The sequence below is a fragment of the Antechinus flavipes genome, chromosome 1 (assembly GCF_016432865.1).
Source record: "Antechinus flavipes isolate AdamAnt ecotype Samford, QLD, Australia chromosome 1, AdamAnt_v2, whole genome shotgun sequence".
NCBI lineage: Eukaryota > Metazoa > Chordata > Mammalia > Dasyuromorphia > Dasyuridae > Antechinus > Antechinus flavipes.
The window spans coordinates 41,903,315-42,047,493 of NC_067398.1; the positions used below are offsets into that span (position 1 = coordinate 41,903,315).

General features: G+C 35.4%; 1 protein-coding gene across 1 annotated transcript; it reads left to right on the plus strand.

The window, feature by feature from the left end:
* The first annotated feature begins 54,617 nt into the window (after window positions 1-54,617).
* On the plus strand, window positions 54,618-97,778 carry LRRN1 (leucine rich repeat neuronal 1). Its single transcript, XM_051981136.1, has 2 exons — window positions 54,618-55,278; window positions 94,284-97,778. Exon 2 carries the CDS (start codon window positions 94,558-94,560, stop codon window positions 96,706-96,708), a length of 2,151 nt encoding a protein of 716 aa, XP_051837096.1. The 5' UTR covers window positions 54,618-55,278; window positions 94,284-94,557; the 3' UTR covers window positions 96,709-97,778.
* Window positions 97,779-144,179: the final 46,401 nt, after the last annotated feature.

Here is a 144,179-nt window from a genome sequence, read left to right on the forward strand (position 1 = left end):
GATAAGCTTGAAATATTAAGAAAAGAGTACAGGACATAAGAGGAGAGATAAGAGGAGACTATAGGAGAGGGAAAGACTAGAATTTCATTCAGAAAATAGAATGTGATAAATTTTGGCAAAGTACAGAACTAGAGAGGGAAGACTAAGAAGCACCTTGGAGCAGGGTGGGCTGAAATCTGGGCAAAGGCCATCTTCATAAGGAATGGTGGCAAGACTTTCAGAGCAAGGCTCCAACACTAACCAAATATATATAAGGAGTATTAGGACAGAAATAAGTATGTACTGAAACACCATGGATCCCAGAGAAGTAATTCTAAATGTCTTTTCTCCCTTTGAGAAACCATCTAGAAATCTGAGTCCTTACCCGCTGGTTATACGGAAAGTATATGTCTTTTTGTTTTGTTTTGTTTTAAATGTTTACTCTGTCTTTAAGAGCAGAGCTAGCCAACTTTACTAATCTGGATCTACTTTTTGGAAATGTTGTACAAATGAGATAATTGAGGAGAGAAAGAGAGAGACAGAGACAGAGACAAAGATATTAATAGTAAGGTAATTTGTAAGAGCAAGGGGGGGGAGTTGTGTGGTTGTGTGTGTATATATATATGTGTGGGTGTATATATATATATATGCAACATATAGAGCAAAAAAGAATTTACATTGGGAAACTCATCTAAGATTTGAATCTACAGTTTGGGGAACAGTAAAAAAAAAAAAAAAAACAATGAACAGAGCTGCTCACTCTCCTAATTCTCTCCCTATTTGCCAATTAGGTAAAATTTATGATTTTACCAAGTCTAGAGATTTTAGTCTTTTTTATCCTATTACTTTTTCTTAGGCAAATATAACACAATAATCTACATTATGTGAACTAGTACAGATGGGATGGTGTAAAATATGCCACTAAAATAAATAAACAGGTGGATAGATAGATGGATAGATGGCAAATAAATTGATTGATAAATAGCTAATGATACATAGATAGATAGATAGATAGATAGATAGATAGATAGATAGATAGATGGATAGATGAACAGAAAGATGGATGGATGGACAAATGGATATATAGATGGATACATAGACAGAGACATATAGATACATAGGTGACAGACATGTGTGTGTATATATATATCTATACACACACATATATATATACATATATAGATACATATATATATATATATCATTCAAAGAAGCTCAAACATTTGTAGTCTAAAACTTTACAAAACAACTCTTGCTATAAGGTTTCCAGTTTCTAAAATATAGACCTCATTTTATAGATAAAGAGACTGAAAGCCAAAGATGAAGTGATTTGCCCAAAACCAGATAGATATTTAATGACAGAGAAAGGAGCACAACTCAGCTCTGCTGACAATCATTCCACTATTGGTTCCATTATATCTCTCTATAGTACTTGATTCATATCTATACTGCTAAGTTGTCCCTTCTCCTTAGCTACTTTGTACTTTTGGTTATCTTTTATGTTTGATTAACTAAAGTTATATCTTGCCCTTCATAAGTTCTATTTCTTCTTTGTACCCCCAGTGCTTAATGAAAGCTTAATAAATGTTTATTAACTACTGCCTTTAAGTTCTTTCAGACCTGCCTCTGGATCTTTTTTTGCCCTCATTAACTTCTCTCTTTTATCATTATTTTCTTTTTTTCTGAAAAAAATTTTAATAATAGTTTTTTATTATATGCATGGATAATTTTACAGCATTGGCAATTGCCAAATCTTTTGTTCCAATTTTTCCCCTCCTTCCCCCCACCCCCTGTCCCAGATGGAAGGTAGACCAATACATGTTGAATATATCATTATTTTCTAATTACATATTATTGCCCCTGATTATTTTTAAGTTTCTTGTGCATTATGACTATAAAGGTTTTCATTTTTGAATTCTCAGGACCTTGTTCATATTATATGGCTAATAACTGGTTTATCAAACTGAAATGTAATTAGATTATAATTCCCTTGAAAACAGGTGATATGTGTGATTAAGTTCAGTTTATACCACAGTACCCAGAAGAGTTCCTCACATATGAGACTCTCCTAGTTATCTGAACCATAGAATGATAAGATGTCAGAGACAGTTAGAAGGACCATTAGTAGTTATATGGCCTAATCCCTTCCTATTGCCAATATAATCGATATCAATAGGGGAAGGTAAATTGTTAATTAGCACCTGCACTCAAACCCAGAGTTCCTAAATCACAATGAAGCGCTATTAGGGAATAAGAACTTTCTCCAAAGCAGGGTTTGTCATTGATGAGAATAGGAATTTGGTCATCTTTTATGTTGGAGCTAGAAATTTCTTTTTCATCTGTGTCAATTCATTTTATTAAAATAGCTTTGGAAGGGAGAAATTCAGAAAATAGTCCAACTGCAGGGACAGTAGTACCAGAAAAAGGTTGAATAGTCTGACCCTAACAATATTATGATTGAGATGGTGGTTGCAAGATCACTAATTTAGAGCTGGAAAGAAGTTTATGGGTCATCCAGTCTTGCCACCTCATTTTTCCCAGGGAGAAGTAAGAAGCTTGGAGAGCTTGTCCACATTCACACAGCTAGCAAATGACAGAACAGTGATTTGAAAGCTAGAAATCCCTTCAGATGGCATTTAATCCAACTCATTCATTTCTAAAATGAGAAAATTGAGACACATAGAAATTAAGTACTTTGCCCAAAGTCATATAGATGGTACGTGTTAGATCTAGCACTGACAGAATGTGTTCTTTCTGTTTTATCATGTTTTGGGCAGTACCATGGAAATAGTTCTCTGACATTAGTGGCTGAGTTAAGCAGTTTTGTTATTATTCGCCGAGTTCCTTTTCAATCATGTCTGGCTCTCTGTTACCCCATTTGGGTTTATTTTTTGTTTATTGATTTGTTTTGCAAATACACTCAAGTGTCTCATTTTACAGAAGAGGAACTGGACAGGGTAATATGACTTAGCCAAGGTCATGCAACTTGTAAGGCTCCAAGGATGAATTTGCTTTCATAAAGATGGGTTTACTTGTTTTCAAGCCCAGTGACCTACTGACTGTGACATCTCACCTTAGTACAGACCGATCAAAGAATGCAAGAAACCTAAGAATTTTTGACATCACAGAGAGGAAGCATTCCCACCAAGACATTAGGACCCTGAGGCACATCTACTCTTGCATACACCAGACATGGCTGTAGTCTTTACCACTTCACTTCCCAAAAAACACAACTATTTACATGTGATTAGGGTAGCACATTCAGTAAATTTGTATGACTTCCATGACCTTTGAGTGTGGTTTCTCAATATTTTCCAAACAGAAAAAGAACACATCCTTCTTGGTACAGCAGTCCCTCAGTTAATGAAGACAGATCAGAACAGACTCTCAGACTCAAGCAGATGCCAAAGCCACCCAGATGGATAATTTTGATGTTAATACAAAAATATTTAAAAAGAGCGACCAAGTGCCACAGAGAGGATTAGCAACATAAAGAAGATAGATGGAGTTTATTTTTGGAAAAGTAATTTTTCTTGTATATCAGTTCTATATTTTAAGTAGAGTTTCAAGGAAGTACAAATTAATTCCCATTCCTAAGCTAGAGGTAGTTTACATCATATCTGAATTGTTGTGTCTGTTATTTATGCATCTATTATAGGCATTAGTGGTGCATTAGTGGTTAAGTGGGGCTTTTTACATTTGTGACAATTTTTTTTCATGTGAAGTTAAAATAACTGCTAAAGAAATTAAAGAACCATTGTGGGCAATTGTAGTGAAAATACCTGTTTTTTTTTAAGTGCCTAAAATAACCATGGATATATATATACATATATTGTATTTAACATATACTTTAACATATTTAACATGCATTGGTCTACCTGTCATCTGGAAGAGGAGATGGGGGAAGGAGGGGAAAAATTGGAACAAAAGGTTTGGCAATTATCAATGCTGAAAAAAATTACCCATGCATATATCTTGTAAATAAAAAGCTATATAATTTTTTTAAATATGTAAAATAAAATGCCTATCATAGCCAAGGGGTTGGTGGTAGTAGATTCAGCACTGTACAAAAGATGTCACTTTTCCAAGGGTGGGGCAGGGTGAAAGGATATAATGGATAATAATGAGAACTTTAAGATATACACAGGGTTTTCCCAGGAACAACCTCTGTAAATGAATAGTGGGATTTCATTTATAGATGAAAAAAGTACAACCCAGAAAGGTTCAGGGGTTTGCCTGGACTCAACTACTTAGTGACTCTAAAGGTGAAGATTCATTCCCCCCACCAAATGTCTTCACTCTAAATCTACCCTCCTACATTCCGCTATGTCATTTTATTTTTTAAATTTATTTTATTTTGAATTTAAGAAATAAAATAAAAATTTCTATAACATAATAAAATAGGGGAGGAAAGACAATTGCATATGAAAATGCAAATCTGTCACACACGTCTTTTAAATATATATTAAAGTTAAGTAACATTTTTTTTTCATTTTTTTCTCCCTCCCCTCCATTCTGGAGATGGCTACCATTAGACACAAATGTGTAGGTATTTATATAGTTGCCTTCTCTTAAGTTGGAAGTTGTGATAAGTAAAGGAAAGTCTGGTCAATAATATTAGTAGATAGAATTTATGTAGCTCTTTAAAGTTTGCTCAGGACTTCACATAGATTATTCATTTGATTCCCAACAAGTACTATTATTACCCAAAATTTACAGATGAGAAAACTGAAGGAAGAGAGTCTGTGACTTGTCTAGCTAGATAATGTGTTTTGAACGCATGTTCCTGCTTTCAGGTCTGGAACTCTAGTGACTACACCATCCAGCTGCCTGCCTTAGATCTTCCTTACTTGACACTCAATCCCATCATTTTCCTTCTTGTCCTACTCCAAAAGTGTCAGATTGTGATAAAGATCATATTGCTTCTGCTTTCTGAGTATTCTTCATGTTATATTAAGAAGGAGGAAACTCCTAAACTTTCTTTTTACTTTTCCTCTTTGCATTAATTCAGAGGTTTTCTTCCAAAGACATATATTATCACATCTTCCCTCATAATCTAATAACTCTAATTTTTTTTATTCCTCTTGGGTTCAGGGAATCCATATTAGTTTCCATGGATAGGCAGTTTTGCTACAATTATCTTTGTATTTTCATCATCTTCCACACTGTTGATACAATAGTGCTTAAATTCTGGACTTGGAATCAGAAAGACCTAATTTAAAAGGTGACCCCAATCACTTAACCATGTGATCTTGGGCAAGTCATTTAATCTCTCAGCCTATTTTCTCATCTATAATATGGGATTAACAACAGTACATACCTCCTAGGACTATTATGAGGATCAAATGCAACAACATGTATAATGTACATCATATACCTTAAAGCAATGTGCAAATATTATTACATATGAATTTTAATTATTATGGATTTTGATAATAATTATCAATTATTTTTATTATTATCAAGATAATAAGACCACCTATATCTCATGATTGTTTTGAGGATTAAATGAAATATAAGTATAAATCGCTTTGCCAAACTGGTAGTACTTTATAAATATTATCTGTGGGAGACAACAAAAACGTATTGAATGAATGATTAATTGTTAGCCTTTAAAAACTACCTGTACTTAAGCCCTTTTCATTTATTGCCTCCCCAGTTCTGTCCTGTATGTGTACTAGAGTAAGATTATTCCTACCTTTAGCTTGCTCCAAGATGAACTAAACTTCAGAATAATAACAATAGCATTTATAGAATGTTTTATGGCTTGTAGAGCATTTTACAAATATTATTTTTTTGTCTTTGCAATAACACTGGGAGGTTAATGCTATTATTATCATCAAATAAGGTTAAGGTTCACATAGTATCATAGGCAGGATTTGAATTTAGTCCTTCCTTCCTTGAGCCCTCCCATTCTCTCCACTAAACTACTTGGCTGCCTCAAAAGTAAAAAAGATCATGGATTCAGAGGATATTTAGGCTGATTTCCTCATTTTATAGCTATGTAAACTGAGGACTGGCAGAGGTAAATGACTCACTTGAAATCACATGGATAGTAACTAGCAGGACTAAGATTTGAGCCAAATCCAACACACTTTTCATTTTACCACTAAAATCCTGCTTCTTTGCAATCTGAGGACAGGACTTGTACCTTTCTTTGTAGTACAGTTAGTTATTCCCAGTGCTTAATAATAAAAAATAATAAAAAATAGGCACTTGAAATTTTTTTTTCTGAGACAATTAGGGTTAAGTGACTTGGCCAGAGTCACACAGCTAGGAAGTGTTAAGTGTCTGAGGTCAAATTTGAACTCAGGTTCTCCTGATTTCAGAGCTGGTGCTCTATCCACTGCGCCACCTAAGCTCCCCCCCCAAATATTTATTTACCATTACAATAGTACAGATCTTCTTTTTAAAAATGAACATCATCATATTTTCTACTTACTTCCCTACTCTTCCTTACTCTACAGAGTGGTAAAATCTAAACTTTAACCTTAACTAAGGACAGTGCTGTTTATAATGGAATATAATTTTATTAATGACAGCGACAAGTCAGAAGACACAGAATGTGGTATCCTATCTTAAAGGGCAATTTACAAGGAATGATTGCCCTGTAATTTCTGAATCAGCTGTCTATGCCATTACTCCATGAAGGAAAATCATGAATACAACACAAAGGTGGCACCCTGAAAGGCTGAGCCACTCGAATTGCCATGTTAGCATTTAAAACAGATGAAAATGTGTCAAGAGATGGAAATGTAATTCTCCAGATGATTTCTTTTCTGTACTTAGTTCAGCATCAACCATTCTCTGTTAGCAAATACTTTGTAAAAGTAAAAAGAGCCAGGGAAAATTCACATTTTCTTAAAGCAGTAATTGCACAGCCCAGACCATGTGTGATGAAATGAAAAACTAGAGAAGATCCTGGATCACAATTTTGAACCAGTGAGTCAGGAAAAAAAAAAAGTTGAATGTCTGGTCCTTGACTTTCATATACTCATTCATTTTCATATGCAAGAAGTTCACTGTGTCTATTATCTATGGCTCCCTATTGAGGATAGAATAAAATAAAAATTCCTTGCTTTGACTTTCTTTGACAGTCCTTATCTGTCTGGGAGCTAATTTGTCTTTCCAGATTTATTTAAGATTACTCCCCTTCATGAATTCTACAATGTGTTCATACTGTATCACTTGTTCCCCTCTAAGATACAAGCTGTCCTTGTATCTTTTCTAAAATGCTGTTCTTCCATTCTTCCACATTTTAGTATTCCTAACTTCCAATCTAAGTATTACCTCCATTAAGAGGCTTTTCTTGATTTACTCAATTATCCCTGTTCCATATAAATATAAACTATTTCATATTAACTTTGTAATTTGTACTTATCAACCACAACCACACACACACACACACACACACACACACACACAGTGTGTTTTTTCCAAGAAAATATACATTCCTTGAAGACAAGGACTATTTCATTTTATTATTTAGATACAGAGAAACAAAAGCAAAAAGTTCAAGGAACTTATAATTAAATATATAAACATGTAAAAAGGAATTTCACTCACTTCTTTGTTTCCAAATAGAATTCTATATAAAAAGCATCATTTTTTTCTTTTTCACTAGGCACCTGAGAAGAGCTTTAGCCCTGAGACTTCACTTCAGTGCATACAACTTTAACACAAAATAAATATCAATAGGCCATGGGAACAAGAAGGGCCCAGGCCTTAGAACATGCACTGTTTTTTCTCTTCCTGGTAGTTCACAAAGTCTCATATAATATTCCTCCTAGTTTTACTACAACAAGCTTGCTGAGACTATTTCTGGCCAGGATGGTCTGAGCAGCTCATCCTAGGGTGGTAAAAGCTAAATAAGTACTGAAAGCTGGAATGAAGATGCACACAAGAGATCTAACACTCCCTTCCCTTTTTCCTGGCTAATTTCAATCAAGATGAGGAGGTTTCTTGTAAAATTCTGGTAAAGAGAGAGGAGTAACTGTGATTGCCTTATTCCTCTCCTATCTACCATGTATCCTAGGGCATATGATGCTGCTGTCTTTTATCTTTATTCTTTCCTAAACTTAGATGAATGAGGTTCTATAGACAGAAAGGATTAGGTTTTGATCTTGTGACTTTTCAAAGGTCAGAGGAGCCATCAGAGATTACCTTGGCAATCTGAGTTGATAGTAGAGGCCTCCAGGATCAGCAATGGCTATAACTCAGTTTAGTGAACAGTCAGTCCTTAGAACTTGACCAAATCTAGCAATTGCACCATCAAAGGAAACGCTGAACTTTTTAAGAAGCCAGCCCAGTTGAGCAAAGGAGTAGTTCAGATGGGGAGTTACAGAATAAAAAAAAATTGAAAGCATTTCTCATCGTGCACTTTCTTTTCACCCTCTTCCTCTCCTCATTCCCCATCTTGTTACTTCTAGGGGCCTGCATGTTTTGCCAGCTCCTAAAACCAATAATGATTATATAACCAGTTTTCATTGGAGGAGGAATGACAGAAAAAAAGTTTCTAATCTGATCCAATAAATAGTTACCAAAAATTGGTAATGGGGATCTAAAGACAAAATGAATGATAGTTTCTGCCTGCAAGATACTTAGATTCTTTTATAGGTTTGGAAAAGCACACTGACTGACTATTTCTATAGGAAAGGCAAGGATTGGGACTGACAAAGATTAAGCCAATGAACCTTCCAACTGATAAAATTGATCAAAGGTAACATGTACTTAAGGTTACGGTTAATTTTTAAATTAATTTGATACCACTGGACTAGGTGGTCCCTTCCATTCTAATGTATGATTCTATTACTGACTAGATCATGCCTTTGTGCCATGGCTGTGCCCTAATTTTCAAATTCATCCCAAATACCACTGGACTAGGTGTTAAGGAATAGTGTCAGAGAGGATATTCTGCTCTAGCCTAGATTGGGATCCTCTTGCACTCTGATAATGAAAGACGCTTCTGTGTATTCATTCACCAAACATTTTAAGATCATAATATATAACATGTACTCTAAAATATGGGGAATGAAAAGATAAACATGAAACAGTCTCTGTCCTAAAGGAATTTATATTTTCCTAAAAGGAAATAACATAAACATAGGATTGATCAATACAGATCATAAAATTAATGTAAAGTTTAAGGGAAGGGGTATGAAGCAATGATAATTGAGTAAATCAAGAAAGGTCTCTTAATGGAAGGAACACTTGGGTTGGAAGTTAGGATTACTAAACTGTGGAAGAGAAGGAGAGGATTTTAGAAATGGGGAGGGGGACAATCCGTATCTTATAGGGAATAGCAACAAGTCCCGTTTGAATATATTAAAGAATTCATGAAGGGGAATAATGTTAAATACATCTAGAAAGTAAGTTAGATCCAAATAGGGAATAACGTTAAATGTCAAAGCAAAGATTTTTTATTTTATTCTAACCTCAACAGGGAGCCACAGATAATAGATACCGTAAACTTCCCTCCATAGGGAAATGAATGAATATAGGAAAGGCTTATAGGCCTTTCTCTCCTGCCATTGAAACAAGTTTATGAAACAAAAGAGGGAGTCTCAAGCAATTAATATTGGCTGTTCTTGTTTTGCAGGAATTTGAAAAAATTTGGATATTAAAGCTCCCTGCATCCCTACTCATGCTGGCTTGTTTGAAGTCCTGAACGTCAAAATGACTTGAAGAGTTGTGGGAGGGGCACATAAGACCTTTATGTAAGGGCTTGAGAAAAGCACTAACTGGGCTCATTTCCAACTTTACTGTATACACTCATGTTAGCCTAGAATTGGGACTCTCTTCCTTTGATAACAAAAAAAGCTTTTGCATATTTACAAACATTTTCAGACCATGTTATGTAACATGCACTCTGCAACATGAGTAGTATTTCTCCAAATGACATATATTAAGCACTTGATATATGTTTATTATTTGATTGAACTAATGTCTGGTTGTTATGAATTTAGTACATGGAGAGATAAGAGCATTGAAGGAGTCATAAGAGAATAGTAGGTACCGATTCCATAACCTTGAATACAAATCTCCAAAATAAATTAATTATATTGATGAAATCAATGAGTTTTCAATTAATATAGCCTTAGAGTCAAATTCCCATGTCTAGTCAATTTGTAGTTGTACACATTAGAAAGGTTTTCCACCACTGGCACATCCCCTAAGTTGCAAATTTCTGTAGAAATTTGAGAATTAGGGCAAGAAAAAAGTGATGGTCAGTATTTGGATGAGGATCAATGGCAGGAGAGAAAGAAACTAAATTATCATGGGAGTGTATGTTACACACTGTTTATACATTTGAGAATTTGAGAATTTGGGCACAGACTTGGCACAAAGCATGATCTAATCAATAATAGAATCAAACATTAGAATGGAAGGGACCACCTAGTCCAGTGGTATATGAGATGAATTTGAAAATTAGGGCACAGACATGGCACAAAGGCATGATCTAGTCAGTAATAGAATCATACAATAGAATGGAAGGGACCACATAGTCCAGTGGTATCAAACATTTAAAAATTGATCCATGTGAACTGCATATTACCTTAGAAAACCACAGCTTAATTTTATTTATGTTGAATTATAATTTTATAATGTTAAACATTTTTCCATTATATTTAATCTGGTTCCAGCTATACTTGGAATTTCACAGGAGGTAAATTTGACACCTCTGGCCAATCCTATAATGATGGAGGACTTTACCTACTGAATATCATCTGAAGCTCTCTCTGCCAACAAAAGCAAAGCAGCTAAATTCCTAACTTGCCTCAATGATCATTTCATTTTTTACACTCTAGAGGAACTAACAGGAAAAAATGCAATTTTGGACTCTATTCAGACCAATCAGGAAGAAATTACCTCTTAAGGCTCAATATTCCCATCAGAAAAAAAAAGGAATGGATTAGATGAGATCACTTCGAAGATCCCTTCAACTCTCAATCTTGAAATCGAAATCAAAAACAATTCACAAGAAATGAAATATATATATTCAATAATTTGAGGAGCAATGTTTTTAAGACTTTTTAAAACAAGAACAAGGCTCCAAGAAATAGTTCTTTGGTTAGGCTGGGAGAAAAGAGGTAGGAAGGGGAGGGAGACATGTGTCAAAGTTTCAAATCCTGTGATGTTCCATGATAAATTAAAGCAATATTTCTGAAGTGTGTTTAATTACAAACTGCCTTAAGCTTTCAAAAGGACAGGCCTTGTAGATGGATGTGTCCTGAATATGAAACATTATCATATTAATGGTGTCTTAAATCATTTTTATAAAAAAAAAAAAAACCGACTGCTTTAGAGTATATATAAAAATGGATTGTTCCAGACCTCTCCCATTGTATTCCATGGGGAAGAGATTGACTCTTAGTAAATTTTAAACCCTGCTGAGCTGAATAGAATGGGTATTTCATCATGAAAGTGAACCTTGCAAAGGTCTGTTTCTTGTGGACATGATTCCCTTATGTTTTACATTGTGTTCCCAGGGCCATCATTATTTAGTAGAACAGTGGAGTGTAACAGGGAAAAGGACTAGCTGGTAGCAAATTCTATACCTGCCCCTTCTAATGAGCTGTGCAACGTAAGGCTACTCACTTTACTGGTCTGGACCTCAGCTGCCTCGCCTGGAAATGGGATGGGGAGAAAAAAGGTGGTTGAATTAAGTATTAAAGCTCCTTCCAGCTTTAACATTTTATGCTTTTCAATATTCTGTTATATATTGTCAGTTAGATAAAAGTAAGATAGAGCAAAGCTCTTAAAATACACACACAAGACACAAGACAAACAAAAAATGGGATTCTAGGCTAAGGAAAATCTTGCCTCTCCCACTAAAATTCCACCCAAGAGATATTAATATTGTAGATCTAAATGTAGAATTGCAGGATCTCAGAGACTTTCTTGATCTATTCCCTTATTTTGTAGATGGGGAATCTGAAGCACAGGTTCTTTAAGTATTTGAGGTGATTTGCTCAGTCACCCGGTAGGTAGGTGCTAAAGTGAGAACTTAAACTCAGAACTTCTGCCTCTAAGAAATCAGAAGTGATGTAGTAGGTGGAACACAGGTCCTGGAGTTCCAAGTTGACCTTCAAATACTTGCTAGCTGTATGACTCCATGCAAATAACATGTCTGCCTCAGTTTCCTCAACTGCAAAATGGGAATAAGAATAGTATCTACCTCCCAGTAGGCAAATTACTTAATTTCTACCTGCCTCAGTTTCCTCAACTGTAAAATAGGAATGATAATAATACCTTATCACCCTGAGCTGTGAATTTTTAAGGAGATGTTTGTAAAATACAACGACAGTGCCTGGCATATAAGTGCTTAATAAATGCCTGTTCTGATGATTTCAGAGAGGCCTGGAGATACTTAAATGAACGGATGCTGAGTGACATGAGCAGGACCAGGAGATCATTGTACACCGCAACAAAACTATATGATGATCAATTCTGATGGATGTGGCTCTTTTCTATAATGAGGTGATTCAGGGCAGTTCCAAAGATCTTGTGATGAAGAGAGCCATCTACATCCAGAGAGAACACTGTGGGAACTGAGGGTGGCCCATCATATAGTATTTTCACTTTTTTGTGTTTGTTTGCTTGCAGTTTGTTTTCTTTCTCATTTGTTTCCTTTTTGATCTGATTTTCTTGTGAAGCCCGATAATTGTGGAAATATGCATAGAATAATTGCATATATTTAACATATATTAAGTTACTTGCTATCTATGGGAGGAGGAGGGAAAGGATGGGAAAAAAATTGTAATACAAGGTTTTGCAAGGGTGAATGTGAAAAATTATCCATGCATATGTTTTGAAAATAAAATGCTTTAATAATAAATAATAAAACCACACAATGAGTACTTACCTAAAAAATAATAAATACCTAGTCCTCTTTTCTACTCAGATTATTGTTCTTTCCCACTGCACTATACTGCTGGCACTACATAAATTCTTTTTTTAAAATAGTATTTTATTTTTCCAGATACAAGAAGAGACGGTTTTCAACATTCATCTTTGCGGAGCCCTGTGTTCCAGGTTTTTCTTCCTCCCTCTCCCCAAGACAGGGAGCAATTCAATATAGGTTAAACACACTACATAAATTCTAAACTATAAATCAAAAACCTCTCCCATAGGATACTTGAAAAAAACCAGGGCTCTGGGCTACAGTAATATTAATTCTTATTGATTTCCAAATTGCTGTTTTAAATATATTTTTGTCAAAATAAATGTAGTGACCATGAAAAAAAATTAAATTCCTCCCAATAAAAAAGGCTCATGAAGCTTCTATCAGTGACTCTAAAATTCCAGTTCTGCTTCAAACACTTACTGGCTTTGTGATCTTGGGCTAGTTATTTTACTACTGTCTGTTTTCCCTCATTTTCCTCATCTCTAAAATTGGAATCCTAATAGCATCTATCTCCCAGGTTGCTATGAAAATAAAATAAGAATGAGGCATTTTATAAATCTTAAAATGCTTTGGGAATCAAAGCTTCTTAAACAATGGGTCATGACCCTATATGGGGTCACATAACTGAATATGGGTGGTTATGAAAATATGATTATTATCAGTAAATGTTTGATTTGTATACCTATTTAATATACCTAAATGCCCAAAAGGGGTCACAAATGGGAAAAAAGTTTAAGATGCCTTGATCTAAATTGTTAACATTATTGTTAGTATTGTCACCTAGCCTGCCAATCACTTCTTATTGCCTAATTATGTTCTTATCTGGATCATATGAAGAAGATAAAAGAAGACAAAGAAATGCAGAAGACATGAACAGACAGAGAGGTAATAGATTTTAAAAAAACAGGAAAATAGAGAGGTCTTCAAAGAGAAATGTACTGAGTTTTCTGAATTATGTACATTGAGAGAAAATGATCAAGGTAGAAAAAGAGGTGAATTGACCCAGAAAGCAAAAAGAAAAGAGAGGAGAAAGATAGGTTCAGGACTATTAGGACAATCCTTCAAAGCTTTAGGATCTTAATATGAAAAAAAAGGTTAAAATTTGCATTATCTGTCTTACAAGGTTGCTATGAAGACAAAACTGCAAATCTTTAAAGATGGTACGAGTGTGAGCTTTGGTAGTTGTCCATAGGATCATAGATCTAGGAGCTGTAAGCAGTCTTAAAAAATATTTAGTGTAACTTCCTCATTTTATGGATAAGGAAACCAAGGCCCATTGAGGTTAAAAGCTGTGTAAACAGTAGAGCATCCATAGAAGAACCAAGATGGTGGAGGATCTCCTGATCATCCCACAGTAAGATCAACTAAAGCAACAGGAAAAGTTTCTCCAGACAATGAGGGGGACTGGTGGGTAACTTGATATGTGTTTTCCAGAATTTGAAAAACTGTCATGTGGATAACATTTGTTCTCCTGGACCAGGGAGGGCAGAACTAAGAAAAATGAGTGAAAGAGAAAAGAGACAGATTTAGCTTTTTTACGTCAGGGGGGGAAAAAAACTTGCTATCAATTAAAAATATCCAAAGATGAACTGGGTTAAGAGGAAGTGGATTCCCCCTCATTCTAGTACTTGCCAGGTATATTGTAGAGGGAGTTTTTGTTCTGGTACAGACAGTCTGAATAGCCTATGAGGTCTCTTTCCACTCAGATGCTGTGAATCTCTGAGCACAAAGCACGGCTGCATCCAATTCTAACATCACATATGCCTGTGATCATTCCTTTGCACATCTTTCATCTGAAGGTTTCAAAAGCAGTTGAAAATTCATTTCCACAACACCCCTACAGCTATAGAGCTGTTGAGGTCCAAGAAAGGTGAAACGACCATAATACACTTATATAACAAAGCTGGGGTAAAGCTGGGAATGAGCCCAGTTATTGCTTTCCTCAAGCCCTTACATAAAGGGCTTGTGTGCCCCCTCCCACAACTCTTCAAAACACTTTGATGTTCAGGACTTCAGACAAGCCAGCATGACTAGGGAGGCTGGGATCTTTAAAATCCAAACTTTCTAAAATTCCTACAAAACAAGAGCAGCCAATATTATTTGCTTGAAAGTACCTCTTTTCCTTCAGATGAAATACTGTAAACTATTTTTTCAAGGCTAATGAATCGTACTCATTTGTCCTCATTTAAGATTTCTGCTATGAAAAAATCAGGGGATTTTAAGTAAGGAGATCAGAGATCAACATCCTCACTCTTCCACTTAGTAGTCATGAGACCTGGACAAATCAGTTTCACTTTTGAGTCTCAATTTCCTAATCTATTTTTGATCCTGACTTGTGATTTCATTAGGATGGGGAATTACCTATAGCAAGGGGTTCTTAACCTAAGGCCCATGAAGTTGTTTAGATGGATGGAGAGATGGATGGAAAGACAGAGAGAGACAAAGAGACAGAGACAGAGACAGATAGAGACAGATGTTTAAAGATAATAGGTTTTCCTTTTCCTTTAAATTCCTTGAGATTTTATGCATATGAAAACATTCTGAGAAAGGATCTTTAGGCTTCAATAAACTGTCAAAGAAGGCCATGAACAAAGAAAGATCAAGAATGCTCAATGGAAATTGGTCACTTTTCTTCCACTTATACTCTTAGAGAGCTAGCTATTTTAGGGCACTGAGATGTGATTTTTCCCAGTGTCATACATAGGAAGAGCTACGAATTGAATCCTGATTTCCCTAACTCTGAGGCCAGTTCTCTATCCATCTTTACTGATCTATAAAAAAGATTATATGGAAAGCAATCTGGAGTTATGCTGAAAGAGTTATAAAACTATGTATACCCTTTGACCCAGCAATACCAGTGGTAGTTCTGTTTCTCAAGATGATCAGGGGAAAAAAAAGAATCAACATGTTCTAAAATATTTATAGCAGTTCTCTTTATAGTGGCTAAGAATCGGACTTTAAGGGGATGCTCATCAATTGGGGAGTGACTAAATAAGTTGAAGTGCATGATTGTGATGGAATACGACTGTGACGTAAGAAATGTTGAGTTGGTCGATTTTTGAGAAACATGAATCAAGATTTGCTTTCAAATTCTATATGAGATACTTATTATTTATGAAGTAATGGACAAGTCAGAACCTCACGTTCCTCACCTGAAAAACAGGATAACAGTGTTTGCTCTATTTACTTCCTAGGCTGTTGGGAAGATAAATTTTCCCTGAACCTTAAAATGCTGTATGAATATGAACTATTATCGTTTCTGTGGATAATAAATCCAGAACTGGAAGGGACTTTACATGTCATCTAATCTCTTTCATTTTACAAATGAAGGAACTGAGGCCCCCAAAATTGAGGTGAATTGCCTAAAGCCAAATAGGCAGTAAGATACACAGTCAGGATTTGAAATTGGTTGTAATTTTGATATTTTCTATGAGTGGCAAAAGGGATGGTAGAGATGCTTGGGAGGAGAGGGGGAGTGTGAACAAGTACTATAGTGATTCGATTCAACAAGCATTTATTTAGCATTTTTTAGCATTGATTGTACTGAAACAAGACTGATCCTGCCTTAAGAAATAAATTCTATCAGGAATAGGGGGGGAAAGTGCATGTGCATTAATCACATGTAAGTAGTATGTGTATATGTGTACAAATATATCACATGTAAGTATTATGTACATATGTGTACAAATATATCACATGTAAGTATTATGTGTCTGTGTGTACACTATATTTACATATCTATACATTACACATGTGAACACATACATCTATTCTGTGTGAGTATGTGTGTGCATATAACAAATGATCATTCAGTAAATTATCCACAGATTCAAGAAGCTTTCTTTACTCATCTTCAGTTATATTCTAGAAGACTAATAGAAAGGTCCAGATTGGAGGCTGAAGTGTTCAAAGGAAAGCTGAATAATTTGTGAACCACTCATGATTTGGGGATTACTCATCACTCTTCACCAATAAATGGCAGAAATCTTTCAAAATTGACTATATTGCTATCATTATGTTGGGTGGAGAGAAAAAAAATAGCTTTTTTTTTTCTTAGCTTTGCAAGAAAAGTGCTGAGTTTAAATAAAGATTAGCCAATTAGTTTAGTGGGGTCCTCAAACTATGGCCCACGGGCCAGATGCGACAGCTGAGGACGATTATCCCCCTCACCCAGGGCTATGAAGTTTCTTTATTTAAAGGCCCACAAAACAAAGATTTTGTTTTTACTATAGTCTGGCCCTCCAACAATCTGAGGAAGAGTGAACTGGCCCCCTATTTAAAAAGTCTGAGGACCTCTGGAAACTTTAAGAACTAGACTAAGGTAACCAAGGTTTTATGATTGGAGTACTGACAGACTAAGACCACCTGACTGGTTCCTCATACAGACCCACGAATGGTGCTCTTAGGACATCCCCAGAATGATCCCATGTTGTCCCTTTTTGTTATTTGATCCATAAACCAACAGGTGTTTTTGGAAATATGATACTGAGATTGGCACTGGCCTAGGCAACCACATTCCCTGTCAAAATGAGAATAAAGGACTAAAAAAAACATTTCCTTGGACAGTTCCTTTTAACCAATTCAGGGAAATCAGACAGAATTTTATCTACTGATGACTACTGACCAGCTCTTCCACCTCAAAACCCAGCCTCTCCTTCAGCCCTTATCTTCATTTGCAGACCCTGAAATCATCCTCCCCTAAGAAAACATATTCAGGGCAAATATTGGTGTAGTCCAACCAAAGAGAAGATTAAGCCTCCATGGGCATGAAGAGAATAGTTGCAGATAAATGTTTATCTTTATGTGCACACATCACGGCTGGGAAGGCTTTTTAATCAGAACCCATAATTGCTCCTCTTTGTTTGGGAAACTCACAGGGATTGAATATCAGTTGAGCTAAGAGAGAAAATTGCAAGTGAGGAAAAGCCTAGAAACAAACCCTGTGTTCCACTTACTACCACATGTCAGTATCTAATGGAGACACTGGCCTCTGCCAGGGGCCAAGGGACATTAGTCATATATTCTGGGACCTCCACACAGATAAGATAAGCCTCTAAAATCTAGCTCAGATTCTCAATTCTAGATAAATGTTTTTAAAAGACCAAAGCCACCTTGAGGTAATAAATTACATACAACCGTGTTTCACAATGAAATGTCATTCCCTCACTCAGTGGGGGCGGTGGGGACCATGGGCAAGCATGACATATTCAGCCCAGCTCAGACAGCAACATGTCATTTTATCTCCTGAACAGGGAAATATTCCTGTAAAGTAATATACAGAAAAGCCCCCGGTTAAATGATAATTCCCTGAAATAGCTGCTATTCTTCGCACATAGTCAATCACAGAAAGGTAAACCTTCCCCTCAACTGACCATGAATAATGGGGCTAGAGAAGAACACAAGGTGACATTTAATGATGTTACAAGCCAAATATATAAGGAAAGGATAGGAAGAAATTAGTTTTCATTGATGTTCAATGGCTTTGAAATCCGTTTTTCTCTCCCACCTCTCAAATAGCTGGCATTATATCAGTTCAGTTGCCAGTAACCTTCCAGATGGATAGCTCAGTGGTTTTATAGAGAAGTGAAGAATGGGAGTTAATGACCAGAAGTAGAAAATAATAGCATCAAATGTCTGGCAAAGATCCAAGTGAAAAAATATTGTGTGAGTTCTCTCCCCTGCCCCCAATCCAAGCCAAAAGCTCTGGTCTAAGGGAAATTAGAGTGGTCCACTTTCCAAAGTGGTCGTTGGCAGCCTCGAATGTGTAAAATAACTAAAAGCTAGATTGAAAACTTTCCTTTAACTCATTTTCTCAAAGCCCTGTGGAGTCAGAGAGTCAGTGGAACCAGCCAACAGGAGAGATCAGTTCTGAACATAAGCCATCCCTTGCACTTTGGAGGATGCTGTTTTTTAATTGCTAGCCACTTAGTCATTTTTCCTTAAGCAAACAATATTCCAAGGACTGTGTGTGATGAACTAATGTCCTGTGCCATAGAAATAGAAAAGTTAGAGATGGAGAAGATATGCTCAGTCATCCCATCCATCTTCCTGCCAAAGCTCAATTGTTCCTTACGCCTGCGTTTCTAGTGCTCTGCTTAATCTCATTGTAAATGAATCAAGCAATGAGCCTTTCACTGCCTAATAGCTCCTCACCATTCAAAGGCTTTGCCTTCATACACTTTAAATGTACATTTGGCTAATTCCATCCTATTATTTTTCATTATCCCCCCTTCATACCACCCCAAATTGCACATAAAAGGGGGAACAGTTAGATATTGATTGACACATGACATTATAATAAAACAGGCAGACCTTCCTGTAGTATTAGCTGGGATTCCAGTACTTAGCACTTATGAGTGTTTTATAATCACTCAGTGGTTAATGGACACGGGTAGTAAATTAATCTCCCAGCCTATTGCCCCCTTTTATAATTTTGCTTCCTCCCTGCCCTTTGATGTACTCCAGTTTTCACCCACTAGTGGATCATGCATTGATTCTGATACCAAGGAGTTGGTTTTGGTTATTTAGGAATGAACAAGCTGGGAAATTTCTGTCATGCTCATTATTAATCAAGTCAGTTAGTCATTTTCGATAAGCATTTATTGTTATTATTATTATTATTGATGGCTAATATTTATATAGTATTTTAATTGCAAAGTACTTTCCATATATTATATCACATGGTATCAATAACAGCCATGTGAGGTAGAGTATTATTTTCCATATTTTGAAGATGAGGAAACTAAGGTTCAGAGAAGTTAAATGACTTATCCAACTAGCAAGCATCTGAGATAAGATCTGGAAATCTGAACTTCCTAACTCCAGATCCAGTACTCTTAGCTACTCAACATCTCAGTTGCATGGCTACTATGTATCAATTATTACACATAATGCTCAAGATAAAATGAAAAGAGTGAAAACATCCCTGCTCTCAAAGAGCTTATAGGTGGGGTGAGGAAGAAGGAGACAGAGAAAAATGCTGAGAAAAGGAATGATATAATATTCTTCTTATAAAATCAATCAATAATATGCCCACTTGACAGATGAAATAGTTGTCTAACATCCCAAAATGACACTCTATTCTGCCTATTTCCAAAGAGAATCCTGTTTCTTTGGCTAAAAATTAATTAGCAAAGTACACTTTAATCATTCTGTTATTTATTTGTACAATTGATTTTACCAGACTATTATTATTTTATGCAATAATTGACATAAATTAATGGCTACTGGAGCTTGAAAACTTTTTTGATACTGATAAAGTATGGTTGTTTATGCACTCTTGAAAAGCTCAAATAAAAACTCTTTTAAAACCCTTAGCACACTGGATAATCTCCATAATGGAGATCATATCAATAATGGAAAAATATGAATAAGACACATGTGGCAGATGTATCAGGATGGATTTCAGGGGTCCTCAAACTTTTTAAATAGGGGGTCAGTTCACTGTCCCTCAGACTGCTGGAGGGCTGGACTATAGTAAAAACAAAAACTTTGTTTTGTGGGCCTTTAAATAAAGAAACTTCATAGCCCTGGGTGAGGGGGATAAATGTCCTCAGCTGCTGCAACTGGCCTGCAGCCGTAGTTTGAGGACCCCTGGTTAAATCATATGTCATTAAGGGAATATACACATCAATAATGTCATACATACACTGGAGTTTAGGAGTATGAGTCTTATCAAGATCATAGATTGAAATGTTCTGCTTGCATTGCCTTAAATCAGGTTTTTTTGTTTTGCTTTGTTTTGTTTTTTGCTCCCCTGGACCAAATCCAGCCCAATGACTTTTTTAATACTCTATGGACCATAATTTTCCAATCCCAATTTAAACCAGTAAAATGAATCAAACAATAAATGTATTCTAAAATATAGAATTGTATTTAAAAAATTACTTAAGTTTTTTTTTAAGCCATTTGGATCATCAATCCTACTATATAGCATATATGCTTAAAGAGATCCAAGAAAATAATTAAATTCAATTGCACACCAAAAATATGTCCAGCAGCACTTTAGTGATAACAAAGCATTGGGGAAAAAATGGTTACTCCTTAATTGGTGGCATGGACAAAGCTTAGTGTGATACAAAGCTGATGGAACACATCACTGTGAAATACAAAATGTGAAGAATTCTGAGAAACTTGGAAGACCTGATACAGAGGACCAGAAGAGTGACTTACACAATGATGATAACAATCTAAAGGAAAAGACAAAGAGGAAACCACACTCAAGTAATTTAAAGACAACAAAGGTCTTCAAGAACAAAGAATGGAACAAACATTATACCTCTTGGCAGAAATTTAGGGAATTTTGTGTGCATTATTGGTTCTTTTTGCTTTACTATGTTTCACTTTGTTTTGTTATATGGAAAGATTAAATTCTGGAGAAGGGTGGGAGTGAGACATATCAAAAATACAGGGGCATCAATAAAATTAGTTTTTAAAGTATTTTGCAATAAATGATCAAATTTTAGAAATCAGGAGCAGCTAGGTGGCTCAGTGGATAGAATACCAACCCTAAAGTCAGAAGGATTTGAGTTCAAATCTTGTCTCAGACACTTAATACTTTTTTGCTGTGTGACCCTGGACAAGTCACTTAATTCCAATTGCCTCAGCAAAAAAAAAAAAAAAAAAAAAAAAGTTTAGAAAGCAGGAAACAGGAAGACAGTATTCTCAGCTATTACCTAACTTAGAAGAGTTATGTTGAACAAAATCATTTCATCTCTCTATCAGTTCCCTCATCTTTTGATGAGGAAGCCAAACTTAGTGATTTCTAAGGTATTTACTATCTCTGATATTCTTTGATTTTAAATTCAAGACAGACCTTTATCATATATACATGTATCCTTTCCATAATTACGATCCCTTCTGGCATGGATGCAGAGCTCTGATCTTGTAGTTTAAGGCCATTCCTGCAAGAAGAGTGAAATTTGTTTCATTATCTAGTCTCTGGGAACTACTAATGGTATTTAAATTACTCAAGAGTTTGCCTTCCTTCTATTATTATTATACATCTATCGATTCACTTTCCCCTTCTTACACATTTTGTAGATGAGCAATCAGAGATATATGTTGGGCTATGGGTAGATGGATATACATATTCATGCATATACACATATATAATACATATATAAATATAAATCACAATGCAACATAATATAATTAAACTTTTATTAAGTATCTACTGTGTGACAGGAACTCAGGTACTGAGGATGTAAATTTTGAAAAGAGTCTACTTTCAGGGTGTTTAAAATCTAATGGAGGAAAACAACAAATATGCACACAAGAGTCAGAACCAATGACTAAACTGTTTAATGAAAAATACTGTGTCCATATCTTATTGGATCAGATTCTACCATCAACATCAGAATGGCTCTAACTAATCTTATAAGCATTTGTGCATTAAATATTAATTTAATCTATAAATAATAGATGTCACCTAAAATGAAATTTCCTGAAATATTTCATTTAAAGAACAGATTACTCAAAAAATCCTTGATTCTAAAATCAAGATAAAGGTTAACATGGAGTGAGAAAGAATAGTTACATAGTTCTCAAAGTACTTTACAGGCTCCCCGCAGCTCTGGGTGTCCTGAAGTTGAGGAGTCCACAGCTTAGAAACGTCCATTGATTTGGCTATAGTTAACACAATTAGTAAGAGAATAGATTTAAATCCAGAAAGAGTCTCAGCTCCCATCTAAACTAATGCCCCCATTTTGCAGCATAGGAAACAAAGATTCAGGAAAGTGACTTGCTCGAAGGTCACTTGGGCAGAAAATATCAGAGGTAGGATCTGAAACCAAGGATTTTACTTGATTTGTCTTAATTGTCTTAATTGACTTCATGGCATACTGCGTCCTCCGATGATCAGAGAAACCAGACCTTTCTAATGACATTGCCAGTCTATGCTACTCCATAAGAATATGTCCAAAACTAAATGAATGGATGCCCATCAATTGGAGAATGGCTGGGTAAATTGTGGTATATGAATGTTATGGAATATTATTGTTCTGTAAGAAATGACCAGCAGGATGAATACAGAGAGGCTTGGAGAGACATTCATGAACTGATGCTAAGTGAAATGAGCAGAACCAGGAGATCATTATACACTTCGACAACGATATTGTATGAGGACATATTTTGATGGAAGTGGATTTCTTTGACAAAGAGACCTGAGTTTCAATTGATAAATGACGGACAAAAGCAGCTACACCCAAAGAAAGAACACTGGGAAACGAATGTGAACTATCTGCATTTTTGTTTTTCTTCCCGGATTATTTATACCTTCTGAATCAATTCTCCCTACGCAACAAGAGAACTGTTCGGTTCTGCAAACATATATTGTATCTAGGATATACTGCAACATATCCAACATATAAAGGACTGCTTGCCATCTAGGGGAGGGGGTGGAGGGAGGGAGGGGAAAAAAATCGGAACAGAAATGAGTGTCAATATAATGTAATTATTAAATAAAAAAACTTAAAAAAAAAAAAAAAAAAAAAGAATATGTTCAAAACTACAAATAGTGTGGCAAAGGAATAATTATAATAATTTACATTTATATAGTGTTTTAAGATTACAAAGTGGTATGTATGCATATATGTATATATATATATATTATATATATATATATATATATATATATATATATATAACCTCATATAATCCTCAAAATATCCCTGTAAAGTAAATATTATTGTTGTTATTATTATTATAGTTATATAGTACTTTGGGGTACACAAAGTTGTATTTCTATAAAGACATGTCCATACATTATATCATTTTATCCTCATAACATAACATCCTTATAAGGTAAATACTATTATTATTATTATTACATTTACATAGTACTTTGAGGTTTGCAAAGTGTTATACATACACATAAACATTCAGACATTATAAGATTTTATCCTCATAACAGCCCTATAAGGCAAATGCTATCAATATTCTCATTTTACAGATTAGGAAACAATAATAATCTGAAATGCACTGCATTAAGATGACTCTTTGAAAGGCTATGAACTCTCTCATATGGGTTGTTCTAAATGTGAGTGCCTTTTAAAAGACAGAGATTTTCTTCATAAAATCTTCCCCAAACTCTCTAGGCCACAGAGACTTATCCTGTCTCTAAATTCCTAATAACTGTTCCTCTGATGTTCATCTGCTGATGGTACTTATTTGCAAATAGCCTTGCTTTGTGCATTATCTGTCTTATTTATCTTCTCTCATTCATCAGATTATAAAATCCCAGAAGGCTGGAATCTTATCATGCCCTTAATTCTTTTGTCCTTATCTCAGTACTTGACATAGCACAAGACACATATAAGATATAAAGATATTATTTGAATAAATAAGTCATTTTGACTATTATAAATACCTAAATTAACTACAAAAGATATGTGAAGGAAGATGCTGTCTGCATACAGAAAAAGAACTATACTCTGGTCTCCTAATTCCATTGAGTACTCTTTCCACTGCAGTGAGGTGAGAATTACAGGATCACAGGCCATTAGAGATTAGAAGGGATCTTGATTTGTTCAACCCAGCCTCCATCTCAATAAGAATGCCTTTTAAAAGGAGAGCTTGAAGCTCTTTTAAAAGCTCTGCTTGAAGAACTCTCTTGAAAGTTCAGATGACCTATTAGAACTTTTGCTGTTGGGAAGTGTTTCCTTGCATCAAGCCTAAATCTGTTTCAATTTTAACTAATTCACTCATTTTCCATGGGAAGAAAATGAGCCCCAAATATAATAAGGATCTTTCCCCATGTCACCATAGTTAAAAATAGGTCTCAACTAGTACAAGTAATGAATCCCATGAAACAATCACATTATTCAAATTCACACTGCATATTTTCATTGGACTGCAATAAATTTTGTTTTACAAAATTATAACTTTTAATAGCACAAATACTAATACATGCAGCATCTTTAAAGGCTTCATTATTCATACTAATTGGGACTTTGGTGTATTTAGTGGTGATGCTAATTCTAAAACTGAATTCTTATTCTCAATCTTGTGTTCTTCCCACTATGGTATACTCATTGAATGAATATTTTTGTTTGTCTTTTGTGCTTGAAGAAGAACAAAATGGCAGCACAATGTCAGGTTCAACGTAGAGTGGATCCAGTGTGGCTAATCATACCAATGGGATCTCGGAAGGCTCTGCCATAGGACCAGCACAGATAGCTGTATGTCCATTTGGGATTTGGATGTCTACAAATTTGTTGCATCTCACATTTCTTCTGAGCTACAACAATTCTGCTTTGCTCATAGATCACAGTTCCTTCTTTCATGCAGCCATGCCATGCTGGATGATCCTTTGCCCATTTCTCCTATGTCTTACAATTGATGCCAAAGTTCTTCAAAGAGACCTTGAGAATATTGCTTTTGCTGACTATGTGAGTACCTGCCATGTGTGAGTTCTCCATAAAATAATATTTTAAATGAATGAATTAACAAAGAAACAAAAAAGAAAGAAAGAAAAGAAAATGATTCACTGATGGAGGCAAAAGGAGGAAAGGGTTGACTGGTTACAACACCACACAAATAATGAAAATCAGTAGGAATGGAAAAGAAAATGTGATGGTAATTATGTTATTCTCAAAAAAAATAATAATCCCAGTGAATCCTATGATAAACCTGGAAGCTTTTATGTACAGTAACCTGGTATAGAAACCATCTCTACAGAAGATGGAAGTGTTACCATCCAGAGACAATACAATTCTAGACTCTTCTTGAATCTGAGCTCAGACTGGATCACTAAGAATTCATTTTCACAAGTGTTATATAGCAAGGTAGTTTTTCTTCACAGCAGCTTGGAATTGTAGATGAGTTATTTCAGGGGAGCAATAGAAAACCTGTTTCCTCATACTTTTCATATACACACTAAATCCAGTTACTGAATGTACTAGTTACCAAGATATTAACTGCTCAACTTTGACTAAGATCACTGAAAAGTTTTGATTTTGTTCTTGCACTTCAGATGAAATGAACCTTAGCAACACACAGGAAAGCTATTCTCTTGGCTGGGGAGAAAAGTGAAAGCAAGGTAAATGGATTTCCTTAGAGTTTCACTTTACTTGGGGGGAGAAGGGGAAGAATGTATCTACAAGTCTAAAACCAAAGGATTCACTAAAACAGTAAGTTTTTTCATTAAATCATGATCTTTATCAAAACAGTTGACTTATTTCCAATAAACATTGCTTTCATGTCAAACATTATGCTTAGAAATAAAGGATCAAATTTACAACTTTCTTAAATGAACAGCATTAACATGACAGCCATGGTTGTATATTGCATTGCAGAACTCACAATCATCCTCTTTACATTAAAAAATAATGATCCTTTTCTCATTTGCAGGATCTTAAAAGCAAAGACGCCTTTGGTCACTTGACAGTGTGAAGGCCCGACTCATAAATAGTCAATGTAAACAGGATTTTCTTACTTGCCTATAGAAGTCAGACTGAAAGCTGTCTCGTCCTCCAGGGAACCATATTTCTTAGGAAAATGGTTCCTTTCAGAAGTTCAGAAAATTTAAGCAGCATAAACACATTTGGGGAATGTGGCAAGTAAAACACACACTTCAGTTGTTTGTTTCTCACTACCCATCACCCATCTTTCCCATCAATCAATTGCTCTACAGCTATAATTGCCTTTGGAATGGAAAATACTAGTGTCTGTATCAATCCCTCTTTTCTTTCCAAGTCTGTCATTTTTATTAGATAAGTAGCACAAATATTACATTTTTTTTTCATTTTAAAGTAACTTTGCAAAGTCACAGCAGTTAAATTGAACATGGTACTTATACAGATTTGATCCATCCTTCTAGTTTGTTGAGTGATTTGGGGATGCAGGCTTTAATTTGTTATCAGTGAACGAGAAAGGATGGAGAACTGCCCCAAAACAACTCATTACGTGTCTATGGAATATTTACTGTAGGCAAAGAGTTGTGTCAAGCTATGTGTACAACACAAAGTATAAAATATGATCCCTGTCTAGAAAAAACACATAATTTGGTCTAGAAAATAAATATAACATAAGCATCTGAAAATCAAAATAAGAATACTAGATCTAAATAAGACTTTAAGATGAGAACTGCCATAAAGTTAAATATCAAATAATGATTCTAACCAATAGAAATTATGACAATTTAGAAAGGCATAAATGATGATTCATTGTCAGGGTGGGTACAGAAGCATAGAATCTTACAGTGGGAAGGGTCTTTGAAGGTCATATCTCCAGCCTCCCAGAGTATCATGAGAAATGATCATTTAACCCATATCAATATGGAATGTGTTACACGATTCCAATGACAAGAGATCATTCAATCTCTCCTTCTAGACTCCTAATGAGGAGGAATCCAGTGCTTCTTGTAACATTCCATTGTATGTTGGTACAAAACTAAAGTCGAGGAAGTTTTTCTTGATATCGACTAAATTTGTTCCTTTCCATTTCCATTTACTGCCAAATGGCATAGAAGATAAAGCACTGGGTTTGATGTTATGAAGACCTGAGTTTGATTCCTACCTCAGATTCTAATTCGCTCTGTGATACTAGGCAAGTTCCTGAGGCATCCCTCTGTGTTTCCATTCTTTTGTCTATAAAATGGATTATTGGAATCTGTAGATCTTGAAGTTCCCTTCAGCTCTAGATCTGTGAATATGGGATTTTAGCTCTGTTCCCATGGCCAAGGGGGATAAGTTTAATCTCTCTGCTGAATAATAATTCTTCAGATGTTTAAAAACAGCTACCATGACCCCTTTCTTCTCATACAAATCTTCCTTAAACAACTCCAGTTCCTTCAATCATTCCTCCTATGGAATTTCATAATGCAGCTAAGTGACCTAGTGGATGAAGAGTTGATCTTAAAGTCAGAAAGACCCGAGTTCCTTCATGCCTTGGGCACTTACTTGCTATCATGCTATTGTTTAGTTGTTACGGTCTTGCCTGTCTCTTCCTGATCCCATTTGGGGTTTTCTCGGCAGAAATACTGGAGTGGTTTGCTATTTCCTTCTCCAGCTCATTTTACAGATATAGAAAACCGAGTTAAGTGACTTGCTCAGGGTCACACAGCCAGTACATGTCTGAGGCCAGATTTGAAACCAGAAAGATGAGTCTTCCTGACTCTAGACCTAGCACTCTGTCCACTACATCACATAGCTATATGATTGTGGGTAAGTCACATAATTTCATTTTACCTCAGTTTCTCTATCAGTAAAATGGGGTTTTAGAAAGTAACTATCCCACAGGATTGTTATAAGGATCAAATGGTATAACATCTATAAGAAGCTTTGCAAGTTTAATGCAATATAGGAATTTTAGCTATAATTATCATTTTGGGTGCAATCCCCTCAACAACCTGGATATATGTTATCTTGTCCATATATATTCTAAAATATATACATTCTAAAATACCAGAATTTAACATAGTGCTCCAGATGAATAGTCTCACCAGGATGAAATACAAGAGAGCTGTATTCCAGTATGACTCCCTCATTTTACAGATGAAGAAATTGTCTCTGCCCTTATTATGGACTTTATTCCTGTTTTAAGACAGCCAAAGAGAAAACGTAGTGGCTTCTGTGTTAAACTGTTGACTCATTTTTAGCTTGCTTTCCACTTATATATTTTTCATAGCAAATATTAGTGAGTCATCTTGTACAATGGAGTTTTTGAACCTAAAGTTTCATAAAATTTAAGCTCTTTGAGGAGAGACACTGTTCCTTTTTTCTTCCTTTTTTGCTTTGTATCTTGAATATCTGGCATAGTGCCTGATATACAGTAGGCATCTGATAAATACTTGTTCATTGATAGGACCACAGATCTAGAATGGGAAGGGCCTTATAATTCATCTTTCCCATCTGATTACTGATTATTAGACACTAGGTGAGTTACAAGCTATTAGAATCTTAATTTCTCATCTGCAAAACGGGGATGATCATATTTGAACTTCCCAACTCACATTGGTGCTTTGAGAAAAGGTACATTTTATATACATAAATAAAATAAGGCCCAGAGAGATTGAAACTGGTTTCAATTAAGTCAAGATTGGATTCAAGTCCAGTGGCTCTACTTTCAGTGTTCTTTCCACTGCAACATCCTACTTCCATTTTATTAATTTAACTTCATCTTATTAGATTTGGCCCATTCTTCTATTCTGATGAAATATTTCTGATCCAGACTTTAACATATCAGCTACCAGATCCATCATTTACAAATTAGATAATCATGTTATCCATGCTTTTGTCAAAGTCATTGATTAAAAATATTAAATAGTGCAGGGTTATAATGAAGTGAAACATCATGTTGTATTAGCATAAAATAATGTCAGATAATGATGAGGTTATAATCCATTTTTAAGCCAGATCTGATATTACTTCAGCATAGAGAGTTCCCAATGAAGAAATCCCCTTTACCAATGAAGAACAGGACCTGCTTAACAATTTATAATCTTAGAAAGTGGCCTGAGGCATTGAGAAGTTTAAATGACTTGCACAGTGACTGACACAGAGTAGGCTCTTAATAACTCTGATTAAAATTGCCCAGCATCACACACACAAATGTGGTAGCATCTGAATTTGAACCCAGATCATTCAGTAGATAAAGCATCAAACCTGAAGTCTGAAGAGTTATCTTCCGAGTTCAAATCTGGGCAGAAACACATTAACTATTTAATCCTAGTCATTTAACTCTACGGCAATTCCCTCATCTCTAATATAAACTGGAGGAGAAAATGGCAAATCATTCCAGTGTCCTTGACAAGAAAACTCCAAATGGGGTCAGGAAGAGTCAAAAAATGATTGAAAACAACGTTCCAAATCTATAGACGGTTTGCTATCAATTATGTCACACTGCTTCTTATGATAACTCTATATTCTATTGTGGTGCCATAAAACAATTAATTATAATGATAATGTTTTACAGCAATACGTAATCTTATAATAACACATTTCTATGATGGTTTACGAAGTACTTTTTCTCAAAGCACCAATGTGAGTTGGGAAGTTCAAATATGATCATCCCCATTTTGCAGATGAGAAATTAAGATTCTAATAGCTTGTAACTCATCTAAGTGTCTAATAATCAGGAAGTGACAGTGCTCAGATTTAATGCCACACATTCTGGCCTGGTATCTGGAGTCTGGTTAGTTTTTTGATGACTGTCTTTAGGAAACAGGTCTATTCCTGCTTCTTTCCCTGGATTGCTTAGAGCTCCTTTCCTATAAATATTTTGCAGATTATTTTCCCCTAGACACATTGCCTGATACTCATCCATATTTCAAGTTCTTCTCTGACTTTTCTGCCCACTCACTCAGTCTCATGAGATCATTCTTCAATTTACTCTCAACCTACTTAACATTTCACCCCCTAAGAAAGCCCAAATGCCATTAAGCAGTGGGAAGCTATAAAGAGACATACACTGGTCTGGCAAGCAGATGATCTGGGTGTTAGTCCCAGCATTTACATGAACTAGCCAGGTGACCTTGACCTCATTATTGTTTTTCTCTGAGCCTCCTTTTTTTAATTTATTTTTTCCTAATGAGAGGGTTGGATTCCTATGATCTATCATATCCCTTTCAGCTCTATGAGACTGTGAATTGTAAACCTGGATAATTTCCCTAGGAATGCCTACTTTCAGTTAATTTATAAATACATGAGATAAGATCAGTCCTAACACTGTTTCTACTCACGCTAGAATAAGAAATTATAGCAGCTGGGTGAAAAGTCATTCAGGGAAGGAGGATGGGGAGCAGAAAATATAGAATACCCAGAGGCCAACCTAACAGATGTTCTTAAGGGTCCCCAAGCCAGGGTATAGAGCAAATTAAAAGGGATACATAATAATATAATATAATAATATAAATTAAAAGGATATATAGTAGGTGGATGGCCACTGCTCTTTGGGGTAAAAAATGTAGAGGAAAACTGACCAGAGGAAGGACTATTGGGAAATGAGGAACCAGTAGGCTTCCTGTTCCCTGTGGCAAAAACGTGGAGGTGATAACCCTTCCTTCAAGCTGTGATCCTCCTTGTTGGTCCCCAGCTAACCTCTCAGGACCTCTGCTGAGAAGGAGGGAAATGTCTGGATCATCCAGTATTGATTTTCAGTCTCTGCATGGGGCTAGGGATGGAGGGAAAGAAGTGGAGGAATCTCAAGACAGAACGCATTACCTGACTCAGTCACTGACTCCAGAGTTAAAGAATAAGGGTCTGAATTCGACCTTTGCTATTTTTACCTGTGGGATTTTGAGTATTCTGGTTAACTGAGACTGCAGTTTCCTTACCTATAAAATGATGTTCTAGAATATTGACTTCTTCTGCTTCTAGCTCTTTTTCCTGTGAGTTACTTGGTGAGGGCCCATTTTTCCCTTCCCTTGACAGCAAAGCCATTTCTTTCCTACAAACACAGAGGGACCTTAGTGTCAGAAGAGCTGACTTTGGTCCCTATTCTGACAAATGTAGCTTTGTGGCATTGAGTGGCTCATTCAAACTTCTCTTGAGACTTCAGCTTCCTCCTCTATTTGGAGAGGTGTGGGCAGGTCCTTAGTAAATCTAAAACCCCTCTATAAATAGCCTCTTACTTCATTATCAAAACAGGCTTTGCAATCCTAGAAGACTTGATTTTTTTAGTGCAGTTAGTCAAAGGTAGAGAGATAGCTTGGCTCAGTAAGTAGAGGGAGAAGCCCTGAGTTTGAATACTGCCTCTGCTCCACAATGGTGGGTGAATCATTTAACATCTTAGTATCCATCACCAATTAAATCACAAGTGAGCACCTTTCGTGCTACATCCCCCAACAAAATATCTTTTAAAAAATCAAAATTTATTATCATTTATTATTTGCTTGCATGGTTAATTATGCCTTCTGAGAAAATGTAGTAGATGAACTAATTATGATGTCACTTCATGGGAATATTTCATCAAATCCCCAGTAAATGAGACTTCCAACAAATTGAAGCTGACTGGTAGAGTCTAGTTGTTGGGGCACAGATGTGTAGATGATAGGTTACCTGGGCTACAATCAGGAAGACCTGAATTGAAATACAGTTCAAATATGCTGGCCAAGTCACTTTACCTCTGCTTGTCTTCCTTTTCTTACCTATAAAATGGGAATAATAATAGCACCTACCTCCCAGGGTGGTTATGAGAATCAAATGCCACAATATCTGTAAAAAGCACTTGACATGGAATGGAATATGGTAGGCACTAGAGAAATGCTTCTCTTTGCCTCCTCGCCCCCAATCCCCACCTCAAAAATCCCTTTTGGATTTCCTAAATAAAATTCTCAGCCTGGTTAGTACCATCCTAGGCCTTTAAAAAGGGCTACCAGCAGTCACAGATTCTTCAGTCTACGATGATTTCCACTTCAGAGAAAACTTTTTTAAAGGGGTAGAATAGGAAAATGTATTTATTGATAGTCTTTTTTACATATTTTTCATGATTCCAATAAGCATTCATTAAATGCTTGTTGACTGACTTCCCAATGGCATTCCTCTGCAACCACAATAAGTATACTTTTTTTTTTTTCTTATTGAAGCCTTTTATTTTCAAAACATATGCAAAGATAATTTTTCAACATTGACCCTTGCAAAAATTTGTATTCCATTTTTTTCCCCTTTCCCCAACTCCCTCCCCTAGATGACAAGTAATCCAATATATGTTAAACATGGTAAAATAATTGTAAATCCAAGATAGGCATACATATTTATACAATTATCTTGCTGCACAAGAAAAATCAAAAAGGAAAAAGAAATAAGAAATAAAATAAAATTCAAGCAAAAAGAACAAAAGAAGTCAAAATGCTATGTTGTAATCCAGGTTCATTTCCCACAGTCTTTTCTCTGGGTGAAGATGGTTCTCATCATCATGATCATTGGAAGTGGCTTGAATCATCTCTTTGTTGAGAAGAGCTATGTCTATCAGAATTGATCAACAATAAGTATAGTTAAGAAACACAAATGACATTTAACATTTGTTTTATTTCAACCATAAGTATAAAACTTCCTTGCTGGAACAAAGGAAATAAGCTTGATTATGTGTCTCCCACCAAAATATATTTCTTCAATTAAATAGAAGCAAATTTTACTGAATAGTAAAGTCTGAATGTTTCAGTAATAATGATTCCAATTTTGATTGGTTTCACTTTTATTACTTTTAAGATAGAAGAAATGAGAAAGGTCATAGTTATGTGATTCTCAGAACCTGGCCCCCGGGAGATGGTAGAAGCTAAGAGCTAAACACAGTTCAAATCTGTCATGAAATCCAGCAAGATATCTGAGATGGCCCAGGAGAACTTCTCCCAGTGGGGCAGCCATCTCATTCTCATCTCTAATTGGGGAATGAAAGGGCCAGGTAGCTCGGTGAATAGAGTGCAAGACCAGGGATGGGGAATACCTGAGTACAAATCCAGCCACACACACTTTGTTGCCATGTGTGGCCAGTCATTCATCCTCTGCTTGCTTCAGTTTCAACTCTAAACTGGGGATAGCAACAGCACCCACCTCCCAGAGTTACTATATCAAATGAAATAATAGTTGTGTAGTATTTAGACAAGTGTCTGGCACATAGTAGGGACTTAATAAATGCTTGGTCATTTCCCTTTCCAATATAGAAAAGATCATATAGAATATGGAATGTCAGGAGAAGATAGGAAGCTTGGAAGAAAAGTTAACATGATAGAACTAAAATCCAAGAAGATGTTGAGAATATAGAACGGTGCACTGAATGTAAGATGATACAAAGTTGACTTTAAGTGGCTCATCTTCTCCTTGATTCAAGACCTTGATTCCACAAGTACAAAATGAGGAAAACATACTCAGAGAGCCGTTAATCTAAAGTTTTTGACTGAAAGCTTATTATAGTTTAAAATGTTTTGGGGCAGTCAGAAATAATCAATACAAAGTTGGGCTGTATTAAAGGCAATAGAGTTTCCAGGAAAGAAAGATTTTAAGCAATAGTCCCAAAATGCTCTGTCCTTGTCAGATTGTATCTGAAATATTATGTTCAGTTCTGGATTCCACTTCTTAAGAAGGACATTGCTCAGTAAGACATCATCTAGATAACAACTAAGATGGCTGTATTTTGAATTTATGTCTTATGATGATGATGGTGATGCTGTTAGTGATGGTGCTGATTATGATTACGATAGCTAACGTTATATAGAGCTTACTCTGTGCTGAAAAATTAATTTGAGATTCAATTGAAAGAACTGGAAAAGTTAATCCTATAGGAGAGAAGCTTTCAAATACTTGAATGATCTTTGTCACGTGAAAGACGCATTAGATTTATTCTTTTTTGTCATAGAAGAGTAGACCAGGAGCAATCACTTCCCACTAGCAATGATGTTATGTACGTGATTATAGATTGTCACACAGCCTGAGAGAAGAATTCAAGGTCATCATTTCCTGATTGCCAACCTTCTGTGCAGAGATGGCTGGGTTTTCAGAAATGTGAAAGCTTGGGACTTCGAGCTAATATTTGGATGCTCAGAACATGTTAGGTCTCAGCACAAAGACTCCAAGGGAAGTATCTCATTCGTCTCTAGATAAAGTTTCTGGTTCTCATTGAGAGAGCCTGTCAGTTTTCTGGCAAATGACTTCAATTGAGTCAGAATCTCAGAGTGGCAAATGCTATAACCAGGCAGTAGATCCCTCACCCTGGACCAGCAGAAACACTACATCTATCTAGGAACATTATGAGGATTTCACAAGAAAAATGTATACATACGTATGTATTTGTATATAGATATATGTACCTATATATATACATACATATAGATGAATATATATATTAATATAGATTTAGTCTTGTACTTATAAATTGTACCTGCTTTTATATTCTCAACTGAAGATTCCCCATAAGTGAATTATATACTTGCTCACTCTCTCTACTGATAGTATATACACTGGTAAGATATGTGCTCTTGTTTTAGAAGTAGAAGTAGTATATAATGCAAATCCACTTACCATGCTATTCCTATAAATTACTTTACTCTGAATTAATTATGTAATTTGTTAATCTATGCAAACATAAACAAATTGGTGGCAATTTATATAGAGTTTGAAGCATATCTGACAATGTTCCTTGAACTTGAACTTAATCCCAGTTGTGGTAATAGCCCAGAGGGCCAAAATGTGAATCAATCTACATATTTGTTTACTTGTTTTTCTTTGCTTGGGACTTTTGCCTAGGTTCAGATTTTTGTCTTGCCATAATCACACACAAAGTACATTTGGAATAGATATTTATAATTCGGAAATGCAACAACATCCTAAAGTAATCTTCTAATATCAAATAAAGGATTGCTTTCTGTTTAAGGCTAGCAACAACAAAAATTCTGTGTAAGTTTTAGCAAAATTATACAAGCAAGTATCCAAGCAGAATTCAAAAGAAAGAGCAAATACTAGTTTCTCAGAACTTTGGGTACATATATAATTGAGTTGATTCAAACATCAGGAGAAAAACTTTAATCCAGGAAGCTATCATACACCTGCATATTCCAGATGTTTGTTAAGCATTTTAGCATTACTTAGTCATATAAATAGCTAGGTGGCACAGTGGATACAGCGTTGGACCTGGAGTCAAGGATATAAGTTCAAATCCAGGCTTAGACACTTACCAGCTGAATGATGTAGGGAAGGTAAACCTCTATTTGACTCAGTTTTTTTCATCTGTAAAATGAGGATAATAATAGCACCTCCTAACAATTGTGGTGAAGATAAAATGATATATTTGTAAAGTGCTTTGTAAACCTTAAAGCATTAAAGAAAGCATTATAGAAATGCTAGTTTATCATTATTATTATTATACTAAAATTTCTTGTGTTTCTTTGTGGCAATAGCAGATAGAGGAATTAGTAAGCATTAACATTAACAGGAAGGACTCAATTTTGAAATGCATCCTTTCATTTTCTATCCTGGCATATATTTGTAAAACATGCTAAAATCTCCTGAATGAGGAGACTGGCTAGCCTATGCTTACTTCTATGGAAACCAAAATTAGCAATTAAAAAAGAGGTTGATGCACATGTGAGTAATTTCCAGTTTTATGTGGATGATTTGTTTTTGTTTCTGCACTGTGGGCCCCATACAGCTAGATTTGACATTTCAAATGTGCTTTCCGGATCATGCAAACAGAAGCATTTCTGCCTACTTAGCATTACACATTACACATCTGTCCCCTTCAGTGCCAGCTTTTTCTGCCCCTGGATTTACACAGTGGAAGGAGAACAGGGATAAAGGGATTAAAAAGTAATGATTTTCTGGGAGGCTTTCAAATGATGTTGGCTATGATCTGAGCTTACTTGACTCATCTATATGGGTATAACACCACTGGAGAAAGACTGGTGTTAATGCAGATAAGCATGTTTGCACTTTTATACAGTATTCGCAATAATAAACATGAATATCATCTAGAGATCAACGAAGAAGACCATGGTGGGTGTGAGCAAGCCATCTTACATAACAATTAAGGAGCTATGAAGAACCAAAGTAAATGATATTGTCAAAAAAAAAAAAAGTGACTTAAAAAAAAAAAAAGATGGGCTATTCAGATGATGAAAGCAATGAATTACCAATACAGAGTGCAAATCAATTCATGTTGACTATGTAATTACCAATTCCTTTTCAAGATGCTCATTGATCATCTTTTTAATAACATATGATAAAATTTTGCTGGAAATCAAAGTTAATCTAACTGTTCCTCTTCCCTGTCCACTTCATTATTAATTGGGCATAAATATCTTCATATATAGGATCATAGAATTATAGATTTAGAAGAGTAAGGAAATTTAGAGGCCATCATAAGAAAAGGGAATCAGGTCTCAAAAAAGAAAAAAAATTTTGCACATATTTTATATTGTCCTGATGATAGCAGATGAATTGATTGTATATCTGTGAGTCAAGGCCCTTCCAAGCACCTGTTGGCCTTTCTAATTCATTCATCCTATCCAGCAGAGTAGCTTCCCCAAGTCATTGTCTACCAGTGAGGAGTGAAAGAGGAAAAATCTCAAATAGAGGTGCAAGACGGTTGCCTTAATTTGCTGTGTCGAAGGGGCAGTTCTGAATTTAGATATATTCAACTAAACATAAGGTACCTCTTTGAGTTCCTCACATCACCGGATACTCTGACAAAAAGCAGAAATTGTATTTCTAGTAGAGAACAGAAAGACTGTAAATGGATCTCTCGATGATGTAAGGCTGGAGTTTTGCAATTTTGTGCTCAAGTTTTCCAGATCTGAACCTCTGCCAAATACAGTCAGCATTTTGCCTTTAACTGCATCTGCAAATAGTCTCAACTTAAAGATGCTTCCCTTGAAGGGCCCAAAATGCATTCTCCTGAAAAGAAAATAAACTCCAAATATCAGCTTCGTTGAATGCTGTTTCTTTTTCCTTTTCTTTAAAATGAATTGTATAGTTTTGATCTGATATACCTGTATTAAAGAATTCAACTGAAGTATCATTGCATGTTCTGCAGGTGTGTGAAATTCAAAATTATGATTAGTGATTGATATTACACAAACATAAAGATAGATGAAAAATTAATATTTTAATCCCTTTACTTTGGCCAAATTTAAAGTAAGTAGAATTTCAAACATTAAACAGCTGAAAGGGAAGAGAGAAACAGAGAATTCAACAACCTCATGCTTCTCAAAAGGCAACCTAAGGCCAGAAAAGAGTAGGGACTTATTTGTCCAAGGTCACATTCATAGTTAGTGACACAATCAGGACTTTAGCCCAGGTCCCCTGACTCCTAATTAAGTCTTTTATTCCCCCACTACAACACACGACCTCTTTTAATAAAAATAATGTTGGCCACTCTTGCTCCTCTTCAGACAATCACCCAGGGAACAAAACAAACAAACTTAAAATACTTTGTTACTGCCATGACATAAATCATTATTAGTACCTGGGAAGCAAGTAAGTAAGCTTCTGTGTGCCCATGTAGTTTCCCCTGCTCACTAATCTTCAAATCCAAATTATACTGCCTGTTACTTTCCCAAATATTAAACCTCTAGTAGTTCTACACATAGATCATGATTTCAAATTCTGTTAATTGTTGATTGAAGGAACTGGAAATGTTTTATCTAAAGAGGAAAAGACAAAGGAAAACACCTGGAAAAGCTATAAGAAAATCATCTAATCCAAAGCCTTTTTTTTTTTTTTTTAACACAGGAACAAGAAATTGAGGGCCAGAGAAATTAAATGAACTGCCACAAAAGTTACATACATAGTACTCAGCAAAGATTCCATAATTCCAAGTTTGGTGCTGTTTCTGTTACATAACACTGTCCCCTGATGAAGAAACACCATGAGGGATAAGACTTATTCTATTTTGTGCTTTCCCAATTGCAGAAATAGGACAAAAGGGTGAGAATTACAAAGAAATAGATTCTGGCTGCATGCAAAGAAAACTTGCTAATGATTAGAGCTATCTGAGAGTACAATGGATCATTTTGGAAGGTAGTGGTTTTCACCTCATTGTACATTTTCAAGTGAAGCCTGGATGACCATGTGATAGAGAAAGGATTCTTGTAAATTAGATGGCCTCAGAAGTTTTTCCAACCCTGAAAGTCTGTGAAATTATGTTATCATTTTCATATTAAATTAATAATGATGATTTTCAATAATTTCAATTACAATCAACTTTCCAAGACTCCTTTTGGGGTGTTCTTGGCAAAGAAACTAAAGTAGTTTGCTATTTCCTTCTCCAGCTCATTTTACAGATGAGGAAACTGAGGCATATAGGGTAAAGTGACTTGCCCACAGTAATTGATTGAGGCCAGATCTGAACTCATATCTTTGTGACTCTAAGCCTGATATTATATCGACTGAGACACAACTATTTAATAATAATTAAACATTTATATAGCACTTGCTATGTTCCAGCTGCTGTGCTAAGAACTTTATAATTATCTTAGTTAATCCTAGGAAGTAGGTGCTATTATTATTATTCTCATTTAACAGGTGAGGAAATTGAGCAAGTAGAGGATAAAAGCTTTAATTAAAGGTCAAATATTAGTGAATGCCTGAAGTCAAATTTGGATTCCAGTTTTCCTGATTCCAAACCTGACACTCTATCCACTACAATTCCTAGCTTCTTAAAATCCAGGTCACCACTCCATATGGGGTCTTGTAACTGAATGTGAGTTCAAAAATATATGATTTATTAATAGTAAATATTTGATTTGCAGACCTATTTTATATATCTATACACCAGAGGTCATGTAAAAATTTCTTAGGGAAAATGTGTCTTTGGTTGTAAGTGGAAAAAGTTTAAAAAGCCCTATACCACATCACCCAGTTGTCCCTAACTATGATTGAAAGAAATTATGTATAATAGACTTATACAGAGGGGAAGATCCTAGGAATCACTGAGTTGAATGATTTTATTTTACAAATAAGAAAATGGAAGCCTAGAGGACACTTACCTAAGATCTAGTTAGTACTAGTTAGTAACTTTGTCAGCACTATAATAACAGTCTTCTCAATCTCAGACTACTACTCACATTTTTTTTCTCTAAAAGAATAAGATACAGTATTTGTAAATGGAACTTCAAACAGTAGATTAATTTATTTTCATTTATAGTTTGTGTTAGAATACAGAATGAAGAGCATCTAACACATCAGTGGTCAAACAAAAAACTGAATAATATGAGGCAGAATGCCCTAGCAAATAACCTTTTCATTCTTCTATCTAAAAGTCTGGTCAAAGTCCAAGTTGGACCATCCCAGCATGCAATTGGACCTCTTCCATGTTGCCAGCTGCAGGCAATATTTTTAACAATGGATAAGGTAGACAGCAGAAATAGGTGCTAAACTTAGATACAACCTCCAGCAATATTGTATGGGGCATCACTAGTCTCTGAAACACTTGCCCCTAAGAGTTTATTCTATAACATATGCACTGTCATTAAGCTGTAATCATGATTTTTTTTTCCCATTCTGATAGAGAGAATCTTATTCTGTGCATCTGAGTCAGATGTGAAAGTTATCTATGGAAATACTTCACTATCTAAAATTTATTCATTTGAATTCAAACAATTATTATAGGAAAAAAACACCAAATATTTGCATAATGCTATACCAGATAATTTAGGGGGTACAAACACATACAAGACATGCTTATTGTCTTCCAGGAGTTTGTAGTTTAATTACAGAAATAAAATATCAAGTTGGATATTTCAACAAATGAGGATTGAATAACAATTAAAAACTTCCAAGTCAAGTCCACAAGCAGTTATTAAGCACTTATTAAGTGTCAGAAATTGTGCTGTGTCCTAAGAATACAAAGAAAGGGGCAGAAAGAACTATACTTCCTTCAAGAAGACTGAAATCTAATGAAGAAGAGGATGTGGAAATAACTAAACAGAAATAAAACATAGAGGATAAATGAGAGACACTAGCACTGAAAGAATGGCAATGCAGGAGATGCTGCCAACAGCTTACCTGTCAAATGAAAGATAGAGATAATAAGACTGCATAGAAAGAAGGATGACTATGAGTGGAAATCATTGGAGAAGGCTTAATTGAAGAAATGGGAGTTGAGTTGGATGTTGAAGAATGGATTAGATTTGGAAAGACGAAGAGCAAAAGAGGTTAATCCAAGTATGAGAAAAGAAAGATATAGGGATGAACTTGTACATCAAATGTTTGGAAAGCACTGGATGGAGCATAAGCTTTAGATAGGAAAGTAGTAGAAGATGATATTTGAAAGTTAGGTAGGGATCATAAGATAGAGGACCTTGAAAACCAAAGTAAGGAGATGAGATTTTGTCCTATAGGCAAAGAAGAGACAAAAGTCTTTGAAACGCAAATATAACATGACAAAAATTCTTTATCCCAAGGTAACTCTGGGTAAATCCAGAAGCAACGTAGAATTGGACTGTGTCCCCTTGGATTAATAAAATCAATAAATGAAAAAGCATTTGGTCTATAGACCAAGCAGTATGCTAAGCTCTAGAGATACAAAATGAAAAACAAAGACCACCCCTGTTAACACAGAACTTACATTTTAATACAAAAAGTAATACACATACAGGGAGAAGTCTCTAGGGAGGAATCTTTCAGTATAGAATTTAGGCTGATAATCTGATGGGTGTCAGGAAAAACCAAGCTGTTGCTTTAATTTGCATTATACTACTTTTCAAATAAGACAATGTATAAAGCACTTTCTAAACCTTAAAAAACTATATAAATTCTAGTTAGCTAATAACAATTGCAGCAGCAGTAGTAGGAATAGAAGGAGCACTAGTAGGAATAATGATTTGGAGTATTTTTTTCTATTTGGTTTTTGATAGCTTGGAAGGTTTTTTTTGAAAATTTTTTCTTAATATTCTTTGGCCAATTACCAATTTAGTCAGTGAAACTGTTGTGCCACAGTTCTCTTTTAATGTCCTGACCCACTTTCCCTAATTGTCCTATTCAGTTACTCTGCCTCAGGTTATAACCACTTCCTCTTAATATTTGATAGGATAAAGGTCTTATATCTTAGATCTTAGGCTTTACTCATTCCCTCTTAATGTTTGATGGGATAAAGGTCTTTATCCATTTTAGACATCATTAGAATATCAAGAGCCTCTCCAGTACCTCCTATTATGTCATCCTAGGTGCCTCTCCCCATTAGGTCATCCCCATCCAGGTACCTCCTTCATTATGTCATCGTTCTTGTAACCCTTTAAAAGAATCTTGCATCTGACATTCGCTGATTGATTGTTTGAGCCAATAGTCTCATTCAGCCCTGGGACCAACCCATGGATCCATTTGGACCCAATAAATCTCTCTCATTTAATAAATTATTAAATACTCTCTAATCTCTATCTTGCTCAGTTGCTGTATGTTGCTGTAGTCCATTTGCTAATATTTTATTTAATATTCTGTATGATTGTTAATGAAACATATTGGTGTTTAGGATTACTTCTTTGCTTTGGCTCACTTTAGTTTAGGAATCAAAACAAAATTTGCATGACAAAATGATTTGGGAGGGCCAATTCTTTTCTTCTCCTCTGCTTTTTTACCACTGATGAGTGAGTTCAACTGTGTTCACTTCTGTAATTGTTAATTGAGAATTCCCCTCAATTCTGTCATTTTGTACTTTTTCCTATATTTTTCCACCTTTCTCCCTTATTTACAAAGAAGATGGTAGTTTCCTTAATGCTTATGGTACATAAAATGTAAGATATGTTCCTGCTCCATTGTTTTTTCCTCTCTTGTCCATGTTTTGCTCCTAATCATAGTTTCTACTAGATCTTTTCTTTCAAGTTTCCCTTTATACTCTGTCCTGTTTTGCTTATGATTATTACCTTTTCTGTTCTGCACTCTCTCTTAAACCCTACTCCTACAGCCTTCTATCCCTGTTACTCTTTATTTTTTCAATAAGTTTTCTTTTGTATTTCTATATTTTTTTGGTATTATATTTTTGTATTTCTATATCATGCTCTCTGTGTCTTTAATCTTCCTTTGTCCAAATCAGATAAAAATGAGGTTTATGGAATAACCATTCCAACTCCTTCTTCCATGTTGATCTCATACATCCTATTTTGAGAGACTGTGAGTTTCATGATCTTTCTTTTTGTTTCTTCCCTCTGTGTCCTTATTTACTTCCCACTTCCCTAAGTGTTCTTATTTAATTCTTCTCTAAAGACCATAAAAAACAAAATAAAACCATACTCAGAATGTTTTATATTACTTTATGACCCATAAACTCATGAAAGTTCTGAAAGAATCCTTTTTTATTAGCAAATTAAAATAGGGATAAGATAGCAGGTAAGAAGAAAAGCTATCAGGGTGACTCTGGAGCTCCAGACACAGCAATAAAAAAGGTCAGAAGAGTGTCGTGTATGAGGACTTTTTGTAGTATGCAAAGTAACAGGAGACAGAGTTCAATCAATTTCTAGGCAGACATGGCCCAACCAGCATCCATTCATACTGACCTTGAGCCACAAGAGACAATGTCAACAATTCTAAAAGCAAATAAAAAATTCATCTTTCTATATTCCCTCCAATTGATCAACTTTGTGTACCTTTCTATTTCTCTTAATGGTTGTTTCTATTTCAGTGTCTATTGAGTTCTAATCTTTTTTCATTTCATTCTAGTCTAGTCATTTCGTTTCTATTTCAGTGTCTATTCTGTTCAAGTCATTTCATTTTGTTAGATATCATTCTTGATTATAAGTCTTTATCTTTTGCCTTTGGAATACTATGTTCCAAATTCTTCTTCTTTATTATTACAGCTATTAAATCTTGTAGGTTCAAACTGTGGCTGCTTGGTACATGAACTTGCTCATTTTGGCAAACTTTAGTATTTTTTTTCTTTTACATAGAAGCTTGAAACTTGGACTATGATGTTCTTGGAGATTCTTTTGTCAGGGAAATAAGTCATGAATTTCACACACATACACACACACACACACTCTCTCTCTCTCTCTCTCTCTCTCTCTCTCTAATACTAAGAGATCTGGATTATTTATTTTCAGTATTTCTTAGAATATGATATCCAAGATTGTGTGTGTGTATGGGTATGTGTATGGGTGTTAAGATTTTCAGAAAGTCTGATGATTCTTAATTCAGACTATTTTCCAGTTTACTTGTTTTTGGTATTTTAACACATATTTTCTTTTTCTATAGTCTTCTGATTGGGCTGTACCATTTCTTGTCTCATTGATTTACTGTGCATTTTTTTGCTTGTTTATTTATTTGACCTTATCTAATTTTCATTACATTCCCTTCTTTCATACCACCATCTGTTCTAAGGGATTAACCCTCCCTGACATTTTTTTTCTCTCTAGTTATTCTTTGTATCTTTTGTTTTATTTCTTTTATATATTCTTGTAGCATTTGTGTTCAGAATATTTTTTACTGTAAGACTCTACTTGTAATTATTTGAAAGTTGCCTTTTTCTACATTTATCCTTTTTTTTTGCAGGTATTTTATTCTATGTACTCATGCTCCAGCCTCAGTTTTGGGGTTGGAGCTTGTTAGATTCAATGATATTATATTCATGGCATAAGCCCTATCTTCTACTAGAATTATTGACATTGTCTCTTGTGGTTCAAGGTCAGTATACATGGATGCTGGGTTGGGCCATGTCTATCTGGAAATTGAGTGGACTCTGTCTCCTGCTACTGTGCAGACTACAAAGGGTCCTCACACATGACACTGTTTTGACCTTTTTTATTGCTATGCCCAGCGTTCCACAGTCACCCTGACAAGCTTTTCCCCTTACCTGCTATCTTATCCCTACTTTACATAGGGATATATTATATCTTATCATTGCTCAGAGCTTCCACAAGATTCTAGTAGTATTTTTGTGTGATTTCAGACCATAGAGGAGCTTATAGCTTTTTAATCTTTTTTTTTAATCATTATTCCTTTTTGTGAATTTTTAAGATGTTGCTAAGGTGTTTGTGGGGAATTGGGGTCCTCATGGTCCTAATATGTCTCCAAATTTCTACAATCTCTATAAAGGACAAAGGATAATCATTTCAAAAACTGATTGTGAGCTTTTAAGTCCTCTAACCAATCTTATACCAAATTTTAATTTTAGAGAAGTCAAATTAAGCAGGGAAATCAGAGAGGCAGTGAGGAGTGGTAGAAAGAATACTGAACTTTGAATTCAAGGATATGACTCTGACACTTACCAACCTTGGAAAGGGGAACAAGTCACTTAAACTCTCTTTCAGTCTCCATATCTGTAAAAATAGGGATAATAATATTTGTACTAATTAGTTTAAAAGGTTTGTTTAGGAATTTAGCATAGAGAGAACTATATAAAATAGAGACTTTATATTATGAAAAGGCAAAAATCTATTTTGCTATCACAAAATAGTAAATATTATTCATTTTTATTTCATTTTCATACCTTTGATTTCATTGGTTGATGAGGCAGGGTGAAGGCTGCCTCTCTGATTAGATAATATTTAGCAGCTAATCTGCAACTTTCAATTGCTGAGAATTGCCCAAACATTGTGGGTTCAAGATAATGCAGCTTGCATCTATCAAAATTAGAATCTGAACCCAGATCTTCTTGAATCTGACAGCAATTCTCTATTGACTGTATTCTCAAACTTTTGGTTTCAGAAGCCCTTTATACTCTAAATAATGATTAAGGATCCCAGAATGCTTTTCTTCATATGGATTAAACTTTTTATACTTATCATAAAAGAAATTAAAATAAAAAAATTAGATGCTTATCAATTTATTTTAAGTGGCAATATAATACATGTGAACAACATATTCTATGAAAATAATTATATTTAAAAAACTGGTGAGAAGAGTAGATTTTTGCAATTCTCTAACTTTGGTTTAATAGAAAATCGTTGGATTCTCAAATCTGATTTTCATTTAATTTGTTGTGGTAAATTGTTTTGGTTGACATATAAAAAAAGCCCAGCTTCATATAGATAGGTAGTTGGAAAGGGGAAGAGTATTAGCATTATCTCATCTGAGATAACATGCTAATATGCTTCCTTTGTATGCTCCTCCCTATCTAGAATTGGTGATAAGCAGCTGGTATGGTTAAAAGAGTTCTGAACAGGAAGTTAGATCTGAGTTCTAGCTCTAACTCCACACACAATGATGAGAATGGGGATGATGATGATGAGTCGCTAGTATTTATATAAAGCTTTAGCATTTGCAACATACTTAACATATTTAATCTCATCTCATCTCAAGGCCATTTCCTCTTCATCAAAATGTTTGGTGTGGATTATAAGATGATTCCTCAGGTGCCTTGCATTTCTGAAATTCCCTATTTCTAAGCAATAAATTCTCTTTCAGAAGTTGTTGAATAGAACTGAATCCTATCCTCATTTCTAGGCACTAGCTCATGTCACCAGGTGCATCTCCAATTTGCTGCATCACTTATACAATTTGAGTAAAAAATGAGCATCACCAAGAGGAAAATAATTCTAAGCTAAATAGCATTTTGGAATCATGATTTCTAGTTAATTTGGTCAGGGAATCTACTCCCATTATATTCTGCACATCCAATTTAAGATGAGAGGTGAAGGATTGAGGATGGAGGAGAAAAGAGAGGATTACATACATACATAGGATGTTTACATAGGAACTGGTAGATGAGCACTTAGTTGTCCACAGAAATGGAAGATGGGTAATGTTTTATCCATAAGAGACCATTAACATGCTCAGAGATGAAAAATATGAGAGTTTCTATTACAAAATAAAATGAAGTATAGGTAAAATGGAGACAGAATTGACAGAAAAAGGCTGCTGGATAAAATGTGAGGGGAAAAGCAAAGCACTTCTCCAAACCCGCATTTAGGAGTCCTGTCATTTGTATCTGCATGGTCAGTACCCACAATCTTGTAAACAATCTGCAGAAAAGAATCTGCCATTAATCCATAAGAATAGAGATACTAAAAATGAATGCTTTGGGATCAACTAATATCTTCTGGCTCCATAAGCTAGAGGTAATATATGTGTATATCTCCACATATATAGGCACATTGTTCATAATAAGGGTGAATCTATAACAGAATTCAAATAGTCTGACTTATGATAAATGATATTTAATAGCATACAGGCTGAAGTAAAGTGGGATAGTAAGGAAATAGATATTTTTGGCTGTCCTTTAAGAATAATTCTTATGAAACATAGTCCTTCAATAGAGAAAATAAAGCTAGCCTTTCCCACATTTTTATTTGTGATTTAAATATCCTTTTGGACTGAAAAGCAGGGCAAATTGGACAAAGTAACATTCTAATCACATTCTATAACACCAAAAACAAAATAACTTTTTATTAAAAAAATCTTGGCTCAAAAATAAGACAAAAAAAAAAATAAGGACATTGGCAAGTATAAGCATAATGTTACTAAAAGAGCATTGGATAGGAAGCAAGAAAGCCAGCTGTTCATGACACTGAAGTCATTTACTGTTACCTTGAGCAACTAACTTCACCTAATTTTATAACTAGTAGTACCTGTGGTAAGCATCTTTGAAGATGGAGGGAAGTGCATGTGTGTGGGGTGACCTAAAGAAAAGACTATGGATTTTGGGACACACTGTGCCCTTGTGAGGAGGGAAACATCCTTATGCTGCTACTAGAAATGATGACCTAATAAATGAAGGCTTACACCTGCAGTGTAAAAAGTAGATTCGAACCTTCATACTGGACCATACTGGACCATACACAGCTTTCATCTAAATCATTCTTTGTCAGAAGTCTTTCTGAGGAAAGAAAACCTAGCCTCCCTTCAAAAATTCCTTCATTATCATGGTACATCCCGCTGTCCTTGTACAACTAGAAAGTCAGGAAGTGAAAGAAAATAAAAAGTGGACAGAGTGGCAATGACTTTCTTGACCTTGAGATGTATGTATTGAGTAGAAATGCAATCCAATGGGCTGACCATTTGTCCCTAGTAATGGAGTACAATAAGATGGCTACCCAAATGCTATTATAATGTGTATAAAATGTATTGATATCTTTAAAGTTATACACAGATATATACCAATTACTATTGTCATCATTGTAATGTCATTCTTTTTGATAGTTTTCAGATAGAAATAATGCTAGAATAAATCACCCATACTGCTACTTTTCTTTTGCAAACATTATTTTCCAGATTGATATGATAATTACTTTTTGTCATTCAATTACAGCTAGGTGGCAGATTGTATGGAGTGTCAGGACTGGAGTCAGGAAGACTCAACTTTCTGAGTTCAATTCAGTCTCCAACATTCATTAGTTGTGTGATTCTGAAAAAGTCATTTGATCCAGTTTGTCCCAATTTGCCCAATTATAAAATGAGTTGAAGAAAGAAATGGAAATTAAAACTTCAACATCTTTGGCAAGAAAACCCCAAATAGGGTCATGAAGAGTCAGACATGACAAAATGACAACACACACACACACACACACACATTAAAATGTAAGCTCATTTTCTGTCAACTCAATGTAAATATGCTTAGTCCAATTCAAGAAGCAATAAAAAGAACAGAGTTAATGTGGGACACATAGTTCTCATGTGATTTTGATCTTCTCTATTAGCTCTATATTTTGAAAAAAATGTCATTATTTGTTGCTTGGAGACTATAAGATTGAAGAAATAATAAGTACCAACATTTACTAAAAATGTTCCTCTTGAAATTTTATAAAATAATATTATGTTCAGGACACTGTGGGCAAAAGTTTGGCCTGTGATATAGTATAAAGCTTCTTAAACTGAGGGTCACTATTCCATGTGGGGTTGTCTAACAATGTGGGGTCACTTAATTATGATTTATTATCAGTAAATGTTTGATTTATATGCCTATTTTACATACCAATATACTTGGGATCATGTAAAAGCTTCTTGGGCAAAAAGGGGTTGCAAATGGAAAAAGTTTAAGATGTCCTGATGTAGTATAACTGCAATAGGTTTTTGAATGAGTTCACTAGGAGATTTTTGCATTCTATATTTGTATTATGAAGATTTTTCATCTGCTAGTACATGATAGAGAATGAACTTCTGATGTAGAATTCCAACCACAAGGTCATGTTTTACTAGGTAAGTTCTAAACATTTACAATCTACAGTGATATATTGTACTATGTTCAGGCTCCTTGCAAAATAAACAAACAAACTTTAATAATTTTGATTGGCTCAGTGTTATTCCTGACTTTTCATCAAAACCCAGTCCATTTGCACAAACAAATTTGCATGACTCAGTCATTTGTTCATTATTCTTAGTCAACACAGAATTGTCTGAGTTTATAGATGTCATTGATTATGATGAAGCACCTTTTGATCCATTCTAGTTCTTTTGTCATTTCATAGGATCCACTTGATGTAAAGGACTTTTATTGCATTCTAAAAATCTGATGATTTTCAGTTTCTCAGTGATGTATGTTTATTCCAAAAGTATTTCTGTTTGTTTGTATACTCTTTATGAAGTGTTCTTTGATGACAATCATCACCTTCATCATCATTTTCATCTTAGATTATTGCCATTATTATCATGGCATCATTTTAATCTTTTTTTTTTTCAAATACAGATAGAAATAGTGCTGGGAATATTCATTATTCTACAATTGTTATTTTATATTTTATATTCTATGGAGGAATTTATATTCTACTGAAGAATATACAAAATGAAAATACTTTATAGTTGAATAAAAATATTAGAGTATAAGGTAGACTTACTGAAAACATGCTCGGTGAGGTTATTGTTTCTTCTTTTTCTTTTTTCCTTTTCATCCTCTTTCCCCTTCTCCCTTTTTCTCTCCTTCCTTCTGCTCTTTACCCTCCTTCTTCTTCATTAGAATATGAAAAAGTTGGCCTAGATAAGAGGTTCTTAAACTCCTGTGCCATAAACCACTTTTCCCTTCTCAGAATGATGTTTTAAAATATGTAATCCATAGATAGGATTACAAAGGAAACAATGGTGAAATAGTTATTTTTTAAGAAAACATTTAGACAGCAGGTTAAGAATTTCTAGACTGAATGACCTCTAAGATGTCATCTAGCTCTAACATTTTAGTGCTAAATTTTTTTGACTCGTATTCACCTCAACCCTTTTTTTCTGACCTCTACTTTGGTATAAGTTTTAGACTGACCCATTTATATGTCCATAGGTTGGTTGCTTGTGGAATGATTAGATTTCTATAGAAAGGTCAATATTTCTCATTCACAAATCTCAAGCAAGGTCTTATAATAAATTTATTAATGGTGTCAAGATAACAATATTCCATTATAGTGATAGTGTCAGTTTTAAAAATCTAATCCCCCACTAATTAGGAAAGATTTTCAACGTAAGAAAATGCATAGTGTGAAAGTTACCAGTGGTCGTAACTGTAATATGATTTTTAATTATAAAGCCATCTCAGCTAAGAGATTAATAGTTAATGTGGAGTTTTTAAAAAAATGTATATATCTGTAATGAAGCTCCTTCCATGTATCTTGAGAATTCTGATATCTAGATTTCAATTAGGAATAGCTAGGTTTCCAGCTTTTTTAATTGTAGCACCTCATGAAATGAGAAATTTACATCCTCAAAATACTGATCCATTTCTAATGATTATCTCAAAATCCTTACTCCCTTAAATTCCACCTCTTCTTTTTTATTCTTCATATGAATTATGCCAATTCAGTGCCAATTATAATATTTCTCAGAGGATATTTCAGACACCTTATAGGTTTTATTGGATAATCCCCAAAGGGTTGCCAAATCCAAAAATTCCCACAGATAATGCTGGTGTGTAATCTAATCTCAGGAAAGCATCAAGATATAATAAATACATCAAGAATATATCAAGATAGAAATTAGACACCCTTCTTCACCTTTAGATATTTTTCCCTCCCTTTAGTGGTGGCCAAGAAAAAAATACTTTAGGGCCAAATCATTTTTTTAAGAATAAAGAATGATGTTTTTCAATTGATAAATAGTCAACGGATAAGAACAGACAATTTTCAGATGAAGAAATTGAAACCACTCCTAGTCATATGAAAAGGTGTTCTATATCACTATTGATCAGAGAAATGCAAGTTAAGACAATTCTGAAGTGCCACCACACGCCTCAGATTAGCTAAAATGGCAGGAAAAGATAATAATGAATGTTGAAGGGGATGTGGGAAAATTGAGACACTAATACATTCTTGGTGGATTTGTGAACAGATCCAATCATTCTGGAGAGCAATTTGGAACTATACTCAAAAGGTTATCAAACTGTGCATATTCTGTGATACAATAATGTTTCTACTGGGCTTATATCCCAAAGAGATCATAAAGAAGGGAAAGGCACCCACATGTGCAAAAAATGTTTGTGGCAGTCCTTTTTGTTATGATATATAAATGTTATGGAATATTATTGTTATATAAGAAGCAATGAGCAGGATGATTTAGAGAGGCCTGGAGAGACTTGCATGAACTGATACTAAGGTAAGTGAGCAAAACAAGATCACTACACAGCAACAAGATTATACAAAGATCAATTCTGATGGATGTGGCTCTTTTCAACAATGAAATGATTGAAGTCACTTCCAATGATCTTGTGATGAAGAGAACCATCTGCACACAAAGAGAGGACTGTGAGAACTGAGTGTGGATCACAAGATAGCATTTTTACACTTTTTGTTGTTTTTTGATTGCATTTTGTTTTCTTTCTCATTTTCCTTTTTGATCTGATTTTTCCTGTGCAGCACAATAATTGGATGAATATGTATACATGTATTAGATTTAATATAAATTTTTAAACATGTTTAACATATATTGGATTACTTGCCATGTAGGGGAGGGGGAGGAATCGGGAAAATTTGGAACACAAGGTTTTGCAAAAGTCACTGTTGAAAAGTTATCCATGTATATGTCTTAAAAATAAAAACTTTAATTAAAAAATAGTAAAGAATGATGGAAGGCAGTCATATAGTAAAAAGAATACCTTAATTCATAGGACTTAGCTTAAAATCCCAGCTCTATAACTTCATATAGATAATATTGGTCAACTCTTAGATAATCTGTATTTCATGTTTCTCATTTGTAATGTGAGTATTCATAATGAACTAGATGGTATCTGAGGTTCTCTCCCCACCCCCCTCCCCCAAATCTATGATCTTATGATACTATCCTTTTAAAGAAAAATAACACATTCTCTGCGGGTACTTAAGGATCTCCAAAATCTGGCTCCCATTTCCTTTGCCAGTCATGTCATATTATGTACTCCTTTTCAGTACTCTCTATTCAAGTCAAAATGATCTGCTAGCTCTTCTGAACAAAGGACATTGACTCTTCTACCTCTGAGCCTCTGTATTTCCTCATCCCCTAAAATGCCCTTCTTCCTAGCCTCTTACTTTTAGAATCTTTAGTGTCCTTCATGGTACAGCTTAGTGAGAAAATTAACAAATGGAAAGTTAGCAAAATTAGGTTTCCTGGTTCCTTTTCAAATTGCATGAATATGAGTTGGAAGGAAGAAACTTGTCAAGCTCCTTTTGCCTACTAACTTGCTATTTTCTCTCTCCATTCCCTTTGACCCTGTTGTTATCCTCAACTTTTTTTTTCTATATTCCTTGGAGGCAGGGAAGGAGATAAGAGCATGTTCTGAAACAATATTACTGAATAATATTAGATTCAACTTGTATCAATAATCTCATCATTTTTCCCTGTTCTATTCTTTATAGCAACCATCATGCCAGATGCCAGGTGGGTTGCTTGATTTTAATGAAACCTGAAATTCCTTTTTCTACCAGTTTGTCTACAGATGTTTATTAATAATAATTACCAACATTTATATAGCATTCTGCACAAATGATCACATTTGATCGTCACAATCACCCTGTGGGTAGATACCTTTTTGTTGAGGTAACAAATAATGCACTGGACTCATAGACCTGAGTTTGAACCCTATCTCTGACAATTGCCAGCTCTGTGGCCCTGGACAATTTACTTAATCTCTTCATCTCAGTTTCCTCTCTGTAAAATGAGAATAATATTAACCTCTACCTTATAGGATCTTTTTGAGGATTAAATATTTTACATACAATGCTTTGCAAACTTTAAAATGTCATATAAATGCTGGCTATTCAGCCTTTTTGTGGTGATAAGGAACTGGAAACTGAGTGTATGTCCATCATTTGGAGAATAGATGAATAAGTTATGGTATATGAATGTTAAGGAATATTATTGTTCTATAAGTGATCAGAAAGGTCTGGAGAGACATACAAACTGAGGCTAAGTGAAGTGAGTAGAAGCATAAAAGCAAGAGAACACATACACAGTCATAACAAGATTATACTATGATCAACTCTGTTGGACATAGCTCTTTTCAACAATGAGGTGATTCAGGTAGATTTGTGATGGAGAGAGCCATCTACATCCAGAAAGAAGACTATGAGGTTTGAATGTGGATCACCATATAGGATTTTCACCTTTTTGGTAGTTGTTTGCTTGCTTTTCCCCACTTTCTCATTTTTTTTTCCTTTTTGATCTGATTTTTCTTGTGCACCAAGATAAACGTGGAAATATGTACAGAAAAACTGTACATTTTTAACATATATTGGACTACTTGCTGTCTAAGGGAAGGGATGGGGAAAAAGAGGAGAAAAATTAAAAATAAAAGGTTTTTCAGGAGTAATTGTTGAAAACCATCTTTGCATATATTTTGAAAATAAAAAGTTATTATAAAAATAAATAAATGCTAGCTATTATTATACCTTTGAACCAGACATCATTCAATTTGTATAGGGAACTCCACAAATTTCAAAACTCCCTTTTACTAATGCACTTGTTCTAGAATCCTAGTCTTAGAGAATGGCTTGGAAGATTGAAAGATTAAATGTCTTGGCTAAGGTCATATATTCAGTATGTATCAAAGATAAAAGTTGACCCCAGATTGCCTTGACTTTAAAGCAAATTCTCCACCACATAAACTACCTTCCATTAAAATAGGCACAATAGATTTTAGGAGCCTGGTTTTATAGTTAAGAAAACTGAGTTTTAGCATGATTAAGATCTTAGATCTTAAGATCATAGAATCATAGTGTTTAGAACTGAAAGGTGTCTCTGAGTTCATGGATTCCAATCTCTCCATTTTACAGATGAGGAAGGTGAGGCCCAATGAAGCTCCTACTTGCTCAAGGCTACACAGAGAGTAAGGGGCAGAGCTGGGATGGGGAGTGCCATCTTCTAAATTCACCTCTCTTTCTCTGACTTCAGAAGACTTTAATATTCAGATTGTTATTGGGGCAAAGACCAATGTTTCCCAAAGGTATTATTTCATCATCATCATCATAATCATCACTACTTCAGAAACTTTTATTTATTCTCCAATTTCACAAGCAGCATCTACCATTCTGTTCTGTATACTGAAAACAGGTTATCTACTTTTCTTCCCCCCCCCACCTTTTTGGCCAATCAGGATAATGTAACTTGCCCAGGGTCACACAGCTAGTAAATGTCAAGTGAGTATGGATTTGAACTCAAGCCCTCATGACTCCAGAACAGAGATTCTCTATCCATTGCACGACCAACTCCCCCCTCCAGTTTTCAAATCACTAAATAATTTGAAAAAATCCTCTAGTAAATGCTGGTAGTATGGCAGAGTGAAATCCGTATTAGTTTTGAAGTCAAAAGATCCAGGTTCAAATGATCATTAAGAAAACAATAAACAAAATGCATATAATGTATATACGTTGTTTATACATTTTCTCTGACAAAAGTATCTATTTATATGTGTTTATATGTTTGCATAAGGCTTATAGGATCACAAGGTCTTAGTCTGTTTCGAAAGCCAAGTGCTACTTCCCTTGCTGACAATTTCAGCTCCCTTGATACATATATGTTTTCCTAAATTTTTCAAAGTGCGTGTGCTTGTGTGTGTGTATGTGCATGAGTGTGAGTGTGAGTGTTAAACAATGCATCTTGATTGCTAAGCCAAAGAGGTCTTCCCCAGGAACAGCCGATCTGGCCCCATTGTGCTTTCTCTCTCTCTTTCTTACACTGGCTTTTAAGGTTCATCTCTGGCTAAGAAAGGACCGAGTGCCTTCCCGGCCCCCCGGCCCTGACTCAGTCTCCTTCCCCAGCAGCCGGTCCCCTGGGAAAAAAGAGTAGCCTATTGCTCTCACCCCATAGGCGACCGAGTTTGGCCAGCCCTCCGCAGGCAGGGCCAACCGGGCGCGCTCCCTTTGTTACCAGCCCCTCCGTACAGATGGTGCCCTGCCCGGGTCTCTGATGTGAGCGAATGGGAAGGTGGAAGGGGCGCTGAGGCTAAGAAGGAGGGGGAGGCAAGGGGCGGGAGGCTGGGGGGACAGGGATGGAGAGGGAGGGGGAGCAGAGAGCAGCCAATCAGCCCGCAGCCCATCAGCTGACCTGTTTTGCTTACACCAGGTGCACGCTGGCTGCGGGCAGCACAAAGCCGAGGGAGAGAGCGAACGAGCGAGCGAGCGCACTGGTGGGCAGGCACAGCGAGGCGGCAGCCGCGGCCCCGTCAGCACAGCGCTAGCCGGGGAATAAGGACCGGGGGCCGGCAGCGGCAGGCGCCGGGGCCGGCAGCACCAGCAGCAGACGACAGTCACATCCCCGCCACCGCGGGCGCCCCAGCCAAGGAGCTTGCGGCTAGACTTGGCCGTCACCTAACTGGGGAAAGGAAGCAGTTGTGGCCGCGGAGCCCCACCCCCTCCAGTCCTGCACACCCCCCTCCCCCAAGACAGCCGGTTCTGGGTCCCCAGCCCCTGTCCTCTCGGCTCCAGGAGTCCCGGTGCAGCAGCTGTTGAATGTGTCGCTGCCTCCCGGAGCCCTGCCATCTCCCGGGCTCCTGCCTCTAGCGCCGGAGTCGAGTGCGCGCTGTTGCTGCGGACTGGGTGGCTCGGCTCTGTCCAGCCTCCGCTAGTCCTCCCCCGCCACTCTCCAGCCCCCTCATCCCTCCACGCACACCCGGCGCCGGGTCGGGCTGGGCTCCTCCGCGCCGGGCCTCTCTGGGTAAGTGCGACGTCCCCTTGGAGCTGAGGACCCCGGGAGGGAAGTCGCGGTAAACTTGGCTAGATGTGCCGCAGGAGTCCGTAGGCTCTGGGGAAGTGGGTCCTGATGAGGGCTGCAGGGGAGATTAGAAAGGGAGCAGAGGAGGTGAAAAGAAGAGTGGTAAACTGGGGGTAGGAGGACTGGAAAGAGAAGGGGTGAAAAGGATTGTAGCAGAGAATATCCATAGGATTAGAGAGAAGGGAAATGCATGGGGATGGGGGGAACGAGAAGAGAGGAGAAAAGATCCCAGCACAGACTAGAAGAGCGTTGCGAGTTAAAGAGAAAAAAGGGGGGAGAGTGGAACCGGAGAGAAGAAAAGAAAGAGGCAGAGAATAGGAAAGAGGAAGACTGGCTTTCAGGGATGGGGGAGGGAAGTACCAGGGGATAAGGAGAAAAGGGGGATGATGGGATGTGAAAGGGAAGGCAGCGGAGGATGGAGAAGAAAGGAAAAGATGGAGAGGAGGTGAATTAATTGAAGAGGGAAGAACTACTAAGAAATATGAAGTGAGAAAAGGAAAGAAATGGAAGAATGAAGTAATGAAAGAGCGGCGTTTGAAGAAGGGGAGGTCATGATTCACAGCCCTAGTTAATATGGATGAAGAAGGTGGTGGATTGAGGAGGGGAGAGGTTCTAAACTACGAAGCAGCTCAAGATCATAACAGGCACACATGAAAACATAACTACTTCGGAGTGCATTTTCCCCTTTAGTTAAGAGCTGAACCTAAAGAAGGTAGTTAGGGAGCCCACGTTTAAGGAAGCTGTGATTTTAGGGAAGTGTCTTCCAAAGGAGCTGCATGGACACTGCTGCCAACCCCACTCCATCAGGGAAGTCAGTAAGGAAAGTTTGCCAGCAAGTGTCCTTTGTACTGCCCGGAGAGGAGTGCATAGGAAAGAATGCCAAAGAGCAAAATGAGCATCCCTCCTTTCTTTTCTCCCCAATTCCTTCTCTAAAGAACTGTTTGTCTGGGTGGGGTTAGGTATTAAAAAATGTCTCTGCAGTGGTATTTTTTTTTAAAAGTAGTTCCCAAGAAGTGTTATCATCCATTGGGTCTACTTGAGGAATAATAATTACCCAGAAAGTGGGGAGGTTGGAGGCTGGTGGCTTAGCTTAATGCCTTGGACTGACTTTTAGATTAGATCTCAATCAAGGGTTAACAGTGCAACTCTACACTCATGATGCCAGAGAATCTGCTTATACCAGGATATAATAGCTTAGAGAAACTCACCTGATAGAGAAGGACGAGACTTTGAGAGAAACATTTTTTCCCTAATTTCTGTAATAGTCTAATAACAGAAACTACTCTCCTGAAATAACTTTTTACACGTAGTTTTTTGAAGAAAAAAGGCTTTTGCTTTTCCTTTAGCCATTATATGCTCATGATTTCACATCATCACCCTATACTAGAGAGCTTGTCCACCATGCTATTTTATTTTAAAAAGAAAGAATTGGTTCATTGTGAGAATGGAAAGTTAAGGAAAGAAGTTTGAACATCATAAATATAGAGTAGGAGTGATGTTTGGCTACCAGGAGCATGTGTGTCCCTAAGTCTCTGATTTGCATGCAAATGTGAGTGTATCCTGGCAGATGTCTTGCCTCATCCATTCACATGAAGGAATTTTAAAAGACAAGGAGTCTTCAGTCAACAATGGTCCTTAAGAAAAGGGAATAAAGGCTCAGTGTGAGTTTTTCTGTTTGGGAATTGTATGGCTTGCTGTCACCTTTATTCAGGAGCCAAATTCTTTGAGTGCTATTGTATTAAAAGCTCAAAAGTAAAGCTCACTCCCTACCTGGCTGTTTGTATCTTGTGTAAGATTCAGACATTACTTTCTAGATCAGTAAATATGGATTTTTATGAAGTAGTGCACACTTTAAGCTGCTTTTAATCCTGGGAAGTGGTTTCATCAACATCCCCCCCCCTTTTTTTTTCAGATTAGTTAAATGTACTGTTCAGGTAGTTAAATATATATTATGTGTAAGGCACTGTCCCAGGTGCTGGGAATGCACTGATTATTTATTATAAGAAAACTGAGCATCCAATGGGTGTGGTGTGAGATCAAAGATTTCATGGGGAAAAAAAAGAAGTAATATTTAGGGTGGCTTACCCTCTCTACATACACACTCAGATAGATAGACAGATAGACAGACACATAGAAAGATCCCTATTTTGTATAGTTGGGTATTTAGTAACATTGCTGGTGACTTCCCTGGAAACATTAACCACCTGGCTAAAAAAATTTTCATATCTTGCCTCTAGATTCCCTAAAACATAGTTCATGTCCCACTTACCAGGTTATTTCTATAGGGGGCCTTTCCTGATTGCACTACTGCCTCCCCCCTACCCCAATTATTAGTACTTGCTTCTCTTGAAATTGCTTTGTGTGTGAGTGTGTGGATGGATTGTATTTTCCTTGACCACTTCCCATATGCCTTTAATAGTCTGTTAAGGATAGGCTATCCCCAAACCTTATGTGAACTTCATAAATATTTGCTGACTGAATGACTGCCCGATCTATAGAAGTAGTGATATACAATTGCCACACTCTCAGATCTCTTGGCTATTGTATGTGTCCTAGGTGCAAGCACCATACATTGTAGAAGTTTGTTAGAATAGTGCAGTTCAGAGGGGATGATAAAGCAAGAGCTTCCCTCCATTTTTGCTAACATGAGCTTGATAGACAATACTCCATGCACTGTTCACCTCCTGGTATTGTGTAGTACCGGGTACAAAGGGTTTGCAGCGTGGGCTGCACGTGAGGCTGAGTGAATATACCTAGTAATGTGCCAGCTCCACTTGCCTCTTCCTTTGTTGAGTCTCAAACAGTGGCCAAGAGTAAAAGGGCCTATTCTATTCACCAAGAAGGGGTTTGCTTCACTATTCTATAGCTTCATTGAAAGGGACATAAAAAAGAAGACAGCATTGTGTTAGAGGGTACAGTGTTATGGGGGGGAGGAACAACAGATGTTAGTCTGCTATTCTACATGTTTCCTTAAATTATTTTGTGCTGGTTCAATGCCTTTTACCCATAAGACAGCGTTCTCTCAAGGAAAAAAATAAAATGAATCAAATTTAAACAAGAAAAAGTTATAGTCCACAAATGCTATATCATCAAAGAAAGTATACGTTTGGAGGAGGTGGGTGTCTTGGAGCTGTCATATAATTTTTGCAAATCAGACTAGACTAAAACTATTGATGTGGAAAATTAGGAGTCTACCTTCCTTATAGATTGAAAGGATATATAAAATAAACTTGATATTTCTAAAGAAGATGATAAGCTTTCTTTGTTGTGGAATACCAAGAAACAGAAGAATTTGTGAAATAACTCTAATAGCTTTTAAAATGACCTAAGCCCCTAATTTAAATGAGAATTCACTTCTATGAGTTAGCCTTACAGGGTAAGTAAGTGATGATGCTGGACTTGAGGCAAGGAAGCATGGGTTCAAATTTCAGCCTTACAAATAGTCATGTGACCCTGGGCAAGTCCCTTAGATTTCATTTTTTCTTATCTGTAGAATGAGGATAATGCCACCTACCTAGTGACAGTATTGTGAGCATCATATCATAGTTATAAAATGCTTTATAAACATATGCTGTTATTATTACCCTATTTCTAGAAAGCATTTCTTCAGCAGATGTAATTAAGGGGGAGGAGTTTGAAAATCTGACCTTAATAAGTTGTTAAGGGTAAAACAATATTAGAAAAGCCATCCTACATGGTAAAAGAAGTATTCATGAAACTAAATTCATCCATTGGTCTTTCTTCTGAATCTTAATTTCAGATAATAATAACCAGACCACAGATTCTGAAAAATTAAAATAGATAGGCAGAATTGATCCCACCATAAACCTAATCTTTATCCCCATGATGGAAGCTACTCACTTTAAAAAACAAACAAACAAACAAAACCTCACCAGCTATAGTAATTAACGATGAGTTGTTTAACAGAATCAATTCTTAACTTTTTTGTGTGGACCCCTTGGGGAAACCTGTAAACCCTTCTCAGAATAATGATTTAAAATGCACAAAATGCAGAGGATTACAAAGGAAACCAATTATATTGAAGAATATTTATAAAACAATAAACAAGTTCATGTACTAGGGTGAGAATTCTTGTTTTAAGATTGTAGGAATTCAAACCAGAAGGGGCCTTGGGAATCATTGAATCCAAATAATTTATTTTACAGATGAGGACATTGAAACACAGAAAGTTGAAACACTTAAAGTCACATATTCAAGTAACAGAGTCAGGATTTGAATCTAAGGTCTTTGACTCCTCAGAAGAAGGGCCATTAAATTCAATAGAATTTTTCTGCAGCTTCAGAAAGTTGGCTGCTAGAATAACTATGTTGATTATAAATGCCAACGAGGAGTCTTATGGTCATGAAGAAAAATGTGGTAAATTATAAGGCATGAAATTCATTTCTTTAGACTTTCATAAAGCATTCTTAAAATTACATTTTCGAGTCATGAAATAGTAGGCTTTCTCTGATTCATTTTGAAATTTAATATACGGTTGTTCAAATATTGTATTTAACATTTTTTAAAAGGGTGCTGAACATCTATTTTTGGTGTAAGCCAATCTGGAGATAAAACATTCCATTTTGGAATCATATTTCATCTCCTAGAAACAATGGAACCATCTCTAACTAGTGAATAGAACTTTGATTAATATTTATTTAGGGTAGGTTTAGCATATGAAGTTGAAATTACATTTAAGCAGTTAAAATCATGCAAAGCTAAATATGTTTGGTCTCATTTGCCTCAGAGCAGCATAGAAGGAAGATACCATTTAAGTCTTATGCTTAGAACTTAAATACTTTAGGGACTTGGGGAAAAAATTGTCCCAATCTAATGATGGAAAAAAGCTAGTGTCTCTTAATTTCTTTGAAGATATTTTGATTGAAAGTAATCCATCAGTATACTTGCTCTTTGTCTCTAGTAGTACAATTAAGCTTTCTCAAGTATTCTTAGGTGATTTTGTTTTTGTCCTTGTCTGTTTCCTCCGTGAATACACAATCATTTTTTCAGGAATGAGGTATTACTAAATAACCTTTCATGTCTCTTCCCAATCAGGGATCCCATACTTAATTATTTACAAAAACAATTAACACAATACATTAGCGAACCTATTATAGTTTAAACTTTTTAAACAATTTTGTTTTAAAACTCTCTGGAAAAAAAAAGAAAGCTGTTTAGTTTAAAATTTGGTAAATACCCTAAATCATATTGACCTGGAAGCCAGGAATCTTCCATTTAGTCCTATATATTCCCCCATTTAGCTATATGACCTTGGGTGCATCATTTAACTCTATAAATCAGAAAAAATGAAGAGATTGAATTAAATTATATCAATGGTCTTTTTCCAGATCTAATATTCAGAGATGATGATAAAACATTCCTGGAAATGGAACTTTAATAATGTGACTAATATCAAAGTTTAATTTGGAGAGAAGTAAATGGATTTAATTCCCTTAAAAATCACTACTCAGATGAATGCATGAAACTAGACTCAGAAATTGAAATGATGAAACTTGCTATCTACACAGGGTCCCGGCAACTTTGACTTTGGAACACTCTAATAAAATGTTCCCACATCTGCTGAGGATGCTTATTTTGAACACTATTGCTTAAAAATTATTCTTGTAATGTTATGTTCCTTTCCATTTCCATTTTATAGCTCAGAGACTGGGATGTTATGTGAAAGCTCTGATTAATATAAATGAGTTGTAATTTTCTGACCCAGGCCATCCCTGTTCACATCTATTATTCTATTGGCAGACATGTGGACTCCACAGCTGTCCCCTCATTTGTGTATGAAATGGACACACTGGTGGCATTTGTAGGTTACCATAGCTACACCAACAATACACGTGTGACACTACAGCCTTCTAAAGCTAAAGGATTTTATTATTGTTATTTTATTATATTTTTGTGGCAGACATTTTGTGTACTTCACAATCACAAGATTCTATTTAAAGTTTAAGGAGGCACATAAATTAGCCTCCCTTCATATGAGAATAGAAAATTTTGATAATAGAGGGATAGGCTAGCAGTGCAAATGTAGAGACCAATAAAGGTTAATCATAAGGCTTTAGTTAACTGAGATTTCCAAGGGGTCATCTTTAGAGATGCTTAGCCTCTACAGGATACTATTCATTGAATATTCATCTTTATTAAAAAATATTTGACTTCATATTTATGACTGCCCTTTCTGGAATAGTATATTAACATAGCCTTTTAAAATTCAAATAAGGAAAGTGGGAAATATTAATGCAGCACCTATCACAATAGAGCTCAAGAGACAAAGCATCTTTTCCCTCCATTAAACAATAAGCACAAAGCAAGAATCTTTCTGGGGGTATGGGGGAAGAGCCTTTACCAAGAAAGAAATGTTGCTTAATTGGTTCCATGTCTATAATTTTCCCCTCTAGAAAAAAAAATGTTAGCAGAGTAATAAAGAATATCATTGACCTGCATTGTTATTTCACTACAGTAATAAGTCTTAATTTGCATTCAAAATAATCACTATAATCAACTCCTGAGTAGGGAGTTAAGATGACTTGAGATCCATGAACTTCTGTCCTGGGCTTTGTTCCCAGCTCTGGTGCTAGTGCATCAGCCCATGACCTTCAGCCTATCCCGTTAAATCTTAGGATTCTTGTTTTCCTCATCTGCAAAATGGGTGTTTCCAATCAAAAAAATACCTAATGACTTTGCCTTCCTAGAGATGTTTGGAAGAAAGGATTCATGGGAATTGCTCAAAGTTATGACTTCAAAAAGTTTTGGTTGTTCCCCACCTGCTATATTTATCCATAAACAGAAGGGAAAAAAAGTATCACACAACTGTGATATTATATTTCATATACACACAGGTGTGTGTGTGTTGTATACATATATAAATTTATATATTTATATAAATTTATATATTTTGTGCATATGAAAGGTAATATGGCATCAATAAGAGAGAGCTGATCTCAAAATCAAGAAAACATTAGTTCTAATTCTATCTCATATACATACTTGCTATGTAATTGCCTAGGCATATATGCTTTTATATGTGTACACATATGTATCAACATGTGTGTGAATATATACACTCAACACATATGTGTATATTACATATAAGAGTCACTCAATGCAATGTTAAAAAACAACAACAACAAAAATCTCAACCGCCCTCTTTCCTGTCCCCCAATCGGTAGCACTTCAGGTGATTTATCCAAGTAATGATCTCACTAAACTCCTACCTGATCCCTATTGAGATCAAAAGCATCCATTTATAAGGTTGTTGATTAGGAATAGCTTATTAAGAACAAAATATTTAAAGCAATCAACAGTATAACAAGCACTTGCACTTTTAATTTAGATCTTTATAGCAACCATGTGATGGACATAAGACAGGTATTTTTGTCTCTTTTTTAACAGAAGAAGAAAAGACCATGAGAGAGCTTGACCTCATCAGAGTCGCTCAGAGAGTCAGTGATCATTCAGTCTTCTCATTCTAAATTCAGCTCTATTTCCACTATGTCCCATCCCCATATCTGCTGGGATATAGATCCATGAAACAGGAATATTAATTTGTTTTTTTGGGGGTGGGGTGATTCTCCTCTCAAGTCCTCACTAATACTAAACAGAGATGTTGAATCCTAAATGTCAGCACAGCATCTGTTGTAATAGCTAGCATTTACGTAACACTTTATAATTTGCAAGGTTTTATACATATAATATCTCATTTGTTCATGATAACAGCTCTATGAAGTGGATGCTATTATTATCCCCATTTTCTGGTGAAAGATACTGAGGCTTGGAAAAGTTTGGCCAGAGTCACAGGATTTAAATTCAGGTCTTCTTCACTCCAAAGACAATATTCTATCCCTTGTGCCACCAGGCTACCTGGAAGTTCCCTAGAACATATATGAAATTGTTTTTAGCAGGAGTCAATCCTGAACTCACTATTAATAAACTTGAATGCTCTGGGTAGCAGAATAGATTTCTTAACTTGACAAGTTCAGAAAATAAAGGAATGAGGGACTAGGGGAAGAAAAGAGTGTAAAGATACTAAATATCTTTCTTTAACTTACCTTATATAAATGCTGACAAACTCTTATTTATTTTTCTGTTGAGGAGAGAGAAAGATGCAATAGCAGAAAGATGGAAGCTTAGTTATATAGGAAATATGTTTTGATCTTCTAAAGAATGATTCATAATGTCATTGAAAAAGACTAGGCTTATCATTCGAAGACCTGAATTCAAATTTTGAAACTACCATTGACTAAATTCATGTCTTTGGGAAAACATAGCCACTTAATGCCTGTTTCCTTATCTGTCAAATGGAATATTTATATTTTTGCTACCAGATTTAAAGGTCGGTGTGAGCAAAACACTAGAGATGAAAATAAGCTGCTTTTATCACAAGGAAATACTAGAGAAATTGGAATCTAGCTTTCTCTGGATATTCTTAAAGGTGGGTTAGATTTTTTTACTTATCTCAGATAATAAAAAAATGACTTCTTGCTTAGATGAAGGATAATATGAATTGGAAATATGTATAATAAGACTACACATTATATATGTATAATAGAATTGAAATTAACATATATTGCATTACTTGCTGTCTAGGGGAGGGATAGGGAGAATGGAGGGAGAAAAATTTGGAACACAAGATTTTGCCAAGGGTAAATATTGATATATTTTCCATATATATCCAAATCTTTGGATATATTTTGAAAATAAAAATATATTATTATTATTATTTTTTAAATAGATAAAGTTTTATATGTTAATTAGAGCAAGATGGACCTTAGAGGTGATCTCATTCAACTCTCTCTGTATTAGAGATAAGAAAATTGATATTAGCTATGTGGAGAAGTTAAAGTAAGGTGACCGTTCCAAGTTCTTTTAATTCCCATAATTTTGTAATTCTAAGACGATAAACTATAACATTCCAAAACTTCAGCCATGACATGGGATTTTGGGAATCTGCCTTAAGTCTTTCAGAACACTGAAATCAAATGCAGTAATTAAATGACTATTAACTTGAGTTTCTAGGGTCAGTCAGGGGTTGAGAACACAATGCTAAGGAGGCCCACATCTGCATCTCCTTCCAAAGGGCCTGTGAGTTCAGATTGGTCAGATTGTACCAGCAAACCCAGGTAGTCATTGCACAGATTCATGCATGCAGTTGAAATGGACAGATCATTATACATCCTTCCTCAGAATAAAGAAAACTTATAGGTCATATAGTAGATAGAACATTGATCTGGGAATCAGGAAGATCTGAGTTTGAATACTACTTTCTAAAGCACTTACAGGATGTAAGATCCGGGGAAAGTCACAACCTTTCTTAATCTCAGTTTCCTCATCTATAAAATGGGAATACTACTACCCTCTATTTTACATGGCTATATGAGGAGTTTCTAATTACATAATATGTTAAGATACTTTGCAAATCTTAAACATGATATAAAGCAATTTATTGCTGTTATAATGCTGGATCAGAAATGTCTTCATTATACATGAACTCCCATTGAATTAAATGTCCATCTTTTGATTGTGAATTTCTAAGGAGCATTCATGACTATGACATATAAATGTATTGGAAGACTGACTTATATGACATATTCTAAGCTATATGGGAAAAGATCCTTCTATACACAGAACAAAAAAATGAATAAATGAACCCTGAACCCAGAGATAGCAAACCTCAAGGTTATCTCTAGCTCCACCTGTGAACTTATTCTATGACCTTGGGGTTCTATGACCTTTTATTGCAATTTCTTTATGAGGCAAGATGATCTTCCTTCTAGCTCTGAACTTCCATGATTCTATTATTAAGATATAGTTTTATGAAATAGACCAGCATGTCATTTTATCACTATTAACTTTGGAATCCATTTATTATTCTTATAACCTATAACGTTATTGAATCAACCTTTAAATTTTTCTAAGGAATCATTTAAGTAATAGAGTACTTTTTTTCAATCACCTCAGCCAAGTAATTTAAATTACATTTTTCTAACCATTGTCATGACACCTCAAATTCATTTTTAGAGTTCTTGTATAAAAGCTTCTTCAAATATATAAATCTCATAGTTTATATTTTTCATTAACTTAGGAAAAGATAGAAACAAATGCTATCTCCCCTGAAATTATTGGCTTTAACATTTTCAAAGATAATCAGATGACTTTTTTTTTTAAGCAGGAGGTATATGGGGGAGGGGAGGGATAAAGGAGTGTGAAACTGATTTCATTGTCATAGGGAACTTCTCAACCAATGCTGATTGGCAATTTCTCTCTAAATTATGGCCTTAAAGAGTAAAAAGAAAACTCTAAGAAAATTAAACATATAATTAAAGTGCTTTTATTATCTTTATTTTATTTTATAGATTTATTTTTGAGAATAGAAAAAAAGCTCATTTACCTTTTATATGATATAATTACCTTTCCTTGGAAGAAAATACTAAATACTTTATGGGGAAAGACAACTAAATCCCTACAGTATCATTTGCAATTTCAGAAGGGTTATTTCTGTGCCTAAAGAAAAGGTATACCAAGAAGAATACAATATATAAAAAAAAAATCATGCTTTGCTATCATTCTCCTATCCAGCCCCCTGCCAAAGAGAGTTGAAGGATTTTAACTTGGCATTTAAAACTCAAATCTGGTGCCATTGTACCTTTCTCTCCATCTAATCTGGCAGCTGGTGGCATAGCACATATTGTTTGGAATCAGGAAGACCTGAACAAGCATCAGACATTTACTAGCTGTGTGACCCTAGGCAAGTCACTTAGTTTCCTTGACTGTAAAAAGGAGTAAAATAATATCATCTGCCTCCCAAAGTTGTTGTAAATATCAAATAAGATAATATTTGTAAAAGAACTTAGCACAATGCCTGGCACATAGTAGGTACTTGATCCTCATCCCCTGTACTTCTTCACTCACATCTGTACCTTTCTTTATGCAATTCCCTGTATTTGGGATGCTCTTCCTTCCTCCTGATTCTGAAACATTGACATCCTACCCATCTTTTCTTTATTTGTCCTGGTCAAATTCTCTTCCTCCCTAAAGTCTTTTCTGATTTTCATTCCAAACAAGCCAAACAGAGGCTTATTAGCTTTTTATTCTTCTCATGTACATATATTGTATCCATCGGTATCATAATTACCTTTATATGTTAACCCTACCTGTATATATTATCCACATCTATATTATATACTTGCATAATATACACACACATGTGTGCAGCATATATAGTCTAGGTTTATGTAGAATTTATCTATAAAATCTAGATAATCATAGAAAATAAGTATATATAATATGTGCATATATGAAAATGTATGTATTATATGTGTATGTGTCCTATACAATTCAATATATTACAAATCCCAATATTTGCATTCTATAATTCTGATAATATGTACTTATGTACTGTGATTGAACAAAATCAAAACAGGGGGGGATTGACAGTCCTGTCCCCAACACAAGTGGTAGCAAGATGTTTCACTCTACTTTGGTTTAAGTCATCCTTGTCAACAACTTAATCTTCTCCTGATATATTACACATACGGGGGTGGGGGGGGTGAGGGTGGGGTGGAGGGGTTTAAGAAATAGGATTGACATCAGAAAATTAGTGCAGAAAGCAATAAAGCCAAGGAAACATGATCATCTCTTGACTTAGTAAATCATAGAATCTTAGATGGAGGTTGGAAGGGAACCAAGCAGCCATCTGGGACACTCCTCTCTTTTTACAAATGAGGATGCTGAGCCCAGCCGAGAGCTGTATGGCTACCCACCCAAGGTCATTCTTCGGCCTGTGACTTGACATGATACATAGCATTGGCACTTGACTAGAATGGTTGGTTTTACTTTTGCTTTTGTAAACGTGTGAAATAGAGAAAGCGAATAGGATAAACTGTGACTTATAGCACCTTCTGTCATTTTAATGTTTTCAGCTGTTGTGTTTGAACCATTTTATTCCACAAGACCTAAACTGTATAATCCAAAGTCTACCCTAGTAATGTACAGTGTTGGATTTATGGTGTTCAAATCACTGGCAAGTTAAACCCTTAAAGCACTGGTTCGTTAATTTGAAGGGTACGAATACCAATACTAAAGGAAAACAACAGCATCAAGAGATCCCCAAATTTCACTTGATTTTGCCCATAGATACAATTATACTAAAACTTCAGTTAACTAGAACTCATTATCTGAAGTCTCCAGCTAATTGAAATATTATATACTCTATGTTGACTAATAAATGAAAAATTATAAGAAAATAAACTTGTCAGTGAATTTTTTTTTAGTATACTCTATAATCTAGTATTATGTATTTAGCACAGTTTTTCACATCTCATATATCAGCGGGCATTAGGTTACAAAGTGGATAAAGTGGTAGACTTGGAGGATGAAACATCTGGATTCAAATTCTACCTTCCACACTCACTAGCTTTGAGGAAGTCACTTAACATCTGTCTGCTTCAGTTTCTTCAACTATAAAATGAAGATCATAATGGACAGCACTGGCCTCACAATTATTTTGAAGATCAAACGAGGCACCTAACACAATGTGGGCACAGGCAAGGAAGTTACTTGCAGATTTGCCCTGGGTCAGATCAGTTATCCAATGGGGGAAAAATAATGCATTCAATATTCTGAAGGTACCAATGTTCAAAGAAAAATGCTTAAGAAAAAGTATTAAAGTTGGTTGTTCTAAGAGTTTGACAAGAATCCAAAGATAATGTTTCTAAAAAGTAAGAATGGGTAACAAGAGTTAGTTTGTGGTGAAGTAGAAAGAAAGCATACTTTTGAATTGGAAAAACCGGGTTTAAGCCCGATTTCTGATGTATCTTGGCTTAGTTATCCTAGATAAGACACAACCCCTAAACCATGAATAGTTTCACAACTGAAGAAGGATAGATTTTCAAGGGAGCACCAAAGGTATATAAGGATCTCTGCAAGTCACTTACTAACTTAGAAAATCATACTTTTTTTCTTTAATACTTCAACACAACTAAACCAGCTAAGAACCCCCTTTTAAACTGGCTTGCTCTGCAATTAGGAGTGTTGTGGGTTGGATTGCATGCTCAATGCCTCTGCTCTAAGCTGTTCTTTAAGATTATAACTTGCAGAGCAGGTATGGGTTTACTCTCTGTGAATTCCCTAAATCAAAAACAAGTTTATTATAGAGAAATACATTTTGCGTTCGTGGGAACAGTACCATGGAAAGAACACTGGATTTGGAGGAATAGTAATTGTTTAAATTCTGATTCTGTTACTATGTAATTGTAGCGTCTTTAGCAAATTACATTATTTCCCTTAGCCTCAGCTTCTGTAGCTGTAAAATGAGAGAGTTGGACTAGATGGCCTTTTAATCATCTCTATAATCTGAATAGCTATCATTTATATATATTTTTTAACATTTTTCAAAGGCTTTACATGAGTTAACTGTTTTGATCAACAGCCCAATGAACTTGGGTGACAGAGATATTTCTGTATTATACTTTTAAAATGAAAAAAAAAATACAGATTTAAGAACATCAGATGACATCCAGATCACAAAGCTAATAATTGTTCACCTGAGGAGGTATTAACATTTTGATCTCTCTGAAGTCTTTTCTATCACATTATGTACCCTTATTGGCTTGTTAGTCAAGTCAATGATTATAATCATTTGCCATCAAATTCTGCAGTATCTTTTACCTTGACTACTAAGAACACCTTTGCTAATGAAACATTTACCTCTGTATATTTGTTTCTCATTTTTAAGGTCATGTTTTCATGTGAACATGAATCTACTTTTGATACTTTCTCAGTCTAAAGTTAAAGCATCCTTAATCTTCCATTAGCATATTCTCTAAAAAAGTATCACTAAATCTAGACTGAAAGTGAAGGTTCCCATTTTAAAGAAATGGTACATTTTTTATGTTTTTAAAAATAAGTATTTTCTTAAAACATTAACAACTCAGATAATCATTGAATTAAAAAATATAATTACATGATGCAAAGCACTATTCATAGCAAAGGATCATCAGATCCTCCAAAATAAGATGTGAAAATATGGTTGCCATTAAATTAGTGAAACCAACTCTTTTCATAAATATAAACTATAATATAATTCCATCTGGAAGTTAAAACTGCCATGATACTTTTCTAATGGAACTCCAACTGGTTGGATTCCAAATACATAGTTTGGTATTCACAAAGTCTCTCTACTTAAATTTTCAGAGCTTTCCAATGTGAAGCTATTTTTATTGGTCTATTTGTACCCCAGGACACAGTAGTCCTGAATAATTAGAGATTCTCTTAGTAACTGGTACAATATGACATTTTATTAATATAGCATGGAAAACTTACACTTGGAGTACAAATGGTCAGCAGTAGGCTATAAGATGCCTAAAATAAAGTAATAAAAAATAGCCCTCATAGGCATATTTGAGTTGTGAAAATAAAGGTTTAGCTTTTGTTTAATGTCTAATTATGCTAGTAATTACAAAGTAATTATTTCACATAGACATTAAGTAAAAAGAATTAAAAGTATAGAAAACATGATTAAAATTAATTGATTTTGCTATTAACATACCACCTTACATGTTGCAATAAAATTAAGAAATAAATATGAGAAAATTATACATATGCTTTTTTCATTTTATTTTCTTGTAATTTTTATTCTTATTTTCAAATTTTCAGTCATGTGAATTGTGGAATCTGTTTCATAATTCCATGGTGGCAAGGAATTTTTTTTTCTCTTACAGAAAAAAGAAAGAAAAAAATGGTCCTTACATCTGCTCTTTTAAAAAGGTTTTTTATTTCTTTATTTCACTTAGCTCTGGAATCAGCTTCTCTTTGTGCTCTAGTATATTCTTCTCAACTGAGGAAAATCTGGCCGTATCACCAAATTGCAGTTTTGGACCAAACTTAGGGGTAACTATTCCTTAGAAGAAGAATATTTCTCCCCTAGTGCTACTAAGAAGAGAAGCAAAATCTCTGACATCAACAATTTTTCATTGGGTAATTATATTACTGAAGAAAATATCAAAGTCTGTGGAGGAAAATTACAAGAAAGATGAAACTTTTCCTTGGATTATGTAGATTGACACAAAGGACAGAGAGCTTACCCCTTATTCAGGAAATCTGATTCAGGAAGTCAAGTTTAGGCTCATCTTACTAACTGTGTGATTTTGACCAAGGCACTTTACAGCTCAGAGATAAGGCATGGCAACAAAAAAGTTACTGGGGAGACCAAATGACTTAATGTCTGTCAAAAAATTCTTCATAAACAAAAGCCAATACATAAATATTAGCTATTGTTGCTCATTTTCCCCCTGACTTTAACATATTGGTCAGGGGTCTGATGGAACAGTCAAGGAATCGTCTACTTCAGTCAGCTGCCATATGTGTCTTCTTAAGGCAAAGTTTACTCTTATCTTTTAAACTCAAAGTTTGACAGTTTCATAAGGGTTTTTTTTAATAGTCTTTTCAATATGTTCCTCAAATCTTCAAAGATCTTAAGTGTAATTCTCCTACTGAAACTTGTCCCACATTCTCTTGTTCTCTCAAGAGAAGTAAAATAATGGGTAATATTTACCTTAAAATCCTCATAGAATACTAAAACATAGAATGTTAAAGTTTTAAAGCAACTTTAGAGATCCCCTAATTCAAAGGAAACTAGACTTAGGTGAAATAATATCCCCAGAGTAACAGAACTAGAATGAAAAGCCAGGCCACCTAATTGATTCCCAGTCTATTTTGTTGATTCCACCACATATTACCTCAAAAGTTATTTATTAAATGCTCTTTCATATATATTTCTCTTCTCTAAGTTAAGGAATTCCAAGTTAGCATTTCCAAGTTGGAATTCATTACTATTTGCCAGGTAGTAGTCAAAAACCCCCAAAGGGAGAGAATGTTAAGCTCTATGATTGTTGTGGTTCTGTCGTGTCTGAGTCTGTGACTTTGTCCATGGGATTTTCTTGGCAAAAATACTGGAGGGGCTGGCCATTTCCTTCTATGGAGCATCTTTACTTTATAGATGAGAAACTGAGGCAAATTGGGTTTTAGTGATTTGGATAAAGTCACACAGCTGGTGTCTCAGGCTAAATTGGCACTCAAATGTTCCTAATTGCAGGCCTGATGCTCTATCATCCATTGTACCACCTAGGTCTATGATAGGACACAGAGCAGGAAGGGATTTCAGACACATTATAGACCAACCTTCTCACTTTATTGATAAGGAAACTGAGGACCATGAATGTTAAATGATTTGTTCAGCCACAAAAGTAGAAAGCATTGGAGGTGAGAACTGAACTCAAGTCTTCTAAATCCATGGGCTTATTACCTTTTTCATTTTACTGTCTTTGTGGAAAAAGGTAACGAACAATGCAGATCAAAAATACATTATTGACTCGTCATGTTTTACAAAAGCAGCCCACATGACACTTGAATCTCCTCCATGTTGCTATAATAAGGAAGATGAAAGTAGTAGTAGCAGAGCTGAGCAGTCAGCAGGGAGAATGACCCCTGCTGCTGCTGGCATTATTGAAGAGGGTACCAGCTTCTATTCCATAATCAATATAAAAAATGGAAGAAACAGGAACTATTTCCTAATATTTGGATCATTATACTCTTTTTACAAATCTAATTGTTTTTTAAAAAAATGAGAAAAAGCCAGAAAGAAGCACCCAGTTTCTTATGCTTCATGAAGGTCTTGGGAACCTGGATACAAAGGGAGCTGGGTGAGAAACGCTGATTGTTTGCCACTTTTTATATTCCCACAATATAATTATGCAAGGGCTTGAGCCCAGTGAATATCAAGAGCCTTATTTTTAGCTTTACCTTCTGAGCCCAGCCTATCTTCTCTTAGGGATGCCCGTGTCACTGGTCCCAGGAGCCTAGCAAGTTTAGGTCTTGGGAACCTGCCATCCATTTCCTTTTGTCCTGTATTCTTGCCTCATTTTTATCTTTATCTAGTGGTAGCCAAGAGAATTGTAGGTTTCTGTTGTGCAAAGAGGCTCATCTCTCATCTGCTGAGTGACATTTTACTTAGAATTGAGTATATCAGCATGATCAGAATCATACCACTGAAAATTTCCATAGGCAATTGCCCTGGCCCCTCAGGGATCCTTAAGGGAAACTTTGCTTCTGGAGAAACTTTCAGAGTCACAGCTGCTGCCCTGGGGACCACATTGGAACTACAGCATCAATTGGCTCAGCCCCAGTTATGAAGTTTTGCCTGGCAAAAGCATTGGATTTTCTTGACCTTTGGGGAGTTGACAATCCATGTTAGAAATAAGAGAGAGGACTAGAGGAAGCATTGGAAAACCATTTGTGTTTCCATAACCTACAAGCAGGTATGGCCCCAGGAAGATGTTAGATGATTATAGGGGTGCAAATTCCATCCGTGTTTGAGTTACTTGAGCCAAATGACTCTAGCATCCAGTGTCAACTGATTGGCAGCTGTGTGAACAAGGTGGGATGATGCCTTGGCAGCCTTCTGCTTTCTCTCTCCCGTTGCCAAAATTGAGAATCTAGATGAAGGACTAGGGGAGGGATTTAAGAGTGAGTCTTTCCAGGGAATGAAAGGACTGGATTTGGAGACAAGAGTGACTGGCTTTGAAAGCAGACTATGTGATATTGGTCAATATTCACCCCTTGGGCTTCCATTTCCATATTTATAACATGAGAATTGGCTCACTAAGGAACCCAATGTCTAGAGCAATTCCTTGCACATAATAACAGCAAGAATCACAACAATAGCACTTATATAGCACTTTCTATGTGCTAGACACAGAGATGGCTCAATGGATAAAGCTCTCAGCCTGGAGTCAGGAAGGCCTGAATTCAAATATAGTCTCAGATTAGTTATGAGGGCTGGCCAGTTCTCTTAATTTCTGTTTGTTTTAATCCACTGTAGTGACAAACCACTTTAGGATCCTTGCCAAGAAAATCCAGTGGAAACTATTAGAGTACTGGTATGATATGATCTGCAAGATCACAAAGAGTTGGACAAGAACAATAATAACAATAATTATGTGCCTGGAATTGTGTTGTCATTTACAAATATCATGTCATTTGATCTATACAGTCCTGAGAGGTAGGTGCTCATTGTCCTTATTTGACAGTTGAAATTGAGGCAAAAAAAAAGAGATTAAATGACATGCCCAATGTCATCCTAACTAGGAAGTATATAAGGCCAAATTTGAACTCAGACCTTTCTGCTTCCCCCTTACTCCCCAGGACCTGAGTTCTAGCCATTGCAACTTTCTCCCAGTAGTAAATACTTATTATATGCTTGTTAACTAACCGGGTCTCTAGAGTCTTTTAGAATTCTATGCCATATATGCCACATTTCTTTTCCTGATTGTTTCCTGATTTGTTTTCACTGATTTTTACTGATTTGTTTTACTAATCCAAATCTATCCCTCTTGTTTCTATAAAATATATCTATTAGGGGGGATATTAACTGACAATTTTTTTCTCCTTCCCAGAATGATCCTGCCCATTCCCCTCCACTTCCATAGGTGCCATTTAGTGGGTGGTTTGTTCTGGATATTGAAGTAAAATGATAATTTCCCAAGTTCTCAAAAGTATTATCTAATTTCTCTGCAATAAGATTTGCCTGCCCCATTTGTTTTTACAGGGACTTTCAATCTAAATATCTTGTAATTATATGGTACAAGCATATAATCCATAAATAGAGAACATTACTCTTTGAGGCAACTACCTGGTACGCATCTTGTCATTACTCAAAGCAATGTGTGAATATCATAGTCACCTTATAAAAACTGATTCATGCTTAAAGGAAAAAATATCATTATAGAGACAATCTACTATTCCAGGGGCTCAAGCTTTTTCAAGTCACAGGATTTTTTTTTTTTCACAAAAAGTACAGTAGTACTGTAACTACTATTGGAGACACAGATGGTCTTAAGAGTCAGTAAGACCTACCAGACTTTACATCATATAACTCAATAGCTGTGCAAGCCAGGCAAGTCTGCCTCAGTTTTCCTCACCTGTAAAATATGTACAGTAATAGTGGCAGCCACCTCTCAGGGTTGCTATAAGAATCAAATGGCTAATATCTGTAAAGCATTATCTAAATATTAGAAATGTCCTTATTATTGATGGTGGTGATAGTAATAGATTTTTGAATGGAACTTTAAGGTTTGCATTTTATATACATGATTTTATATGATCCTCACAACTTGCATTTGACAGATGAAAAAAGTTGGATCCAAGGTCATCCAACTGAAAGCACAGTGGCTCCATGGACAAGGAGCTGACTCTAGAGTCTGAGGACTAGGGTTAAAATTTTGCTGATGGTGTAATTTCTGCACCTTAATCAAGTTGTTTAATCCCTTTGATCATTTATTTATTGATCTATAGGAGTTAGACAAGATGGCCCCTCATGTTCCTTCCAGCTGCATTCTCATAGCTCTATGATTTTCTCTTTTCTTGGGTATTAAGGAAGGTGTTTGGAACTGAGGGCCTGTGAGATTTCTTCCACCTCCAGATCTCTGGGCCCTGTGAAGCCATGTTCTTGATTGAAATCCCAGCATCATATCTCCTGGGCTCACTGCCTCTCTCTTCTGCATGTCACTTGACAGCGGCATTTTCAAAGTGTTAAACATTTGTGTTTTTCCTTTGTGAAATGTTAACCCTGATGAACCACTAATTTATAATATAGTAACAAAGGCAGCAGTGTTGGAGTTCAGCATCTGGCTTAGTAAACAGGCCCCATATTCTGCAGCATCGACCCTATTTTACTCAGGCTGGGATTGTGAATGAAAGCATTTCATTTTCTATGCACTGTGTGAATTTGCCTCAAGATTTAAATAAAAAGTGCTCTGCCTGATTTTGAAGACTGAAATATATCTCGCTAATAAATCATGCATTTTACAAGAGCCATTGGATGAAATAGTCTTTTATCAGGATTCATCGATTAGAAACAACGCTTTTTCTGAAGGGCTTTTGATTTATCAGGTGTGGTATCCATACTGAATTGGATAGGAGACAGTTATTCAAATGTATCTTGTTAACTTAGTAACCCAAACCATTCATTTTATATCGCCCAGAGCCTAAGGGAGAAGTAGTAGCATAAACTCAGCCTTGGATCTTTCTATTGACCCTATTTTTCTGTGTCCCCGTGGCGAGTATTTCCCTTGGAAAAAGTTGTATAGCCATTTTCATTGCTGTTTTTGCCCTTGCTGGCCCAGCTGTCAAGACCCTTGGATCTAAAAGAGGCTGGTGGCCTTTGTGTGCATGTGTTACCTAACTAACCCCCCAAAAAACTGATCCAATTTACAGTTGACTCAAAATGGTGGGTAAATGGGACTTTTTCATTAGACCAAAGACAGTGTGACACCACAGAAATAGTTCATTATTTGGAATCAGAGAACTTGAGTTTACATCCTACCTTAGTCACTTACTGCCAATGGCACCTTAAGGAATTAACTGAATGTTTCTGGGTCTGTTTCCTCATCTCTAAGATGAGGATCTTGGATTAGATAAAGGTTCCTTCCATCTCCCAATCTTTAATCCTATGATCCTTGATGTCTATGGGGCCTCATTTAACTTTTTTGTGCCTCACTTTTCCTCCTCTATACAATATAAGAATTGGAGGGGAAGCCTTTGCATGCTAGTGAGCTTTATAGCTGTCTTCTCTGACTTAGTCAAGAAACGCCTATATTTGAATCCTATGGCTGTCTTTTTTAACTCTGTGAACAGGTGATGATTTCTCTGACCCTCCCTTTCTTATCTGTTATAGAAATAATAGGATACATAGTACTTTCCTTACAGGCAAACAACCTAGTATAGTAGACGACTAAATTTGAAGGAAAAAATTAAAGATCAAAGCAAACCCCAACTCTTTCTGAATTTGCGACCCAGGAACACAGAGGCAGCTTGGTGGTTCACTGGATAGATAACCTATTCCTCAGTTCAAATATAGTCTCAGAGCCTTATTAATTAAGTGACTCTAACTTCACCTATTTGCCTTAGTTTCCTCAACTGTAAAATGGGTATAATAAAAGTACCTATCTTGCAGGATTATTATGAGAATCAAATGAGATCATATTTATGTATGTAGCATAGGGCCTGGAAAAAAAGTAGATGCTTAATAAATGCTTGTTTCCTTTCTTCTTGCTGTGAGCATATCAGTTATCTCTTTCATTTTTCTCACCCATAAAATGAGGAAGTTAGACTGACTTCTAAGGCTCTCTAACTCTAATCTTTGATCATAGATAGTTTATTAACATAAATAGTATTAGATCCCAATCAAGCTTAACCCACTTCTCAAGAGTCCACCATGTGGGCCCATCATTAGATAGGATACCCTGGTTTGGGCTCGTACTACAGAAAATACAATAAGTCTAATGCAGTACTTTAAAAATGATCCCTTAAAGGGGCTCCCCATTAAACTCCAAGATTGAAATTCTAAGTAGGATGCACAGATTTAATTAGCACTGTATCATTATAGCAAATGTGATGCTTTTACCCACTTTTTTTAATGGCATCATCTCTTTAAATACAGGCTGGAAATGTGCTTCCAAGGGGAAAACGTAACTGAACAGCAACTGTGTGATACTCAGAGATACCACATATTGTGCATTTGGATATTCTGTCATAGTTTCTTCCTCAAGGGAGAAAACACCTAGTCATGTTCTTAGGTATCACTTTTTTTTAAGTTCTGTGAACTCCAGAATCCTTAAATCTCATGAAACATAATGAAAATTAATTCCCCAGGCCTCAAGGAAGGCAATATATCCTAATGTTTCTGTGATATCCTTTTCTCAGAAATAAAGTGATTAGGCCTATTCCAGTGCTGTAGGGCCAGTTTTCCCAATCCTCCAACTTGTTTGTGATGAAGGGAAAAAATACATCATCATTTTCAGTAATCTCTATCTGAAATTTAACATCTTCTTTCATTGTAAATGGAGGCAAAAACATTATTCTAAGGAAAGGATCCATAGGCTCTACCAGACTGTCAGAGACCTATGTCTTCATTTAACAAATGGGGAAACTGAGACCCAAAGAGGTTGTGACTCAATGAAGATTCAACAGGGAGCAAGTTGCTGACCTGGGTTTCACAGGCAGGTCCTCTGAATCCAAATCCATCTCTCTTTCCATGATATGATATATGATCTTTGGGGCACATGTTCACCCCACAAGTACATAAGTTCCTTGAGTGCAAGTATTTTCATTTTTGTCTTTGCATCCTCAGAATTTAAATGACTGGCTCCTGGTGGGCAATCAACAAATACCTTATAAATGAATTAACAAAATAGTCACAGCTGAATTTATAGTTTCAGAAAGGGTATGTGTGTTTGTGTGCATGTGTTACCTAACTAATCCCCCCAAAAAGTGATCCAATTTACAGTAATGGCCCTATCCTGTTGTTGCTCAGTCATTTTCAGTCATGTCTGAATTTTCAAGATCCCATTTGTAGTTCTCTTGGCAAAGATACTAGATTGATTTTTCCATTTCCTTCTCCAGCTCATTTTACAGATGAAGTAATTGAAACATATAGGCTTAAGTTATTTGTCCAAGATCACACAGCCTAGTAGGTGTCTAAGGACAGATTTGAACTCACAAAGATGAAGTATTCTTGATTATAGGCCCTGAGTTCTATCTACTGTGCCACTTAGCTGCCCTATCATCTCCAATAGTACTTCAGTTTTACTCTTGGACAGCTATCTTTGTCAAGAACATCTTCCTGACATCAAGCTTATATTTATATATTGTCACTTCTCCCCATTGCTCATGGCTCTGCCTTCTAGGGCCACGCAAAAATGATACTAATCCCTAGTCCATGTGATATCAGAGATTCAAATCTTGGAAAAGAGGAGACCTGATATTTGATGAATCTCCTCTTTTCCAAGATTTGAGTTTGCTTCCTCCTCTTGAAGTTGATATGGAAAGAACTTGAGGCATCCCCATGGCAGTCTTGTAAGCACTCTTGAGCTTATCCTTGGAGAGATGTCATCTAAAGTCATCAGAACTTTGAACCAAAGGCCTTGTCATAGGTTTGTAGGATTCAGAGATAAATATATACTTAATACTTGAGTGACATTAAGTCACTGACCTTCCTTAGATTTCAGTTTCCTCATCTGTAAAACAATAGAATTAGAGCAGATAACCTCTAAGTTCCCTTCCAGTATTGATACCTCCAAATATAAGCAAAATATAAGCCCCATTGTTATCTCAAACTCAACCTGTCCAAAAAAGGAACTCCAGATCTTTGTTCCCTAAACCCATTCTTCTTTCAAACATCCCCCTTCTGTCATAGGTACAGCACCCTTCCTTCTAGTCACCTGGCTTTGCCAAGTCTTATACATATAACCTCCACAATATATCTCACCTCCATACTCAATCACTCTAGTTTATTTCCTCATCTCCTCTTGCCTGAACAATTGTAACAACCTCCTAATTCATTTTTCTATCTCAAATCTCTTCTACTTCCAATTCATTTTCCACAAGACCATCAATGTGATATTCTTGTATGTCTGAGCTTATAATCCTTCCCATGTCCTGAATAAAATCCAGTAAATCTCTGTCAGCTTAAGAACCAAATACAAACTCCTCTGTCCTTTGACACTCTCCACCACCTATTCCAATGCTACCTTTCTGGTCTTTATTAGACCTTATTTTCTCCAGGCACTCTGCAACTGTCTAGTCAAATGAATCTACTTGTTCCTCCATTTCCCTGGGTGTCCTCTATGCTACAATGGACTCCCCATTTACTTTAACCTCTCAGAATCATTTTCAGATTTAGGTGAAATGCCATCATTTATGAGAAGCCTATCTAGGTTCAGCTGCTTTTGCTTCTCCCTATCCCAGGCTTACCTTACAGCTATTTTGTGTGTGTCTTATACAGATCAATGAATGTCCCTCTCCCATTAGAATGCAAGTTCCTTAAAGGCAGTAGCTGTGACTTACCATTTTCATTTTATCCCCAGTCCCTGACAAATAGTAAGTGCTTAATAAACACTTGATTGACTGGTATGAAGTCAAAGTCTCCTTCCAGACAGGAGTAGACCATTCTGATCTTTTCTATTGCTCTGAAATGTTAGCAGCCCCATGCATCTAAAACGTACACCAATAAGACATTTAGATAGCATTTTTCAGTTTACTAAGCACCCTTATAGCCAAAATCCCATTTAAATCTTAAAGCAACCCTGTGTATTAGATATGCCTTATTGTTGAGTATCATAATATTTACCATGAATGTACGACTAGACAAAAAAGGATAGTAAGGTGATTAATCAGACTCCATCACTAGAAAGCAACCAAAACTTACTTTCAATTCAACAATTTCTCAACCATCTACAAAGGTCCTTAGAGACAAAAATGAAAAACTCCTTGGGCTTAATGATCTAAGATTCTAATGAGCAGATTGAAATATGTACCCAGGTGAGCATATCAATGCAAAATTCATGGAGAGGAAAGAAAATTTCATTCACTACCCTAGTCAGTTGATCTAAACATGAATGATGTGGCAGCAAAGGGTTAAAACCCACCGATCTCTTTCAAAATGATGAATGCATCTCTTAAGTCAGAGGGGGCAATGGAATTGATTATACTGCAAATTGGACATACCCCTTAAGTCTTTAAGTAGCTGTGTCCCAGAGAGAGCTAACAGTGGAGAAAGAAACCAGCTCTTCAGTTTTGCTGGAAAGAAAGTGATTTAGTCACCTTTGTATCATTTACTCTACTTGGGTTGTGTTGTCTAGCAGTAGCACATCATTCAGGTATTAGATCCATAGACAGTTGAAGAAAAATACTTGTACACGCACACACACACACACACACACACACACACATTACCCACAACATAGACAGTTGAAGGAAAACACACATACACACACATACCACATACACAGATATAGAGAGGATTATTTGAAAGAGGAAGCAGGAAGAAAGGAGAGCCATCTACAGATTCAAGATAAATTTAGAATTGAGTTACAGAAAGGAACAGACTTTGAGAGCCCAGCTAAGCAACTTGTCTAGCAGAGACTTTGCACCAAGTGGGAGGAGGCTGTCTTTTGAGAAAGGGCTTTGCATCTGGTAGCAGCTGAGAAGAGAGTAGCCTTGACTACATGCTTTCCTTATTGTGTACTTACCTCACTACCATGGTATTACTCTAGGTTATTACACTCTTTCCACGGATACTTGGTATATTTGTGTATATATGTGTGTGCAGGGAGAGGGGGAGAGGAGAGAAAGAGTGCTCTAGGAGTATGGGGAAGTGTTTTTTAGCTACTGCATGCCATTTTAATGCATTATCTTTGCTAAGAGCTAATTGCATGTACTGATTAATTATTGAGAATCCCACCACTGGGGGCTCAGGATATATAATAACAGAAATATAGACCCACAAGGTATATATAATTTTTGGCAATGTTGATTATCCCTCACTCAAAAATCACCCTTTGATTTGAGTACAAATTGGGAAAGTACCACAGAAGGAATGCTACACATATGGAAAATTAAAAACAGAGCAATTTTAGGAAGAAGAGAGCACCAATAGAGATCTAGAACAGCCTTGTGTAGAAAGTAGACTCAAGTCGTACACTTCTGAGTTCTTTTCAATCTCTCTGCATGTCAAATTCATAGAGGATAATCCCATTTTTAGATGAGGAAAATGTGGAACATTTAAATGGATTCAAGTTTCTTAGAGATGTCAATGTCAAATAAAATATGTATCAAATTAAGCACTTATTTCAAACATTTCTAAGACACAAGATTATATAAATTACAGATAAAGGAGACCTTAGAGGCCATCAAGTCACCCCCATATTTTACATCCCAGGAAACAAGTATAGTGAAGTTAATGATTGCTCATATATCTTTTAAGTGTGCAAATTGAATTTGAACCCAGCCTACCTTAACTCTGGCATCTTGTTCACTATATTATACTGCATTCTGTCCAAAGCAGTTTTAAGAATTTACATTTTTTAAAGTTTACAAAAATATTTCATCAAAAAAACACAATAAAGTTAAATAAAATATTATTTCCCCTATTTCAGAAATGAAGAAAAATAGTTGAGATGGGAAAGTCTTCTGATTTCATGCCCAGGACTTAATCCATAGTATTTTGGTGGTTTATAAGCACTCAGAAAAGGGGTGAAAAGGGGTGAAGATTTAACCACTGAGTTCAATCTTGTGGGGATTCTTATATTCTTCAATAGATCATGAGTTCCTCACAAACTAAAATAACTTGAAGATTAAAGATTCTTCCTGTCTAGGTTAAAGGTCATTTGTAAAATTTAACCAATTATACAGTCCCCTCCAGATGGCAAGTGCATAGTCTTCTGTCTCCTATGAGACAAGAATCACCAATTATTCATTCAATATCTATTCAGTGGGTAATGACTTGTGAACATAACACCTTGAAGGGACTGCCTATGGGGAATGGAAAGAAACATATTTTATGTATGATCCCTGCACTTAAGGAACTGATTATCTAGCTAGGGAGATAAGACATGCATATAAAATTTATCAATAAATCACAATATGTATTTAGTCTTAAGAGTTGTCTGAGGAGCAATACCGATACTGTCAGGGAATAGAGAATGAAAGAATAATGTTGTTGGAAGAAGAAATCTTCATGGTTACCACAGCTTCTTGGCTTCTTGATGGTGGAGACTAGTGTTTTTCATCTTTAAATTCCCAGCACAATGCCTTCAAATGATGTTCAAAAGCATGCTGAATTCATAAGTAAAAAAGAAATTTCTTTTAAAATACAATTATAAATACTTGAATTTAATATAATTTTAAGCTTTGCACAATGTTATAGGTATGTATGTGTGTGTGTGTCTGTGTATTTATAAATACACACACATATGTATTTATAATCTAATTTGATCCTCATATCATCTCTGGAATGAAGGTGCCATTATCTTTCTTTATAGTTATGGATACTGATGCACAAGAAACTTTCCCTGACTTCTCCAAAGTCAGATAGCTAAGAAGTATCTAGGATAGAATTCTAACCTAGGTCTTCCTGAATGCAAGAACAGCCTTAATCCCTCAGCTATGTTTCCTTCTTTTCCTGGTAAATGGTCATGTAGCTTCTATTTGGAGAGTTCCTATAACACAGAATTTGCACCCTCTTGAGGTAGCCCATTCCACTTTAGATATCTCATAATTATTGGAAATGTGTCATTATGTAAGAACAAAACTGCTTTCCTACTGCTTCCACTCATCTTCCTAGTACTGCTTGCAAGACTAAGAAAAACAATTATAATTCTTAAGGACAACCTACTCAGATCCCTGTAGATGACAACTATCATGTCTCTATTAAATCTTTTCTTCTTCAGTTTAAACATCCCTAGTTTTTTCAAATGAAATTATATTCCACATGTGGTCTAATAAAAATAGGATAGATTGAGTTATAACTCTATAAAATCTTTTCAACTGTCTGGGACTCACCTTCCTTAACCATAAAATTACTTAGGAGTTAAACTTAGAAGATCCTCTCCCATTTTCAAATCATACACTCTTATAATTGACTGGCACCACTTCCCAACACCCCCCATTATCTCTCCCCGACTATATCAGCATTAATGCATTTTTGTTGTTGATTTTCTCAGCCTCATGTGTAATGTTATTTTTTTTATTAAGCTTATGGTTGATTAACAACCCTAAGGTCAGCTTTGAAAATGAGAAGTAGTATTTATTATATAGTTCTTAAAAAAAAAGTAAACAGTATGAAATGTAAAACCATGATTTCATAGTGAATCCTGTTTTTAGATTATGCTGTGTACATAGACATGCTCTCTCTTTTTGGTCTTTGTGTATTTAAGTTCAAAATGAACTAAAAATTAAAATTTAAAACTCTAAAAAAATAACTCTCAGATGTTAGCCAAGTAAACCGTTGCCTAGTCATATCTTAGTCATCCTGGATTTATGCAGTTTTTTAAAACCCAAATATAAGAATTTGCATTTATCTTGTTTCCATTTCATTAAATTGCATTTAGATGATTATTGTAGGACTTTTTGAGTTCATAATTCTCTCTTCTCTTAAATTAAAAAAAAGGATACTTGTCCTTATTCTTTTGATAGTGCTAGTGTTGTATATACAAATGAAAATGCAAAAATGGTCATATAGACATGAACCTCAAGTAGTTGACCTTTATAACTGTATGGGGCCTGAAGTCAGAAATGCTCATCTTCATGAGTTCATATCCAGTCTCAGATACTTACAAACTAAGTGACCCTCAGCAAATCCCTTACTTCTATTTGCCTCAGTTTCCTTTCTATAAAATGAGCTGGAAAAGGAAATGGCAAACTACTCCAGTATCTCTGCTAAGCAAATGGGTCACAAAGAGTCAGATATGACTGAACTAACCAAACAATATGAGTGTATAGCAAGTAGACATATGGTATTATTTGGTGTTTGTTTGGTGTTACTAGAATTATGGGATTATAGATTTAAAGCTGAAAGAAAGATTAGCCGTCTTCTAATCCAACTCTCTCATTTCACAAATAAAGAAACATACCAAGAAATGCTCAGTGATCTGCCCAAGTCCTTATGGGTAATTTTTTTTTTTATTCCTAATAGCCCATTCCTGTTTCCAACACTTCTGTTGTCCAACTCTCTCATTTAATACATGAGAACTGAGGCTTAAATAAATTAAGTGACTTGCCCATGGACATACAGGTGGTAAGTGCCTGAACAAGGATGTAAATTGAGATTCTCTGACTCTAAGTTCTTACTTTTCCCACTATACCATGCTGTTGGACCAGGGAATTAAGTAACCTGACTTCTAGCCATGACTCTACTACTAACTAGCTTTAATCACTTACCAAATCTTGGTCTTCCAGGTCCTTAAATGAAAATAGAAGGGTTAGACCAACAATATACAAAGTACCTTCAAACTTGAAAATCCAGGGTTTAAATTTAAGATTCCTTGACTTTATCCTTCAGAAAGTAAAAGAGAAGAGGGATCTAAAATTTCTTCAAAATTCATTCCCCAGTAATCTTTCAAACACACTATGTAGCCCCTTAAATATTTGACTTTTATTCTTACAATGGTTTGGGTTTTTTTGGTTTGTTTTTTAACTTTTATTTTAAGACTGAGGTCTTTCCTGGAACATCGCCATTACCACATTGACCTTGCCCTCTCTATGGTTTTCCTTTGTGCAACTCTGGCTTTTAGACATAGCTTGGAAAGCAGCCACTTTCCCATTTCTCCCAAGGAAGCCATTACTGCACCTGGACTTGGGCTCATTCATACTGAGCATTTTCCAGAAGTGAACATATTTCACTCACCCTCTATAGAGTCATCACCTTACCTACTGCACTGACAAAGTTCTGGTCATGCAATCCCAGAGATGGGATGATCTTTATCCCTTAAAATATTTAGAAGAAGCTACTTAGTTGTCCCATAATTATATGAAAACCTGCTTTAAAAGTTATTACACAACATTTCCTTTATCTCTCCAAGTCTACCTCTTTTTACACAATAGTCTTGCTCCTGAAAAATGTATATAAAAATGAAATACTATTTTATGCACAGTGTGGTCCTCCAGCCCTAAAGAACATATACTGCAATTTTCAAACCGAGATTTTCTTAAATGGCTCACATGACTTTTAAACATTATTATTAATTAATCTTCACATTCATTAAAACCCATCTTTATTAAATTTTATGATCCTATTATCCCTTTGCACAATGGCACGTAAACCAAAGAATTATTGAAAGATGAGAGACTTTTTTTCCAATAGAATGTAAGCTCTTTGAGGACATGTATTTTTTTGTCGTTTTGTTCTTAATGGTTAGCCCAATCCCTGGTACATAGTAAGCCTTTGACAAATACTTGTTGAATTGTATTGAATTCCCAAATCTGGTATTTCCTCTTCTTTATTCTTCCCCCCCAACAAAAAGACCCTTATCACTAAAAGTACAGCTACTTTTAGAGATGATTAGAAAGCCATTGGAGGATAGGAAGAGGAACAAAGTGGATGACCTCTGAAATCCCTTTGAGATCAGAGAGTAAAGAAACAAAGGTACCAAATTATATTGTTTGGTGAAGGTCACTGAAAGCTTTGTGTGGCCAAGCCAAAATTAGGATTCTGTACCCCCGCATGTCCTCATTCTTTTGTTTGGTCCATTCTCCCATACTGCTTTGCCTACTGATGAATAATACAGACTCTCAGGAACATTTCATTATGCAAAGGAGTTTTAGGACTTGCCTATGAGCACACACTGTCTCCATTATGTCCTTGAAAGGGTAGGATATAAACTTTGTTTTATTCAAAATGCATCATGGAGACCATTACAACCCTTATTCCTGTATGTCATCTCTCACTGCAATCACTAACCCAAACAATGGCAGGTTTAACTTTTTACAATGGGTGAAGCAGAAGTGTAATTTGCTAAAAGTTATTAGCAAGAGAAAGGTGAGAATTAGAAAATGGTTAAGGTTAACATAAGAGCCCAACACATTTTTTTTTAAGATTTCTGCCATAGGGAATAAATATTTCTTTGGGACCCAGGGAATGCTTGTATGATAGAACAGTGAGCTTGTATAGCAGCACAGTGAATTGTTATTCACTTATTTGCCCCCTCCTTTTCTCCTTCCAATTCAGTTCAGCTCAACAAGCATTATTAAGTGCCTGCTGTGAATGAGCTACATGAGAATTTAAGTACCTAAAGCAAAGGATGTAAACATCCTGCTAGATGCATGTAGGATAAGGAAGCCCAGCATGAGCACCAATGAGTACAATTTTTAAATGGATACAAAATAATATGGGGAGATTACTTATAACTTGGGTAATCAGGGAAGGCTTCTTGAAAGAGGTAACACTGAGCCCAGAGAGATGGTTGTTCCAAAACACAGAAGTGAGGAGGGGGGAAATGCCAGAAATAGGGTATAACGTGCAAATACCAAAAGAAGACATAGATAAAAACAATAATAACAACAATTGTGATGATAATGCTAGATTAATAATAGCATTTTAAAATACTTTATCTCCTTTGCTTTTTACAACATCCCTGTGATGATGTAATGTGGGTACTATTATTTCCCCCCTTTTAAAAATGAGAAAACCAAGGATTTACCAAGAATCATACAGCTAGGAAGTTCCTGGGTTTAAACAAAGGACACAAAATAATATCCAGTAGGCCATAATGAATGGAATACATAGTCAATAAAGGGGAGAAATGTAGAATCAATCTGGAAATATCATTTGTAGCCAGATAATGAAATCTTTTTTTTTTAAAGTTTGTATTTTATCCTCAAAATAATAGGGAGTTGGGGCAGCTAGGTGGTGCAGTGGATAGAGCACCATCCCTGAAGTCAGGAGGACCTGAGTTCAAATGTGACCTTAGACATATCACTTTCTAGCTGTGTGACCTTGGCAAGTCACTTAACCCCAATTGCCTCAGCAAAATAGGGAGTCACTGAAGCTTTTTGAGCAGGGTAGTAGCTCAATCAGACTTTTGGCTAAAAAATATAAAATTGGCAACTTTCTAAATGGTTGATGCGATCTATTATAATAGATCAAGAAGGGAAGGGGGCCTGAATCAGGATGGTGCTTATCAGTGGAGAGAAGTTGATGAATGAAAGAAATTTTGGTAATTGATTAGAAAGAGAATGGCCTGGGATGCTGTGAATAAGAGTGAAGAGTGAATGATGACTCCCAAGTGTTCTCAATACAAAGTCAAGATTCTCCAAGTGAATGGTTTGTTTCAGTTTGCCTTTATTTATCATAAGGACCTCAGTGCTAGGGATGGTTTCTGACTCTATCTCCTCTTTCAGAATACATCAGAGTTAAGCATAGCATGACTATCTATTTTCACCATAATCACCCTATTGTACATCTTCATTATCACCCACTTTTATTATCCCAGTGGATTTCTAATTAAGCTCCCCACTACCTTCATACGTTCCTCAGTTCAATTCATCCTTTATAAACTTCCAGAAATATCTTTTCATGCATATTTCCAATGACAGACCTGTACCAAAATTCTTCAGTAACTCCATTTTGACTACTCAGTGAAACACAAATGCCTCAATCTAGCATCTCATTCTTCTCCAGTCTAGAACTACCAGATCTTTCAAGCTTTAGCTCACATTATACCCTCACAAATACTTCAGTTTCCCACTGAGTGTACTATTCTCTGACTCTTTGTATGCGTTCACATTCATGGCTTCAGACCTCTGCCAGACCCTTCTTGATTCTTGTAATAGCCTCCCTCTCCCTCTTTATTGAGTTCTACTTATCTTTTAATAGGGGATGGATGGTACTAAATCTATAATTTCATTGGTATTGGAAACTTTGCTTCCCTAGGTATCTTCTTTACTACTTGTAGTCTTAGAAATATGCATAGAACATTGAGAAGTTAAGTGATTTGCCCAGGAGTCACATAATCATTATGTCAGAAGGGATTTCAGATTTTTCTGGCTTCAAAGCTAGTTTTTCATCCACTCTGCCACACTGACTTCACTTATTTTTAATACTCTTTTTAAATGTCATCTCTTCCATGAAGAATGTGCTGATGTTCTAGAATGGCATCAGAACTTTATTTATATACTTCTAAATCACTGAAAGCATTTTGGATTTCATGTCTTATCCCTCTCCTAGGTTGTAAGCACCGTAAAGTCACAATCTTTGTCTTATATCTAGTATGTATACATCCTATTATCTAGAACAAAGTTATGCATACAGTTGTTGCTTAACAAATGTTTGTCAAGTAAATTAATGGCATGCCTGCATGAAAACCCTATTCCCAAGTATGTTAACAACTCACAATCTCTGGTATTTTTCTTTGTGTTACTCTTGTCTTAATGAATATGATTTGGCTTCTCTGGTACAATAATGGTTCCTTGGTCACTACAAAGTTATCTCACATTCAGATTAGCAGTAATTAAATTCATGTTTGTAGGTGATCTCCATACCATATAATTTTAAGCTTCCTTGATTCCATTTTGTTTTTATTGCTTGTTTTCCAACATCCCACCATCACTAGGAAAACAGAAGGGGACTGCCAAGGAATGATGGCCATTTTGTATAGTCATCAATTTCATGAGAAGTACTATGGAATAGTAAATACAAGCTGGATCTCAGAGTCCAGGGCAAAAAAAAAAAAAAATCCTCCCTTAAGGCAAAGGAGTCTTGTGATAGAAATCCAGTTAACCTCTCCCTGCCTATACTCAAATTTCTTAACTCTGTAAGTAGAGTTTCTACATGGGAGTTTTTTCATATAAATGAAATCATTTTCAAAATTTCAAAATGCAAAAGGTGAAAGACTTTAGTGATAAGTGACCCTTCTCCTGATGATTAAATCTCTGTAATCTTCCCTAGTCAGGTCCTCCAGTAGCAAACACAGGCCATCACCAAGACCATGCTCAGAGCATTTCCAAGGAGGTAGAACCTGCTAGGACCTACGCTTTGCACAGGATCCTCTCAACATACTAGTGAGACATTAGAGTAACACTTTTATGGTGTCCCCATTTCTAGAGAGATTACTCTAAAAATCATCTTGGTTTTCCATCCTATAGTTCAGATTCTTCATAGGCAAAAATCTCTGTAGTATAGTCCTCTGGGAGTTCATAGAGGCTGGACTAATTTGACTGCACTCTCATTAAAGAAATAAGTTTTTCTTCAGGAAATGTGTTAAAACTTAACAGAGTCAGAATGCAAGAGTGAAGCTGAGTAAATCCCAATATCCTGCTCTTTGTAAACTGGTGTCTCAAGGAACCTAGGGATTTGAAGAAGCCATAATAAATCTTTCAGACCACTCTGGAATGAGAAAGTAAACTAAATGAATAACTTTAGAGAAGTCTCCCAAGTATAAACCAAATAAAGCTATACAGAAGAAATGGCATATTCCCTGATTCCTTCTGTCTCTCTGTTGGACCTACTTGACCCCCATAAAGACAGAGCTGGGAGCAATAAGGGAATATTTCAGAGAGGTAAATTGAGATTTGAAATAAGGAAAAAATTCTAGTGCTTATAGCCACCTACAAGTGGAAGGGCTGCTGCAGAAAGTATCACAGTTCTCCCTTAGAGACAGAAGTTGGACAGCCACTTATCAGGTATATTGCAAGGCAAACTTTTGTTCATTTGTGGACAGAAATAATCTGTCATTTTTACTATATGTATTTTAACTGTATTTAGATATTTGCATGTTGTCTCCCCTATTGAAATGGAAGACACATGAGAGTAAGAACTCTGTGTTTTAACCAATTATCCCTGATGTTTAGTAAAGTATCTTTTGTATGGTGAGTACTTAATGATTGCTTATTTATTAACTGACTCTTTGATTGATCTGTTTTGCCCTAAAAGATCCCTCTCAATACTGACATATTGATATTCCATGACAGTTGGCCCCTTTCCTTTACAAATAATTATTTTTCATTTGTTAGAGGATCAGAGATAAGACTAAATTATATAAACTGATAACATGGAGTTTCCAAGAGTTGCAAATTGTTATCTATTCCACATCATGACTTTCCCTTTTACGGTTAGAAAATATTGCAGGTAGGCATTAGACATTAAATGGGAATTTGGGCAAGTTTCATGGAAGCCACAGACAAAACAGAAAGGCCAAGAGACTACACAGAAAGACCAGGAGACAACAGAGAGTCTATGACCAAACTCTTAAACCAAATTTTGCAATAAGATATTGTAAACACCCATAAAGGAAAAAGGAATTCAGACTTCCTCCCTCGGACAAAAAAAAAAGACAAAATATTTATGTGGATTCCAGGTGGTAGAGAGGCCATTCTACAAACCCTCATAATGTGGAAGGGATAACTGCATATTTATTTTGATCTCTATCAAAAGATCATATCTAAAATGCTTACAATCATAAGTTTTTTAAATTTAAATCATACAAGGTTTGCTATGAAAACTCTCTGAGTGTGTGTGTGTGTGTATATGTGTGTGTGTATGTGTGTGTATAGTATACAAATAAGAAGAGGACCAGTTTAAAGGGGTATTTTTGCATGTGGATGAATAGACATTTGATAAAAGGTTTTTTCTCTTATCTCATAAAGTCTTCATAATGCATTTCAAACATAGATTTCAGTAGAAGAGATATTAGAGATCTTCCAGCTCTTTAATTTTACAGGTCTCTGAAATGTAAAATGACTTGTTCCATTACACCGGGAGATGGTTATTCAGTAGGTTTAGTCATATCTGACTCTTCAAGTCCTCATTTGGGGTTTTCTTGGCAAAGATGTTGAAGTGGTTTGCCATTTCCTTCTCCAGCTCATTTTACAGATGAGGAAACTGAGGCAAAATTGTATTAAGCCACTTACCCAGAATCATATAGCTTGGAAATGTCTATGGTCAGATTGGAACTCAGTAATGTGAATCTTCCTGACTCCAATTTTGGCACTCCATCCCCTGAACCATGTAGCTGTGACACAGGAAGGAACAAGTAGTATAGAGAGCAACTTGGAACTCAAGTACTCTCACTACACATCTATTGATATTTCAAAGCAACAGCTTATGTGTATGATCTAGGATGAGCAGGAGGAGAGCAGAGAAAGATTACATTGGTATTGATCAGATCTGACATCATAGGTGGATCCTTAACAATAGGTGTGCATAATTCATAAAGTAAGTCAAACATTTTAATATCATTATCTCATATCATATTGTTTCTGATGGAATGGGGACAGTGCTCCCAAAAGTCTCACTGTTAGATCTCCATGAAAAAAAAAAAAAAGATAATGCATTTTTTTTCTGGAAACCCACTAGGTGCGACTTTTTGGATTCAAGACATGACCTGAATAACATTTTTACTCCTTGGTTTTTCTCCTTAATAATATTATCAGTATCCCAACATTAGGTGAAATTGTATTGCAGTTATGGACAAAAAAAGCAGCCTACAGATTTACTGTATTTTGAAGTAAGGTTGAAATAGAAACCTGTGGTGGAAATTATGGAACCCAGTGATTTTATAGCCATTTGTACCTGTCATATGAAAACTCTGAAAGGAAACAGAAATGGACCTCAGTGTTAATTAAATAAAAGGAGTAATATTGGGGATTAGTAAAACTATGTACTGTATTTTCAGTGGGAGAATTTCATTGAACAAAATGCTGTAGTATTTGATAGCTGTGAGAGAGTGAGAATGAGGGAAAAGAGGGGCCATATATATGTGTGGGTATATATATGTAATATATGAATAAATATCTAGAAATAAAATTTTACATATTAAATTTAAATATATTTATTTAGTTAGAAGTTTTGTAAGGATAGTTACACAAAATAGCCAGCAGAATTACACATAAAATTGTCTGAAATCAGGTCTTTATTGTTTAATTTGGTATGTCCCTGACAGCTAGGTGTCACAGTATATACAACTACACTTGGAGTCGGGGCACCTGAGTTCACATCCAGTTTAGTCATTTCTTAATTAGGTGACTATGGGCAGATTATTTATCCTCTATCTGCCTTGGTGTCCTCAGCTGTAAAATATGAATAATCATCAGCACTTACTCCCAGGTTTATTATGAAGATCAAAGAATATAATATTTGTAAGGCACTTAGCTCAGCATGTGATAGAGTAAATTGATGCTTCTTTCTTTCCTCTCTTCTCCCTTCCTTTTTTTCTCCTTTCATCTCTCTCTTTATTCCTTTTTTTTCCTTCCTCCTTCTTTCCTTCCATCCTTCCCTCCTTTTCCTCATTTCTTCCTGGTGCCTAGCAAAGTATTTTCACATGTCATGTACTTAGTAAATACTTGGTAAAGTTAAAACTGATCTTGGATTTCTTTCAGGCACAGAACCCTGATCATACTATGCTACATGAAATATATCTCCTTTTTCTTCATCCAGCTGACTTTTCAGAATTATAATTTGAGACATTTTTTTCTGGATATTCAGCAGAGTAGCTTGTTTTGTATGTTTATAAGATAAATATAAGCATTCTTGCTGTGTCTACTACAAACACACTACATATACCTTCACCTTAAAAAAGCTTCACTTAGATATATATTTTATAAGTGGCAGTTTTTAATATTCCATTTCCTGACTAAGCACAGCAGTATAGTTTTGCAAAAGAAAATGAAGTTTCATGTTTTATTAGTCACTTGCCATCTTCTTCCATGCTGTTTTAAATGCTGATGCACAGGCTATTATTCAAAGGGAACACGAGCATTCAAGTGGATTGGGGTGTAGGAAACCAATCAAAAGTTACTTTTTCATTTTATTGTATTTTCATTTTATTGTTACATCTGAACTTCCCCATGGCTAAAACAGATTTGGACATAGTATTTGAGTAACTTGTAAAAAAAAAGATCTTCCATTTAAAAATGTTAAAGACTGGCTGTGATAAAAAAAAAAAATGCTTGAGCAGAGACTGCCACTGTTGACTTAGGTACAAAGCAGCCAGAAATCAGGCAATGCCAAATCAAGACAGAAATGAATGAGAGGAAGTTAATTTGGTCCTGTGGCATTTTTTTTTCCTTTTTTTTTTTTTTTTCAATTTTAGGCTTGTTCAAACTTAAATGAGAATGCTGTTTATATTCCCGTGGACGAAGTGAAAGCCACCATGCTTTCCATCCACAGGAGTACATGTACTCCAGCAATGCTTAATGGTGATAAAAGGGATTGGAGGAGAGGAAATACGGCATATTATAAAACTTTTCATTCTAGTTACATACCTGTTCTTACAAGTAACTCCGGTTATACATCCACATAAGAATTTACAAACACTAGAAAGTTGGGTAAAGCCTGAATTTTAAAAGCTCTTCATATTTTGTTAAAATTAATACCTAGAACAATCAGCCATTCCTTTTATCACTTAAGAAATACATTTCCGACATCAAGATAATTCCATTAGAACTGATAAATAAAAGCTAAAAATAAATGTCTAGGTAGATCTCCTCTGACACTTCTCCAGCAATCACTATTTAACACTAACAATTCATTACTCAAATAAGTAGCCATATTTTTATGAGATTAATGGAATTGTGTGTATATATACATAAATACATGTACATGCACATATTCACACATCAGTTTTGCCAATAGCATGACCTCCCCTCTAAATCACTAAACAATGTCCTGCAAAAGCTAACATATGATTTGGAAGCTGTGTGTGTATGTGTGTGTCTATATGTATATGTGTATATCAATATGCATATACATAAACTCATTAACTACTGTGAGCAAAATAAAAGTTAAATAAATCAATAGCATTTTAACCTATGGGGAAGGTAAGATGAGCTGAAAATGTAAATAATTCAATTTAGCAAGCATTTATTAAGTGCATATTTGTGCTTAGAATCCATGGTAGGCACTGGAGATGCAATGACAAAGTTCTTGCCTTCAAGGACCTTACAGACTCCTGAGAAGAATGTGTATACAATTAAATGAATTTAAAATGTAAGCATTTAATATAGAAAAATATTTTGCATGCTTTCGCATGTATAATGGGTATTATCTTATTTGCCTTCTTAATGGATAGGGAATTTGAAACTCAATTAAAAAAAATGAATGTGAAAAAAGAAATAATAATTACCATTTTTTTTGCAGGAGATAATAACCAAGAAATATAAATTAAAAAGCATTCCAAAGTTTAGTGATTTTTATCAAAAATGAATTTGGGGGGCACTTAAAATATTTTGAGTTCCTAGTTTCTGAGGTCATCAGTCCTTTTTTAAAAAGTGATAGTTTCATGCTTTTCCAAATCTTTCTGCTGGCTTTGTTGTTTGGGTTATGGTTTGTTTGTTTATTTTTTTAATGAATTCCCCCAGAAATAGTACAAAGAGTTCTAATTTCACTGATGAAGTAAAGTACATCTAAAAATAGTTTGGATACGGTAAAATGGGGTGTGCATTAGTGGAGTGTCCTACAATTTCCTATCTTGTTTAGCTTCTTTAAATGGATTTAGAATATTCCATTATTAGATTTGAGAATGATTATGCCTTTTTAGTAAACGAAGAAAAGACTGTAATGTAGAAAGCATGTGGAAGGAATATAACATCTGTCCTAATCTGCTTTTCAGGCACGTCTCCAGACATTGATTTGGCTGAACTAATTCATGCTGTGGAGCTTTGTGCCCAGTCCTGGAATTGAGAAGTGCTGTTAAAAGACTCCCAATCACTTCCTGCCCTTTGAAAACTCAGAAAATCACCCTTCAGAGTCCGGAGAGCCCACGCATCACAACTAAAACTTTGCTTGAATGTTTGTGTTTTGTGCTTCCTATCGTGGATCTCTCTTTCTAGTCTTTGGACTTTATTAAATTATAAGAAAGTGGAGGCTTAAACTTCCCACCAAACATGGCTAGGATTCGCTTTGCCTTAGTAGCTTGCCATTTGGTATTGGAATTGCTAGTGAATTCATTAACTGAGTCTTCCATCCAGAGTAATGAATGTCCACAACTTTGTGTGTGTGAAATCAGACCATGGTTCACTCCACAATCCACATACAGAGAGGCCACAACAGTGGACTGCAATGACCTTCGCTTAACAAGAATTCCCAGCAATCTTTCAGGCGACACACAAGTCCTCCTCTTACAGAGCAACAACATTGCCAAGACCTCCGATGAGCTCCAACAGCTTTTCAACTTGACAGAGTTGGATTTTTCACAAAACAATTTTACAAGTATACGGGAAGTGGGGCTGGCTAATCTCACCCAGCTCACTACCCTCCATCTGGAGGAAAATCAGATCACGGAGATGACTGATTACTGTCTGCAGGACCTCAGCAATCTACAAGAACTCTACATAAACCATAACCAGATCAGCAGCATTTCTGCTAATGCCTTTTCAGGCCTAAAGAATCTCCTGAGGCTCCACCTCAATTCCAACAAATTGAAAGTGATTGACAGTCGCTGGTTTGATTCAACTCCCAACCTGGAAATCCTTATGATTGGGGAAAATCCAGTGATTGGCATCTTAGATATGAATTTTAAGCCCCTTTCAAATTTACGCAGCTTGGTTTTGGCAGGAATGTATCTCACTGACATTCCCGGAAATGCCTTAGTGGGCTTGGACAGCCTTGAGAGTCTTTCTTTTTATGACAATAAGTTGGTCACCGTCCCTCAACTTGCACTTCAGAAAGTTCCAAACTTGAAATTTCTAGACCTCAACAAAAACCCAATTCACAAAATCCAAGAAGGGGACTTTAGAAATATGTTGAGGTTAAAAGAACTCGGCATCAACAATATGGGGGAACTGGTATCAGTGGATCGCTATGCGCTCGATAATCTGCCCGAGCTTACAAAACTTGAAGCCACCAATAATCCCAAATTGTCTTACATTCATCGCTCAGCTTTTCGCAACGTCCCTGCTCTTGAAAGCTTGATGCTCAACAACAATGCCTTGAATGCCGTTTACCAAAAGACAGTGGAATCTCTTCCCAACCTGCGTGAGATCAGCATTCACAGCAATCCTCTGAGGTGTGACTGTGTCATCCACTGGGTTAATTCCAACAAAACCAATATCCGCTTCATGGAGCCCCTGTCCATGTTTTGTGCCATGCCTCCGGAATACAGAGGGCAGCAGGTAAAGGAAGTTTTAATTCAGGACTCAAGTGAACAGTGCCTCCCTATGATTTCCCATGACACATTTCCAAATCATTTGAACATGGACATAGGTATGACGCTATTTCTAGATTGTCGAGCCATGGCTGAACCCGAGCCTGAAATTTACTGGGTGACGCCACTTGGGAATAAAATAACCGTGGAAACTCTTTCAGACAAATATAAGCTGAGCAATGAAGGCACTTTGGAAATCACTAGTATACAGATAGAAGACTCAGGGAGATACACTTGTGTTGCCCAAAACGTAGAAGGGGCAGATACTCGAGTAGCTACTATAAGGGTCAATGGGACTCTTTTGGATGGTACTCAGGTACTGAAAATCTACGTCAAACAGACAGAATCTCATTCCATCTTAGTCTCCTGGAAGGTTAATTCCAATGTCATGACTTCAAATTTAAAATGGTCATCTGCCACGATGAAGATCGATAACCCCCATATCACATATACTGCCAGGGTCCCCGTTGATGTTCACGAATACAACTTAACACATCTTCAGCCGTCCACTGATTATGAAGTGTGTCTCACAGTATCCAACATCCATCAGCAGACTCAGAAGTCTTGTGTTAACGTCACCACAAAGAATGCTGCTTTTGCACTTGACATTTCAGATCAGGAAACTAGCACTGCCCTGGCAGCAGTCATGGGGTCAATGTTTGCAGTTATTAGCCTGGCCTCCATTTCAGTTTATGTAGCCAAAAGGTTTAAGAGGAAAAATTACCACCATTCATTAAAAAAATATATGCAAAAAACCTCTTCAATTCCCTTGAATGAGCTGTATCCTCCACTAATTAACCTTTGGGATGGTGACAGTGAAAAAGACAAAGATGGTTCTGCAGAAACCAAGCCAACTCAAGTTGACACATCCAGAAGCTATTACATGTGGTAACTCAGTGGATATTTTGCTTCTGGTAGTAAGGAGCACAAAGACGTTTTTGCTTTATTCTGCAAAAGTAACAAAGTTTGAAGACTTTTGTATTTTATGACTTTGCTAGTTTGTGGCAGAGTGGTGAGGACGGGTGGATATTTCCAAATTTTTTAGTATAGCGTATCGCCATGGTTTGACACAATTGGCAGCTTCTCCAAGCTTCCACTGTGTGTTTGGGTTTTATTATTATTATATTATGATTATTTTATTTTGTTTTAGTTGTTGTGCTAAACTTAATAATGCTGTTCTAACTACAGTGCTCAATAAAATTATTCAAGAAAGGTCGGGGTTCCCCTGTGATTCTACCGACAGCATGACCCCCCCTTCTTCTGAAGCCATCAGTAGAGAGTACAGTGTCCTGCAAAAAGCTAACATGCAGTTTGAGGCTGTGTTGAATCATTGTAGAAGTCTGGCCTATAGACTCTTCACCCAAGAAGCCAAGACTAGACTTGCTACCTTTGTTGAATGATGTTAGTTGACTGTACTGTAATGTTGTATCAACTGAACCTTGAATGTTTTGACTTTGAACAATGCCTTTTTTTCTCTCTCTTTTTTTGGGTAATAGTTTAAGAGGCTTAGGTCAAGCTAACAGGCAATAGAACTATGTATATCAATTTTTTAATGTAACAAACTACATGTTAATTGTTATCTTATTCTTTTTATTATATTTAGTAGACACTTTTAAAAAAGACCAGAATTTTGTTGTGTTTAATCCACCAACATGTGGTGTATAATGAAGACAGAACTATAATAAATTAGTTTTGTTCTGATTTTTTTTAGAACAGTTGCAGTAATGGATCCTTTTTAAATATTGCGAATTGCACTAGGGATGCCTTTTGTGAATAGGCCAAGGAGCTGTGATTTCCTGTTGGGAAACTTCCTCCACCTACCCACCAATGTGATTTCTAAGAATGGGTTATTACTTTGACATGATTGATAAAGCACTAATGAACTTGGATTCAGGGAAACTTAAGTTTAAATCCTCAAAACCTCAAAAACTTACTAGTTTTTGTGTCCCTTCCCTCCCCCCCCAGGAATAATAATAATAATAATACACCTACCTCACAACATTATTGGGAGGCTCAAGTGAGATCACACACACATACACACACATACAAATAAACACACAAACACATGCACTGCAAACTGTACAGGTTTGGTAGCTAATTTTACTAGAGCTAGTAGAGATTGGGTAATTTGGTTCAGTAAATACTACTTTGGTTCATCGAAACATGATTCGAACATTGGAAGAGGCCTTGAGGGATGTCGAATCCAAAGCTCTCATTTTATAGAGGAGGAATTTCAGGCTGAAAAAGACTTAAAGATTTGACCAGGATCACACAAGGAGGAAGTATCAGAGGTGTGTTTGAACCTGATTCTGTGATTTATTAAAGAATTACAACATTCAATTGCCACATTGATTGTGCTCTAAGAATACAAAGCAAAAAAAAAAAAAAAAAAAAAAAAAGGTTCTGCTTGCCCTCAAAGAGATTACCATCCTTTTTAAATTTACGGAATAAAGTATTTCCATAATGTAGTACAATAAAAAAGATGATTATATAATGAACTGCAAATGGATTATGTACAACTTTCTATTCCTTTCAAAGATACAAAATATTATCATGTAAATTTCTTTCTTTTTCATTTTTCTTCCCTTGCCCCACCACCAACTACCATCCCTAATTCTAGAAATGACAACCAAGGGCTTAATTCTGCTAAGGAGAAAATTAATGATAGCAGATTCTTTGAAATCTTCTCAAAGATACAGATGCTCAGGTTCTGTGTAACTTTAATTTTCTTTAAATAATTCCTGCCACAAAACCAATTGGGCCTGCAAAATATTGTATGTCAAGATTAAGGAAAATATTATGTAAAAAAAATGTTACTTCAAAGGTCTTCAAATTCAATTATTTCATGTTATTGACCCTTGAGGTACAGGGAAGTTAAATAGCTTGTGTGGGAGATTAAATAATTTGCCCAAAGTTATATCACGTAATAAACACAAGAAGCAGGATTCAACTTGAGTCCACTGACTTCCCAGCCTCTTTTCTTTCCATTGTATCATAGTAACTGAATCTGCTGAGACAATTAGAGGTTAAGTGGCCTACACAGGGCCACAAGAATTATACATGTCTTTCTGACTCCAAACCACCACCACTTTATCTAGTAAATGTTGGTGCTTTTTTCATATCAGGAAAAGTGCACGTACAAAATACTTTTTTTTATAGTGAAATCCACAAGATTTTGGGGTTTTTTCCCTCTTAGGGAAGAAATCTCTATTTTAATGGTAGACTTAAAATAAAATTTCCTTTTTAAATAATCTTATTAAAAGTCAAATAGGACATATATCATGTTGCATATAATTCAATAATTCAGCAAGCATGTATTGAGTACCTATTTTGTCCCAGGCTCTGGAGCATTCAAAGACAAAAACAAAATACTCCTTGCCCTAAGAAGCTTACATTCTACTGTATAGGAAAAGCATGTTATACATATACATACATTCAAGTTTTAAATATGAATTTAAATATCTTAACTATTAGATCCTTAGAAGTAAAATCTATGAAAAGGAATACATTCCATTTCTAGTTGGGATTTTGGGTTTTGAAACTGAATTTTTCAGAAGAGCTTTTATTTTTGTGGTATTTTCCTGTAATTTTGCTGATAGATAAAATGCTTTCTCAAATTTTAAAACATAAAAACCATATAAATGTGCCCAACTGTCTTTGTATGTGTTTTACATTGTAACATGTACATGATTAGACCTTTGTGATTCAAACTGAGGCTATCCACTAAAACATGCATGTTCCCAAAAGAGATCTATCACCACCATTTTCTTATGATAGTATTTTTTCCTAAAAGCCAAACTCCTCTCTGAAAACAATCAATAGAATGATATTGTACTAGATTGCATTGGATACCTAGTGCAGGTGAATTAATAGGGAAAAAAAATAGTGACCCGATTAATGCTCAACTACAAGGCCAATGCCAGGAGCAGAGGGACCTCAATAGGCAAAAGGACACATACAAAATGGGAATCAATAACACAGAGAAATAAAGAAAAGCTCTTTCAGGTGGCCACTACTACAGAACAAAATCTCACACTTAAGGAATGATTAGATTGTGACATGGGACAGACAGAAAACAGGTGCTTTAGGGAGAGGGAAAGCATGGCCTGATCAATAAGGTAAAGTAATGATATTCCAAAGGGATACATAGGGAAGGACATTATTTTATTAGAAATGATGAAGTAACAACAAAAGGGGAAAATGAAAATATATAACATGATATTCTATTGGCTTTTTTCTAGAATTGTTCCTATGATAGTGGTGAAGGCAAAAGCAGAAATATAAGATGAGAACAGATCAGCAAGAAATCAGAACCCAGTGAAAAGTGCTAGAATTAGAATCAATGGGTCTGAGTTCAGATTCATAGTCCTATGAGGCTGTGGACAAGTCATTTCATCTCTTTAGCTTCTTCTAAAAGAAAAGAAAAAGAAAGGAAGGAAGAAAGAAAGGAAGGGCCATTACATAAGGGTGAGAAAACTTGTCTTCAGTCTCTAGATCTATGATTTAGATGATAACAGGATTGATTTTTTTTTTTTGAATTTTGGAATGTCTCCATGATTCTCACTTGGGGTGGTTATGTCAGAACAAATAGAAGGAACACTTTGGGGAAATAGCTTAGATGGACAAGCTCTCCGGCATCCCATCTACTTTTCTTGATTTATCAAGTTAACCTTGTATTATTCTTTAGTGACTGAGGTCACCATTTATATAAGGGCCACCATGAAATGTTAGGACTAATAGCAATCTGAAACAGCAATCAATTCAATTCTCCCATTTTACTGATAAGGTGAGTGACTTCCCTGAAGTCATTGGAGCTACTCAATGACAGAGTTGGGTTGAGAACCCAAATCTCCTAACTTCCATTCTTCTCACTGTATGTCTTTCCATTGCTATCGGAAAGAACCAATATCCTTTTCCCAACTGTTCAGGAAATCTTCAGTAGTTCAGAAGTCCTGGATTCTAAACTTCAGGAATACAAGGTAGCCTTTCATTAATGATACTATTCTGGATATACTCAGATAAATCTCAAGCAATGCAAATTAGCTATATATTTCTTAGTCATTATAAAGAATGCCCTCTTCTCACCTTCTCATCAGAGAATCCCCAATACCCATCAAGGATTAACTCATTATGAACTCTTTTAGGAAGTCTTTCTTGAACAACACAATCACCCTAATTTCAAGTGATTTTTCATACCTTAATTTTCCCAATTCATATATTTTTTCATTTGCTTATCAGTGGACATGTATGTTGTTTCCCACAGAAGAATGAGAACATGGGATGTTTTATGTTTAGCATTATATCTTACCTATGTTTAGCCCAGCATCTGGCACATAATAGGTACTTCAAATTGCTTATTGAATTAATCATGAAAACTGGAAGATTTGTGATGATTTTGAATTGCTGCTAGTAAGAAAAATATATTTATGGAGATTTTAGAGGATCCTAGATATAGTATATATATATATATAATATATATATATATATATATGATGCCTGTGTCAAAAATATTGTAGATTATTGAATGCTATTGCAAAATAATATATTCTACCAGTCCAGTGTAGAAGCAGCTAACATTTTATTCCATGAGCAAAATCCTGAAAAAAATTTTCTCTTAGGTGACACAGAATAAGATGTCAAAATGCACATATGTGTGTGTATTTTCCCAAAGTAATATTTCTCTGAAGTACCTAATACAACTTGATAAGTTAGGTATGTAGGGAAATTACCTATCATACCTGTTATTGGTGAATAATGAAGGTTAAGGTACCTTAATCATTGTGGTGATCATTACAAATTACCTCCTGATTTTAATTTCCCACCCTTTTCTTTCTACTGCCCTCAGGGCATCAACTGTACAATCAACCTGCCTTTACAAAGATATTTTTGGAGCAGTTTCTTAGAACAGATGTTCCTACATTTGCCCATTTGATTAATACCACATGTTGTATCAAATCATACTAGTGGTCTGAGTATCAAAGCAAATGGAGTATTCAGATGCTGATTTTTTTTTTAATTTGGTTGGTAGATAGGTGGAAATGTCTGATCAGCTGAATGATTTATCAAGCAGAGCAAAATTAAGTCGATTTTTCCTTTTGTTTCCTCTTTGTTTCTCATAGTACAGCAGGAAGGATTCTATCGGTAGTAGAATGTGCACTAGATTTAATTAGGAGACAATACATTCTAGATCAACTTCCAAGTTTTATTTGAGCTATGATTGTAGTGTTCATTCTTCTGTTTCTAAACTCTATTCTAGCCTCTGTTGAGGATGAGAAAAATAGAGAAAGCAAAGATAGTCCTTGTACTACTACTTCACTACCACTTCTACTTTGCAACTTATTCTGTGAGAGCCTCAACTTCCTTACCTATAAAATGAGTATGATAATGTCTGTACCAATTACATCACAGAGTGATTGTAAGGAGAGTGCCTTGTCGACCATAATGCACTCTAGAAATCTGAGTTTTTATAATTGTGTAGTTTAGACCTGTGATTTTCTTTGTGTAGGAACTTTATCAATGAAAATATGTTCCACCAATAACTGACAACTCATGTGTAACATACCTTTTATAGTGCATGGGATCACTAAAAGATATGGCTTGACCATGTTCAGGCAGCTAATCTGTGTCAAAGGTAAGTCTTTAATTCATATCTTGCTGACTCCAAGGCTGGCCCTCTATTCTTTATGCCATATTACCTCTTTTTTAGTAATTAATAATATTATTAATAACAATTTATTAATGTCTATTCTTTAATAACTTTTCAGGCTATTTTCATTACTTTGCTAATGTTTCTGAAATTGGAATAAAACTTTTACTGGATAATTTCAATGCCAACCCTTCTTTAAAAGAGGAGATAGCAGCTCTTAAGGTATAAATTCCCAATCTTTCTTCATCTTGTTTTGAGGACTCAAATGGAGCTAATTGGAAAAAGAACAGTTCTTTAAAGGTAGATGCCATATTCACCAAGTGACCGCTTTCCTATATCATCTGATATTTCAGAAATCACTTTTAAGTTTCCAGATGATATTCTCCCAATCAGTAAAGGACATGTTTTCCATGTACCTTTATTTTCTTTCTCTTTAGTTATATTCTCCTCAGCTACTCCTATTTAAAAAAAGAACGTCTTCTGAGTCTGTGTTTATTCTTCTCTTTCCAAACTCTATTCTAGCCTCTGTTGAGGATGAGAAAAATAGAGAGAGCAAAGATAGCCCTTCTACTACTACTCCACTACCACTTCAACCTTGCAAAAGCAGGGGATTGCACAGGTCTTTTTTTCCCCTTTCCTTTTATTTATTTTTTTTTGCTTTTCCCTACTGTAAAAGCCCACCTTTCCCCTCTTTATGCTTGTTTCTACAATGCTAAAAATATTAGTTTTTTTCTCCTAGTCCCCTACATCTTTAAAGTCATCATGATTTTAGAGTATTCTCAAATTCAATTTTCTTACACAGCTATGTCTGTTTCCTTACAAAGCAGCTGGATCAAATGAAAAACCCTCATTCTAAATTCAGCCCAGCCAGTCTGCCCTGCATGAATAAGAACTTTCAGAGTCCCATAGTTGAGGCCATCTTATTATGGAGATTGGAACATCCTTAAATACATGGGTCCAGGCTGGCCAGTGCTTAGAAATCAGGCCTTTTCCTCTTTACTTGGTTCCATTTTTCTGTGCATGCACATGTATGGTATACATTTCCTTCACCTCTGCCACTTCCTCTTGTCATAACTTTATACCTTTGCACAAAAGCACCAGAATGATCATTTTACACTGGAATACAGTAATTTTCTGTTTGGATATTACTATGGAGTTTATTTTGCTTTGAGACTTTCTCTCTCCAAGTTTTGCAGTCCCTTTCTCTCATCTTCCTTCACAAAACTTGTGTGTCAGATCAAAAGTGTATTTTGCACCCATCTGAATTTTAATTCTGACCTTCAATTTTCTCTCTACTCCTTTCTGTTCTCTTCTACATAAAACCATTTAATAATAAAAACAATAGACCAAAATAGCATCATATTTCTGAGGGGAGAAATTGTGGAGGACATCCAGAGCCAAGCTTAATATGATCTTTTCCCCAAGACCAATACAAATTTAGTCATGAAATTTAGCCAAATGACTATGAATTCCCCATTAGAGGCACTTGTGAATTGATTACATAGCAATAGAATGTGTTGATCTGCAGTTTTCAAGTAGGCTGTTATATGACATTAAAGGGTATGATGTGGTTTATTCATTTGTGGAGAAAAGGAAGCCCCAAACATATGGCATATAAAGGAATAGATTTTCCTGAGAATTTAATAGCTGCTCTTTAAAAAGGATTGAACAACAAAATAAACACAGACTAGTGGTGCAAAATTCAATTCAATTTAGTGAACATTTTTATGTGCTCCACGTGAAACTAAGTGGTGCAGTGGATAGAGTCCTGGGCCTGGAGTCAGGAAGACTCATTTTCCTAGTTGCAAATTTAGCCTCAGGTACTTACTAGCTGTGTGACCCTGGGCAAGTCATATAACCCTGCTGACCTCATTTTCCTCATCTGCAAAATGAGTTAGAGAAGGAGATAGCAAACAATTCTAGAATCTTTGCTAGAAAAACTTCAAATGGAGTCATGAAGAGTTAGACACAACTGAACAATAATGATGTGTGCTTAGAACTTGGAATATGAAGATTAAAAATGAAAGTTCCTGCATTTGAATTTCTAGATTACTGACAAAATATGTCATGTGCACAGATAAATATAATACAAACATGAATCAGAAATGTATATGTGTATATATGCATGCACATATATATATATATATACACATAGATAGATAGAACAAGCATAAGAAATATCCTGCTTGCTGGCATGAAAGTGATGAATGGTATATTTTATATATTATCCAAATGAATTTGAATTCAAAAAATAGCCAATGGTTTCATTTTTATTGAACTTAGAAAGAACTCTAAGATGCTGGAATGATTACTCTGTGGGAAATAGAGATCCCTATTGCTAGAAGATATTTATAGTAAATTGGTGAGCTAACTTTTTCTGGAATAGGAATCGTCCACGAGTAATCTTCTAAAAATTCAAGGGAGGGGACAATTCACTGATGATTCAAAGTCTTCCCAAAATTCCATGTTCAATTTTAGTTTTTAATCAAGAACAGTGGATATGGGCAGAGAGTACATGGGTTTGTCACTATATGAGACTAAAGCCACTTAAACACATGTGAGTATCTGTTTCCTAATGTGTAAAATGAAGGCACTGAACTAGATGTCTCCCAAAGTTCCAGCTCTAAATCTGTGGTCCTGTAAATATAAGAATGGCTACAGAATTAGATTTGTCAGTATAGAAGTAAAAGAGAAAGAACAAAGGAGAGGGTGAGGAAGAAGGGAAAAAACACTTCTTTCTCACATCTTAACCTGATTTCTCACCTTAGATACTGCATTCTATAATCCATTGCTCAAATGTGTTCTGGTGGCCTATTTTCCAGGATCTTAAAATAACTACTCTTTACAACATTCTTTGGGAAAACAATAACTTTCCATCTGCAAATGTATGCTGAAAAGTTTCTCTGCCATATCCCAGTTCTTGGTGTCAAGTCAGTAACAATGCATCTTTCATCTACCATAATAACCCTTTGTCTGAAACAAATATAGTTCTAATTTTTTAATGACTTTTTAAGGCAAACATACCCTATTCTATTGAAGAAGCAAAATAAGATGAGATATGTGTGTACTGACTGTGAGGTACTCACACATATGTATATATACATGTATATATTATCTAAAAATATCATCATTTTCTTCCTTATATAGAAAAATGTTTCAATTGATTAAATTTCACCTTGTTTGCTTTCAGTGAGCTCTTATCTTTACCACTTTGTATGATCTTATGAAAAAGCCCACAAATATGTGCCCCAACCTTGCACCTATTATTCTTTATTATTACTTGTCTAAAGAAAATAGAATGGCTAGTTTCTTTATGAGCTGTAACATACTACATCATATTAAGTTTCCTATGGAACTACTTTCCCTTAAAGCTTACCAGTTGATTGATCCAGCACCATGGATAGCTACCGATTAATAAATTCACCAAACACTCCAAATCTTTTAGATTTCTCAGGATTTACAAATTAAGGAATCACTAATTAAAAGAAAAAGTGTATTTCATGCAAAAAAAAAAAATCAAGTCCAATAAAATAAATAAAGATCAGGCCTTTACCAGGGGAGTGGACCTGCAATCAGGTAGTTGACTCACCAGGAGCCACTAGCAATATTATTTATGTTTTGCCATAATTAGTATAATAAATTACGAATATAAAGTGTCCCAAAAATTTTAGTGCAGTTTTAAGTTTTAATAACTTTGAACTGTACTAAGACTTTTGTGACACAAGGCATCTTATTGCATAAAAATTGTATCTCTGCTATGAGTTCTGTTATTTCTTTATTGTGGATATTCTTTCCAATCATGCAAATAACAGTGTGTCAATTATACTCATGTTATGTAATTCTTTTCTATTTTTTCCAATAACTTAACTAAGAGGACATATACCCAAGGAGCTAGGAACTTTCTTTATATATTCTTTTTTTTTTTTTTTTTTTTTTTGCTAAGGCAATTGGGGTTAAGTGACTTGCTCAGGGTCACATAGCTAGGAAGTGTTAAGTGTCTGAGACTAGATTTGAACTCAGGACCTCCTGACTTTAGGGCTGATGCTCTTTCCACTGCACCACCTAGCTGCCCCTCCTCATATCTTTTTAAGGTTGATAATATATATAGTGTGTCCATCAAGAATCCCCTAACTTTCCATGTAACTGTCTCATCTTTCAATCATGTACTTCTCTCATTATATTCATGCTTTCTATGTGTTCCTTCCTTGTCCTTTGGGTATCCTGCAATCTCAGATCTTTAGAATCTATAATTTATTGGGTAGTAGTTCTTTTTTAATTTTCAGGAAATTATAAATATAAGAATATGAGAGATCTAGAGCATAATAACTGCCATGCTGGGATCCATTGAGGCCAAGATTCTATTATTAACAAATGCCCTAAAGATTTATCCTGAGAGATCAAAGTAGTTTTCCTTTAAATATTAGGGATAGTCCTTTTTAAGTAGACATGTGTGACTCTGTTATTTATTAATTTTTGAAAATCCATTATGAATCTATTTATCTTGCCTTCCTATATTTCCTTTTGAGCTATCATCTTTATGATCAACTATCATCTTTAAATGGATATATGATCCTTAACATTCATTCTACAATATTCAACAAGCTTTGATCCACTTCTAGGCACTGTGCACTGGAAATACAAAGACAAAAAAGAATGAAATGGCCCTTGAACTCAAAAAGTTTACATCAGAACAGAAGAAAATACAACCAATTAATAAAATTCTGGCAAATTTTACTTCTCAAACTAAATGCCCCTAAACTATCAAACATAAAGTCTTGCCATAAAATTTTCTATGCTTGAGCTTTGGTCAGCTGCTCACATGTTAATTTCACGATATTCCTTGGGGAGAGGTTGGTGAACTGACTTCTAGTGAAATAGAAGTAGAGTACCTAGTCCCTCGAGTAGTTTGATGAGATAGGATTACTAATTGATGGAAGCTACTAATTGATGTGTTGTGCCTATAGTGCAATGCTACCTGAGATGGAATAGGAAGGAGGGCAAATATGTAACACAGGTTTAATTTTAATATTTATATGACTTTCTTAAGTATAGATAGTTAAGAAAACAATAAATTAAACACTGCTTTTTAGCAGCAATGCATAAAAGATCATATTGAAAATTTCACAATTGGTTCTCTCAAGCCAGTATAAGCTGACTCCATCATGCCCTTAAAGAAGTAATTTTATTTATCTACATTTAAATCCTCATGGGTGTATTTAATTAATCTGAGTAGAATAAAAAAGATCAAAGATTCTCTTTGGGTCTACATAACCCATTTGGCCTTCTATCTTTGTCACATGGACTATGTAGACAGACCTGAGGCCCTAAAACAGGATGATGTGAAATTGGATAAACTCAGTCTAGAGTGAAAGTGTTAATTAAACACAACAATTTTGCAAGGTGAAACATGTAAATGAAAGGTTCCTAATCTGGAGTTCATGACTTGATTCTTTTTTTTTCTTTTTAATAATGGCATTTTAATATAATTGGATTTTAAAAATAATGCTGTGTATTATAAATGTGTGTATTATATATGTGTCTGTGTGTATGTGTTCTGAGAAAGGACCCAGAGACTTTATCCATGCCATAGAAAAACATCAGACTACCATAAAAAACAAAAAAGTTAAAAACTCCTCCTCTAAACCAAAATCTTCTACAGTGAAAAAGCAAACTGAGAATGCTTAAAGCAATGACCTAATTATTATGAACTAGATTCTTGTGGACAAGTGAACATAAGTCCGGCTTGATGAACCACTTATTTTTGAGCTAACAGGGACCTTAGAGGTATGATCTTTTATCTCTTTATTTTACAGGTGAGAAAACAGATCCAGAGAGAGGTGACTTGCTGAAGGTCACACAGATTGTATTTGTGATATTTGAGCCTGGTCTTCAAATTCCAAATCCGGCATTCATCCCACTGTGTTAGTTTTTGATGGGCACATGTCTCCCTGTCTGATGACTCACTGTGCAAAAGACAGTTCAGTTTCAGCTATGATGGCTTGCCAGAGAAAATAAAACTGCTCATAGATAGCATCATTAGATTTAAAACTGCATGGCCTCTACTCCTGGATATTTGTAGGATCACAGGTTTATACCTGGAAACAATCTTAAGAGACCATGTACATTTTATAAGGGAAGAAACTGAGCTCCACATAAGGTAAATGATTTGCCCAAGTTCCACAGATAGTACCAAATATAAGATATGAAGCAGGACTCATTCCAATGTACCATATGATTTCCTTTACAAAGAAGAAAACAAGTCCAGAGATGACCAAGTCTGACTTCCTCAAGATGACCCAGTGATTAGTAGCAGAGTCCAGATTCAAATCCAAACTATCAGATGCCAGGTCTGGTTCTCCCTCCTCTGCAAGAGTTGCAAATGCAGACTTTCACTTGGAAAAAGGCAATTAGGTAGGTAGGGTGGCCAAATTATGGAGGCCTTAAGGAAGATTATTTAAAAACATCAAAAGGAAGGTGGGATCACAGGAGGAGTCAAGGAAAGTGAGCCAGCCTGAGGCCCCAGATGAAATTTTGTATTGTTGGATGGCTTCAAATTTTGTGTCACTACATGTAATCACTTCGAAGAGAGACTACCTGCTGAGATCAGGAAGCATTGCTCTTAGGAGAGCAGCCTCATAACCCTCCCTAACCCCTAGGGCCTCAATTTGGAATCTCAGCTGTCCTCATATTCCCCAACAGTAATAGCCAAACAGATGGAAGATTGTACTAATTACTTCAGGCTGCTCCAGGCAGTGGCCTGCAGTTAGAAGACACTTTGCTTTGTTGTGGTAGGGTACAGTGTCAAGAAAATAGGAAATGCATGTTGTTCTGGAAAATTAAAACCCATTCTGTGAGGTTTTAAAGCCTACATTAATCCTGTCTGCTCCTTGCCTCTTGTCTGCTCTATACAAAAAAATGACTTTTCTCCCCTCCTACATCACTTATTTAGATCTTGGGGGGTTGCTTTCCCATTTCGTCAACAATTTAGGCTGAAAATCTCTGAGAAAGGGGGAAAAGTGTACCATTAAGCATCCATCCCATCCTTCACATATCACCCATGAGCACCCAAAGCAATAATAATAGCCCATATTAAAGGACAGAGATTCTCGTACACTAGAAAGTATGATAGATCTAAAGATGGAAAACTTGAATTTGAATATTCATTCTGCTAGTTACATCCAGTATTGCGCAAATCACTTATACTGAGTTTCCATTTCCTCATCTCTAAAATGAGATAATGGTGCCTTTAATATTTATCTTATGAAGTTGCTGTGACGTTCAAATGAGATTGTTCAAGTACAAGTATTTTGTAAACTTTAATGTGCTGTATGAAGTCAGTTATTGTATTGACACAATTATCATATTTGATATAATGGTTTCTGATAGTCCTGAGTGGGAGATGGTGACTTTATCTCCATTTTATAGATTATATATCTGTATATAGAGATAAAAGTTAGATAGATAGACAGGCGGACAGGATACACACACACACACACACACACACATATACACATCAATATATAAATAGATGATAACATAGAGATAAATAGATACAAAAACATACAGATAAATACATAGACATAAAGATAGTTGATAGGATAGATAAATAGCTAAACAGACTAGATAGACAGCTTGATAAAAAGATAGAAATACAGATAGAAAGGATAGATAGATAGATAGATTTTTTTTTTTACTGATCAGAAAGCAGGCATGCCACATGTCACACAACTAAGTGATTGTCTTAGGGAGAATTTGCACCCAGGTCTTCCTGAGTCAAGATCTGCTGCATTATTCATCATACCATACAGTCTTTCTAGTAGAATAGGACAGAAGCATCATTGGACAACCACAAAGAGTTGACTTATGGATACAAGGTCTCACTGTGAGAATCTCAACTTCAGTTTTTCACTGATTCAGTTCTCAATTTGGGAAATATAATACCAAAAAGGAATTGAAGAAAGAGTTCTTTCCCCTCTCTCCAATTAAACAGTATCCTTGAGTATGTTGGGTTTACTTCCATGGCATTTTAAAAACATAAATGGTTGATTCTGTCTAATTAAGATAAATTTCAGCTTCAAGAGCCCAAACTGTGTCATTTAATTCTGTGAGAGTTAAGAATTTGCATAGCCATCTTAGAATGACTTCCATTACAATTTGCCCCATGGGCTGACAACATAATAGCTAGTATTATATAATGCTTTAAAGTTTACAAAGCACTTTACATACATAATGGGCTTAAAAAATGATACCTCATGTGTAGACTTTTTGTGATCTGGTAGACTGTAGTAGTAGTAGCACCCGTGCTAACCTCCCTTCTCTAATTGACTTCCTTATTAATTCATTCTGGTCTATCTAGATCTGTCTAGTTTGATATTTCCTTATAAATTAATAGAAATGTACTGTTTCTTGATTAGTTCTGAGCCCCATCTCACTTTATAACTTAATCTCTCTCTCTTCCTCTCTTTCTTTCCCTCTCTCCCATTATTCTCTTCTCCCTCTCTATTTCCCCCTCTCTCTCTTTTCCTCTTTCCTTCTCCTTCTCCCTCTCCATTTCTCCCCCTAAAAGAGGAAACTGAGTTTTAAGAGAGAGGAAAGGATTTGCCCAAGAGTGGGATTAGGACAAAGTTCTCCTGGTGTGTTCATACCAGTGCTCTCTTACAGTTAACTTTGGAAAGAATAATGTGATTTTTTTTTTAGTAGCAGAAATGTATTTTCTTCATTATGTTTTATTTAATCTAACAATTTGAAGACATAGTATGACATGATGAAGAGAAGGCTGGCCTTAAATTTAGAAAAACCTTGATTCAATTTCTGCCTCTAGCCTACAGATGGGTGACTACGGGAAGATCACAATCTCAGTGGCCCAAGGTAACTCTTAGACTTTGTGTTAAAGACAATTTGCTAATTTACCTCATTGGAGGAAATTTACATCACAGGAGTTAATCATGCTGATAAAATTACAGATCTAGAGAAATAGTATTTTAAAATAAGAACCAATAAATGTTTCTTGAGTACATGCCAAATGATAAGAGATCACAAACACGATGAAAGGCAAGGCAGTGATGATTCATCATTAGCAGCTACATAGGCTTCAAAAGTGGATAAACCAAATGCAGATAATTGAGAATTTATAGTAGTTGAGAAGGTAATTAATGCATTAAACAATAGACTATATATCTGAAAATATCTCCAAAAGCTTTAAAAATGGACTGAATCAAATAAAATGAAATTGTTTGATAAGGGAAAATGTAAAGTCCTATACAAGTTACAAATACAATTTCATAGATACACAATGGGAAAGATATGACAAAGCAATACTTTCTGTTTTTGAAAAGTTTTGGATTTTCATGAACTAAAAGCTCTGAATCAATAGTATAGCATGGCATGCCTATAGACTTAACATTTTTGAGGGTGGATCAAAGGTATAATGGGCAAAATGAATGTGACAATACTTCCCCCCTTATATTGAACCTGTCCTAGTAAGATTTCATCTGGAATACTGTATTCCAATCTGGAGACTACATTAGAGGGAAAATGTTGAAAAAGTAGAGAACTAGAAAAAACAATCAATATGGTGAGAAACCTGAATATGGCAAGAAAGAAGTGTTGAACAGTCTTCAAGGGCTCTTTGACAAAAGGGACAGTCTTTTTTTTTTCCTTTTATTTGTATCTCTACAACTCATCCAGTGCCAGACACATAGTAAGTACTTAATAAGTGTTTTTTTTCCTTGCCTGGCTACCTCCTAACTTGACCAAGAACTTGCTTAATAGTAATACAACTTATGCTTGGAAATCTCCAAGGAGGAGATAACATTGCCTGTCAAGGTAGCCATTCAATTTGTGGATAGCTCTAAAAGTTAGGAACTTTTTCTACTATCGAGCTAAAATTTGCCTTTTGCTAATGTCTACCCGTTGTTTTTAGTTTGATGTCCCCCCTGGACCAACAAGGACTATCTATTCCTTTTTCCAACAATGATCTATCAACACTTGAAGACCGTTCTAAACCCAACACTTCTCTTTCTTCCCCAGAAGCAGGTCATTGCAGAGGCTAAGCAGGCAGGCAGGCAGGAAGCCATGGGGATAGTCTAAAATTGTGCTGATTTGAATTGAATTTTCATACTTCCTAGAAATTCTATATCCTGTTCTGGCATTAAGGGTGGTGTCCAAGGAAATCAGTCAACTTTGTGTAGACAACTCACCATAGACATCTATTTGGACAAATCTATTCATAGTCTGGGGTTCTTTAATTTTTCATTGAATGCTCACAATCCTATAAGCCTGGACTGCAGATCTAGAGGGTCAGTTTCAAAATCTGCTTCCAATACTTCCTAGCTGTGTGATGGTCACCAAGACACTTTAGCTTCAGTTTTCTCATTTGTCGAATGAGGAAGAGAGTGCTCAAGCTTCCAATCTCACAGAGTTGTTGCAAGGAATACTTTTTGCAGAACTTGTTTTTAGTAGCATTTTTAGTAGTATTCCATTCCCTTGGTGTTAAGATAACACAGCTTGTTAATCTTTTCTGCTCCTAGAGATCAGAGTTTTGAGTCGTTCTGTTTTCTGCCCCTACAAACAAAACATAACTTTATTCCCCCCACGCTAGTTCATTTTTAGATAGTTGGCTTTCTCCCAGGTACTACAATTTGATGGATACTATAATCCCAAACTAGACCTCCCACAGGGTCTATGACCCTGTCCCCTTCTAATCTCTCCTGAAATTCTCACTTTTGGAAATAATCTAAAATGAAACAACAAAAACAAAGATTATTCCATTGAGATATAGTTATAAATCTCATATTAATTCTCAAAGTCTCCTTGTTAGAAGCCATTTTCTAACCCCTCACCAGGGACTGATGTATCAATATAACCTATTAAAAAAAGACAGAAATGGTTCCATCTTGAAGACTTTTTAGTAATAACATCTCTCTATTTCAAATTGGTCTCTACCTAATTTCCCCTAGGAACATCTGAATTTGACTCAATTTTAGAATATATGAGTCAACTCAACTTTCAACAACTAAAATAGCCAATCAGCATTTTAAAGACTTAAATACCAGCCACTCTGGAGAGCAATTTGGAACTATGCTCAAAAAGTTATCAAACTGTGCATACCTTTTGATCCAGCAGTGTTTCTACTGGGCTTATACCCCAAAGAGATACTAAAGAAGGAAAAGGGACCTGTATGTGCCAAAATGTTTGTGGCAGCCCTGTTTGTAGTGGCTAGAAACTGGAAAATGAATGGATGCCCATCCATTGGAGAATGGTTGAGTAAATTGTGGTATATGCATGTTATGGAATATTATTGTTCTGTAAGAAATGACCAGCAGGATGAATACAGAGAGGATTGGCGAGACTTACATGAACTGATGCTAAGTGAAATGAGCAGAACCAGGAGATCATTATACACCTCAACAACGATACTGTATGAGAATGTATTCTGATGGAAGTGGATTTCTTCAACAAAGAGATCTAACTTAGTTTCAATTGATCAAGGATGGACAGAAGCAGCTACACCCAAAGAAAGAACACTGGGAAATGAATGTAAACTGTTTGTATTTTTGTTTTTCTTCCCAGGTTATTTATACCTTCTGAATCCAATTCTTCCTGTGCAATAAGAGAACTGCTCGGTTCTGCAAACATATATTGTATCTAGGATACACTGCGACATATTCAACATGTATAGGACTACTTGCCATCTAGGGGAGGGGGTGAAGGGAGGGAGGGGAAAAGTCGGAACAGAAGTGAGTGCAAGGGATAATGTTGTAAAAAAAAAAAAATTACCCAGGCATAGGCTCTGTCAATAAGAAGTTATAATTAAAAAAAAGACTTAAATATATTTACCATAAACAAACAAAATAAGATAGAAACATAAATAGCATTCTCACCTGGGTCAAGTAGAAAAGAACAAATTTACAGCTTTAATAGGAAAGTTACAACAATCTGAAAGCATGCAATGGCAGGGCCCATGACAAATAGAAAGTCTACATACCCGCCTGGCATACAGTTACCTTTTAGAAATTGGCATTGCTTCTGTAGCTGTCACCAACCATCTCTCATAGCTCCTCCTATCTATGATCACCTACTATTGCTGCTAGCAATCACTCATACAATTAGCAGTTATTAAGTCCCTACTGTATATATTGTGCTAAGGACTAGGTATACAAAGCAGAGAAATACTCCTGCTCTCATGGAGCTTACATTTTATTGGGAGAATATGAATACACAAATATATAAAATGTGGATATATAGCTATAAATATAGAGATAATAGTGGGGGTAGGGACAATAGCAATCCCAACTCTGCAGAATCCTATATCATCATTGATGTTTGTAGTTTAGCCTACATCTAGTAACTACAAATGATCTGGAGAATTTAAAGCAAAGATTTTGCTACTACTACAATGCCTTTTCCTTCTCTCTCTCTGTCTTTCTTTTTTGTGTATTTCTGTGTTTCTTTATATTTCTCTTTTTCTCTTCTTCTCACTTTCCTTCTTTTTCTCTCTCTCTCTGGTTCTCTCTCTCTTTGCCTCTGTCTCTCTCATACATACAAACCACATGCCCACATATAAACATACACCTACCTCAAAAACTTCAAATGTATCTGAAACAGTCATACCACATATTGGCTCAATGAATTAGTTGAACACTAGAATCTCCATATATTTTCTAGAGAACTGCTGCCTAATCATGTATCTCCCATCATGTACTTGTAGAGTTGATTTTTTTAAACACATGTTCAATCTTTATATTTATCCCTATTACATAATTGCTTTATTAAATTTGGCCCAGTGTTCTAACTTAACAAAATCTTGTATCCTGACTGTTGTCCCATGTATTAGATTTCCATTCAATCTTTGTGTCATCTATATATTTAATAAGTATGCTAGATATGCTTTTATCCAAATCATCGATCAAAAGATTAAGTTATCCACAATAAAGAGATCCCTAGGGCACTTCACTGGAGAAATCCTTTCAAGATGTCATGAAAACACTAACAATTATCAGTATAAACATAACTGAACACAATTGGACTTTTACTGTTTATTTTACATTTCTCCATCTTTTTTTTTTAATAAGAACGGAATGAGTTACATTAGCAAATACTTGGCTAAAATTTTAGTAAACTGTAACTAGTGCATTTTTCTCATTTCCCCAATTTAGAAATTCTTTCCAAAAAGTCAATTTGGCCATGTTGGTGCTTTATAATCACTACTTCCTTTTTTAGATGTTCATTAATATTCTCTTTAATAATTCAGTCTAGAATCTTGAAACAAATTAAAGCCAAGTATATTTACTTATTGTTAACATTTATACTTGCTTTAATTTGGAAAAATAGGATATTTGAACTTCTCCATTCCTCTGAAAGTTCCTCTATTCTCAGTGATCTTTTTAATATCAAAGAGAGTGATTTTGATATTATATTAGCCAGGTATTTCTGTATCTGAGGATTTGTAATGTCTGGATTAGCTTTCTGGAGGTGCTCCGGAAGGGCCTTGGTCTCAGCAGGACAGACACCACAATAATGGACAAGAATAGAGTCCAAAGTCTTTATTGTCTCTTACACAGTCTGTGCTTGTTATAGTTTGACCCAATCTCAGTCTGACCCAATCTCATCCAGTCTGCCTTTGTCCTCAGTTTAAATACCCTATTACAATTACATCATTACAGTATAATGAGTATGTGTGAACTAAAGAACCATTATATCACCATGCTAAGTACTAAGTATATGTATACTAGAGAACCATTATCTCATCAATTCCACTGAGTTAACATCTTGTTTCAAGTATACTTATACATAGCTCCTGTTCTCTACAGGATGTAATTAGTTTATCTAAGCATAAGGAAAATTTGTCAAGGGCAACTAGTTACCAATTCCCAGTTATCTGTTTTTGTTCTTTCCTTTCAAGTTTAAAGAGTCTTCTCTTTGGAGAACACAGAAGCAAAATGAGAATTAAGCAACATTGCCTTTTCTCTGTGATGAGTTATCATTGTCCAACCCACCACAGCAATGCTTCTATACCTTCTTTGATACTATTCTTCTAAGATTCTAGGGCTAAAATGTAGATTACATTCAGAATTTTTGAACCATAGTGCTATAGTTCCCTGAGCATTCACAAAAGTCCAAGTCTTTTGTTTTAACAAGTTATAATGTCCAATGACTCATAAAACTGAAAATGCAATAAAAATATGAGTTATAGGTTCCACAGAATCTCAGGGATGAAAAGTATGTCAGAGGGCCATTAGTCCAGTCTTTCTATGGACAAGACTGTTGCACAACATAAGTAAGTAATGTGCTGCAAGAAAAAGACCTGGTTTTAATTACTTCCTCTGGCACTTATACATATGTGATTGGCAAATAAGTCACTTGACCTTCCTGGGTCTCAGTTTCCTCACCAACGAGGTAGCTTCTAAAGTTCCTTACATCTTTGAATCTATATACATACGTACTTTACAAGTGATCAACTAACCTGCATTTAAAGCCCTCTCAACAAGTCCTGAAGCTGCCCAAAGCTCTCTCACTGTTAGAAATCTGCCAAAACCCAGCCTGGCCTAAATCTGCTGCTCTTTTCCATTCACAGCTCCTTGTTTTGTTCTGTGAGGCAAGAAAGTCTACTCCCTCTTTTTCATTTAAGAGCAATTGCCTAAATATAGCATAATTGCAATTACCCTAAAGTACTGCCATAGTTTTAATAAAGTATTATTATCCCAAAGAATCTTGAGAAAGGATAATATGGCAAACAACATAAAATTTGGGTCTTACTGGCCTCTTTGTCAGCTAATCCATTGCATCTACTCCAATAACATAGGATACTTCTGTTTAGAATTAATTTTTTAAAATATTCATTGAGTACCTTAAAAGTACCCAGCAAACTGAGGAATAAAAAGAATATGATAGAGAGTTGGGTTTCAAATCAAAAGAGCTAGATTCAAATCATGGCCCTGCCACTTATTCCCTGAGTCACCTGGAGCAAAATCCTTCACTTTTCTGCGTTTCACTAACCTCACTGTAAAACTAAAGGGTTGGATTCAATGACCTTAAAGGTCCCTTTTAGGTCAAACCATATGATGCTATGGAAATAGGAGACACAGTTCCTGACCTTGAGAAGATTATAATGTTATTGAAAAGGAAAGACATAGCTAAGAAATAATTATAAAGTGCAAAAGCAGAAAATCAAATGGCAGAATCAGGTTTGCATGGTATAGGCAGTCTATGAAAGGCATAATTTAGAGAGACCAATATGAGCTAAAATATATGAGGAAGTACTATGGGAGAGAGGGGAAGGGAGGACAGAGATGTAGGTGCAAATTCCTTACATAATTTGATAAAATCTGTGAATTCTACATCATGAATTACAGTAACAAGCTCACCCCTGCACTGCTCTATATAATTGGAGAGTTCTTCCAATTCTCTCCCTTACTCTCTCCCTGTTCTATATATAGACCCACAGTAGTTCTGGGAGTTAAGAATTAAATTTTAAAGGAAAGATTAGGAAAATTGAATGTATTTTGCCTAAAGAAATAAAATTGAGAAGTGGTGATAACTCAAATAAAGTAAGGGAGGAAGGAAGACTGTTTACACAGTACATTGCCAGCAAATTAGATTTAGCAAAGAAACATTTGCAAAGCACGCATTGTAGAATATAAAACAGAAGGGCTCAAGTCAATAATGCTATATGGGAAGGGTTCAGCGTGATGAGGGTGGAGACAGGCCTATTAGGGTCTCCCTACAGGATTCCTGTAGTCCTAAATCCAACTTTATATTTCTGCATACATGAAAATCAGTGCCTTGGGGAAGAGGGTGTGTGTGTGTGTGTGTGTGTGTGTGTGTGTGTGTGTGTGTGTGTGTATTTACATAGAGGATAGAGAGATGGCTTTAGAGTCAGGAAGATCTAGATTCAAGTATTGTCTCTGACATATATCAGTTGTTCAATTCTCTCCCAGTGCTTCAGGGAAGGAGTAAATATATCAGGTGTCTACTATGTGCTAGGTAGTGTGCTAGATATTTACAAATATTATCTCGTTTTATTCTCACAATGACCTTATCAGGGAACTGCTATTATTTTATTGATTTAACACTTAAGGAAACTGAGACAGAGGTAAGTGATAGAAAACTTCCTAGGATGATAAATTCCACAGAAGGTGTTGACCTGATTTGGTAGAGGGAATTTTGCATAAGAAAACTTGGGATTGGGGACAGCTAGGTGGTGCAGTGGATAGATCACCAGCCCTGAAGTCAAGAAGATCTCAGTTCAAACCTGGCCTCAGACACTTTACACTTCCTAACTGTGTGACTCTAGGCAAGTCACCCCAATTGCCTCAGGGGAAAAAAAAAAAGAAGAAGAAGAAGAAAACTTAGAATTCTTTATGCCAGTGAAATTAGAAGCATTGTGTCTATCTTGTGTCTAGCTGCACATGGGTTACTTTCCCATCTACCTCTGCTTCTGCCCTTTTTCTACTCACCGGGACTGAGAGTCTCCAGAAGTCATGTTCCTACTCCCTAAAGAAGTTTCTCATGTCTTGCAGCTCTGCCACTGCAGTCCTCTCTGAACTTCCTGCCTTAAACATCTTGAATGTAACTACAGTACAAAATTAACTGAACAATTATATCTGGGCGGCCCCAAAGCACCAGAGAACTTCATGAAAAAGTTCAACCTCAAAGTAGGGGTCCTTTATCTAATCACATTAGTCAACCCTCCCATAGCTATTAACACATTTGGCCTATTTGGTGGCATCCTTCTCCACCCCCATTTCTCACAATTCCAAGAGGCACAGTTCTCATTACTGGAGCCTGGCTTCTTCTCCAATCTTCAGCTAGTAGCAGGGATCAGATACAAAAATAGATGGAATACTTGTCTATTCTGCTCTAATAGTTCAAGTCCATAAACCATGCTTTAAAATTTTTTGCCATCTTCCTTTGACAGAATTATTTACAGATCTTCCATAATATTTTCAAAAAAGACATTTTTAATATGTCTGACAGTTCTTCCATAAACTAGAGCTGAATCCTAAGATTATCCCTCATCCATTTAACATCTGCTATGTCAGGATCATAATTGTATATGTGGATATATGTGTGTAAGCTTATGTGACCATCTTGAAGTCATCTTTCTTTAAGGAAAAATCCCCTTGATGTATGTTCACATGTTTTTCCAAACCTGATTTTTCTGTTGAAATTTGATTCTCTGCTTTGCATGAATGGTAACCAGAAAAAAAATAAAAGAAAGCTATAGGAAAAGTGAATTTAGAGGGACACACTTAGTTTCTAATTTTTTGTCTTTCAAGTTCAATTTCAAGGTTAGACATTAAAAAAAAAAAAACCCTTCCAGGAAGCCTAACCTTGCCTTCAATGCTTTCCTAATGAAGTACACCATGAGTAATAGTTTTTCAGAGGAAAAACAGAAAAGGATGATAATTTGTAAATGTTGTTCATTTTCAAAGGCCATTCTGTGGCTAAGTTTGCTCAGACCTAAAACAGCAGGGTAGGCCATGACCTCAGATAAATAACTCCAAGGACTGTTCCTGGTCCTTCTGGTTACTGGCAGGCACTTAAAAGCAAAAACCACCTTTTATAATGTGTGCTTCTATAAATCCAAGGACTGCAGAGCTTCTAAGAGTCCTCTCAAATTGTCTGTTGATTTCTTACTCTATCCCAATATTCAGGTCTTTTATACATGTACAAATTAAAATCAATAGAGGACTTTTCCTTAGTGTCATATACATTTGAGATAGCTCCAGTATAACTATGGCAAATAGTTCTAGCCTAAAAGGAATAGTTAAAGACTGAGAGTGATTTAATTAGCCTTTCCCTTTTCACTCATAACCCCTAACCTAGACTCATAGTTCTTAAATTATGTAGACCAGGTTCAAATTTGGGAGCATCTCACAAATTGTTCCCTCTTTTACTTATTCGCCAACTCTGAAGTTCCCCTGGATAGTTTATATCCACCAAAGATCTCACATGGGAATAGCAAACTATTTAGCTCATATTTAGATTTTTGCAATGAACATTGAAAGAGCTCCCAGCTATCATGTAAGCCTTAAATTTAACAATGCATAAATATGAAACAGGCTTATTTAACTCAAATGAAATTTTTTTTAGAAAACACAGAATATTCAACTCAAGCCTATAAACAGGGGGAATTTTTAATTCCTTTTCTAAAGTATATCCATTTTACATAACAGCTACCTCAGGTTTGAATTCTCCCCTATATAAAGGGAAAGAACCCTTGGAAGCAATAGAGAAGTCAGTGGGTGAACCTCATTTGACAAGAATAAACTTTAAAATTATGCTATCAGTCTTGTATCCCCATTATTTAAAAACATATAGTCTTTAAAACTTATAATATTAATCTTGCGTCCTCAAGAAAAACAGAGATAGGACTAATTATCTAGAATCTACTATTTTTCCCATATATGCATAGTCCACTTGACTTAATATTCAACAAGAGTAAAGTTTGTTCATTATTCAGTTGTTTCAGTCATGTCTGACTCCTCACAACCCCATTTGGAGTTTTCTTGGCAGATACTCTGAAGCAGTTTGCCATTTCCTTCTCTAGATTGATTTGCAGATGAGAAAACTGAAGCAAATGAGATTAAGTGACTTTCCCAAGATCACACATCTAGCATCTGAGGCTAGATTTATTCTAAGGTCTTCCTGACTCCAGGCTCAGCTCCTTATCCACTGTGCCAAGTAGCTGCACCAAGAGTAAGGTTTGAGCAGATTCAAAAAGGAAGAATTAGAAATAATGAAATTCAGTAGTTCTATGTCCAATAAATCTGAAATCACAAATTACTTGGGAATGAACTCTCCATTTGATAAGAACTGCTGAGCAAACTGGAAAGCAGCCCAACTGAAATTAGGCTTAGACCAATATGTCAAGGGGCAGCTAGATGGTGCAGCGGAAAGAATGGCAGGCCTGAAGCAGGCAGACTCATCTTTCTGAGTTCAAATATGACCTCAGATACTGACTTACTATATGACCCTGAGCAAGTCACTTAATGCTTTTTACTTCAGTTCCTCATCTACAAAATGAACTGGAGAAGGAAATGGCAAACCACACCAGTATCCCTTTAGATTTTCAGAGGACCATGAAGAGTCAGATATAATTCAAACAATTAAGCAACAATAACAATGTATAGACTCTGGTATAGATAGCAATATATGCCAAAATAAGTTCAAAATAGATATGCAACATGAAAATTAAAAGAAAAGTGATTGTATGTTTTTACACTTCTATGAACAGGAGATTAATCTTCAAACAAAGATCAAAGTGAATTACAAATAAAATAATTTAAATAAGATGTTTTTGATTATATATAAATATATATGTGTATATATATATATAAGATAATTTTGATTATATAAAATTGAAAAGCTTTTACACAAACAAAACTAAAACATTTAGGATAAAAAGGGAAATAATTATTTCTTTTTTTTGAAAACAATTTCTTCAAATTCCTTGAGCATGTAGCTATTGGATGATTTTTGGTCTTATAGCTTTGTATTGAATATCTCTATAAATCCAAAATATTGAAGAAATTAATAGAATTATACAAAACATATAGTTATATATACAAAATCAAAAGATTTGAAGGTCATTTTTAAAGAATCATTAACTATTAACAATCATATGAAAGATTGCATCAAATCACTAATAATGATAGAAATTCACATTGAAATATCATTGACATTTCACCTTACCCAGAATATCACAAAAAATTGGAACAGTCAGTGTTAGAGGGGACATGGTTAGTCAGGTCCTCTAATGCATTATTGATGAAATTACACACATCCATTCTAAAAAAATAAATTTAGAATTTTGTAAAAGTGGCTAAAATATCTGTTTTGGCCCAGAAGGTCCACTGATAAGTATTCCCTAATGATGTCAATAATAAAAGCAAAGTTTTTATTTGTATTAAAATATGTATTGCATCACTTTTTATATTAGCCAAAAAACAGAAAAAAGGTGAATTTCCATGGCCAGGAAATGGCTAAAAAATTGTAGCATATAAATATAAAAGAATATTCTATGCTGAATATTATTTTTCTATAAAAAATAGTGAATTGTCACGAATATAGCAAAAGATGGAAAGACTTCTATCAATTGATGCAAAGTGAAATAAGCAAATCCAATAGAACAAAATACACAGTGAATATAATAGAGTAATCTAACGATCAAAAAATAATCCAAACTAAATGTTGGAAAATAATAAAGAAGAAGCTTGGCCCACCAAAAAAAAAAGAAATGAGAGAAGCTCTTTCTACTTAGGCACTGTGTTACAGAAGTGAGGAATCCGTGCATGTGAAACCATGTCTATCAGCTGGTGGCACTGTGAACAGTGTTTGATCAAGAACTTGAATTCAAATTTGACCTCGTCTTATGTGATCTTGTGAAAGCCAATTAACTTCTGCCTACCTCAATTTTTCTCAACTGTAAAATGGGGATAATTGTAGTACCTATCTTTCAGCACTATTATGAGTATCAATTGAAATAGTATTTGTGATGCACTTAGCTCAATGTCTAGCATATAGAAAGCTCTATATAAATGCTTATCTTCACATTATGTGGAGGTTATTTTTATCCTGTTCTGTTTTCTTGATCTGTGTTGCTTTGTTTAATAGATGACTCTCTAGAAGGGAAAATGGAAGAGTATGGATACAGAAATTTGACAATGTAAAAACAAAAGATCTCAATGAAATCTATTATATTTTTAAAAGAGTATGGGTCTGGGTGTTATTCTCAATATCTTATTATTTCTTAGTTTCGCCTCTTGCTTGACCTTAGAATGCCTCACTTTGTAAAGCCACAGAGTTGTCTAGGAATTTCTCCTCTATGTCCAGATTTGGTCCTGTAACACCTCCATTTGTAAAGGAATTCCCTTTTCTCTAGCCTCTGCCTGCTACCATTTCTGGAACCACATAGTTTTCTCCTTTCATTGGACCGTGAGATTCATTGAAGGGGCCTCACAGATGTACAGAAAGCCACATCTGTGGCTGTTTAATATTATTTTAAATATGTCTATCACCTTAAGTTTTCTTCACCTGGCTGGCCCACTTGTAAAGCCATGGCTAAGTGATATAATGTAAGCAGGATGGTTTTATTAGTCACATTGACCAGTAAATTAGCCATGAATCAATCATCCAAAATGTATTAGCAATGGCTCAACAAATATCCAGGGAAAACAGACAACAGTTCTTATATATTAAAGGATTTTTTTCTTGGATGTGTTTTGTCTACTATGAATTATAGCTTTTTTACAAACTTATTCCACCTTTAGGTAGCACCAAATAGCTGCAGTGATAGCATTTTTTAAATTTATAAAATAGAAAATACACTATTTAAATTGTATTTAGAATGAAGAATGTATCCTTTAATTCTGTTAATCTTAACCAGCTACCTCCTTGTCAAGCTTTCTACACTAGATAGAGATTTGAACTATTCACAGGTTATAGTATAAATCCTTTCTGTGTTCATTTGCATGTATGTGTGTGTGTTTTCAGGTTAAATAAAACCCATCTTGTTCAATGTGTTGTAGCTTGAGTGTTTGCATGAAAACTAAGGATCATTCTACCTTTTCTATAAATATCTAGATATCAACACTATTCTGATGTGTCCAGGGAAGAGCCTAGTTAAGACAAATTCTAATATTACTAGGGAAAACTCTAGATGAGACATTAACCACAGAATGACTTTTTCAAAGATGGGCCTAGTCCATGGAAAAAGAGGTCTAGTTCAGTCCATGGGTTATATAATCAAACCTCACTCATTCAAACTCTTCTGGGATGAAACCTATCTGAATTTGAGAAAACTCTAAGTTATATAATATTATGAAAGAAATTTAATGTTATTACTTTCAAGCACATCCACACACATTAGACTAAAGTGCTAACTAAAGTGCTAATGTTGGAGGCTAAGTACAGGTCTGGAGAGAACTGCTCTAATGAATAATCAAAAATTGTTTGTAATCAGCACATTAATTCCTTGTGCCCAGTTGGGTACTACTAAGTGCTCCAAATGGTTGTTTCTTGAGTAGGTTAAAATTTCTCCCACAAGCTTTACACTGTTCATTTTCTTAGTCTTTTCAGATAGCACAATTGTAACTTTCATTTAGGTCCACATCCAAAGGATCACAAATTCTGGCTTATTGGCATCCAGCTAAATAAGGTTTTGAAAGTATTTGTATTAACGTATGAGAATATTTTCTATAAAAGTTCCTCATTGTTTGAAAACTGTGATGACTACCAGACAAACACTTTTGTTCACTAAAAGACCAAAGACAGAAATAAGAAACAGAAATGGAACAAGGGTAATGCAAATGAGGCAGATACACATTTGATTCTTCTTGTTTCTGACAAGGGCATTATCATTCTTCTGATCACTCCCTTTCACAACCTTAGCACCATCCCAGAATCTTTGTTCTTCCTCTCCAAGCAAATCCAATCAATTGCCAAGTCTCATTGATTCTGCCTCAGGGATACATTTATTCCTTTCTCATCATATGACTACCACCTTTGGTCAAAATCTCATTACCTCCCACTTGAATTATTCTAACAGTCTCCTTACTTGGACTCCTTATTCCCAATTTCCATTCTTTAATGCCTTCAACCTATTGGAATGCATTGAATTATTCTATAATCACAGAATATGTTTTATGGTGATTTTTTTCAACACACGTGAATTTCCTTTTTTGGTGTGTTGGAAAGGAGTGTAAGAATATGCCCTGGAGAAAGGTCCTAGGTTAAGCTGAGAGCATTTTATTGAAGGCAGCTGGGTGGTAAAATGGATAGGGGGCCAGACACTCAAGTCGAGAAGACCTAAGTTCAAATATGGCCACAAACATTTAATTTGGTAACCCTGAACAGGGATTGGGGGAAAGGGGGCAAAGAATGACTGTATGACTCAGTTTTTTTTTTCATCTATAAAAAATAAATAGGAATAACACAAACCTCCCAGGGTTGTTGTCAAAATAAAATGAGATACCTGTGAAGTACTTTGAAAACATAAAAAGACTATATAAATGCTAGCTATTATTATCTCTAGGTTCTTCTATTAAATAATTGTTTTCCTTTAAGAAAATTAATTAGTGTCTCTAGTTCTCAGTTTCCTCATCTGGAAAAATAAGGTCAGAATTGAGGGTGTGTCAAGTCCCCTCCAGCTCTAGAATTTCATGATTCCATGAAACATAATAATTGTGTGTAAAGGCACTGATATTATTAGCTCATCTAAGTCATACTGTCTTAACTCAAATGATTTCCAACTTAAAAGTTCAAATGTAATTACAAAGAAATGGAGAGAACAGAAATGAGCCTCTCCTGAAACTCAAAAGCACAGAGAAGCAGTGTGTTCACTTTCCTGAAATACACATTGACAATTAGCAATTAACATCTTCTGGAGACAAGCAAATGATCAGGAAGCCCTTTAGCAGAAGGGAGTCATAAAGTTTCATTGTACCACTTAACAGACATTTTATCACATGATAAATTAGTCACCTTTTCATCCACTGTGATAATATATTTTTCTCAAATAATTAGGGATGACTCAAGGCTTCATATGCACTGAGACTGGACCTAATCCTGCAGAAATTGCTCCTTCAATTACATTTTAGGGTTTTTATCAAAGAATCATAGGTCTAAAGCAGTGTTCTTAACCTAGAGCCTATGAACTCCCCTAAGAGGTCCACATATAGATTTCAGGGGATCCATTAACTTAGATTTAAAAAAATAAACTAATCTCTAATTGAAATGTAGTATTTCTTTCAATTATTTGAAAATATTATTTTGAGATGGAACCCATAGATTTCCTTGAATTGTCCAAGGAGACTATAATAACAAGAGCTAATATTTACATAAGAGCAGCTAGATATCACAATAGATAGTGTTGGGTCTGTATATGGGAAGACCTGACTTCAAATTTGGCCTCAGAAACTACTTTGTGACTATGGCAAGAAAAGTAACCCCATTTGCCTCATATGTAAAATGAACCAGACAAGGAAATGGGAAACCATTCCCACTGGTATCTTTGTCAAGAAACCCCCCCCCAAATGGGGTGATGGAGTCAGACATGGCTAAACTGCTGTATAAAATATTTATATAATACTTAACTTTGTATCAATCATTGTGCTAAGATTATTACAATTATTATCTCTTCTGATCCTTATAATAGCCCAGGGTGGTAGATGCTTATTATTATCCCCATTTTACAGATGAAACTGAAGTGAAGAGAGATTGTTACTTGCCCAGAATCACAGAGCTAGGAAGCATCTGAGGTCACATTTGAACTCAGGCCTTCCCAGCTCTTTAAACACTAAGTCCCCTAGATGCCCAGGATATAAGGATATAAATTCCTTATGTTGTTAGAGATTTCAAACCCAGGACTTATGTCTCAAACACAGGACTTTTCCCACTGCATCATGATGACATAAAGTCTGTATAAAACAAAAACCAAACAAATAAAACCTTATTATTCCCTTGTTTTCTAAAGAATATAAACCATTAGAATCCAGCAGACAGGCAACAAACATTTAACAAAATATTATTATGTACCAGGAACTGTGCTAAGTTCTGGAGACATAATTACAAGCAAAAGGAAAGTCCCTGCCCTCAAGAACGTTATATTCTGAAAGAGGAAGAATTGAAAATCAAGATCTAAGGTAGTTCAGTATCAAAAAATCATTTCAAATATATTGAGGGAGTCAGGTAGTATGACAGACAAAAAAGACCTGAATTCAAGTTCTGACACAAATATTTACTGATTCTGTGTCTCAGACCAGTCATTTAATTTCACTCAGCTTGTTTTCTCATCTTTAAAACAGGGATGATAATAATAGCATCTACCTCACTGTTATAGACATTAGAATTAAATGAGATTGTGTTATCCAAGGGCTTTGCAAACCCTAAATCTCCATAATAATGTCAGCCCCTGTTTTTATTCTCTGTAACAGTCAATCATGCTACATCCAGGGTATAGTTGCTTTATAGAAAAAAGCAAAGTGGCCTCAACTGGAAACATAGATTTCTAATTCTTCCAAAACCCACCATCAAGAGGTTACACTAGACTAAGTCAGGAGACCTGGACTCCAGACCATTTGCGGCGACTTATCAGCCATGTGACCTCAAGTCCCTTTTTCTCTTTATACTCGGTTTCATTTTCTGTAAATTGAGGAAGTTGTACCACTTGATGACATCTTTGGTTCCTTCCAGCTCTGCCATTCTGTGACTGAGAAACAGAGTCTACTCCAGGATTAAAATTCTACTAGGCTTTAGGAGAGAAATCAAGTTTAAATAATCCCCAGTCTTTGCCTCTTTGGAACTAATGGTAGCTCTCAAACATCATAGCATTCCTCTGTCCAAACAATTTCCTCCTCAATATTTTTTAAGTTTTCTTTTAATTTTAAATAATCAGGAACTGAAGACTGAAGGATTTCTATTTTCTATTCTTAAACAACCAGGAGCCCTACTGCCAAAGAGAGCCGATTATCTGAGAGTTTACAGCTGGTTAAATTATTCACAAGTCAATACTTGGTGCTTCAGGGGGCACTAGATTGAAATTGACAGCTGCCTCTGAAGTGTAAAAGGGGACTGGAAGAAAGATGTTTCACATTTTTCCAGATAACTATTTCCAGAGAAGATAGAAATACTCTAACACCTGCCCCCTCCCCACCCTACCAATGACCTAATTTAGGTTGAAGGCCAAATTCTGGAATGCTTGGGTTAATTTTGGAACCAACAGTTTCTATCAGTTAGCAGATTTCAAGCAGGAATGCTTGGGTTAAATTTAAATATGTCCTCATGTCAGCTAGAAGACCAGTCTGGGAGACCTTTTGTCTCTTCAGTATGACATCAGGGGCCTTAATATAGTCAGGGACTATTAAAAAAAAAAAAAAAAAAAGAACAAGAACAATTTAATTTGAGAAGGAATGTCTAGTGAAGTAGTTTCAGGATCAGACACAGAGATTACCAGAGAAATACAGTTACACATGATAAGCAGCTGCTGCTAATGCTATTTGGGGTTAATATACCATTTGTGGTCTAATTCTCTCTAACAACATTTCAGGCAGATCATAGAATCACATTGTTTTAAAGTGCAAAGCAGCCTCAATGGCCATCTCTTTCAAACCATGCCCCCAGAAAGAAATCTTGCTATAATATAGAGCAAAAGCAATCATCCAAGCAGCATCCAATGAGGGGGAACCCAACACCTGTTGAGGCAGCCCATTCTACTTCTAGGTAGCTTTAATTTTAGGAATTTGCTTTCGTTTGGGGCTTCCTTTTTCCTGACATCAAGTTTAAATTTGTCTCTTTGAAGCTTCTATCCATTATTCTTTCTTCTATTTTCAGGTGCCAAATAAAACAAACTCAATTCCTCCTTCTCATGACAGCTATCCAGATAATGACAGCCCTTCAAATGCTTAAGGAAAAAAATCATGTCCCCATTCTGTATCAACCTATCCAGGTCAAATATGCCCACTTTTTTCCCAGCAGTCCTTAATTGGAATTAACCTAAACCCCTCACCATCTTGGTTACCCTGTTTAGGGTAACATTTAAGGTTATCACTTTCTTTTGTAAACTGTGGCATCCACACAGAACATAATCCTTCTACTGTGGTCTGACTAGGATGGGATACAAAAAGGCTTTCATCTTCATGTCAGGAAACTTGGCCTTTTTCAATGCACCAAAGATCACATTTACTTTTTTGATCACCATACCCCATTGCTAACTCATGTTAAGCTTGCTGAACACTAATACCCACAGAATTGTATCTTTCCTTACAGAAAAGTAAACTGTAACTCAAAGTCTTATATAATGGAAAATTGAAAGAACTGGGGATTAAACCTAAGGAAGAACCAATTTCTGGGGGACATGTTTCAGCTTTAAGAAAGATGTACATTATTATAGAGTGGTGGCCACATGTGAGGAGTGAAGGAGGATTTTAAGCGAGATGTTGGAAATGCAGAATTAACAGGACCTACCAATAGATTGACTAGGGAATATGTGGTGTGAAAAAGAGTGAGATGTTAAAGGTTACCTCCTGGGATTTAGCTGACTGTAGTGGAGAATGGTGGTACCCTTGACAGAATAGGAAAGTTAGGAAGACTTAAGGGTCTGAGGGGAAGATAATGAGTTCAGTTTTGAACATGATGAGTTTAAGATTCCACAGAACATCTAGTTTGAAATGATTAATTGGCAATTGGAGATTCAAGATAAGTCAGAAAAGAGGTTAGAGCTAAATAATTCAATTTGAGAGTCATCTGTGCAGTGATAGAGGAAAGAACCTGGCTGAAAAAGAAATAGAATTAAAATGAATATACTAGTAATATAATAATGAAGTACTAATAATAACAATAACAATGTCTTACATTTGTAACTTTTCAAAAGAAATGTTATTAGAATAATTCACTTCCCAAATATGTAACAAGAGTTTGTTACATGCTTACAAGGTCCCAGGAGTTGTCTGATTTCTGGGGACATACATGCAAACAGAAAAGAAAAAAATTCCCTGTCCTCAAGGAGCTTATGCCCTAATGCTAGAAGGGAACACATGAAAGGAAACTATAATATGTGTGTGATGGAAGGAAGAAATTAATGGAGAAAATCCAGAGAGTTAGAAGTAGAGCTTGGAGAGGAATAAACTTATGGTTGTTCTAGGAAGTTTCCTTGAAATGGAGATCGCAGGAACCAACCAATCAAAGAAAGGAGCCACAGAAATAAAGTGCATTTTCAGGGTGATAAGACTCTTATAGCATGGTGAAGAAAGTTTGGAGAGCCAGGGCTGAAGTTTGGAAAAGAATGAAGGGTAGACAAGCAGGCTGTCATCCCACAGCTCCAAGACATGCCTTTTTTAAAGTGAAAAAGTCCCACATTGATCAGTCATTCCATCTTATTAGATAGCCTATGAAACATTCCAAACAATTCTCCATAATCATCATAAAGGTAGAAAGTGCCATGTTATAAAAAGGGTTTGGAAAAGGAGTGGGAGGATTGAAGCAAGGCCTCAATGCAGAATACTGCAGTGGAATGACGTCTTTGTGGGCTAAAACTAAGGCAAATCCATCAGTCCTCATTCATACCAAGTGCTGGCTTTATATCATTTAGCTTCATCTTCTAGCAGGGATGAAATGTTAATTGCCATTCCTGTATTACCATTCTGCTCTTTCTATGCCCTTTTCTTCTCTTAGAGGTTAATGAGCTAATTAGAAATATGGAAATGCCCTCAAAGGTCATCTTTGAAAGGTCATTAAACAAGAGACTCTACCACCCAATCTGGACTTTTTAAAATAAAGACTTTTTCCCAAGTGAAAGGCTCGGTATAGAAAGAAGCAGCGTGGTATCATAGAAAGGATATTATATTGAGGATCAGAGGTCTTGGGTGCAAATCCCAACACTGCTATTTATTATCATACAGCTTTGTACAAGTTTCAGCTCTTCTAAATCTTAATGTTATTATCTAAAAAATGAGGAGTTTGGACTCCATGTTTTCTAAGGTTCACTCTACTGCAAAATGAGCATTACTGGGTCTTAAATATTTTGGGGTAGTGGCTTTTCCTTATTTTGAGGGAAAGGGGATATTTGGAAGCAATCACGGTTGTGTGACTTGCCTAGGGTCACACAACTAGTAAATGTCTGAAAATAGATTTGAACTCAGGTTTTCCTGACTCCAGTGCTAGTACTCTATCCACTGTGCCACCTACTTGCCCTGAGTTAATAAAAACACACTTGGTTTAAATTACTGTTTAACAGTTACAATTTAAGTTAGTCTGGGTCAAGCTATGATATTTTCTGGGACACAGGCTTTGGAGATATTTTCTCTCAGACAAATCTAATTGAAGAAGAGTGTGTAAAATAGCAGAATGTTAGTATTGATATTAGGAAGATATAATTTCAGAGAGTAATCTAGATGCTCACTAATGGTGAGAGGCTAGCCTTAACCACTCTGCCCCTTAGTATCATCATATGTTAAATGGGAATAAGACTTCCCACCTCATATAGGTGTAATGAGCACCCAATAAGATAATGTGTATGAAGGGCTATGAAAATATCCTCTAAAAGGTATTATTTTTGCCTTGTTCTCATCTTGTTCAATAGAATTCAGATAGAAACAGTTTGGGAACAAGTTACAATCCTATTATTATTCTTTCACATTTAATATTCTTTGGAGTATTACACAGAGAGATAAAATAACTGCCTTTTATAGTTGAATAAAATTATTAGGAAGTATCATCATTATTATTTTTTATGACTAAAGGCAAAGATATTTAATTTCAACATTAAGTGAAATTAAAGGTATTCTAGAGCAGGAGTTCTTAATCAAATTAGTTAACATATGTAAAGTACCTTTGTAAACCTTAAAACACTATATAAATACTAGTTATTATTACTAATAAATTATATATATATATAAATACTATGAAATTATATGAACATGATATATTGTTATTAATAATGATGATAATAGCATTTTATGTCACAGGCCTCTTTAGCTCTCTAGTAAAATCTATGGATCCCTTCTCAAAATAATTGTTTTATTTGTTTTGTTGTTTTAGCTTTGACTTTTTTATGTTTTTGATACTGGATTTCCCTCTCTCCCTCAGGCTGGAACTACAGTGGCTACTCATGGCTCTCACGAGTACTCAGGTTGATCAGCATTTGGGCTTTGAACTGTTCTGTTCCCAAATAGTCTGATTTCCTTCTTCCTTAAGCAGCCTAATGACCTGATGCTCCATGAGAGTTCACCATATTGGTGCCAGATTTAGTGCAACCATCTCAAAAGCATCATCTACTGAAACATAGAACTCCCCAGCTCAAGCAATTCACTAGTCTCAGCCTCCCAAGAAGCAGGAGATTGCAAGATGATATCACTACAACTGGCAGAATGATGTTTTTATATCACTGAAAGAAATTCTAAGTTTCAACAAGAAGTCAGTAAAAATAAAGATATAATATTTATCCGTCCAAATTTATGGATCCTCTAAAATCAACCCACAATATTTTGGGAGTCTCTAGAACCAGTTTCAAAACCCTTGATACAGACAAAATGGAAAGACTGAACCTCTATAAAAATGTCCATACTGTGACCACTAAATGGTTTCCTTTAATGCATAAACATTATCTCTAATAAATGCTAAGGGAGTCTGGAAAAGGTGAGTAATTTACCATCACCTAGATTATGAAGATTATCTATGAAAGGCTTTTTTCAACCCACAAACTGGACTAAAGTTAGGTAGAAGGCAAAATCTCATGCTAAACCTGCAATTAACTAGCAGATTTTCCATTCCTGGATGTATTTGATTAAGACAGAAAATCACTGAGGACTTACTTACAAAGTGAAATGTGGAAAATCTTGAGAATTTCTGTTCTCTCAAAACCAGGAGGAAACAGGAAGTAGCAGAGTGAATTTGGCATATGATAATGAAAGAATTGGGTTTTAGTACTGATGACTACTTATGATCTGTGTAACCTTGAACAATTCATTTGACCTATCTTTGCCTCGTTTTTTTAATATGTAAAATGGGGACAAAAGTTCTTTATTCACTTTAAGGTGATCTTTTAAGCAAACAATCTTGTAAATTATGAGCTATCATTAGTTCTCATTTTAGCTCAAGTACATCTGTCAATTTTCAGAAGTATTTGTCTTAGTGATAGTGGCTAGTCCAAGATGAGCAGGGCATTAGATGCTGGAAATGTCATGAAACATCTCCTAGTGAGGTAGGGTGCCAAAGAAGGGTGGCAACATTTCATCTACCTTAGTTTGTAGAACTGTAGGCAGCCCTAGGCATGAGCTCTGAAATACATGGAATGGTGAATTAAAGTTGGAGAGGTACTCGATTATGAGAGCCTTAGTAGCAGGAACTGGTTTTGGTTTGTTGCATATGTGTATGCTTTGTTTTGTTTTGCTTTGTTTGCTTTTCTCTGTATCCTTCAGTGCTGATCCATAATAGGTGCCAACGAAATGCTATTTGACTGACAGAGCTGACTGATCTCATCCCTTTGAACTATCTTCCAACTTTAGAATTTTCAAATTCTGTTTCTCCTTGTTATTTTTAGGATATCTGATAGATGGAAGAGATAACATTCTTCAGAATATAGGTCCACAAAATCTTGGCCACTTTGTTAAGATTAGAAGGTCATAAATTAAATGAATGACCAAGTTTACAGACCCATCCCAGTTGAGCTAATACTTTGCGAGATTCTTGAGCTAATTCTGGAAAAAGTCATTCAGGTTGAGTTCATTTATCACATTTGCCAACTGTTCATTTGCTGCATTATATTCACCATCATGCCTAAAATTGATTGGGTTTGAAGTGTATTTTTCTTAATTAGATGAGAACTGAAAGTTAGAACTATGAATGAAAGCTAGCTTTTGTTTCCAGGTTCTCTTTTCTACCATAAAGGAGACAAGTATCCTTTTGAATAGCAATTAGCCCACCCTATCTGAGCAGTGATCTGATTCTCATTGCTAATGACTAGAAACATTTGCAGGTCTCCTGCTTTCTGAAATTCTCTAATAGCTTTATCACTTTCCACAGTAGACACCTTGATGAATCAATGATTTCCTTAGTGTGAATATACATTAAGGTAGATCCAACTCTTTTAATTAGACTGCCCTTCCCATTGATCTCTATCTCATGTAATCCTACCCATTTTCTAAGGACCAGATCAAATGCTACCTCCTTTATGAAATCATCCATGATCAACCAAATAAGAGGTTTCTTTCTTCTCAGAATTCTTATAATACATGACTTCTTTGTTTCTCATTAGGACTAGATGATGCAATGGTTAGACTTGGATCTGCAGTTAGAAAAAGTTAAGTCCAAGTCCTGCCTCTGAAACTAACTAGCTTTGTGCCTGAGCAAGTAGTCACTTAACCATTGTCTGCCTTAGTTTCCTCATCTGTAAATAGTGGACAATAACACCTATCTCCCAGGGTTGTTGTGTCATCAAATAAGATAATATTTTAAGTTGTTCAAACCTAAGTATTATATCAATGCTAGTTACTGTATTATGCCATATTCTATTTTATATAGTGGCTATTTTTCCATATATCTCCTACTACACTTTAAACTTCCAGAGGTCAGAAGAAAGATTTAATGTGTATATATACTCTTTATCTATATGTGTGTGTGTGTATACTCTTTCTCTATATATGTGTGTGTGTGTATGTATGTGTGTGTGTGTGTATATATATATATATATATATACATATATATATGTATATATATATATATATATACACACACACACATATATATGTTGGATTCAACACAGTAAATGTTCAATACACATTTGTTGAATAAATGAATGAATGAATTGAAAATATTTACCTTTTGGGGGGAAGGAAGAACAATAAGTAATATCATGCAAATGAAACTCCTAAGGGCTTCAAAAACTAATATTGGTCTCATAGTATCATTCAGTTTGGGAATTGAAAAGAAGCCATGTGGTCTCAATTCACCCAACTAGTATTCATCCATTGTATGCTTGAATACCTTCAAGAAGGAAAAGGTAGCCATTTCTACTACAGTTTTAAATGCTAATATTCTTTTGTCCTGACTAAATTTAGGCTAAATTTACAACACTTATTGTCCTCATTTCTGCCAGTGGTGAACAAATAAGACTAATTCTTCTAACACTTCTTTCTCCTGTCTATTAATGCTATAGTATGGCACACTTTGCACCTCTATAGAGATAAACATAGCCTGCTAACATTTAGCTGTGTTTCTTGTGTTTGCCACCTTACCACCCAGAATGCCATTCTTTCCCACCTCTGCCCTTTGGAATACCTTGTTTCCTTCAGAACTCAGGTGAGATGCCAGTCTCTACAGGAAAGCCTTTCTGATCACACTAGCTACTGTCAGCACCTTCCTAACAAAATTATCTTTTATCTCTTTTTAATATATTTATGTTTAGATATATTGTCTACCTCCATAGAATAAAATTTCGTGAACATGGGGAACCGTTTTGGTATCCTCAACAGCTAACAGAGTGTCTCTCAATTCTTTTAGATATACTTGTTGATTGATAATTTTTAGTTTTTCAAATACTAAACTATTCTATGATTTGCATTTATTATCCAGATTAATATATGTATATAGATGGATGATGAATAAAATTCATAGAGCCAGATAGATATAGATACAGCTGTAGATAAGGATAAATATAGATAGATATAGATTTAGAGAGAGATGGAGACAGAGGCAGAAACATATAGAGAGTAAATGTAGAGATAAAAATAGAGACATAGAGATATAAATAGTTGGACAAATTGGGTCAGGGATAAGAATAAAACAGACCAAGAAAACCTGGCTAGATTTCTTTGAGAAAATTTTAATTATCTTTATAAACCCCAAATGTCTCCAGGAACAAAGGTAAATCTTTTTATTTTCATTATTGTAAAAGCATTGTATGACTTTATACATTGTGGGAGAGGGAGAAATCCAAGTTATGATTTCATTGATTTAAGAAATACCCAATGAGAAAGTCCCTTCTCCATGTTAGATCAGTACCTTCTCTTCAAATTTTAGTTAGTGAGTTTTCCAAGCACTGAGATGTTAAGTACTTTGCAATGATTCACAAGCCTGTATGTGTGAGAGGCAGGCTTGGAACTCAGATCTTTTTAATTCTAAGAATAGCTTTTTATTTACTATAACATTCTGCCTCTAGACTTCATGCATAATCATGTAATAAATAGAAATGAATTAAACATTATACTCATGGAATATTATACAAGTACCATAGAAAAGAATCTAGACAGATTCTTTACTAGAGAAGAAATTCTCTGGTTCCTGGTCTCTCTGCCACTGGGATTAGGGACAGGGCATCACTTTTGCTTTTTCACTGAGCATTTAAAAGTACATATAATATTTAAACCATCAATAGTCATATGGAAACAAATGTTCCAAATCATTAATAGAGAAATGCAAATTAAAATAATTCTGAGGTTCTACCTCACATCCATCAAGTCTGCAGAGATGACAAAAGAGGAAAATATCAAAAAGTCTGAAAGAAAAAAAGGTACATTAATGCACTCTTGGTGAACTGTGAGTTGGTTAAGTCAATGTTAAAAAAGCAATTTAGAATTTTTTGTTAAAAGTAACTAAACTTTCATACCTTTGACCCCAAAAATACTACTATGAGTAGATTTTCTTTATTTAAAAAAAGGAAAAGAATCCATAAAGACACAAACATTTTTAGCAGCTTGTTGTAATGGAGAAGAATTGAAAAATAAAGTGAAATGGTTAAATAAATCATGCTATTTGTATGTAATAGAATGCTATTATATCTAAAGAAAAAGAAAATGAATAGTTTCAGAGATGAAACTGGTAAGAGCTCTATGACCTGATGCAGAGCAAAGTGAGTAGAACTAGGAGAATAGTTTACATAATGAATGACAACACTGTTATTTGAAAGACTTTATAACTAATCAATAAAAGGAAAAATCATGATTCTAGATCAATGATTAAAATTTCTAGCCAACTGTTGCCAAAGGTTATGGCTTAAAATTCAGAATAAGAAGCACATTTTTGAGGCTAATATGGAAATGTATTTCATTTGACTGATTATATTTCTTTCAAGGGTTCTTTTTTTCTTCTTCTTTTTTAGTTATTTAGTGAGGAGAGGTAAACAGGATAGAGAGAAAATAAAGATGTTAATTTGAAGGGGGGGGGAGATAAAGGGAAGCTTTAAAATGTATTTAATTTCAGAACCCATTTGCACAGGTCTCCCAGCTGCCATGGTGGAGAAGTCAGGCATATCCCATGTGACGAAGCTAGAGTAGGTGGGGAAAGACACTTTGGGGAGGTGTGTGGGTTTGATATAATAATCAGTGCCAGCTCTGATGAGAAGGTGGCTGACATTCATGAGCTCTCAGCCTCTTGGGGGGAGGTGATGTTTGAAATACAGTTTTTAGCCCTGGGAAATCAGTGAAGAGGAGTTGGAGACCAACAATAGACAGTTAATGGCAAAGAAGAGGGGGGAGAGGAATCGTGGAGAAAAGTTGGAATTTACTTTGGGTAGAGATGAGAAGGAAAGAGAAAGTTTTTATGACTTTGGAGGGCCTGCAACTATGTTTTAAGTCAATTTCTTTGCCACCCAATCAATAGATATTTGCTGATCTGGGTAAATAGCATCCTTTCTTAGGATTCTCTGGATTTGGGTAAAAAAAAAAAGTGCATGAACTTGGAGTCAGGAGACCCGGATGATTCTAATTTTCTCTTTCACTAACTCACTAGCTGCAGAAGTGACTCCCCACCACCCCCCAAATCATTTCATCTGAAAAGATGAAGAACATTCAGTGGCTAAAGCATGATATAACAAACAAAAAAACTAGCTCTGAAATAAAAGGAAATGGGTATAAAACATACTAAACATGCTTTTTATGCATATTGCCTTTAGGATTTCAGTTTCTTCAATAGATTAGTTTATTTTTCCATAAAATGATAGTATTAGATGATCTCTGAAGTTCCTTCCAGCTCAACCATGATGATGCTAATAGTAGCTATCATCTATATGTGTATGGGGATTTAAAATGCTTTGTAAAGATTATGTCATTTTATTCTCCTAGCAACCCTGGGAAGCAAGAACAATTGATATCTCTATTTCAGAAATAAAGAAACTGAGGCACATAAAGATGAAGTGAATGCCCAGGGTTACACAGCTAAAAAATGTCTGAAACTGAATTTGAACTCGGGTTGTCCTGACTGAAGGTCCAGTGTTTTATCCACTGTGCCACCTGAATCCTTTCCAGTAAAGGTTGTGGGTTCTCTTGGTTAATCAGGAGTCCTCTGTGTCATGATCAAGATTAATAAAATATCCACTCATTTTCTAAATGCATTTTTATTTATTTTTTAAAAATATTTCCTAATTATGTTCATTTTTTAAACTTTTAAATTTCTGAGTTCTAAATCCTCTCCCTCCTTTCTTTTCCCCCTCTTTGAGAAGGCAAGTCATTTCATATCAAATATAAATGTGATGTCCTGAAAAACAGACCAGAAAATAAAAATAATGAAAGTTATAAAAGTATGATTCACTCTGTACTCAGAGTTCATTGGATTTCTCTCTCTGGAGGCAGATAGGATTTTTATTATGGGTCCTTTGGGATTGTCTTAGATCATTGTCAATCAGAGTAGCTCAGTTTTTTCACAGTTGATCATTCTTATAATATTGCTGTTAGTGTGTAAAATGTTCTCCTGATTCTTCTCACTTCACTTTGCATGAAATAATATAAGTCTTCTCAGATTTTTCTGAACCATACAGCTCATTCTTTCTTATAGCATAATAGTTCTCCATAAAAATAATATACCATAACTTGTTCAGCCATTCTTGAAGTGAAGGGCATTCCCTCAATTTCCAGCTCTTTGCCACTTCAAAAAAAGCGCTAAAAATATTTTTTTCAGATAGTTGCATCTCTCTCTCTCTCTCTCTCTCTCTCTCTCTCTCTCTCTCTCTCTCTCTCTCTCTCTCTTTCTTGTTGTCTTGGAGATACAGGTCTAGTAGTAAAATTGCTGTATAGTTTTATAGCCTGTTGGGAGTAGTTCCATATTGTACAAAATGATTTGCAGCTACACCAATAGTGTATAGTTGTTCATTCATTTTCATTCACATATGACTCTGTAACTTAATTTGGGGTTTTCTAGGCAAAGATATGATAGTGGTTTGACATTTCCTTTCCCCCCTCATTTTTCAGATGAATAAACTGAGGCAAATAAGGTTAAGTGGCTTATCCAAGATCACATCCCTAGTAAATGTTTGAGACCAGATTTGAACTCAGGAAGATGGGTCTTCTTGACTCTAGGCCTGGTAATCTATCCACTGTACCACTTAGCTTCGCTAATAATGCATTCCCAAATTTTTTCATATTCACTCCAACATTTATCATTTTGTCTTTCTGTCATGTTAGTCAATCTGATAGATTTCTTCCCCTGTTTTTGTTCTTCCAAGTTATTTAAATATTATATGTTTTCTATTAAGACTATGATATCTATTTCTACTGGAAAGGCCTCAGGTGGTAGAGTGGATAGAGCACTGGACCTTCAATGAAGACAACCTGAGTTCAAATTCAGCTTCAGACATTTTCTAGCTGTGTAATCCTGGCCATTCACATTATCTTTACGTGTCTATCAAAATCCTAGCTGTTTAATAAAAGTAATTTTTCATGTCTCTTTATTTAGCTATTTTTTCCTAATAGTTAATATAGTTTGGGGATTATTTCTTAAATGTTAAGTGGAATTCATTTGTTAATTCTTCTGATCTGCAGGATTATTTTTAGGGAGGTCATTGGTAGCTTGTTCAATTATCTTTTCTAGGATAGTATTGTTTAAATATTCTATATCTTCTATTAATCTGAGCAAGTTACATTTTAAACTATTCATCTATTTCACTTATAGTGTCAGTTTTACTGACAAATAATTGGGCAAAATAACTCCTAATAATTGCTTTTTTCTTATCTTTATTGGTGGTACATTCACATTTTTCATTTTTTATACTAATGATTTGTTTCTTCTTTTATAATCAAATTAGCTAATAGATTGTATTTTATTCTATTGTATTTTTTTCATTAAACTAGCTACTAATTTCATTCACTATTTCATTTTTTTTTGTTTTTATATTACATTTTATTAATGTCTCCTTTGATTTTTCAGGTTTTCCATTTTGCTGTTGAGTTGAAGTTGTTTTTGAAAATCATTTTTGGTGGTATGCCCAATTTATTCATCTCTTCTTTCTTTCTTTTATTGATGAAGTAATTTAAAGATATAAATTTCCCCCTATATACTGGTCCCTACATACTGGTCTGGCTATATCCCACAAATTTTGGAAAGCTGTTTCATTGTTATTATTCTCTTTAATGAAATTATTATTTCTATGATTTGTTCATTGACTCAATCATTTCTTAGGATTAGGTAATTTAGGTTTCAATTAAATTTTAATCTATGCTTCACATCTCTTTATTGAATGTAATTTTTACTACATTATGGTCTGAAAGGAGTAGATTTGATATTTTTGCTTTTTTGCATTTGGTTATAAGGTTTTAATATACCGATGCATGACTAATTTTGTGAAGATACCATGTTTAAACGGAGGAAAAGATATATCATCCCCATTCAGTTTTCTGCAAAGGTCTATCATATGTAATTTTTTTTCTAACATTCTATTTATCACCTTAAATTCTTTCTTATTTATTTTATAGTTAGATTTATTTAGCTTTGAGACACAAAAGTTGAAGTCCCATAATAGAATAATTTTGATATCTATTTATTCCTGTTATGCATTAAACTTTTTCTTTAAGAATCTAGATACTATGCTTTTGGTTAATACATATTTAGTATTTATATTACTTCACTTATATATTTAGTCGTTATATTAGTTTCCCTTTCCTCTTTTAATTAGATATATTTTTGTTTTTACTTTGTCTGAGATCATGATTGGTACCATGTTTTATTTCATATTGTTTTTATTTCAGCTGAAGCATAATAGATTCTACTGTAGTCCCTAATTTTAACTCTGTGTCTATCTTTTTGTTTTACATGTATTCCTTGTAAATGATATATTGTTGGATAATGGTCTCTAATCCATGCTGTTGCATCTATTTTATGAGTGAGTTTCTCATTCACTTTCACAGATATAATTATTAATAGTGCATTTCCCTCTATCCTATTCCCCTATTATATATATTCTCACTTTGAACCAATTTAAATGTGCATTAGGTTCAAGTATTATCCACCCCAATCTATCCCTACCATTTCCCCCTCCCCTATAAAAACTATTTTATGTGAGATAATTTCCCCCATTTTTCCTCTCCTTTCCCTCTTCTCCCAGTGTCTTCCTCTCTCTCATTTATTTATTTTTATATCATCACAACATAATCAGCTCCCTCCTGAACCTTCTTTCTATATAGTCTTTTTAACTACCTAATGATGAAGTTCCTAAAAATTACATATATCATCTTCCCATATAGAGATATAAACAATTTAACCTTAATGAGCCCCTTATGATTTCTCTTTCATGTTTACCTTTTCAGACTTCTCTTGAGTCTTGTATTTCAAAATCACATGTTTTCTTAAGGTCTGAGCTTTTCATCAGGAATTCTTGAAAGATCTCTATTTCATTAAATTCCTTTTTTTTTATTCCCTTGAAGAATTATAATCAGTTTTAGTGGGTATATTATTCTTCGTTGTAATCCCCATTGTTTTGCCTTCCAGAATATCCTGTTACAAGCCCTCTACTTCTTTAACATGGTAGCTGGTAAATTTTGTGTGAGCCTGACTATGGCTCTATGGTATTTGTGGGGTTTCTTTCTGGATGCTTGAACCATTTTCTTTTTGACCTGTGAACTCTGGAATTTTTATTCTGGGATCTCTTTCCCAAAGTAGTGATTGCTGTATTCTTTTGATTTCTATTTTATCCTCTGGTTCTAGAAAATCAGAGTAGTTTTTCTGGATGATTTCTTGAAATATGATATCTAGTCTCTTTCTTTGATTGTTGTTTTCAGGTAAATTATCTCTCCTTGATCTATTTTTCAGGGTAGTTGTCTTTCCTTCAATATATGTCACATTTCCTTCTGCTTCTGCTTTTTTTCCCTGTTTTGATTTTGTTTTATTTTTTTCTTGATATCTCATAAAGTAATTGGTTTCCATTTGCCCAATTCTGGTTTTTAAAGAATTTTTTTCTTCAATGATTTTTTTGTATCCCTTTTCCCATTTGGCCAATTCAAATTTACTTATTTAAAACTTAGATACAAAATAGGAAAAAAGTCTCATGTGCACAGTAGAACATAGAAGATTCAAAATATGAGACTAAATTTCTATTTTAAAAAAGTCAAATATCAAAAACTATACATTGTATTTAGAGTTGTTTATCTTCGCTTCTCTGTAGGCTTTCTTTTGTTCGCTTCTATTCGCTTTTTACTTTATTTTTACCCAACAAAGAAGGTACCAATTAAGCATAGAAATATATATATATGTGTGTATATATATATATATATATATATATATATATATATATATAGAGAGAGAGAGAGAGAGAGAGAGAGAGAGAGAGAGAGAGAGAATATATGTATAGGTATATAAGTATAGATACTTATACATACATACATACCTATATATACATATACACACATACAAATATAAATATATATATATGTATGTATGTATACCCATACAAATACAGACATATACACAGATATCTATAATCATAAACATATATATATGTATATATATATACATATATATATATACATATATATATGTAAGGCTGTACTGTACTTGTTTGTCCTATTTCTTAATGTTGAACATTATCTTAAAGTTGGGCTCCATTCCTGACCAGGTACTGGGGTTCAGAGGAGACTATCTCAATCTTTAGTCTTTATTTTTTTCCTGAGGCAATTGGGGTTAAGTGACATACCCAGGGTCATACACAGCTAGAAAGTGTTAAGTGTCTGAGACCAGATTTGGACTCAGATCCTCCTGACTTCAGGGCTGGTGCTCTATCCATTGTGCCATCTAGCTGCCCACTTTAGTCTTTTTTACACTTCTGTATTCAAAGACAGTTCTGGAAAATCAGAAATTTTCAGTGCTTCCAAGATGGTATGATCTGAGAAAAGGTATGTATTCTTAGCCCCTGATGCCTTGAGATTGTAATTAATACTACTCCTCAAGAGCCCTGCCTCTTCTTAACCAAAAGTGCTCCATTCCAACCTTAAACTATGGCCCAGAATTGGGTATAGGTAATGGAACTGCCAAACAGCATCTGTTCTTGTATCCAGTGCTCCCACAGGGATACCGGACTAGTTGCCAGGTCTCCTTACAATCTCTGCTTTGAGAACTCCCAAAGCTACAACTGCTTCTTTCACCACCACCTAGTCCCATCACTGGTTTCATCCATCTATATGCTCTGGGCCAGCCTCCACCCCCATGTCATAAGTCTCTCTTTCTGACATCCTTACTTGTCTTTGGCTGCAAGAATGTCTCACTCTGATCATTTGTTGCCTCTACCACTACAGAATTTTATTTAAAAGTTGTTTATAGAAGAATGTTGTGGGAACTCAGTGCTTTCTCTACTCTGCCATTGCAGCTCTGCCCATCTCCCCCCGACCCCGAAGTAGTGAACACTTATTTTTTGAATTAATGTTCCATACATGCCATGGTCAATACAAATAGATAGACCTGCTATAAAGAACTATGCACTTCTGTTTACCAGTCTTATCCCCAAACTTACTGTTCATTTAAAGATACTGTCTTATTTTTGCCTTTAGTGTTGATTAGTAAATTAAATTTGCATTTCCTCACTATAATTTGGAAATTCCCAAAGTTTGTACTTTGCTTCAGGGACTCAGGCACAAGCAAAACTTTCATGTACTGACACTTCTAATTAAGCCTTAAGGGCCCACTTCAACTAACAAATAATTAGCCTTCAGGACATAAGCATAATTCTTGAAATTGCTAAGTGTAGATAAGAGTCCACACTTGGTCTTTAACTCTAAATATGCCCTGTTAGAGTTCCAAAACTATAGGTAATTTCCAAAAATGCACAAGGTTCTATATCAAGGCTTTCCTGATGGGAGGAGGAAAAGTGAGGTCAAGCTCTGAGCTATTATTTTGTCATTCTGCTAACGTCTGTCCCAATTAAACTCTCTAATAAGCCATATTTACAACAGAAAAGAGATACTGATGAAAATTATTTTTAAAAATGTTCTGACTTTGCTATTTTACCTGAATACATGATACTAAGC

Coding starts and splice junctions, on each gene's coding strand:
- LRRN1 (XM_051981136.1), top strand. CDS start 94,558: ATGGCTAGGATTCGCTTTGCCTTAGTAGCTTGCCATTTGGTATTGGAA.